Consider the following 144,179-nt stretch of genomic DNA (forward strand, 5'->3'; position numbering starts at 1 on the left):
GAAGAGTTGCGAGGACCATACAAAATGGCCAGGCAGGCCAGATTAAGCCCGCAGGCCTTGTGTTTGACATGTATGGTCTACACCACTACAGAAAATTGTGATATTTTCAGGGAGATGCTATAAACCTTTGTCCGTGATGTTCACCAGATGATTTCTGGGTGCAATCTTAGGCCCAGAAACTGAAGTCTTCAGTGCCTGCCTCTCACTGGACTGTTCACTATTTATAAACATACTGTGGGTGTGAAGGTTCAGTCCACCCAAAACTGATGTTTCAGGTACTGCCAATGCTGGAGAGTTAAATTAGCTCTATGAGGGCCTGTTCACAATACAACACCCTGAACTGAATTGCATGCGTTTTTGATGAATTTTTGTGAATTAAAGTTGTGAACGTGCTTTAGATGCCATGAAATGAATGGCTTTTCCAATGCAAGCGCAGTATATTACTGGAGCGTACTGTATGTGTGAACAGGCCCCCACTTGACTTCCCAGGTCTGCTCACCTGCAGTGATCATTATGAGGAACTCCCACTCTACCTGCTGTATTTTTATTTATTTTATTTTATTGAGAATGTACCAGGAGGAGCTGGATCACACAAAGCTGGGTGGAAATGGCACGCCGCCCATACTGGAAAACGCAACTGTACTGGGAACCGAGGGCTGCGTTTTCCAAAGAAGTGCACCCATAATTCTAAAGTGGATAGGAACAGAGTCGGGAAATATGTCAGGGAGTTCTCACTGTTGGTGTATCCCAGACATATAAGATGCCAGAGGATAACTCAGCCCACCAGGCTCCACTTTTAAAAACTTTAGATAGACTGTCCCTTTAAATGTCCTATAAAGCATTTATATACTGCAAAGGACTGTAGTTGCTGAGTTTTGGTTGCTATGAGTTTCTACATTCTTATTGCTACTCATGCTGCTTTTCTGAATAAGATCAAAAAGTGATAATAAAATTCCGAATAGATTAAATCTCCGAATGATGTTTCTGTCGGCTTGTCAATACATATGTCTATATCTCCGAACTCCACAAATCTGTTCCGGCATATCATATAGCGTGGCACGTTAATGTTTAGACAAGCGGGCAAGTTGTTTGCCTTTAATTGATTAAATGTCGCTTTAAGAATTTGTCATAAAATATCCATATGTATACGTGTGCCGAGCCTCACCATCCAGACAGCACATGGCCAGAGAGTCAGTTGGAAGAGATGCGTAAAGCAGCAGTGACATATGGACTGCAAGAAGCGGATTGTGTACCATCGCTGCCATTCCTTCATTGTGGCTGAATAAAATTATCAGCCAGACCCGTGGCTAGAACACTCAACGCCTCCGGCCATCTGGGATTCGCTTTCATTCCAGCGCTGTCATCCCAAGATTATTTTTTCTCTAATGGACTTATGGAAACCTCAGCATGGTTGTAACAATATTAGAATGTTATATGATTTAAAGCCCAACTCCAGCTTGTTATTTTAAGCAATATATTTCTTCACCTATTGTTTTTTTTTTTATTAAAAAAGGTGTAAATGTACTACTTACCCTCTCCATGCTCCAACATTGTTGTCTGTATCCTCCTCTCATATTAGCCATATACATCCAACACCTTTCCCTGTCAAGGACACATCTCCAGAGCTGAACATCATTGCAGCCTGGACTAACAGTGTACTGCATAGCACTCACATGTCACAACCTTTTTTTTTTTTTTTTACATGTACTACCCACATGGAAGAAAAATATATTTGAAATATATTTAAAAAATATTTTTCCCAAATATACTGCCATATATTTAAAATACTACAATTTTGGCCATATTCAATATATATATATATATATATATATATATATATATATAGTATGTTGAAATGCATTTTTATTACAAAATATATGAAAAATATTTTTAAAATTGAATTTCAAATATACTGTATGTCTTTAAAAATACAAATCTACATTTTTGGAATGCATTTACAAATATATGTAAAAATATATGTCGAAATGACTTTTTTATATGTTAAAAAAAATCTGAAGAATATATTTTAAAAATCTATATTTTTAAAAATATTTTTCATATATTTTGTAATATATAAAAAACGCATTTCAACATGTAGTATATTAAATAAATTTATTTATTGAAATATATTTTGAAGATTGTAAGCTCCACAAGCAGGACCCTCACATTCCTTCTGTACTGAAATGTATTGTAATTGTACTGTCTCCTTGATATTGTAAAGCGCTGTGCATATTGTTGGCGCTATATAAATCCTATATAATAATAATATATTGAATATGGCCAAAATTGTAGTATTTAAAATATATGGCAATATATTTGGGAAGAATACTTTTAAAATATATTTCAAATATATTTTTCTTCCATATTGGTACTTACGCTCATCACACTCCAGAACTACTCTGCACATCATCCTGAAAAAATAGTTGCCACCCCACTTTCAATCTGACTTCCAACATCATTTAAAACTGAACTCCAGGTATTCAGCCACTTTGTTAAATCTGCTGGTATACTTTGAGTTAAGTCCAATGAGGTTCATACCACCTTTTGGACTTATCTCTTTCATTTACATCTGACAGTCTTATGGAGCTCCAGGAGTACAGCTATTGCTACACTGCTGGTGCTCTGATAGAAGAGACACTGCCTTCTCACGCACAGCATCTCTGCCCACCTCTCCCCACCTATACTTCAGCAATTCGACACTGGACCTTCTGGGCTCAGCTCCTGCAGCTGCAGAGTCACATGCAGCCGCTGTGACTGCCCCTCATTAGAGGGGACTCTAATGAGGGGCAGTCACAGCGGCTGCATGTGACTCTGCAGCTGCAGGAGCTGAGCCCAGAAGGTCCAGTGTCGAATTGCTGAAGTATAGTGATAGCTATAGTCAGGGGTGGACTGACAACTCATGGGGCCCCCGGGCAATAGGGGATCAAGGGGCCCCTGTGTCCTTGCCCAAACTCAAAAAAGCCTACGAAAAAGGTACCAGGGGCATCTCATGGGGCCCCCTACTGACCCCAGGCCCTCGGGCAGTGCCCAAGTTTCCAAATGGTCAGCCCGTCCCTGGTTATGGTCCCGTCTCTCAATAAAAATGTCAGTGGTAATTTGAAGAGATAAGTCCATGAGGTGGCCTGTACCACTTTGGACTTAACCACTAGTAATCCAGCACAATATACAAAGTGGCTGCGTTTCTGTAGTTCAGCTTTAACCTTTTACTGTGAGACCAGGTTGTCACAGACACACCTCTAGTATTCATCTTCATCACACTGCCTGGGTTCATAGTGCACATTAGTATAAAACAGTCCTTACATGTCACAGCTTTCAACTTTTAAGTAACACTGAAGGCGGTCCACAACCTGACACCCAAGAAAGACCGCACTCGTCATGTGACCACATGGAATATACGTGAAAATTAAGACATGTATGCTTATATTTATTAAAACTTAGAGCGTCCACAACAGAGGGAACAGAACTGGCTTTTTTTTAGAAGGTGGAAAACAGTGAATCACTCTGGTCTAGCATAGGAAGATACTGAATTTTAATAAGGAACAGCTGAAATCTCAGAATATATGCAGATATCATTTTACTTCCCTTCATTGCCAGTCTGAAGTCCAGGATCTGATTCTTCCAGGCAATTTTTTTTGTTCTTACTGAATGAAAATATATTATATTTATTTGTTTTAAACTTTTTTAACATTTCTTCAGTTACTTCCTGGTTTCCGTGCCTAGGCAATTTATGTCATACATCCCAGGAGTCTTCAGGAGGGGTTTTCTAAGCTAAGCCAGGAGCGTATTTACCACAAGGTAAACAAGGCACTTGCCTAGGGCAGCATTTTTAAGGGGGGTAGCAACTCCCCCCAGAAGAAGAGATGAAAGAAGGAACAAGCGCACCATGGGAACTAGGTGGGATCTAAGAGAGGCTGCGGGCTGCTTGATGGTATATGTAGAGCCTGGCTCTCATTCCTGGGGATGTTCGGAGCTGTGAAGATGAGTGTCTCTCTATCACCAGGGAAGGGGGGTACTGGAAAGCTCTCCCGGGTGGGGGGCAGGGGTGTTGTTGGTCAATATCAGGCTCTCTTTGCGGGAGGGGGAGGGGGGGTTGTGTTGGTCGGTGTCCGTGGGGGCAAACGGTTTTTGTGTTGCCTAGGGCAGCACAAAGCCTAAACACACCACTGAGCTAAACACCCCTTCCTGCATGCATGCCTAAGCTAAGGGCAGATGGATTCCAGGAAGTAAATGCTACATGATTCATCTGCTCTTACTTAGGATGGCTACTGCCAGAAATGCAGGGGGGGTTGTTTTCAAAGTTATTTCTTGGCAATATAAAGCATGAAGACATGGATGGGTTTGCCTTGAATATTAAAAATAAATTAGATAGCATTTTTGGTTTGTGGTGCTCAGGTGCAGTGTAGTTCCGATGCTGGCCCCTGCACCGAAGCCGACTAAAGAATTTAAAGGATTCTTTAAAGGATAAGTTCACCTTTTGGACAAAAATAATACATGCACATATTTTTTGCAGGTAAAAAAATGTGCATTTATTATTTTTGTTCAAAGGAGCCTGGAAAGTGTTGCACCAGCGATTAGTAGATTGCTGATGCCATGCAGGCCTCCTGCAGACCTGTCAGAATATCTGTTTGCCGTACGGGATGTACAGCCAAACACATATTCTTCAAGCTTCAATGGACTACCACGGCGCTCCACAGCACAGTCATAGTTCATTGAAAACTACAAGCCCACAGCCACTAAGGCTGTCGGAACTTACAGTTCATTCATTTACGGGAGTCCATGAATGAATGATGTGGCCGTGTGGGTGGAGCCCCGCTGTTTTCAAATCTGACAGATAGTACAGGGAAACTTTTCCTTGTATTATCTGTCTGGGGAAGATGTGTTGTGGGTGTGGCTGCAGCATTGGGAACAAGTTTTATGTTCCACCCTAAAAACGGGCGAAACATGTAACATGTTCCCAAAGGTGAACGTATCCTTTAAATAAAAAGTCAGCAGCTACAGGATTTGTAGCTGCTGACTTTTAGTTTTTTTTGGGGGGGAGCCTGGAGCTCCACTTTAAAGCGGAGTTCCACTCAACCTATCAAAAAATAAGTCAGCAGCTACAAAAAATGTAGCTGCTGACTTTTAAAAAACAGCCACTTACCTGTCCCTCGGTCCCACGGTGTGTCCCCTGCAGTCCGTTTCACCAGCCGTCCTGTATTCCAGGAGGCCGGCATCTTCAGTGTGGGCACCCAGCTGTGATAGCTTGCGGCTTCACAGCCAGGTACCCACTACACATGCGCGAGTAGCGCTGCGCTGCGCTGCGCTTCCTGAATGGTACTGTAGTCTTCTGGGACCTGTCGCATGTCCCAAAGGACTATACAGAGGGAGGGAAGGAGGACACCTTCCGCTTCCGATCGTCTAGGCGATCCGACCGGAAGTGGGAGCAGTTACCTGTCAAATTCGGGTACCAGCTCACCCCCCCGCTCCCCAAAGGTGCCAATCCTTAATGGGGAGCAGTCCTTAAAGCGAAACTTCCCCTTTTGGGTGGAGCTCCGCTTTAAGCTTTTTTTAAGTGACACTTTATTCAAGTCACTGCACAGCAGCGCGTATGTTCCAGTGTTTTACCATCCAGTGCACTGCGGACAAATGCAGACATGGTGCATTCTTCCATAGGGCACGTCACACCAGCATTGTGGTGTGAATAGGGCACATGAAAAACAATTGTTTTCTATGTGCCCTAGCGGTGGCCCGTGTTTATCCAGTGCAAGAAAAAAAAAACGCTGCTCACCACAGATAGCATGAATGAGCTTTTAAAAGCAACGAGTGTGCCAACTATTGTATTATCAGAGAATTTCTCTTATTTATTTTGGTTAAATATACCCATGAAAGTGCTTTTTTTATAGCCGATATTGTTAAAAAAAACCTGTTGATTTTGTCAGAAATGGAGTCAGTTGATAACTTCCTGTGCTCTCTGCTTGTGTTGCACTGTTACCTGATACGTTGTTCTCAGCTATCTGTGAGGAAAACAGAACCATATCCAAGGTCCAAAGTCCAGTCGTTCTATCTTCTTTCTGTTGTCCTGATACATAAAGATGAGTATATGTTATCACCCTAGGACAGGAATTGTGTTACTGGCAGGCTCAGCTCAGGTGAAAATAAATTAAAAAGCATGAAAAATGAAAACGAATGCAGCCACCACCCCTAAGGACTGGTAAGATCCAATATATTACATTTCTGTCTTTGGGTTTAGATACTTCGTAAGCACCTGAACCCTATCAAAGTGTCTTAAAGTGTTACTAAAGTTATTTTTTTAAATAAAATAACAAACATTATACTCACCTGCTCTGTGCAGTGGTATTGCACAGAGCAGCCCCAATCCTCCTCTTCTTGGGTCCCCTGTTGGCAATCTTGGCTCCTCCTCTTCTTCGTGTGTCCCCACGGGGCACACAGTGTCTGCTCGCTCATGAGCTGTGTGTCTATGGAGAATTAGCCCCGTTCCCCACTTCCTTCTCACTGCATTTGATTGACAGTAGCAGGTTCCTGCTGCTGCTCTAGTCCCTGTGTGAAGAGGAAGAGAGGAAAGAAGAGATGCAACCATGCACAGCGCTGGATCTATTTTCCCCTCTCGTCCCCGTCACACAGTGAAGTAGGAGGACAGAGGAATAGAAAACCTTTTTTCCCTTAATGCAAGGAATGCGTTACGGTAAATAAAAAACATTCTTTGCTTTAGTATCACTTTATTAGCTCTAAGTGAGGAGAGGATAACATACATTTCTCCTAGATTGTAAGCTCTAAGGAACAGGGCCCTCTGTTTCCTCTTGTACCATATTGTATTGTAACTGTAATGTCTGCCTTCATTTTGTAAAGCGCTGCGCAAACTGTTGGCGCTATATAAATCCTGTAAATTAATAAAAGAAAAATGAAAGAGTATTATTAGGTAATATAAACTGAACCTACAAAATCAGATTTTGTAATAAGATCCATCCAAACAAAAAAAAAAACAGTTACATTTCCAGGGACAAATCCCCAATACTCAGGGACAGTTGGGGACCCTTGGCAAGTTCGCTCGGGCTGCGATGTCCACAGCACACAGAGAACAAGGGCTTGGGTGTTATTATTCATGAACCCAGAAGCTCAGTATTAATAGAGATACAAAGGCTTGTCTTTCCTCCTGCTCCTTCTAACAGTCTTGGCACGGTGTCCAGGCACTGTCGGCACACTGCTGGAGGCGGCGTTCTTGGCTGCGAATACAGGGCATGCCCTCTGTCACTCATGGAGTGCAGCCTTCTCCAACTGTCTCTTTTCAACAACTTTATCATCAATCTCATTATTAACAGCTTCACTGCAGACAGAAAATGCAAACAAGGGCCTTCGCCCATGCCAAATCTCTGTAACGCACAAGACACCAGGCACTGCGCAACGTGAAGTTCAGTACGCAGGCCGTGTGCCAAATGAGACAAAATTTAAAGAGACATTCAAGTCAAAATAAAAAAAAAAATAGTTTTCAATCAATTATTTTTGTATTTATATGTATTATATGTATTCTGGAGGATGAAACTCTAATTTTCTAATGTTTGTGGGAGTTTCAGATCTGCCTCTATTCTCACTCTGAACTCTGCATGATCTTAGGTGTCCGTTTATGACACACAGAATAGCTGCGATTCAGAGGATCTCAGCTATTCTCTGGTCATTCACAGTTTATGACACCCAGGAGAACATGTTCAGCTCTTCACTGGAGATCTGTGTTCTCCCTCCAGATTCTCCAGCCCAGAGCTGGAGAATCGGAGGGACCGCAAACTAAGCAGAGATAATTTACCTCTGCTTAGTAAACTGATCTTTTACTGTAATCTCGCGAGATTATAGTAAAATCAGCCGTTTTCCAGCGTTTGTAGACCGTTTTCCAGCGTTTGTAGACCGTTCTCCCTTCGTTTGGAGAACTGATCTACATATGCTTCATAAATGGCATTCACAGGAGAACTGTGTTCTCCGAGAATGCGGGAGAACTGAGCAGCGATCTATTACTGCTGGTTCATAAACGGACACCTAAGTTTGATAAACCAGAAACGAACTCTCCTGCGCTCTGAGACCCAGGTGGGTGGCGAATAGATGGAACCAGAGCTGGAAGATTCGACCACCATATAGGGATGTGCAGCTCCAAACAAGGCTGGGGAAGCCCGACCAGTACTGTAAAGCGAAACAAAAACAAGAAGCGCACCAACCTTGCGCATTACCTCAGTAACCAAAATTTATTGAATACAAAATGATACTCACAAACAGCAAAGTAATTCAGGCATGTAAGTCCTCAAATGGTCTTGAAAGTATCCCTTCTTCATCAGAGATCTTAGTTTGACCCTAGGTTCACATCTGTGCGGGTGGTGCCGCTGCGGATCCGCACGAAAATCCGTGCAGCCGCACTACCCGCACAGAGAAATGCGGACCCGTGGGCGGGTGTCAGTAATTCTAATGGCACGCCGCCCATACTGGAAAACACAACTGTACTGGGAACCGAGGTTCCCGTGTGGGCTGCGTTTTCCAAAGAAGTGCAGGGACTTCTTCCCTGCGTGTCCTGGGCACGGGAGTCCATTCAAATGAATGGGCTCTTGTGTCCGTGCAAAACGCGGCCCGCACGGGCGCATAGATGTGAACCGGGGGTCATACCTAAACACCCATCCAGCACATGTGCACATAATTCCAGCTGCATGCAGGACAAACTACAGAGATTTATTTATCTGATTTTAATATTTATGTAGCTCTGACAGTTCTGCAATTCCCTGTAATGCTGGTTCACACTAGAGTGACTTCTGATGAGTCACACAGAATCGCCTGACAAGGAAAATCACAATATATTCAATGGTGCCCATTCAAATCAATGCGACTCAGCACAGTGTACTTTTGAAAAAGGTTCCTGTACTCTTTTAGTGCAACTTGGCCCCATAGAATATGCAAATACACAGCCAAGTCGCACTGCATAATCGCACTGAAAATCACAGCAAAATTGTATGGCAGTAGTGTGAACCAAGCCTTCCAGAGCTCACAGAATTATGCACGACATTGTAGGAATTGTTTTTTTTTTTTCGAAGCCAGTCAACCAACCAGTATGTTTTTAAGTAGTGGGAGCATACCAGAGCAGCAAATACAAGGATAGCAGACAAACTCCATGCAGAGCGATATGGAGTCAGTTACCCTGATTCTGCCCTTTCTAACTGTAGAGATAGACACTTCCACTATGATCCTGATATGAAATCTTATCTGTTGAGCAGAGGAGGTTGAGATTATAATGCAAAGAGGGGATACAAGAAATTCAAATATTTACAGATTTTTAGTAGAAAACTTCAGTAGCCGTTCATTGAATATATATGAAAACTTGCCTGAAGCTGTAAAAACAATCATCTGATGTCTATTGTTAATGTTAGAGGTATTATAAATGGTTAGCACTTCCGTCTGGCAGTACAAGGGTCGTTGGTTTGAATCCCAGCCACGGCACCTCCTGCCTGGAGTTTGCATTTTCTCCCTGTGCCTACGTGGGTTTCCTCCGGGTACTCTGGTTTCCTCCCACACTCGAAAGACAAGCTGGTAGGTGAATTGGCTCCTGTCTAAATTGTCCCTAGTATGTGTATGTATGAATGTGAGTTAGGGAACTTAGATTTGTCTTGGAAATTCGCTTTAACGAATTTCTCCTTACCGTGAGTACTCGCAGTTGGATGCGCAGAAATCCCCCATAAAGCTGTGCGAATCTCGCTTACCACGACTGCAGCCAAACTACACGATTCCTGCCCATCCAAATACTTTGGTTCTGTTGAATTTGTGGGTGATGGAGCTCCGTTACCCTGGAATGATCACACGACACTCTAAGGCTGGTTGCAACTCACATAAGGGCCGGCTTTAGGCTCAGCTCTCTGTTTTTATTAAGAATACACACATGCCCCCCACATGAATAAAGTCAAACCCTCCCACCGAACAATACAATGGGGATTGCCTATACAGAGGATATACATTCCAATTGGAGCATAGCCTTTGCTATTATCTATCACTGGTCCTCCCCCATGAGTCTTCTGAGGTCAGCAGACTTCCTCCCCTTCCCCCCTATGAGCCATCTGAGGTCATATTTCCTGTCCTACTAGCTTCTATTGGTATGCAAAATTCTCTGCACAAGCACTCCCTAAAAATATCAGTCTGTACCTGGATGGGCCCGATACGATCTTTATTAAAACACATCCATCCAAGATACAGTTTCAAGTTGGTAATGGGTTGTAAGATATGCATAAGCCTACACGTGGAGTTCACACCGCTTGCGCATTGCGTTATGAAGCCCACGTGGTACCATGCTGCTGATATGTGGATACAGGCCCACGGTCTACTGACAGCAGCATTCGCATGGAATGCCGTGGTGGTATACACGCCGGTCTATAAGCGCAGATCTGCCATCTCATCCATTACCAAGCCGAGTACTGTAATACATACATTGTACATGCGCATGGCCCAATTGCAGCCTTCAGAGCTTTAATTAAGCCACACGAGAGACATATGAATAACACGAATACATGACACATTTAAAGTTCGACCAACAATACAAAATTTCCATGACATTCCCTCCTGTTTTATCATATTCTCCTCGTGTCCCTTCTTGATCTTCTTCAGCTTGATGGGTGTAGTCTCAAACTTCAAAGAGTTCCTGTAGTTGTCCCTGAGAATAAAGCTCCACGGGGTACCTGAAACAACAAGACCCGACGCAGACTCGACGCAAACAGGCTTGATTGAAGCGATGATCCTCAAGAGCGTTGGAACCTTCACTACAGGAAGGCTCTTGCAAAAACCACAAACAGACTTGTGGTATGAATAAAGCTTGTGATCCCACGGTGGTCTGGGGAGATCCAGCAACAGATTCTCAAATTGCCCCTGCAGACGGGGCCACACAAGGCTGGTCTCGACCCAGACAGTTTTCCAAATCGCAGACACAAACCATGATGAGGCTTGAAGCTTGCTTGAAGGTCTTGGAGAATGTGGTCTTCAGAGAGATAAATTAGAGGGAAGCCAGGACGTAATCTGTAGAGAAGGTGGATGGTTGGTGAGGTCTTCCTCCGATCAGTGGTTGGAGTGGGATCCCAGGAGCGGGCATGGAGATGTGGTCGTCTGCCCGAGCTTGGTTTACACGGTCGATGAGGCAACAGGAACATCTCACCGCGGCATATAAAAGGCAGATGAAAAAGAGAAGCATCAGGATATACACTCCCACTTCCTTCAACCAAGATCCGATGGAGAACAGGAAATCTCCCAATCCTCCCAAACCCTTGAACGGATTCCAACCCTCACTAGCTATAGCTCTAGCTTTTCCCTGTAGTTCACTAACTTTGTCCATATGGGCCTGGACCTTGTCATCGGTGTCTTCTATCCAAGTACAACAATCCTCTCCGATGAACTCACAGAACCCCCCTTTGGCGGCTAAAAGATAATCGAGGGCCATCTTCTCCTGAAGCACTAAAATTCCCATCTGCCGTTGTTCTTGGGCAATTTCTCTGACAGCCTCTACGGTCTCGTTAAACATACTATCCACGATGACAGAAAAATTGTTCAGGCGCTTCATAAGTTCTATTCCCCATCCTGTCCATGAGGGGAACCAAGCCCATGCCTGGTCGCCCTCAGAGAACAGTTCCCTGCGAACTCTCCCTGCCATCCTTACCTTCTTGTGGACCATCAACTCTTCATGGTCCATCACTACATAGGATGCGGGGACTAGCTTTATGAGGGCACACGAACCTTTCGCGTTCTGGGGAAATGTTCTATAGGCTGCCGAACCACACAGAAAATAGTATGGACCTGTCAGAGCAGAACAGGAGGAGTTCCTCGTTCGGCCTCTGGTACTAAGCAACAGTTGCACAGACTGGGGGATTGCTCCCTCAGTCTGCACATCACATCCGTCCTTCCAACACACGTGGTCTGGTCGGTCAGTGTGGTTACTCAGAAAGGAAGTCTGGTTAGTCAGATTGACAGTTATACCTCCCTCGCAGGTGGTAATCCCAACAAACTTGTTACCTGTGCCAAAGCTGATGTTAAAGCACACCTGAGGGCTGCCTAGCTGCCCAGTTACCCATAATGGACTGGTGAGGGCCCTACAGGAGCTAGAGCTAATATTGGTGCTGAAACTGATGTTACCTGCTAAAAATGTGTCATTAAGTTCTACCGACAAATGTCTACGTGGGGGCTGACCAGGGGTCCCTTGCTTTTTCATGCCGACGCGGATGTCATATAGGGCATGAACAGCGGCCATTGCGGACATGTGATGACTGGGTGGGGGCTTTGAGCATACCCAACAGTTGGTTTTGTTGGCGGTTCTGGCTAAACGCAGGTGCATTTTAAATAAAAGGTTGGGGTATCTGCCGTCTTTTCCTCCGTTCACACACATGTATGACATACAAACAAAAAGAAAAAGGAAAATGACACCCCTCATTCTCTGGTGTAGCTGAAAAGCTTCTTGCAGTGGCTTGCGTGCACCCAGTTGTCTCGTCCCTCGAGTTTGAGTGAGGTAGGTGTCGTCAGCTGGACTTGGTATGGTCCGGTGAACCGTGGCTCGAGTCCGGTTCTTTGATGTTTCTTTAGGACGACCCAATCACCTGGCTCAATAGAAAGAACACCTGTTATTGTATTTGGATCGGGGAGCGATTCGCGAACCCGATGGTGTATCTTCTGCAGCTCCCGTTGCAGAGATTGCACATAACCTGTAAGCTGTGAATGCAAAGACGACAACTGTTGAGGAAAGTACAACCCTGTTTTGGGAGGTCCCCCAAACAACACCTCGTAGGGTGACAGCCCATGTGGTTGCCGAGGGGCATTCCGGATGGAATAGGGGGCAATGGGGAGACACTCAGGCCAAGGTTTTTGGGTATTGGAAGACGTTCAACCTTACCGCTACTCTCGGGGTGATATGGGGTGTGTCGCCGCTGACTCCAGTTCCACCAAAGAAATGCAGTCGTGTCCTTTGGAAGAGAGATTAGTAGTGGACAAAGAAGACATGTTAGCAGAAGAGGTGTTAGTATTGTTAGTCGTGTTGCAAAATTCAGCACTGTCATTGCTGTCCTCCCCCCCCTTCTCATCTTCCGACACAGGAAGAAGAGAAGCTGGGTTAAGAATAGTGCATCGTTTGATAGTGAGGTTAGTAGGGGTTAGGAGGGCTTTCCCCTGAGAGGGGTACCTTGCCTTGGATGTCCTGTTTTCGCAGGACCGTTCTTGCTGCACCGGTGTCAGTGAGGCAAGGGAGGGGATATTTTAATTCCTCTAGAAAAAGATGGATCTGGGCCGACACCGATTTGTCAACTTCCTATGAGAATTCATAGGAGTTACTTACCATGGTGGTCATAGGGGCGGAGGACTCATCAGGAATGAACTGCCACCGACCTTTAGGTAATTGGGGACAGCTCCTCCTCATGTGCCCCGTTTGGTGGCACTGGAAGCACCTGGGTGGGGGCCTATCCTTCCTGTGACCCAGATCCCTTGGTTTTTCGTGTGGGGTCTGGGACATAAGAACTTTGGCCTTGTCTTGTTTTCTTCTATCCATTTCCCTCTCTATTGCCGCAAGAGTGGAAAGGATAGCAGGGATAGACATCTCATTATATTCGGGTCGGGCCAGAACCAGCCTTTCCCGAATTTTAGTATCGATGCCTTCCAAAAATTTGGCCCGCAACAGAATGTGCGTCGCGGTCACCTTTACCCCTTCAGTTGGAGCATCAGGTCCAACTTCCAGATCCGCATCCAGTGCCGTCTGCTTGAGACGGCGCCAGAAGCAGGCGCTTTCCTCATTAGGACCCTGGGTGAGCTTCATCATGTCCGTAGTAGAGGTAGCACCATACATTTCTGGAAGCTTTGCCTTTAGCTGTGTACAGAACTCTTTGCCCCCTGAAGTCATCTCCTCATGCGTGGTTATAGAGCACCCTGCAATCACTGTACTGGCCACTTCCATGCCCACCTTTGCCCGTAGGATCTGTGCACAATCTGACCCGCTCATACCATAGCTGAACTGGTTTTGTCCAAACATTCGAGCAAATCCTCTCGGATTGACTCGATAGTCCGGGAGCTCAGCCAGAATAGTGCGGATCTCTGCCGGGGTGAAGGGGACATGCCAAACTACCCGTTCCCCTAAAGTCCGTTCCCCCCGTGCATTGGGAGGACCTTCAAATTGCTGCACCCTGACTGGATAGGCCTCGGTCCGGGAAGAGTGCAAGGGCTGACCCAGCATCATCGGTGGGCTTAGATTAACCACCTCGCTTACTGCACCTTCAGGTTTGAGGTCCCTCAGATCAGGGTATAGCTGGGGGGCAGGGGTCTGATCAGTGGTTCGTAGCGCTTTGATGCAATCCGCCCTGTTTTTTAACCGGGTGTCTATTCCCCTTGATTCACAGATAGTCTGCAAATCGGTTGTTGAGTAGGCTTCATAGTTGGAAACAGAAGGAGCTGGGGTGAAGCAGGGAGAAGGGAGAGGTAGAGGCAGAGGCTGAGGCATAGAGACAGAAGACACAGAAGGTATGTCAAGAGTGACGTCACTAACAGAAGAGACAGGTGTAGTTATACTTATCTCAGCCACTGTTGGTTGTTGGGGGACCCCAGTAGACCCTGATCCTGCCTGCCTTAGTAGAGTCAGCCCTGAAAGAGCTTCCTCCACCTCTGACACTGGATCCTCCTGTTTTATTCCCTCTGGAGGCCAGGTATACATCACCTGGTTCTTCCGGACAGACACCAGTTTATGTATGCCCTGCTTCCCTAATCGGATTGACCTGTGAAGCCATAGCTGTGCGATCTCTAGTTCTGACGCCTGCATCCGTGGTTCAAATTCAGAGATGAATTTTTCCCACCTCCATGCGTCAAATGTACCTTCCCGGGGAATTTCCCATCTGGTACCCTTCGACCATTTATTCCACCTTTTGAGGGGTTCTGTAGACTTCCCCCCCAAACTCACCTTCATCAGTTGTGCAGCTGTCCTTACCCTGAAGAGGGCTGGTTCCCCCTCTCTCTTCATGGACTGACTACTGCCCATCGTGACTAGTCACTGGTATATATCCCGCGTCCGGGTACCTGTTTACCCCCTGGAGCACTCGGTGGGATCCTACCGAGAGGCCTGATTCCACCACTTTCCCAGCACAGCGTAATTTATGTGATACTTATCGATCACCCGAAGCGCATCAAGTGGCGGTCAGACTGAGAGCACACCTCCCACTCCCACAGCGCAATTTGTGTGATCCTGACCACCCGAAGTGTTTGTGGTAACCAGGACTTCCCTGGACCGCCCACTCGCACAGCGTAATTTATGTGGTTCTCATCACCCACTGTGTTTGGCAGGCCACACCGCACAATGATGAAAGTGGCTTTTCTCTCCCTGCACACAGTAGCTAACACAAGTCAAAACAAAAAGAGGGGTTCTTGGATGTTACTTAGGGGTCACTGGTTGGGCAGAAACCTGCTAACTGACCTTTAGGAAATTTGTGTAAAAAGAAAAAAACTTTCCTAATACACACAGAAAAACCCTTTTTCAACCTGAAAAACTGTTAAAAAGGACAAAGTGGATCCTTATGAAAAACACGGGACGTTTCACAGTAAAACAATTACACAGAGGTAAACCGAAAAACTGCGCCAAAAGTAACCTTGTTGCTGACTCAAAAATCACTCCTATCAGCACCGCTAAACGATCCACATTATACACGCAATCTTTACTGCAACCACCTAGAACCGTTTACACAAAAAGTCTGCTGGACGTGAAACACGCGACACAGCAGCTTAAAACAAACCCGCTTTACAATAAGGAACTACTTTTAACAGGAAAAACACAAGAAAAACATAATCACTATACAAGAAATCTATGTGCAAAAACCCAGACTTCACCGCGCTCATTAAATGTGGAACACGTGAAGGGAAAACTCGCTTAATACACTTTAAATTGGCTGGCAATACGCAAATTTAAAGCTAAAAGCAAACAAATGAAACTGTAAAAAATTTGGATTAAAAACACAATATGGGTCAAATGCATATAGGAAACTTCATGCACATTGCATAGAGATTACTGCACATTTGGTAGCCAACAAAATGGCCACCAAACAAAAGGAGTCCATGTGGTTTGTCAAGAAGATGACCCCCCACAGAGGAGCACATGGCAGATACTAGAATGACCCCCCACAGAGGAGCACACGGCAGACTCTAGCCTCAAAATTGCCTCTTACATAAAACAGACTTTTAGACAGAACATACACTGGACAATTACACAACAATATGAAGCACACATACAACACAATTTGGGCACAATCACAGAACGGACATAAAACACCAACATATCACACTAACATGCACATGTAACAAAAAGGACCCCCTGCTGCATGCTTGCTGGGAGCAGTGGTACCACAAAACATTGTACAGACCACATAACACAGATCTTACAACAGTTAACAATTAACCTAAGCCTTTCAGCACTGTAATAATTACCTCACGTGGAGGGGGGTAAAGCAATCACCACAGTACCTACAACCCGCAAATACTTACCTAACACTATGCAACAACTTTTACCCACTAAAACATATACCCGTTTAATTTTTGGTTGGAAGATTTTTTAAACTTGACCAAATCCAGCCAACCAAAACCCCCCCCCTCTGCTGCGTTCCGCAGAGACAAACCCTTGTCTTTCACCCACAAATCAAGAGTTTAGGACAAAAAACGAGGTCCTTGTTAAGCGGTATTTCTTGTTAGCTAACAGAGAGCGAAATCAGCCACACGAACACGCAAAAAGCGATCCTCTTAATGGCAGAGAGACCTGAAATGTGCCGGCATACTTTTTGCTAGTTCATGATGGCCATTCCCCCCTCGTTCTAGGTTAGCTACGCAAGAATACGCGTTAGTATCCACCAGGCTCGCCAAACTGTCTTGGAAATTCGCTTTAACGAATTTCTCCTTACCGTGAGTACTCGCAGTTGGATGCGCAGAAATCCCCCATAAAGCTGTGCGAATCTCGCTTACCACGACTGCAGCCAAACTACACGATTCCTGCCCATCCAAATACTTTGGTTCTGTTGAATTTGTGGGTGATGGAGCTCCGTTACCCTGGAATGATCACACGACACTCTAAGGCTGGTTGCAACTCACATAAGGGCCGGCTTTAGGCTCAGCTCTCTGTTTTTATTAAGAATACACACATGCCCCCCACATGAATAAAGTCAAACCCTCCCACCGAACAATACAATGGGGATTGCCTATACAGAGGATATACATTCCAATTGGAGCATAGCCTTTGCTATTATCTATCACTGGTCCTCCCCCATGAGTCTTCTGAGGTCAGCAGACTTCCTCCCCTTCCCCCCTATGAGCCATCTGAGGTCATATTTCCTGTCCTACTAGCTTCTATTGGTATGCAAAATTCTCTGCACAAGCACTCCCTAAAAATATCAGTCTGTACCTGGATGGGCCCGATACGATCTTTATTAAAACACATCCATCCAAGATACAGTTTCAAGTTGGTAATGGGTTGTAAGATATGCATAAGCCTACACGTGGAGTTCACACCGCTTGCGCATTGCGTTATGAAGCCCACGTGGTACCATGCTGCTGATATGTGGATACAGGCCCACGGTCTACTGACAGCAGCATTCGCATGGAATGCCGTGGTGGTATACACGCCGGTCTATAAGCGCAGATCTGCCATCTCATCCATTACCAAGCCGAGTACTGTAATACATACATTGTACATGCGCATGGCCCAATTGCAGCCTTCAGAGCTTTAATTAAGCCACACGAGAGACATATGAATAACACGAATACATGACACATTTAAAGTTCGACCAACAATACAAAATTTCCATGACAGATTGTACACCCCTTGAGGGTTAGGGACTGATGTGAATGTACAATAGATATGTAAAGTGCTGTGTAAATTGACGGCGCTATAGAAGTACCTGAAATAAATATATAATATTGCAGGAATGTGCAGTTACTGGTTATGGCCCTGTGCATTACTGTCTAAGCTGCTGCTTTTACTTCCTCCTGCAGAGGGCAGTGTCTGTGAGTGCTGGCCTGTAGTGGTAGGACTGACGCTGCTCAATGGCTACAAGCTGAACTCCAGGTACAATAACTTTTATTTAAATACAGTATACAGGCGTACCTCCGTTTACAAACGCCTCGGTTAACGTAATTTTCAGTTTACAAATAAAAATCCATTGAAAATCGTGCCTCGATTTACAAATTTTTTATCTCGATACGAACGGATTAACTGGTTTTCAATGCATTTACAAATATTTTTTTAATCATGTCCCTGTACAGTATTTATGCCTTTAAAGTGCACTTTATAAAGAGTTTTGAACAGATAAAATACTTTTTTTTTATTTTTTCTGACCACCAGAACGGATTCATTGGTTTTCAATGCATTTACAATTTTATTTTTTTTAATCATGTCCCTGTACAGTATTTATGCATTTAAAGTGCACTTTATAAAGAGTTTTGAACAGATAAAATACTTTTTTTTTATTTTTTCTGACCTCCAGAACGGATTAATTGGTTTTCAATGCATTTACGAATTAATTTTTAATCATGTCCCTGTACAGTACAATGCCTTTAAAGTGCACTTTAAAAAGAGTTTTGCACAGATAAGACTTTTTTTTTTACTTTTTTCTGACCTCTGAAACGGATTAATTGGTTTTCAATGCATTTACAAATTAATTTTTAATCATGTCCCTGTACAGTATTGAAGCCTTTAAAGTGCACTCTATAAAGAGTTTTGAACAGATAAAAGACTTTTTTAATTTTTTTCTGACCTCCGGAATGGATTAATTGGTTTTCAGTGCATTTACAAATTACTTTTTAATCATGTCCCTGTACAGTACAATGCCTTTAAAGTGCCCTTTATAAAGAGTTTTGAACAGATAACTTTTTTTTACTTTTTTCTGACCTCCAGAACGGATTAATTGGTTTTCAATGCATTTATGAATTCATTTTTAATCATGTTCCTGTACAGTATTACAGTATTTATGCCTTTAAAGTGCACTTTATAAAGAGTTTTGAACAGATAAGACATTTTTTAACTTTTTTCTGACCTCCGGAACGGATTAATTGGTTTTCAATGCATTCCTATGGGAAACCACGGTTCGGTTTACAAATTTTTCGCAATGTGAAAAGTCCCACAGAACGCATTAAGTTCATAAACCGAGGTATGCCTGTATATTCCTCCATAGCCAAAAAGGATATATATCCATGTTTTGTGTACCAAATGCACCAATTGCCTTTGCAAACTAAGATATTACCTTGTAAGAGTGACATTGTCAGTATCTTGCACAAACCCTGTGGGAGGGACCCAGCAACTCCACCCACTACATATTGGCTGCAGAAAACTACAGGAGGGGTGGAGACAAGACCAGTCACAGGAAAAGTTTCACACTGGATTACTGCACAGATCTGGAAGAAATACACAAAGCACACCAAGATTCAAGGAAGAATACAAATTCTTGTATTTAGACAATATGTATTTATCCTGGAGTTCAGCTGTAAATAGATTCTGTCACTTTGTCACTCTCCCTGGCGCCGGCATCTTCAGTGTGGGCCAGGGGCAGACTGACAACTCATGGGGCCCCAGGACAATAGGGGATCATGGGGCCCCTATGTCCTTGATCACAATCAAAGCACACCCAAAAAAAGTCTATAAAAGGTACCAGAGGCATTTCATGGGGCCCCCTACTGACCCCGGGCCCCCGGGCAGTGCCTGAGTGCTCGAATGGTCAGTCCGCCCCTGGTGTGGGCCACCCGGCTGTGACAGCTTGCGGCTTCACAGCCGGGTGCCCACTGAGCATGGGCCAGAAGCGCTGCACTTTGTGAATGGCCCCGTAGTCTTCTGAGATCTGTCACGTGTTCCAGAAGACTACAGGGAGGGAGGACAACTTCCGCTTCCAATCGCCTAGGCGATCGTAGAGTAAGTGGGAGCGGGTACCTGTCAAATTTGGGTACCCGCTCCCCAAAGGTGGCAATCCTTAATGGGGAGTGGGGGACAAAAACTTAAAGCGGACCTTCCCCTTTTGGGTGGAGCTCCGCTTTAAGCCTGGGTTCACACTGATGCGGTGCGGAATTCGCGAAATCCGGTTTCTGTGCGAATTCTGTAGCGCATCATTATCGCACACCATTCATGTGAACCGCTGCGGGTGTCTATGTTAACAACACACTGAAATCAGTTTGCAAAACACGGTGCGATGTGCTGAATCGGATCACATAGGTGTGAATACAATGCAGTCCAATTCTAGTGCGGACAAAAAAAAGGGTCCTGTACCTTTTTGGTGCGGATGTGGTGCGATTTGAGGCATACAAAATGTTTGGCTCAAATTGCACGGCACAGAATTCGCATGTGATTTACACAAGAATGCGGTGCGGTTCCTGTGCGAATCACATGCGATATGACGCACCGCAGAAGCGTGAACCCGGGCTAACCCTTTTGCAACTGGAGGTCAATGAATCCGAGATGTCCATACCATATTTAGCAGTGGTAGCATGTTTGAATACCTAAATGTTTTTGTTGTATTACATATAAGGTTTTTTATTTGACACAGTATTTTAATAAAACCCCGCTCACTTTTTAACCACTTCAAGTCCGCACACTTTCACCCCCTTCCTGTCCAGGCAATTTTCAGCTTTCAGCGCTATCACACTTTGAATGACAATTGCGCGGTCATGCAACACTGTACCCATAAGAATTTTTTAGCATTATTTTTAGAAAGATAAAACTTTATTTTGGTGGTATTTATTCACCACTGGGGTTTTTATTTTTGTTTTTGCTATATAAAAGTCCAAATATTTTGAAAAAAAGTGTTTTTCTTATAAAATTTTGCAAATAAATATTCTTTCTTCATAAATCTTGGCCAAAATGTATTCAGTTATCTTTTTCGTAAAAAAAAATAAATAACCCAAATTAGTTTATAACTAAAAATTATAATTTTTCAAAAAAAATTTTTACATTTTTATTTTATTTTTTATATTGTTATTTATGGGGTTTTTTTTTTTTTTTTTTAACATACTGTCACCCTAGCAGTACAGTGTCACCATACTACTTGTGGGGGGTGATGAAGATTTTTTTTTTTACACTGATTGCTTTTATACCCATAAAGGCTGTAAAAACAATCATTTCTCCTTCTCTCTGGCTGCATTCTTGCAGCCACTGAGAAATACTGTGAGAGCTGTGATTGGTCACAGCTTGTCACATGGTACAAGGCTGTTGTGAATGGCTCTGTACCATGTGACCTCTGTGATCATTCACAGATTTCACACGTAGAAAGCAATGATGTCAGACATCTTGCTTACTACTATTCATGTGATCACTGATTGGCCAGTCATTGACCACATGATCAGGACCTCACACAGAGGTCCCGCACAGCAATCAGTGGTCTGCTGTATCTGGAGGACACAGCAGGCACTGGATCGCAGTGTCGCGCACTCCCTGGGAGCACGTACAGGCTGTAAATGCGGGCGCAGTTTATGAACTACAACCTGCTCCTGCACTGCTCCCGTCCAGCCGTTTATGTACATGGGTTGGACGGGAAGTGGTTAATATATGGTGAGAAATTTTTTAAAAAGTAATACCTTGTGCACTAAACTGAAATCTCAAACAATGCTATTGGCTTTCCTAGCTATCTTCTTTTAAACCACACAACCTGTATAATGTTGCAAACTACATAACCCCCTATGTAATGGAGATGAGGAAAGGGTAAGGTGTTCTGTAGTCCAAATGAGAGCAGCCTAGGGTGACAACACTTCTCCTGCTTTGATACTGGATAGTGTTGTCACTTCAAAACAGGAAGTGTGTGCCTTTCAGGATGCCGAGGTGAAAAGAAAGATTAAAAAAACCCTGAAAAAAATAACTAATGCAGCTACCATATCTAATAACTGGTGGGTTGCAATATATTACATTTCTGTTTTTGTGATTAGATACACTTTAACGATTAAGAAGTTCCGCAGAAAAGTGGATAAACATGTAGGTAGAGCAGAAGGCATTGATATTGATATTTTTTCCTTTCTTCCCTTTTAACAGCTTTATTAGAATATCTATTTTCTCTTGCCTCCAGCCTTAATTTAGGTATAATCCAAAACTCCAGCTGATTCTGAAAATCAATTTTGAAACTTGCTCTCGAAGAAAGTTCTCAAACTATCCCCTAATCTATTCCTGTATCAAACTCATTTTGAAAAAATCATATTAGTCAGGGATACATTATCTAATATACCGTTCAGCTTTAATAATTCAGGATCTTTATGCACCAAAAAAAGTGTTTTATACATTTTAAGTGCCTTAGGAATGTAGGTTATTGCCAGAAACCTGCATGCAATATAGAGATAATTGGCTGCAATGAGCGGATCTGCGGGCTGGGGACAAACAATAGTTTAAGAAAATTCCTCCAGAGTCACTTAGTTCTCGTTTCCGCTAAAGACTGGGAAATCAAGAAGTCGTTCTTTGAGTCATAAAACCGTACAGGTCTAACAGATTAAAATTTCCATCCGCAAAAAAAAAACAAATTATGTGCACCTGTCATAAACATATTTCTGCTAATGGTATAGGACTGTGGATATTAAAGCTTTTACATATTCTTAATAAGCAGTAAAAAAAACTATAGAATACACCCTTGCCGACCTCTATAGCTTCATGTACTGAGGAGCAATTCATCCTTAAAGTTCAGAGACTCTGATGTCAGGTTTAAGTTAGTTTCTAAACACTTTGCAGTACTTCTGTTGTGAAACATGAGGATGACTATTTTCACAGTGCCTGTAGCTACAGAGGTCATTGGGACGTATTAAAGTGCTTTTACTACTTCAGAATTTGTAAATAGAAGCCTGTTCATGTGTTTATTTGCTTCTAAATTGAATTCATTTATGAAGTATTATATAATTGCTACAAATTCAATTTTGCTACTTTAACCACTTTAAGTCCGGACACTTTCACCCCCTTCCTGTCCAGGTCAATTTTCAGCTTTCTGCGCTCTCACATTTTGAATGACAATTGCATGATCATGCAACACTGTACCCATATGAATTTTTTAGGATTCTTTTGGAGACAGATAAAGCTTTATTTTGGTGGTATTTATTCATCACTGGGGTTTTTATTTTTTTTGCTATATAAATGAAAATGTCCAAAAATTTAGAAAAAAAATGTTTTTCTTATAAAATGTTGCAAATAAATAATATTTCATCATAAATCTTGGCCAAAATTTATTCAGTTATCTTTTTAGTAAAAAAAATAAAATAACCCAAATTAGTTTATAACCAAAAATTATAATTTAAAAAAAAATGTTTACATTTTATTTTATTTATTTTTTTATATTATTATTTATGTTTTTTTTTTTGTTTTTGTTTTTTTTTTACATACTGTCACCCTAGCAGTACCATGGTGACACTGTACTACTTGTGGGGGGTGATGAAGATTTTTTTTTTTACACTGATTGCTTTTACACCGATAAAGGATGTAAAAGCAATCATTTCTGCTTCTCTCTGGCTGCATTCTTGCAGCCATTGAGAACTACTGTATGAGCTGTGATTGGTCACAGCTTGGCACATGGTACAAGGCTGTTGTGAATAGCCTTTTACCATGTGACCTCTGTGATCATTCACAGATTTCACACATAGTAAGCAATGATGTCAGAAGTAACATCTTGCTTACTACTCTGCATGTGATCACGGATTGGCCAATCAGTGATCACATGATCGGGACCTCGCACAGAGGTTCCGTACGAAAATCGGTGTTCCACTGTGTCCAGAGGACACAGCGGGCACCGGATCGAGGTGCTGCACACTCCCGGGGAGCATGCACAGCTTGAAAATGCGGGTGCCATTTATGAACGGCAACCCGCCCCTGGACTGCCACTGTCTGTCCGTTTATATACAGCGGCCGGACGGCAAGTGGTTAAAGCAGAACTGAACTCTTTCAATCAACCTTAAAGGATAAGTTCATCATTTTGCAGGTAAAAAGAAAAAGGTGCATCTATTATTTTTTTACTTGGAGCCTGTAAAGCATTCCTGCAGACTTGTCAGTGTATCTGTCTGCTCGTACCTCATACGGGCAGGCAGATACACATTGACAGGAAAAGGCAATGAACTACATAGAGCTCTCAACAGCACCATGGCAGTTCATTGAGAGCTACAAGCATGCAACATAATGCACACTAACACATCGCAATGGACCTAATCATGGTGAATGGCCCCGTAGAAGAGTATCTTCATTGGCATTATCTAATGGCACTGGTTCCATGAACACCAGGGACACATCATTCCATCAATCGGGGGCTTTTTGTGTAGATTTGGTCCTTGATATGGCTTACTATGTTGCGGGGTGTCCTCAGTGTGAGATCTCTGTGGCCCCTTTCCATGGGACATGTTAGACGGTGTTTTCGTCTGGTGGTATGAGCGGATAAAGAAGTTTTTAACTCCTTGGTGGTTATAAAAACCATTATCATGACTGGATGAAGTTTTGTTCAGCCATCCTTCCTCTTCAGTTTACACCTGATGAAAGAATTAAGATGCTCGGGTATTCTACTAAAGAAATATCCCGTCTCTGCTCCACTTCTGATGGTTGAGGAAGGAGGATCCACCTCCACATTTATCCTGTACTGTAGTTTCAGCTACTTTATATGTTTTTTAACCTGTATGTGTTCCTGTGTTGTAACAAACTTTTAGCTACTTGTAATATAATGTTTTTTAATCTTTCAGATCAGTTGCCTTAAAAGTCCCATTTACCTATGGGGAAAAAGTTTTGTACATACATTAAAAGAGTATTTTCAGCCTCCCCCCCCAAAAAAAAAATACTGTAGCTGTTGACTTTTAATAAAAAGACAAAACCCTGTCCAGGGATCCAGTGCTGTCCTCACATGGGACAGTTCTTCGCTGACCTTCATGTCCCCAGCCCCGCCATGTCTAGTGTGGTAAGGCAGCTGTGACTCCCTATGACTTCACAGCCAGCACATGAGCTAGTCACACTGTGCATTGTGAATGGACCTGCAGCCTCCTGGGACCTGTGAACTGTACCAGAAGGCTGCAGTCAAGAAGCGCAGGGGGCCGAAGTGGCAGCTGTTACCTAATCAAAACTAGGTACCCGCTCACCCCTCCAAAAAAATCCAGAAGTGATAGAGGAGGGGGGAAGTAGGCGGAACTTCCCCTTTTGGATTAGGTTAGGCATTTCCCAGTACAATGGCTGTAATTCACCAACCTGCCTAGACCGACCTTAAATAATAAGTATACCGAGCTCCTGATTTTCCCCCCCAGCCCGTGCGCCCCCCCACCCTCTCTATCACGACCAACAGTGCCACCATCAGTCCCACCCCACAAGCCAAAGTCCTAGGTGTCACTCTAGACTCAGACCTGTCCTTCCAACCCCATGTCCAATCGCTGGCAAACTCATGCAGGCTCCACCTTCGCAACATCTCCAAAATACGTTCGTTCCTAACCCCAGACACTACTAAACTACTCGTTCACTCCCTTATTATCTCACGACTCGACTACTGCAACTCCCTTCTCACCGGCCTACCTCATCGCAGACTATCCCCTCTTCAGTCTATCCTGAACTCAGCGACCAGACTCATCCACCTTACCAACCGCTCCGCTTCTGCCACCCCCCTCTGTCATTCCCTCCACTGGCTCCCGATTGCCCAACGCATTAAATTCAAACTACTAACAATGATGTACAAAGCCATTCAAAATGCTGCCCCAACTACCTCACCGACCTGATACCCAAATACCACTCAACCCGTACTCTTCGCTCCTCACAGGACCTCCTACTTTCTAGCTCCCTGGTCTCCACCTCCCACGCCCGACTGCAGGACTTCTCCAGGACTTCCCCCATCCTCTGGAACTCACTACCCCAATCCATCAGACTGTCACCTACCCTCCTCACCTTTAGGCTCACCCTGAAAACCCATCTCTTCAGGGAAGCCTACCCCGCCCTCACCTAACAGCCGATCTCTTCCTCTCCGCCCACCACTCCATCCCCCACAGCCACTTCCTCCTGTACCACTATCCCCTCCCTCCTAGATTGTAAGCTCGAAGGAGCAGGGCTCTTGAATCCCTCGTGTTCTGTTTTGTTACTGTATTGTCTCATGTACTGTCCCCCACTATAATGTACAGCGCTGAGCAAACCTTTTAGCGCTATATAAATACTGTATAATAATAATAATAAGTATATTGTACTTTGACAAAGGTTCAATTCACAAAGTTAACACACCAGGATAAGGATACTTCTTTTTTTAAGTCACAGTTATTTTCATTTGTGACCAATGAGATTTGAATTACAGTCATATTAAAATAAAGTGTGCATTAAGCCTATTGTTCCCTAAATAATGGCAGTTATATTAAAGAAATTAAAGTTGTTCTTGTCTTTGGTGAAGTAGAGCAAAGGAAAGGGGTCATCCTGTATATCCAAAGCAATTTTTTTTTTTTCATTTTAAATGGAGTAGGGAATGGTTACAACCCTTCAAGTTCACTTCACTTTCGGTCCTAAGTAAAATCTAGGAAGAGTGAGGTAAATCCACACTTGTGTCCCCGGATGAAGATTTTCCCTCTATTGCTGTGTGGGTGACAACTCAAAATGTATTTTTCCTCATTTGTATTCCCAGTGATAGTGCTGTCTGCATCCCTGTTAAAGAGATTCACCCTCTCTATTTGTCCTGTTTACCATTGTAAGTGAAAGTAAAGAAATTCACAACTTTTAGGCTGTCACCAGAAAAGTAATAAAGGGGAAATCTTTAAATCGGGACACTAGTTCTGGTGAGCTAAGGGTCCCCAAGGGATTTCCTTAATTTGCACGGATTTCCTCTCACTTGTTTGGCTATGGGACTGGAAGTGAAGGGGAATCTCTATAATGGAACACAGATGGCAAAGGAAAAAGAATATTTCAGGGGTTATAACCCTCTCCTGCTATATCCAAAATGAAAAAAATGCCTCTAGTCAGGGGCAGACTGACAACTCATGGGGCCCCCGGGCAATAGGGGATCATGAGGCCCCTGTGTCCTTGCTCAAACTCAAAAAAGCCTATGAAAAAGGTACCAGGGGCATCTCATGGGGCCCCCTACAGGGCAGTGCGTGAGTTTCCAAATGGTCAGTCCGCCCCTGGATCTAGTTCTACTTTAGGAATATTGGACTTTTGGGTGTTTGTTTAGCTTTCCCTGTATGTATGTGGATTCTTAACTCTGGGTCTTTTCCATGTTCCTGGAGAAAGTGTGCCTAGTGACAATTGTATTGACCTTTAAAAAAATTTTTGAATCCAGTGCCCTGTTTGTTTTTGTGTTTGAAAGAGGAGAATGAAAAAGGTGTGAGGAGTTGTAGCCTTAGAGGGGTAGACCCGCAGTGTTCTATGTGCCTAGTGTCCAGTAATCTCGTACGTGGCAGAATAACCCTAGGCTTCTTACCATCAAGCTGTGTTCCTCAATGGGCAACAGAGAAACATGTTTTGGCTTTAGGTATATTTTAACTTCCCCTTCAGTATCAGCATTTTTGCACCTTTCCACATTCCCACTCTCGGGGTATTGGTGCGCATGTGATTATCTCTCCCTCTCTCTTAAAGTGTTACAAAACCCAGGACCCTGTATTCACTATATCTGGTCTCCCACAGTACAGAGAACATGGAAATGCAATTATTTTAGTAAGTATAAACTGCTAAATACCTTTTCTCATCAGCAGTCTTGTGACTTCTATCAATGTTCAGCAGAGCACTGGTTAAAGTTTGTAGAAAGAGTTTTCTTTCTGCTCTAGGAGGATGCAAAACCCCTGACCTCTGTCTGGACACTTTAATAAAATGCACAGTCACAGGCAGGCATTGCTCCATTGATACATGTGAAGTGTAAACTTAAATGAAAGGTGCTCTTTATATCACTGCCATACAGTACACAAACTTACACTGTACCAGGGTGGATAAAAATCATTGATTTAAAAAAAAAAAAAAATCTGATTTTTTTTATTTAAATCTGATTTTTTTTAAATTAAATCTGATTTTTTTTATTTAAATTTATTTTTTTTATTTAAATCTGATTTTTTTTTATTTAAATTTTTTTTTAATTTAAATCTGATTTTTTTATTTACATTTTTTTTTTATTTAAATCTGATTTTTTTTAAAATAAAATGCCTTTTGAGGAAAATATATTACCATCCAAAGGTTATTCCATCATGAAATAAAGATTAGGTTTTTAATTATGTAGAATAAGGTTGTATATGTTTTAATTTTGGTAAATAAATTCCATGAATCCATTCACAATGTCATGCTCTTCCAGAGGTTTTTGTAAGATTATTGGGCAGTTTCTCTGCCTACAAGATATTATCACAGATGATTGGTTTACTTTTGCAGTTCTCAAAACTGAATTTGACTCAGCGGAGATCACATGCCTCTTCTTCACAGCAAAAATGTTATAACATGAACAGAGTTAAGAAAAAGACCTTCATCCTAACTTCTACAAACCTATGAATACAGAATCAACCCCTTCACTGCTAAGTTTCAAGAAGTTCAGTGAATAGAATAGAAACAATATTTTTCTGATTGTTTGGAGTGGAATAGATCTGCACAAGAAGAAAGTGAAACTAAGTGTGAGGAGGAAGGGGCTGACAGTCTAAGTTTCTTAAAATATATATATTTTGTTTACCCGAAACTAAGTGTGAGGGGGAAGGGGCTGACTGTCTAAGTTTCTTAAAATATATATATTTTGTTTACCCGAATTAGTTACAAACATGGATGTTTAAGCAAATCACATATGCTGGAATGTTATTGTTTCAGTTGAATAAATCTATTTAAATTGTTATTATTAAGGTAATGATTATTTTTCTCCTTCCTAAGTACAACAGAAAAGTTGCCCAAATATGAAGGATTAACCTATTAAACTGGGGATAAAAAAACTAATATGAAAAGTTGTTATTCTAAAAATCTTCATCTACTTGTATATTAAAGTTATACCAGCAAGAATTAGTCTTTATGTAGAAAACTAGGATTTACATCAAGCCTTACTGACTAGTGATTTAAATCAGTTTGATTTAAATCAAATCCACCCTGCACTGTACATACTTTACATTCAGTGTTACTAAATTGCAGCATTAGTACAAGTAAGGATAGATCTGAATGAAAAAATGCTTCATTGTCAAGTGAGGAGTTCATAAACGATATCTTAAAGACAGCTACATATAAATAAATATATCCAAGGTCAATATAAAGATTTCATATTATCGTTTTACAACAACCACTGAAAAAAGAGAAGTGCACAATAGTGAATTATGAAAAATGAAATGACATTTTCCCCATCCATTTAGGAAGGCTTTGTTACATACAGTAAGGCCTCGTGGGCATTATTTTACTGTGTTTGAAGCGCACTTTAAACGCAAGTCTGCAGATTTCCATTTATTTTAAAGTGTATGTCAGGGCAAATGAGAAAAACATATAACGTATGCAGTACATCTCTGCAGCACAGGCACGTTTCTATATGTTTTATCCCTTTGTGGACTTTGTAAGTACAGAAAATTACCTGTTGATCTGTGAGAAATGCAGGAAATGTTTATAGGACACAGGACAGCTCTGATTTTTGAAGATCAACTAATATTCTTTTTTTGCACTTATCGAACAAAATTAACCACTTCCAGACCGGACACTTTACCCCCTTCCTGACCAGGGCAATTTTCAGCTTTTAGCGCTATCACACTTTGAATGACAATTGTGCGGTCATGCAACACTGTACCCAAATGAATTTTTTACCATTTTTTTTAGATAGATAAAGCTTTATTTTGGTGGTATTTATTCACCACTGGGATTTGTATTTTTTTTTGCTATGTAAATGAAATGTCCAAAAATTTTTTAAAAAAGTGTTTTTTTTAATAAAATTTTGCAAATAAATAATATTTCATCATAAATCTTAGCCAAAATTTATTCCGTTATCTTTTTAGTAAAAAAAAAAAAAATCCAAATTAGTTTATAAGCAAAAATTATAATTTTTAACATTTTTTTTTACATTTTTATTTTATTTTTTTATATTATTATTTTTTTTTTTTTTTTACATACTGTCACCCTAGCAGTACAGTGTCACCATGGTGACACTGTACTACTTGTGAGGGGTGATAAAGATTTTTTTTTTTTTTTTTACACTGATTGCTTTTACACCCATATAGGATGTAAAAGCAATCATTTCTCTTTCTCTCTGTGTGCATTCCTGCACTCATTGAGAAATACAGAGTGAGCTGTGATTGGTCACAACTTGTCACATGGTACAAGGCTTTTGTGAATATCGTTGTACCATGTGACCTCTGTGATCATTCACAGATTTCACACATAGTAAGCAATGATGTCACAAGTGACATCTTGCTTACTACTTTGCATGTGATCACTGATTGGCCAATCAGTGATCACATGATCGGGACCTCGTACAGAGGTCCCGTCCGACGATCGGAGTTTCACTGTGTCCGGAGGACACAGCGGGCACTGGATCGCGGTGCTGCGCGCTCCCAGGGAGCGCGCACAAGCAGGGTGCGGGGAGGCCGTTTATAGACGGCCACCCGACCCTGCAGTGCCACCGTCCGGCCGTTTATATACAATGGCCGGTCGGGAAGTGGTTAACAAAACACTTGTATATTGAACACAGCAAATAAGTTACAGTTTGCTTACATTTATATGGAAATAGTATGGATGACTGTTCTGCGGCTTTGTTTATCCTGCTTTATGTTTCTTTGGACACATCGGGGAGAGTTACTAAAACTGGAGCAATCAGAATCTGGTGCAGCTGTGCATGGTAGCCAGTCAGCTTCTAACTTCAGCTTGTTCATTAACCACTTGCCTACTGGGCACTTATACCCCCTTCCTGTCCAGGCCAATTTTCAGCTTTCAGCGCTGTTGCACTTTGAATGACAATTGAGTGGTCATGCAACATTGCACCCATATGAAATTTTTATACATTTTTTCACACAAATAGAGCTTTCTTTTGGTAGTATTTAATCACCACTGGGTGTTTTATTTTTTGCACTATAAACAAAAAAATATGCCCATATGACGCCCTCCCAGAACTGGAAAACCACTCTGTAGCCGTCATTCGGCTATAGCACGGTTGGCAAGAGGTCAATGCCCTTTTCTCACGGACGTTCCAACCCGGTCTACCTGCCCATTTTTCAGGCAGACTCAATCTGAACCTCTATTCTCCTCTGTGGAGCAGTTTTACACCTGCCGACATCCAATCCGCCTAAAAGTTAATCAACAACATTCGTCTAGCTAACCCCTGAAGATGAGATATGGAATGGTCTGAGCTGAACAGTAGCATTGACAAAATCATTAATCCAAGTTAAGGAAGAATTCCAGGAAAAGCTTTTTTTTCCCATTCAGTGGGGTTGTGCCCGCACTTCATGGGTTAACTGTTCGTTTTTGTCTAGGGGTGAGGAGAGAGGAGATATACTTACCTAATCCGTTCATCGTCTGAGCGCAAGACTGGTCCCTGTCGTTCCTGTTCCCCCCACATGTAAGCGGTCTTGTGCATGGATTGTTCCTGATATCATTATGCCCATAGACAGGCTCTGGACATTAGGACAGCAGGAACAGTCCACCATTGGATGCAGGAGAGCGCTGCTTTTAAGAGGATCAAAGGATCTTGTAAGTATAATCCTTTCTCTGCACCCCTGGACAAAACAAGCAGTTAACTCATGCAATGTTCTGCTTTAAAAAGGATTTGATGGCTTTTCTAATTCACAATACTTTTCAGTCCAGCAGGTAGTGACTCCAAGGTTCTCTTTCTTGCAGTGCAGCTGAGGAACCTTAAGCAATCCAGCACACTTCCATGTTCACAAGTTGACTGCCTACCCTGCTGCATAATTTGGTTTGCACTGGTGGGTAGTAGTCACTACAGCTCTGCAGGGACACAGTACTGACGTAGTAGCTGGCAGGAGGAACCACAGCATGCATTGGGCAAGCCGGCATTTAACAGTGTGTTGGATGCTGAATATTCTTCAGCCAGTGTAACTCTGCAAAAATGCAAAGATTAAAATCACTGCTTGCAAGACTGGTAAATAGTCTTCTTTTGCAGGGTACCTTTTTTATAATGGGATTTTGTTCTGCCGAGAGAGGCACTATAATAAGAAAAAAATATTTTATATATATATATATATATATATATATACACACTATATTGCCAAAAGAATCTGGACTAGGGCATCACTGAACTCCTGGACAGTCTGAGGTGCAACCTGGTGGCATTGGAAGGACCAAATAATGACATCCCAGAGGTGTTTTATTGTATTTAGGTCAGGCGAGTGTGGGGTCCATTCATTGGCGTCAATTCCTTCATCCTCCTGGAACTGCCTGCATACTCTCGCCACATGAGGCCAGGCATTGTCATGCACCATAATAACCCAGTACCCACTGCACCAGCATAGGGTCTGACAATGGGTCCAAGGATTGCATCCCGATACCTAATGGCAGTCAGGGTGCCATTGTCTAGCCTGTAGAGGTCTGTGCATCCCTCCATGGATATGCCTCCCCACCACCAAAACGGTCATGCTGAACGATGTTACAGACAGCAGAACGTTCTCCACGGCTTCTCCAGACCCTTTCATGTCTGTCACATGTGCTCAGGGTGAACCTGCTCTCATCTGTGAAAAGCACAGGGTGCCAGTGGTGGACCTGCCAATTCTGGTGTTCAATGGCAAATGCTAATTGAGCTCTATAGTGCCAGGCAGTGAGCACAGGGCCCACTAGAGGACGTCGGGCCCTCAGGCCACCCTCATGAAATCTGTTTCTGATTGTTTGGTCAGAGACATTCACACCAGTGGCCTGCTGGTGGTCATTTTGTATGGCTCTGGCAGTGCTCATCCTGTTCCTCCTTGCACAAAGGAGCAGATACCGGTCCTGCTGATGGGTTAAGGACCTTCTACGGCCCTGTCCAGCTCTCCTAGAGTAACTGCCTGTCTCCTGAAATCTCCTACATGCTCTTGAGACTGCTGGGAGACACAGCAAACCTCTGGCAATGGCACGTATTGATGTGCCATCCTGGAGGAGTTGGACTGCCTGTACAACCTCTGTAGGATCCAGGTATCGCCTTCTGCTACCAGTAGTATGCTGACCCTAGCCAAATGCAAAACTAGTGCAAAACAGTCAGAAAAGATGAGAAGGGAAACATGTCAGTGGCCTTCACCTGTAAAACCATTACTGTTTTGGGGGTCGTCTCATTGTTGCCCATCTAGTGCACCTGTTGTTAATTTCATCAACACTAAAGCATCTGAAACTGATTAACAACCCCCTCTGCTACTTAACTGACCAGCTCAATATCCCAGGAGTTTAATTTACTTGATGCTATACTCTGATTAAAAAGTATTCCTTTAATTTGTTTGAGTAGTGTGTATATTATATATATATACACACTAAAATCTAGTAAATATACTATAGTTGATGTTTTATGACATTAGAATTTTTTAATACAAAGTGCCCTTTTTAGGGCAAAGATTTTCAGGGACAATTCTTAAAATCTGGGGTTGTCCCTGGAAATGAAGAACAGCGGACAACTGTAAGTCTATGCTACTGATCTGCCTATTGAGTGTTCACTTTCTCAGCTAAGGCAAGGCATTAAATAATCTGCTAATAACACAGTCAGTTGGTGCCATCTTGTGCTGAACAAGAAGTATTACTCATATTTTCAAAAGAGTTCAACCTCTCAAAAGCAATTAAGATGATTTTAAATGGGTGATAAAAGCCATAAAATCCTGAACCGTCTTAGTGAAAGTGTCTTTGCAAATTAAAACAGAAAGCAGATCAGATGGCTGTCTCTAGTGATCAGTGGATTGAGTCTTTGGGAGCTGCCTGATAACTGGCAGAATAAAGTGCTTTTTTTCTGGATAAGAACCAAAACCAGTTGTATTTTCCCCTATGTTGACAGTTTTTTTTTCTGAGCAGAAACAGTTCAATTATTATTAGTATTGTATCTTACAACAACAAAAAATTCTGTATGGTTGCACCAGTCTTAAACAAAAACACCAGCCTGATAGAAAACCAAAGACATGCTTGAAACTGAGCTGTTCTACTTATAAATAAAACAGCTAAAAATAAAAAAAACAATAACCCAGTAAGAGTAACAAAAAAACAGCTTTTCTTGCAATATTCACCTTCAATCTGGAGCTATTACCCATAGTAACTCTGTTCTGTCACTAGATGTCCTCAATATATGATATTTGATATGGGATGAATAAAATCCAGCATCATTCAAGCCACTTCCTTTGATCCCAAGCCCCTTATTCATTTTTTTGTTTGTTTTTGAGAGGGGTGCCTCAGAAAGAGGGTGTCTTTTTGTTTTTAATACTACTTTAAAGTTCTCCTTTAATTTACTTAGTTGCATTGAAAGAGCCCCTAATATGCACACCTAGTTCCTGACACCCTGAAAAAAAATGTTGTGTCTGTTCCCCCCCATCCCTTGTACATGAAGTATTATATTTTCTCTCTTTCTTTCCTTTCTCTTTCTATCCCTTCACAATGACATTGTAAAGGATAAGTTCACCTTTTGGACAAAAATAATAAATGCACATTTTTTGGCAGGTAAAAAAAAGTGCATTTATTATTTTTTTCCAAAGGAGCCAGGAAAGCAGTGCACCAGTGTTCAGTAGTTCGCTGATGCCATGCAGGTCTCTTGCAGACCTGTCAGAATATCTGCTTGCCATACGGGATGTACTGTCATGCAGATATTCTGACAGGAAGCTTCAATGATCTACCATGGTGCTCCACAGCGTCGTGGTAGTTCATTGAAAACTACAAGCCGACAGCTGCTAAGGCTGTTGGGACTTGTAGGCACTCTTTCACAGAACTCTGTGAATGAGTGATGTGTCCCTGTGGGTGGCGCCCTGCAAGGCCACACTGTTTTCAAATCGGAGAGATAGTATGGGGAAACTTCTCCCCGTACTATCTGTCAGAGGGAGGGGGTGGTGGACGTGGCTGCAGTTATGGGAACATGTTACATGTTTCACCCTAAAAACAGGTGGGACATGTAACATGTTCCAAAGGTGAACTTAAAATTTTCCTAATTAGGCTCTTGTGATGCTATTTCTCCCTCTCTGTTGTAGCAGCCTGCCAGCACTAATTCCCACACCCCAGGTTTTGTGAAAAAACTTTGTGAATTATTAAGGTACATCTTTTTTTAAAAACAAACATTTCATACTTACCTGCTGTGTGCAATGGTTTTGCACAAAGCAGCCCCGATCCTCCTCTTCTTGGGTCCAGGGTGGTGCTCTCGGCACCTCTCCCCTGCTGAGTTCCCCCAGAGCAAGCCGCTTGCTATAGGGGCACTCGTGCATGCTCACTCCTGAGCCCTGCTCTCTGTGTCCATTGCTCCTTCTTCACTGGCTGTGATTGACAGCAGCGGAATCCAGTGATGTGCACGAGAGCCTTGGCTCTCAGGGGACTCTCTCTTCTCATTGGCTGAGACAGGAGTGGGAGCCATTTGCTTCTACTGCAACAGCCAGTGAGCCAAGGAAGAGAGAAAGGGAGTGGGGCCAAGCCCTGGCTCTGTGTGTGAATGGACACGCAGAGCAGCGGCTCAGGAGCAAGCCTGCTTGGGTGCCTCACAGCATGCAACTTGCTCTGGGGGCACTAGGCAGGAGGGAGGGTCCAGGAGCACCAGCAGAGGACCTGAGAAGAGGAGGATCGGGGCTACTCTGTGCAAAACCACTGCACAGATCAGGTATTATTATTATTATTATTATACAGTATTTATAAAGCGCCAATGGTTCACTCAGCGCTGTACATTACAAAGGGGGACAGAACATGTGAAAGAACAATACCAATACAATGCAAAACATGAGGGGATCGAGGGCCCTGCTCTTTGGAGTTTACAATCTAGGAGGGAGGGGATAGTGGTACAGGAGGAGATAGCTGTGGGGGATGGAGTGGTAGGAAGAGTGGAGGAGGTCGGCAAGTTAGCAGGGGGTGGGGTAGGCTTCCCTGAAGAGATGGGTTTTCAGGGTGCGCCTAAAGGAGAGGAGAGTAGGTGATAATCTGATGGGTTGGGGCAGGGAGTTCCAGAGGATGGGTGACACCCTGGAGAAGTCCTGGAGGCGGGCATGGGAGGAGGAGACCAGGGAACAGGTAAGCATAACCTGTTTGTTATTTAAAAAATAAAGTTATCTTTAATAACACTGTAACATATTACTAATAAGGAAGGAAAGACACAAACAGTGTTGAACTTAACAAATTTCTTCACAATAATGTAACCAATAACATTACACCGCAAACTAACTCCTAACCCTGCACCTCAAGCTACCTTTTCCCCAAACCTCAAGATAACAACTTCTAACCCTACACCACAAGCTAACCCAACATGACAACTGAACCACCAAACCCTACACAATTAAACCCCTAACCTTGTACCTTAGGCTAACCCCTAACCCTTCACCTCAAGCTACCCCCTAATCCTATGCCACAAACTAACACCTAACTCTGTACCTCATGTTAACTCCCATTCCTATACCACAGCCTAATGTCTAAACCTCAACTCAAAGTGGAGTTCCAGTCAAACTGTAAAAAGATAAAAGTCAACAGCTACAAAAACTGTAGTTGCTGACTTTTAAAAAACAGTCACTTACCTGTCCCTCAATCCTGCAGTGTCCTCCCTGCAGCCCGTTTCACTGGCTGTCCTGTGTTCCCGGCGGTGGCATCTTCAGTGTGGGCATCCGGCTGTGACAGCTTGTGGTGTTACAACTGGGTGCCCACTGAGTAGTGCTGTGCTTTCTGAGTGGTCATGTAGTCTTCAGGGACCTGTCACGTGTCCCAGAAGTCTACATGGAGGGAGGACAACTTCCTCTTCCTATCGAGGTTATCGCAGCGGGTACCCGAAATTGACAGGTACCCACTCCCCAAAGGTGCCAATCCTTAATGGGGATCGGGGGACCAGTCCTTAAGGTAGAATTTCCCTTTTAGGTGGAGCCCTGCTTTAACCCCTAATGCTACGCACAACCTAAACTTATACCCCAAGCTAGCCCCTTACTCTGCTTCACAAACTAATCCAACACCTTAAGCTAACCCTATCTATGCACCTAAAACTAACCCCTAAACCAGAAGAAACCTGTCATTATTATTATTATACAGTATTTATAAAGCGCCAATAGTTCGCTCTGCACTGTACATTAAAAAGGGGGACAGAACATGTGACAGAACAACAACAATACAATACAAAACATGAGGGGATCGAGGGCCCTACTCTTTTGAGCTTACAATCTAGGAGGGAGAGGATGGCGGCACAGGAGGAGATAGCTGTGGGGGATGGGGTGGTAGGAAGAGTGAAGGAGGTTGGCAGGTTAGCGGGGGGTGGGGTAGGCTTCCCTGAAGAGGTGGGTTTTCAGGGAGCGCCTAAAGGAGAGGAGAGTAGGTGATAATCTGATGGGTTGGGGCAGGGAGTTCCAGAGGATGGGTGACACCCTGGAGAAGTCCTGGAGGCGGGCATGGGAGGAGGAGACCAGGGAACTAGAGATAAGGAGGTCTTGAGGAGCGGAGTGCGCGTGGTGGGCGGTACTTGGATATTAGGTCAGTGATGTAGTTCGGGGCAGTATGGTGGACGGCTTTGTACGTCAGCGTTAGGATTTTGAATAAGATCCGTTGCGCAATCGGAGGCCAGTGGAGGGATTGGCAGAGGGGGGTGGCGGAAACGGAGCGGTTGGAAAGGTGAATGAGTCTGGCAGCCGTATTCAGGATCGACTGAAGCGGGGATAGCCAGCAGCGAGGCAGGCCAGTAAGGAGGGAGTTGCAGTAGTCGAGTCGTGATATGATGAGGGAGTGGATGAGCTGTTTAGTGGTTTCTGGGGTTAGGAATGTGCGTATTTTGGCGATGTTGCGGAGGTGGAGTCTGCACGAGCTTGTTAAAGACTGGACTTGGGGCTGGAAGGATAGGTTGGAGTCCAGAATGACACCAAGTACTCTGGCCTGCAGGGCGGGTTTGATAGTGGCGTTGTTGGATGTGATGGAGAAATCAATGGGGGGTGGTGTCCGGGCTGGGGGGAAGACAAGAAACTTGGTTTTGGAGAGGTTCAGTTTAAGGAAGTGGAGCGACATCCAGTCTGATATGTCGCTCAGTAGGTGTGTGATTCGGGCAGAGACCGAGGGGGTGAGGTGGGGGGCTGAGAGACAGATTTGTGTGTCGTCGGCATAGAGGTGGTAGTTAAAGCCATGAGAGTGTATGAGTTGGCCAAGGGAGGAGGCGTAGATGGAGACGAGAAGGGGCCCGAGGACGGAGCCTTGAGGGACCCCAACAGAGAGGGGGAGTGAGGGGGAGGTGGTAGCATTATAGGTAATGCTGAAAGAGCATTGTGACAGGTAGGATGAGAGCCAGGAGAGAGCAGAATCTCTGAGGCCAAGGGAGTGTAGTTTTTTGAGGAGGAGGGGGTGGTCGACTGTGTCGAAGGCCGCAGAGAGGTCAAGGAGTAGGAGCACTGAATAGTGGCCATTAGCTTTGGCGGTTAGCAGGTCGTTGGAGAGTTTAAGTACGGGCAGTTTCGGTGGAGTGTAGGGGACGGAAGTCATAGGAGGAATATCAAAGCTTCCGGTACTGACCCGTTTTGAGAATTCTACATGCCTTTTTGTCTTCTATTCTATAAACCGGTGGTCCAGAAAAAGCATGCAGCAAGTGAACTAGCACTTTTAGAAAGGGAAATAAATGTACGCTATAATAAATTATGATATATTTGGTTCTTTCATATTACTGATGCAGAAAAACCTGGACTTACAGAACATCTTAAATTGTAACTGTTCTGAATAATCCGGAATATGATACAATATTATCAGTGAAGTCATTTTACTCCACTTTCGAACCTACAACAGTCCCAGGGGGTCTTATACTGATTGTATAGTATCAAAAGTGCTCTCCATACCTGCAGTAACATGAGATGTGTTCACTTTAAGGGGAACCTACCAGCTGTACAGTACAGCATGTGGTCAGTGTTAAATTAATCCCAATGACATCAACTCATCAGAAAAGACTATATAAAATATTTTTTTATTGAACGGATTCCACTTTTTTACAGTTATACATCTGTAAAGCTGAAACTTTTTTTTTAGTTTTGAATAGAGTAGGGAAGGGTTACATCATTTTTTTATTTTAATGTCTGTATTCGGGACATACAACAGGAAGTAAAAGAAAATGTCTATAAATTGATTTTTGTCACTGCAACCCATTGGAGGATTTCCTGTCACATCCTGTCCCAGTGACAACAGTAAAATTTGGGATTTCCCACCACCTTCTGTATGCTGACAAAGATCACTTGAACAAATAGAAAGGGTTAATCTCTCCAGCAGGGGACACAGACAGAAATTAAAAGCTAACAGAGAACTTAATAATGCCATACTCTATCCAAGAACTAGAAAAAAAATAGACATACTTTAAAAGAAAGTAGAATTGTAACTAAAACGTATCATTCCTTCTCCTCAGAATAAGCTGACATGCAGATGTGGAATTACATATTCAATGATAGTTGCCAGCCACGGGCCAAGCTATATGTGCACAAATTAACACAAACAAAATAGAAGGCACATTGAAAACCTTTAAAACTAGAAAAAACAGTCTTCATTCTATATTTCAGGATTGTTCTTGAACAGATATTCCGCCTGTAGGAAAATGAAAATACAAATTGAAAATGTGGACAATTCATGGTAGCAAAGGATCAGGACAGAAACAAATAACATTGATACTTGAGAAAGAAAGCATTGCCCCGCCTTTTTAAGAAACTACAAGGTTTAACCTCTTCACGCCAAGAGCACGCAAATTTGCGGCCTTTTGGCATTTGGCCTTGAAGCCGAGCGGCCGCACATCTGCGTGCAATGAAAAAAACATGCTGAGAGCGCGCGCCCTGCACACATGTCTGATACTCACAGAAAGGTCCTGATCTCCTCTTGTGATCGGGACCTTTCCCAATTATGTGACCTCCGTGACAGCTGACATGACCCTAAAACCCCGCCCGCCTCCCGGCTTCTGAAACCCTTAAAGGGCCGGGAGGAGCCGGTGCAAAGGGTTAAAGAGGAACTGAACTTAAAAAGTGAAGATCTGCTATGTTAAAGGGAACAATTTGAAATGTTAATTGTGTCTATATGGTACACTTAAAAATGTACCTTTTTGTCTTTAATTCCTCCTGAAAAAAGAGGGTACTTCAAGTTCTGTATTCTAATATCTGTAAATCTGCACCGCTGCCTCTAGCTACTAAGGATTTGGAGTGAGAATTGGTGATATCAATAATGTGCTACTCACTGTTCTCCTTACTGGAGGCTCTAATCTGAGGAAGCAAAGCCCTGCCTCAACCAAGATGACCGCCTCCACACAAAAAGACAGTATAAAACAGGGCATGATAAGTCAGCTATGGGGAAAGATGAGGTGCAGGAAGAACACAAGAAATACTGGTGTTGAGTCCCTTGCTCTCTGCCTGACTTTTTTGGGGAACAGCTTACTGTGTCTATGTGGTTCCACTGTATTTGGAACAAATCTTCTCTGCCCCCAAAGAAATGGTAAACCTTTCAAATTGTTGATTTTGGTGATCTGTAGACACAGCTTTTCACTATTGTCTACAGTGTTCATCAAAATGCTTGCATAGACACAGCAGCTCATATGTTTAAATTCTCCCACAATAGATGCTTTAGTGCAATTTTATGTGCAAGTAAGGGGTAGAAAATTAGGCAATATTTACAGAGTAGGTTATCTTAATGCCCTGCTTTTCTGTGTCGCTTTCTCAGAGTTGAGCATCAAAGTGAACCTTTATTGGTCAGTAAACTAACCCTATGGGAGAATGGCACATAAAGCAGGGTAGTGCCAGCTTCTCAAAAAAGACAGTCATGGCACAAGCATGCTTACGTGGCGCTGCCTTGGACTCCTATTGGGTCATTAAAGCATCAAGCAATGCATTGTAGGATGAGTGGTGGGGCATGATTTTCTCTGAGCTTTAGGAAGTCAGTGTCTGCATACTAAGGTTGTGATGCTCACAGTCATTGCCCTCTAAATTTATCCTATTAACAGTTGATGGACAGGAGCCTCCAACAGGTGATCATGCAACTAAAGACTGCAAGACTAGTCCAACACATATATATACAGTGCTCAGCATAAATGAATAACCCTCTTTTGAAAAGTAAGATTTTAATCAACATCTCAATGAACACAAGAACAATTTCCAAAATGTAAAAAAAACCTGAGTTTTATAGAACATTTGTTTAGCTCATTACATGAAAGTAAGGTTAATAACATAACTTAGATTACAAAATCTTCAGTTTTACTCAAATTAGTTGATGCAAAAATGGATACACCCTACAATAAAAACTAAAACATAGTATTTTGTATGACCTCCATGATTTGTAAGGATAGCACCAACTCTGCTAGGCATGGAATGAACAAGTTGTAACATATTGCAACATCTATCCTTTTCCATTCTTCAAGAACGACCTTTTTAGAGCCTGGATGCTGGATGGAGAGTGATGCTCAACTTGTCTCATCAGAATTCTCCATAGGTGTTCGATTGGGTTCAGATCAGGAGACATGCTTGGCCACTGAATCACTTTCACCCTGTTCTTCCTCAGAAATACAACAGTGGCCTTAGATGTGTGTTTTGGATCATTGTCATGTTGGAAAAGTGCACAACAACTAAGGGAACGGAGTCATGGTAGCATCTTCACTTTCAATATAGAGCAATACTTCTGTGAATTTGTGATACCATCAATGTAATGCAGCTCTCTGACACCAGCAGCACTCGTGCAGCCCCACAGAAGGACACTGCCAGCACCATGTTACACTGTAGGCACCGTGCATTTTTCATTGTACTCCTTACTTTTGTGGCTCCATACAGTTTTGAAGCCAACATTTATCTTGGTCTCATTACTCCAGAGTACAGAGTCCCAGTAGTCTTCTTCTTTTTCAGCATGGGCCCTGGCAAATTCTAGGCAGGCTTTTTTGTGCATGGGCTTTAGGAGAGGCTTCCTTCGTGGACAACACCCATGCATGCCATTCCTCTGCAGTGTACGTTGTATTGTGGCACAGGAAACAATCACCCCAAATTGGCTTTCTACTTCTTTGGCTAACTGCCGTGAACTTCAACCCTTCTCATCAGAAGACACTCCTGTCGAGGTGTTAACTTCTGTAGATGGCTGGACATCTCTGTGAGATGGTTGCAGTTCCATCTTTGTTACATTTTTGTATCAATTTTGCTACCGTATTCTGACTGATAAGTAAAGCTTTGCTGATCTTCTTGTAGCCTTCATCTTTCTTGTGTAAAGAAATTATTTTCTTTCTCAGGCCTTGTGACATTTCTCTTTCATGTGGTGCCATTGCTGACAGCATGAAATGGGAGGGGTTTTCTTTGTTAGGTAACGCCCTTTATAATCAACTGTTTGCTGGACATCTGTTTAATGAATAATTAGGCTCACCTGTAGTTGAATTCTTGTTAATTAGGATTGTGTTGTCTAAAATTTTGCTTTGCTCCTAAGGCTTTCATTGGGGTGTATTCATTGTTGCAACATGGTCTTGAATGAATTTGTTAGGAAAAACACTTTTTTGTGTGTGCAAATTAAAAAATTTTGTTTGCAGTCAATGGCTCACATTTTTGGGAGTATTTTGTAGTAGTGTTCCATAGAAAATGTTGATGCTGAAAGGAAAGTAAATCTGTTGGGGTGTACTCATTTATACTGAGCACTGTGTATATATATATATATATATATATATATATATATACATACATATACATACAAACACATACATACACACATATACATGTTTTTATTCCTGTGGGAGACAAAGAACAGGTGATGTGATGACCATATCCACCTTATCAACCAGTTAGGTGTGAGTGGTCCCAATCTGCAACTAATCTTCACCTTTAGAAATAACAGGCAGACTCTTACCAGATAATCTATGGGGTCATCTGGGCGGGCTCTAACACACTCATTCAGCCCCTGTATTAGAGTTGGCATAACATTCTTCATTAAATAATTTCTTAAAGGGACAGACTGAGCTTCCAATAGTTCCCGTTCTTGGCGCTTCACCTCTTCAAGGCGACTGTTCTGTAATATAATAGAGATATGCAATCGTCTGATGTGCTCATACCTTTCAGTTACATATTTAGATTTCATTGACATATATATGGGGTCTCACTTTCCTGATAAAGTGGCCCTGGTCCTTTGAGCAGACTATAGACATCTGATATTTCAGTGAGCCCCAGGATCCCCATAAACCAGTTTGCTCTAATGTGCAAAAAGTGATGAGATGTAGCACGGCCATCTCTGGGCCACCTGCTCCAGTCCTCACTACTAATCTAATGACTGTTGAGCATACGCTGCGGCATGCAGTCATCTGTAGAGGAAATTGAAAGAGACAGAGATTTTTCATATGATTGGCATTTGAAATGAAAACCTGTTCTTTAACTTCTTTCACCTCACACTTTAGTAAACCAGGCCCAAAGAGAGAGAATGCAGCAGGGGCTTGTGTCGGACATTTCTGAACACACTCAAAAATTGCACAAGCATCAGGATGTATAGGACTGTACCATTTCTGGGTTATCATCTCAGTCTAGAAATAGATGCTGACCCTGGATAATAGCTAAATAAAGATGGTGCCATCACTCTTGGATTAAAAAAAAAAAAAAACAGATGAAGGCACTCTGAGCTCTGTGAAAGGTACGGAACACCTGGAAGTATTACATTTACACATTACAAACAACAAAAGAAAGGACAAAAAGACAATTTGGGGCTGCTATGACTTGCATAAGAACATGAACAGTTACACAAAATGTAACACTTATCTGGATCTGCTTGATGCACTTAAAGAAATACAGCTTTCTCCAACCTACCCATTCTTCCCATCGAGCCAGCCTCTCCGCTTCCTCTTCAGCCTCCCTCCGCTCCTGTTCAGCCTTTCTTTTTAATTCTTGAGAAAAACTTTCCTCAGCCTCTCGAAGATCCAGCTCTGCTTGTTCTGCAGCGGTTAGGCCATAGTTCCTAGGATCTCCTATGGCTTTAGTGATTTGCTTTAAAATGTCTCTGTATTGTGGATCATCGTCTTTTGAGACATCTAAGGGATCCAAAGAAAATGGTAAAGAAAAATGTACAAAACACTGCAGACTGTGTTTTATTATTATTATACAGTATTTATAAAGCGCCAATGGTTCGTTCAGCGCTGTACATTACAAAGGGGGACAGAACATGTGACAGAACAATACCAATACAATGCAAAACATGAGGGGATCGAGGGCCCTGCTCTTTCAAGCTTACAATCTAGGAGGGAGGGGATGGTGGTACAGGAGGAGATAGCTGTGGGCGATGGAGTGGTAGGAAGAGTGGAGGAGGTCGGCAGGTTAGCAGGGGGTGGGGTAGGCTTCCCTGAAGAGATGGGTTTTCAGGGTGCGCCTAAAGGAGAGGAGAGTAGGTGATAGTCTGATGGGTTGGGGCAGGGAGTTCCAGAGGATGGGTGACACCCTGGAGAAATCCTGGAAGCGGGCGTGGGAGGAGGAGACCAGGGAACTAGAGAGAACGAGGTCTTGTGAGGAGTGGAGTGTGCGTGCTGGGCGGTACTTGGATATTAGGTCGGTGATGTAGTTTGGGGCAGTATGGTGGACAGCTTTGTACGTCAGTGTTAGGATTTTGAATTTGATCCGTTGCGCAATCGGAAGCCAGTGGAGGGATTGGCAGAGGGGGGTGGTGGAGATGGAGCGGTTGGAAAGGTGAATGAGTCTGGCAGCCGTATTCAGGATCGACTGAAGCGGGGATAGCCTGTGGCGAGAAAGGCCAGTGAGGAGGGAGTTGCAGTAGTCGAGTCGTGATATGATGAGGGAGTGGATGAGCTGTTTAGTGGTTTCTGGGGTTAGGAACGTGCGGATTTTGGCGATGTTTTAGAATTTCAAACACAGCCACAATTATATTTCCACTGTTTTCCACTGTTTAAAAATGCATCTTTTCTCAAATGTATGTTGCTGTCTTCACTGTAAAGATTTCCCATCAGTTCTTTTCCCTGGGACATGTCATTAGAACAGAAAGTCAGGCAGAGATTCTAACCCTTCCCTGCTTTATCCAAATGCAGCAATGCCACATAATAAATAAACAACACTGTTGTGCAAATTTCTTTTTGTAAGGAACAAGATGACAAAAGTAATTTCATAAAATCACAGAGCTGTTGAACTTGCTGACTTTAGTTAGGCTGATAGAGATCTCATGATCACTACTGCCCCCTGTGGTGGGGTGTAAGGAAAAAGGTTAGTGAAAAGTAAACCAGGTGCTGTGTGTTACTTGTGTCTGAGCTCCCCTTCAGTTGTTCTTATTTCTGTAAATGTGGATAATGCAGTACAGATTATAATGTAATATAATAAGGATCACAGGAAATCAGTTCTACTCACTAAGAAACAACACTGCATTCACACATAGAGAGCAACACAACGACTAATAGTACACTGTTATCTGCAGTTCCTGAGTCCTAGATTGGATTCAATCTGCACAGAGGGTAATTCTTTCTCATCCAGATAATACTGGCTTTATGGAAGATGAGTGCATCAGCTTGGACACAGCAGCTGACGGACACCCCCAGAGAGAGTGTATAGGACAGTCAATGGGTCTTCAGGGAGTGAGGAACTGTGTCTGTTGAAATGCCCTTTAATAATATTGTGGAGGTACACAGTGTGGTGGGGAGGAGGAGAATAATAAAGAGCAGCAAAAGTTGATAGGACAGAAACATGTGAGGCTTATTATTATTATTTTGTGAGAAATACAAGTTATCTTTAGTTTTTAACTGTATGTTTACCTAATATATTCATGCTGAAGTTTGAATTATTTTGCCTTCCCTGGTTCATCCTTTCCCCCTCTTCAACATGCTAATGAAATGTTCAAATAAAACCTTTCCAGTTTCATTACATACATTATTTTAGACCCAGTGATATCTTCCTGGGTCTCTGTGCTTCCCTATACAATGCAATAAGATCATGGCTGGTGGGAGGGGCCAGCAGGATGCCATACATAGCTTCATGAAAAGATCACAGCACCCTTCCTCAGTACTCCTCTGAAAAACCCTGTTGTAAGCAGTGGACTAGTTCTTGGGAGAAGTTATGCAAATATCAAAGTGACATACTGCAGTTTAATTCAGATTGCCCATAAGTAAACACACATGTGATGCTCAGCCTATATGAATAAAATAACTATGAAAGGGGCAGGCAGGGACAGTCAGGCTAGGGAGGAAATAGCTAGATGGTGCTAGATGTTTTCCAGCCAGGAAATGAAGCAGGCTCTAGCTACCGCAGCTGCTAATGCACAATGTGGGAAGCTCACAGTGTGCAATAAAATCAGAGTAAGCCATTTTAGTACAGAAGAGGAGCCTGTACCACTGTGCAAGACTGCATGTAAGACTGGAATTCAGATGTAAAGACTTAATTGAGGAGTACTGGTGGTCAAGAGTCAAACATTGCAGAAGAGTTGTGCTGCAGCTGTGATTACTACTATTTCCATGTTAGTTTTAAATATCATTCTAATAATAAGGCAGGACCACTCACTATATATTCCTTACGTATGTAAAGATGTGGCCTGGGGAGGCAAGTGGCCAGTAGCCCAGAAAATGCTGGGAACCCCTGTATAACATACCAATATGCAATGGGTGGATTTCAGCCTCATCAAAATAGTTGAGTACAGTCTCATCTTCAGTGTTCAATTCTCGGAACATCGCGAGGGCCCTCAAGAACCGCTCCTGTGTGTAATGCGTTCCGGCAACTACGCTTTCTGGCAGGTTGATCACACGGTTTTTAAGGAATTCATCAGATGCATCCAAAGAAATGACATATTCTATACACAGAGAAAATGGAAATATATCAAGCAAAGCTCACTCACAAATGATTTAATCATTTGTAATCCACTGACATACCTCTGTATTCATTGTGCAATTATGTTACCATGTTACCAGGAATGATATTACCTAGAAGAGCTTTCCAGCCTAAAATAAAAAGTATAACTAAAGGCAAAACTTTTTTTTTTTAGTTTTAGTTTTGGATAGAGTGGAGATGGATTACAACACCTTTCAGGTTTCTACTGGTGTCTGTGACCCCGTTAAGGAGTCTATATTTGTCCTGTTTACCATTATTATCATTGAAAGTGAAAGTAAAAGAAAATCCCAAATTGTTGTTCCCAGAAAAGGAATACAGGGGAAATCTTCCAATGGGGACACTAGTTCTGGTGACCTGGGGGTCCCCAAGGAATTCCCTAAATTGCAGGGATTTCCTCTCACTTCTTCTTTGGCTATGGGACAGGAAGTGAAAGGAACTCAATGGGACACAGATGGTGAAAAAAATGTTGACGGGGTTATAACCCTCCCTTACTCTATCCAAAATAAAAAAAAAAAAACTTTTGCCTATAGTTTTACTTTATTCTATGGCCATACAGGGCAATGCAACAGGTTCACTTTAAAATAGATGTTTGCAAAGAAATAGAGGGCGCACGGGCCTAGTGCATTACTTTTTAAAAATTAGATTTATTGAATAAAAGTAGTATACTCACAAAAGAATAAAATCGCAGGCACATCACAACAAAGACAGCAAGAACCTCTTCCTCAGAGCCTCCTGTGGCTGTGTAGACTTGGCTCTGAGGAAGAGATTCTGCCTCGAAATGCGTCAGCCATTTGGAGGCCTACAGTCCCCCCAACAGCCACCATCTAGGGAGATTGGACCATGCTGTCTTTTTTGTGATGTGCCTTTGATTTTATTCTTTTGTGAGTATACTACTTTTATTCAATAAATCTCAATTTTAGAAGGTAATGCACTAGGCCCATGCGCCCTCTGTTTGTTTCTTTGCACACAGCTCCTTTGGATTTCCCTGGTCCGTTGAGGCCAGCATTGGCTTGCGTTCCCAAAAAGTACTCCATGTGGGGTTACTGACATTGTGGAGCTCATCGTCCAGCGCAGGAGTTTCAGCATTCATTTGCTCATGCTTTTTTATCACTTTAAAATGGAACTATGGGCAAAATAAAAACAGATTTATAATAATATCTTCCAGTCTATCACTAGCATTAACATGGCAGGTTTTGAGTTCTCCCTGTAACACAATTTTATTACCTGTCAGTAAAACCCTTATTTTTCCAATCCCTTTTTCCACACACATGGTGACAACACTGTTCACTCTGCAGTGAAATCCCTTTGAATAGGGTAATCGTAGATGGACATTTATTTTAAAATGGACAAAGTGATAACCCTTTCCTGTCTGCCATCTGTAGATAAATGTTTCTCAACAAAATGTCCAATGCCAAGGAGATGCTTTTAACTGCAGAACTAGCATCCAATGCCTGTTCCATCTGCTAGTTTTTGTTACAGTGCTGCATCTGAAAATGGCTGCAGTCAGGTACAGCGATCAGTATCCATTCACCATGGTTTCCAATCATGTGATCGATGCGTAATCACATTGTTTAAAAACAAGCTGGCATTGGTAAAGCACAAATGAAAAATATATTACATTCAGTACATTACAGTACACAATACATTAAGCTGTTAAAGTAACATGCATTTATACACATTTTGGTCCATTTGTGAGCTTATAATAGAAAATCTGAGCAGAATATTTATTAAAACAATAAGCCAAATAAAAGAGATATATGACCTTTAAAACAGTGTAAAATTGTAGTGAAAATTAAACATAGAGGTATTATCAAGTTAACCAACTCATACAGATGTTGATAAAAGAAGCCTGTGTATTTAATCATCATAACCCTTGGTCACAAGAGGGTTATTATTATTATACAGTATTTATATAGCGCCAACAGTCTGCTCAGCACTGTACATTACAATGGGAGACAGTACACGAGACAGTAGAGTAACAATACAGTGCAATACACGAGGAGTTCGAGGGCCCTGCTCCTTGCAACATACAATCTAGGAGGGAGGGGATAGTGGTACAGGAGGAAATAGCTGTGGGGGATGGAGTGGTAGGAAGAGTGGAGGAGATCAGCAATTAGGTGAGAGCGGGGTAGGCTTCCCTGAAGAGATGGGTTTTCAGGGTGCGTCTGAAGGTGAGGAGGGTAGGTGACAGTCTGATGGATTGGGGTAGTGAGTTCCAGAGGATGGGGGAAGCCCTGGAGAAGTCCTGGAGACAGGCATGGGAGGAGGAGACTAGGGAACTAGAGAGTAGGAGGTCTTGCAAGGAGCGGAGAGTACATTTTGGGTGGTATTTGGATATCAGATCGGTGATGTAGCTTGGGGCAGTGTTATGAACAGCTTTGTACGTCAATATTAGTCATTTGAATTTTATGCGTTGGGCAATCGGAAGCCACTGGAGGGATTGGCAGAGGGGGGTGGCGGATATGGAGTGGTTAGTAAGGTGGATGAGTCTGGCTGCATAATTCAGGATAGACTGAAGCGGGGATAGCCTGTGGTGAGGTAAGCCGGTGAGGAGGGAGTTACCGTAGTCAAGCCGTGATATAATAAGGGAGTGAATGAGTTGCTTAGCAGTTTCTGGGGTTACGTATTTTGGAGATGTTGCGGAGGTGGAGTCTACATGAATTTGTCAGCAATTGGACTTGGGACTGGAAAGACAGATTGGAGTTTAGAATGACACCTAGTACTCTGGCTTGCGGGGTGGGACTGATGGTGGCGTTGTTGATCGTGATGGAGAGGTCGGGGGGGGGGGGCGCGGGCTGGGGGGAAAACTAGGAGCTCGGTTTTGGAAAGGTTTATTTTGTGGAAGTGGAGTGACATCCAATCTGATATGTCGTTCAGTAGGCTAGTGATTCGGGCGGAGACTGAAGGGGTGAAGCGAGGGGTAGAGAGATAGATTTGCGAGGGTTTTTTTGAGCAGTTACAGCAATATTTCTTTAAAAAAATGATTAAATCATATGAATAAAAGCTAAGAGTTGTAAGTACCCCCGACAGTGTTATATGTTTTTCCCAATCCTGCTGCTGTGCATTTTGATGGATAGTTTGGCCTGCAAATAATATGTGGAGAATGGCCCAGTGATGTCATATGGGGCTAGAAAGAACTGAGTCACATGGTCCTGATACCCTGATGTACTGGCTACTTCTATTAGCTGTCAGTGCCAAACAGAGAAGCCAGGGCCAAAGGAAATGTGAGTACGGGCAGGGCAAGACTGAACAATAAAGTGAACCAGTTGCTAAGCCCTGCATGTGTGAAATATGTCCTATGTTCATGGGAGGATCACAGGAACATCAGCATTCCTTTACAAATCGTTTGGTAAATAAAACTTTTCTTATAGGTCTCCATGGTGTATTTAGCTGTTTGGATGGAAGTTCCCCTTTCTAAATTACTTTTACTCACCTGGAGTGATGGTTTTATCAAAATGTGGAGCTTTACTCCTACTCTCCTCCTCTTCTTCTCCTTCTTCTGCTAAAAACCCAGAAACACAACATATTCTAAACCTCATTTTGTAAATGTACAAAAAGCACTTACAGAAATGTTTGATGCAAGGAAAGCAATCTTACTTACAGTTGAAAAGCTCCTTAGCGTGCTCGTAGGTCTTGGGATATCCATCTAAGACATAGCCCTGGTTCTGACAAGGCATAGACTTTAGTTTCTCCTTCATGAACCTGATCACGTAGCTGTCGTCCAGACGTCCTGCATTCAGAAAGTTCATGAGACAGATGACAATACATGACCAAACGTTTGTGGACACTTATATGAGTTTGTTGGATATCCCATTCCAAAACAATGCGCATTTCTTTATCTAGAGAGGTTTCAAACCTACTGGCATTTTATTACCTGATTTAAATATATTTGGGATGTTTCTGTGGCAATTCAGCCCTATGGCAACATGGCTGAGCTGCCTGTCTCCTCCTGTAGGTGGAGTAAAGTGCAGTACAAAAAGATGGCTGACATCAGACACTAGAGAACCCCTTGAGAACATCTGATAAGACGAAAAGTTTTGGGGCACAATCTCAGAGCTGATGTCACACAGCTGCACGATCCTGGGTCACCAGTGGCTCTCTCAGCTCCTTGGTGAGCTCTATCTGTTCCAGTAGGAGTTGCCTTTTGCTGCTGCCTAAGAGGAGTGATACCGGAGTGGAAGTGCATACACCTGAGGAGGATTTATGCCTGGGAAACATGTTGTGTCTGCTGTACCTGTTACAGCTTATGGTTTGGTAAGTGTGACACTGATTAAGGTTCTGGCATTCTGTGTTCCCATTACACTACAAGGATCTGCTGGATGGTGGAAGATCTTTTTTATCTGAGTATACTGTATATGGACTTTGAATTAAGGGAGACTTCAGATTTGCCACATTGAACACTGTTTACTCATTTTGTTTTTATTTTTGTTATATTCACAGGCGCGGCATCATTTCATGATATTGGAAGCCTTTAGTTTTGGGTATATCAAACTTTGTTTGCCAGCGGCCACACGTGTTATCACAGTGCAAATACATTACAATATGTTTATTAATCTGGAGTTGCCCTTCCACCTTCTTTGCAACTATAGCAGCTTCTACTCTTCTGGGAAGGCCTTTCCTGAGATTCTGGAGTGTCTGTGGGAATCTGTGCCATTTGTGAGGTCAGGTACTGATGTTGGATAAGACGTTCTGGTTCACAATTGGATTTCCAATCCATTCTAAAGGGATATGTGCAGACCACTTGAGTTCCTCCACACCAAACTGGTCAAGTCATTTCTTTATAGAGCTGGATTTATACATAGGGGCACAGTTATGGTGAAGCAGAAAAGGGCCTTCCCCAAACGAATTCTAAAAGGTTGCATGTGCACAATTGTCTAATATGGCTTTGTCATAATTTGGAGGGATGTCCACATACTTTGTCCATACAGTGGAAATGATAGTCAGATGTACAAAACTTTTGGCCATTTACTGTATCAGAGTTGTTATTTGGATGAACTTTAAATAATCCTCTGTAAGTACTTTATTACCCAAGGTAGAGTAGCAGCCTGCAAAAGTGGATAGTCCGCCCAATCAGAAATAGGATCACTATAATTATTCTACCCACTCTAAACTGATTCTGGATTGGTTGTTACAGGTAACTGCAAGCCACAGCCTTTTGCATTGTACTCTAACAAGTCCACCTGTGTTTCTGAACAAATCAAGTGACAAGTGTCAAGTCATTCACATTGATGAAATTGCCCTACCCACATAAATATTACATATATTTTTTCACATATCTTTGCTTGTCAGAATTTGGAATTTCAGTCAACAAACTGTTCGAGAAGCAGTAGGTGGGATCTGCCATCAAAGGCTCTCTGTGTAAAGAACACCAACTACTACAAACAGCTATACACAGCACTGTCCACCATACTCCCTATGCACACTAATGTTAATCACAGGATGATTGCACTAAGTGACACCATAGCTTTGTTCATAGTTGACAGCACATTCAAAGGCCAATTGCTGGAAAAGTCAATCACAGCCAGAATTTTGACTATAGTTAGGGTTAGGGATTAAACAGGTAGCCATGGCATATTTATGTTACAAATGCATTTATTATTTCAAAGGTGAATTACCACTTTAAAGCAGCACATAAAGGTCAAATACCTCCATTTTGTTCCATGTTCTCCTTCACAGAGTCCAACAGTTCCTGCCAGGATTCTGGTCCTTCTTCTGCTTCCTCTTCCTCCTCTGGAGGAGTTTTCACAAGCTTTTCCTTAAAAAAAAAAGACAGTACATGCTATAGTCAGACTGCTTATCTTTGTACTAAAGGGAACACAGTCGAATGGAATTCCCAACCTGCTTGTGGCCTACAGAGCCCTTTTTTTTTTTACTTTTTTATTATGGATATTCAGCTGCAAAGATATATGTACAATAATCATAATACCAACAAAACACTACTTATAGTACTGCAGCAACAGAACATTTCAAGTTTCAAGCAGGGACATATACTGTCTTTTAGGGTTTTTCTGTAGACATAAAGTGGTCGGCTTGATGTAAATAGTAATATCAATGTCTGCTTTAGTTTTAGCAATCTATAATAATTATATATGTATAATTTATAACTACATACAGTATACACATGGGAGCAGTCTTATTGGTTAAATATGCAAGTCTTCCAGTGCGATGCAATGTTGATGCTCTACTGCTTCTCAGCAGACTGACTAAAAACAAAGCACTCCCAGGGAGGTCAATATCTTATCTCAACAGCTGGTAAAATGACCCTGTCACTACAGGGTTACTTTATAAAAAGAAGGGCAGCCCAGTAAAGAATATCATCTATAGTTACCATTTTGACAGCCTATGGGGTTGATTTACTAAAGGCAAACAGTCTGTGCACTGCAAGTGCAGTTGCTCTATATCTGAGAGGAAGCTCTGCTGATTTCTATCATATAATCATGTGCAAGCAAAAATGCTGTTTTTTTTTATTTTCTTTGCTTGTGATTGGGTATTCTTTCCGCTACCAATCTCACGGATGGCCACCTGTGGGCGAAAAGCTGCTGAACCACCGACCGGAGCTTCAAAAGTTTTTCTGATGGAAGGAACACCTTGGCTTGCTCCAAATTGAGGATGACCCCCAGATACTTCAGGTCCTTGGCCAGAGTCAACACCAACTTCCTGAAGTTCAGGATCCACCAGAAGTCCTGTGGAGAACACATAGTGATCTCCACACTAACTAGTAGGGACTTACAAGTCTCGGCACGCAGGAGCAACTCGTCCAGGTAGCTGATCATCGTGATCCCCCGTTGTCTCAGTAAGGCCAAGACTGTGGCTAGGACCTCAGTAAACACAAGGGGTGTGGAAGCTAGACCAAAGGGGAGAGCCACAATTGGTAATGCGCATCCCAGATGGCAAAATTAGGAAGCACAGATTCCCCTCGAAAATGGGGATGTGCAAGTAAGCGTCCATTATGTCCAGGAGGCCAGGAAATTCGACAGAGGGAAGCTCAAGCTACCACTGAACGACTGGATTTCATCATGAACTTGTGAACCAACACAAAGGTATTTAGGGCCTTGAGCACCAGGATAGGGTAAACTCCGTCCGCCTTGGGAACTGAGAACAGATTGGAATAAAAGCCTCGACAATGCTCCCAGGCAGACACTGGGACAATCACTCTGCGGAGGAGTGGTTCCTTCACAGCCCCGTACAGGGCCTGTAGGTGCCACGGCGAGAGCCGTTGCCGAAAAGAGAGTTACCCTGAAAGGGCAGGTCCACCAGGGCCTTTTTGGAGGTCTAGTCCACCGACCAACACTTGAGCCAAAGGACCCATCGGAGCACCACAGCTGACACGGACAAATTACAGAGCGGTGGAGCTGCATCAACATAGGCATCGCAAGCGTACTTCAATCCCTGCACCACTGATCCGTCAGTTCTACATAAGCTTGGGGCAACTGACTAGCAGTTAAGGCTTGTCGCAGAGCCTAGGCCCATTCAGTCAGTGTCTGGGATACCAAGGCCGTAGCCAACACCGGCCTTAGTGCCAATAGTGAATATAAAGTGGGCTGCTGCCTCCGCCCTGCAGGATCCTTAAAAGAGGGAGATTCCTCCATAGGGATTAACTTGGCCTTGTTAAGCCTGGAAATGGGAGGATCAACCATCGGCAAGGAGATCCACTTCTTCAGCAGGACATCCTCAAAAAGGCAACACACTGCAAAGCGTTTTGGGAGTACAAACGGACACTTCGGCCGACTCCAATCCTTATAGACAAAATTTGTCAAAATACTCGGGGTAAGGAAAAACCAAAGGGAACAGGCACCACATCAGCGCCCCCGAAGAGTCCTCAATTGTTAGCATTTAACGCACCCAAGCAGTAAGTGCTGCTTCCAATGCCTTCTCCTGTGCGGCTACAGAGGAAAAGTACCTGTCCTCCTCATCCGAGGAATCGGGATGTGTCATCAGGATTCGCAGCAGCCGGATCCAGTTCAGTCTCAAGTTCATCCAAGGATGAACGCAGGGGACACTTCTTTCTCACCTTGCAGCCGCCTGCTGCCTCCACACGGGGCATGAACAACTCCAAGATGGCTGACAACGTGTCAAGGGGAACCGAGGGACCCAAGACCTCCAGGGGGAGTCCCGGTAGGGTGAGAGGGGACCCCGTAGGACCGACCACCCCAGGGAGCACCTGCACCCCACAACTCTTCCTGGGAAGGAGGGGAGGGAGCACTACTTACCAATCCAGTGGAGCGTGCAGGTGAAGCTCCCGTAACAGATCCCCCCCTCCACCGAACTGGGGGACTGTCGGCCAGGGGTACACTGTGACACAGACTATAAGCACCCAGTCATATTTGTCCCTGCGAGACATTTAATTTACTGGCTGCCGTGGTCCGTGGGGCATAGTCACGGCCAACCGAGTGCAGAGATGGCGGTTTGCACGCATTCGCTGGTAAGACTGGGGTGACCACTGGATCTAGATTATTATGCCCATCGCCCAGCCTGACTATTGATAGAAGATCTCCGCAGGAACACAAAATTTCAGGAATAAAAAAAAAGGAAAAAAAAAAAGAAAGGTCATGAGACCACAAGTCCCAGCAAAACTTCATGTCCATATTCCTGAGACACTAGGCAGAAAAGACTGGAGGCTTATAGCAGAGAGGGGGTTTTATACCCAGAAAGGACTGTCATAGGAGGTGCCAAGTTGTTTTTTTTCTGCCTAGTGTCCTACTCCTGTAGGTGGGGCTTTAAAACCCTACTTTGTTATGGATAAGAAGGAGATGCTGTGTCCGTCAACGAACATAAGAGAAAATCCTTTATTGTTGCAGACTGCAGCATGGTTTTACATACCAGATTTGCAATGGCCTCTGTGATGACATCTTTTATGTGAATGTGATGTAGCTTGTAGTGTTTGCATAGTAATTTTGACACTGTTGTTTTTCCTACAGCGGGTGGACCGAGGATACAGATACGGATGGGCTGAAGAGAAAAAAAGTTGCATTAAGAAAGGAAACTTCTGCAAACTCTGTTAACTAATTGTTGCATTTAAACTGACAGAATGCAAGATTCCTTTCAAATAAAAGAACCAGCAACCTGTTGTGTAAATAAAGCACCTACTGTTTATGGGGTCTCCATGCCTCTAACATTCACAAATTTAGGACATGTGTATAACTACTCCTTTACCCAAGCATCTATTAACTGCGTAAGTGTGAACCAGAAATAAAAGCTAATTTCTCATGATTCCTAGAATTAACAGAGTGATAACAGAAACAACATGTATTAGGGTGCCAGATGCCTCGTTGCTGTCATTGTAAGAAAAGTAGTATCACCTGGTTGTATTTTGTGAGTTCTAAAACCAATATATAATTCATATGTGAGGGAAATTAAAAGTACATGCTATTTGTCACTTCATGTTGCACTTGAATTTCCTCTGCATTTCTATCTACAGCAGCTAGGACTTAATAAAATACCAAAAAAAAAATCTAATTTTTTTATCACTAACAATCTTGGTAATATAACCTTCAGACAGATTTTTTTTAAACTTGTACATTTTCCATAAGAATGCACAAAGCTTAAAGTCAAATTAATAGAATCTGCAGTTTTGCCATATTTCATGTTGGCAAGACACTGGGAAAGAGTGTTTGACAGCAAAAGTGATGCTGCAGAGATGCAACATGTCTTATTGCTATACCGGGGCTGATCATGTGATTAGAGTAGGCAGGCCCTCCCAATCTTGTACTGCCAAGGCCTATCTAAATATCTACGAAGAAGCAGGTAATAATATTAAATGCTGGTGAAAATTCAAACAATATACTGTATATATATTTTTTCTCCACAAATAAACTAGAGGGGCAGTTCAGCGCCTTCATGGATAACACTTCTGCTTGCAACATTGGGGTCCTCTGTACAAGTTTGTATGTTCTCCCTGTGCTTGTGTTGGTTTCCTCAAGGTACTTGAGTTTCCTTTCAAACCGCAAAGGCATGCTGGTAGGTACTTTGGCTCCTATCTAAATTGGCTCCTATCTAAATTGGCGCTAATTTGTGTGCACATTTGTGTATGTGAGATAGAGACTTTATACTGTAAACTCCTTGCGGACAGGAGCTGATGTGAATGAACAGTATGTAATGTGTTGGGTAAATTGTCTGCGTCAATGGCATAAATGCCTGTACTAAAGAAGTAAATACATACTTTTCAGCGTTCCTGATTACAAAAGTTTAAAATGGCCTTATCTTTTGTGTACTGTCATCTGCATCTCTTAACACTGTAATGCTGTTTGCCTTCCAAATCTACATACCAGAAGTCCTCGGCTTTCCTTGAACTCTTTGATGACAGAGTCTATATTTTCTACCATTCCACTCTGAGACACCCAGTTAATGTTAAAATTCTCCTTCAAGAACACGGCTTCCATTCTCAGGTTCACCAGTAGCTGGTCAATCTCCAGTTGCTGAAAAAGAAAGAGGATTTGCTGCATGAGTAGCATATTAGAAATGGGCCATTGGTGATTTAGAAAAAACAAAAAAAGCCTACAGTGTGGGATTGTAAATATATGGCCTGCATATGCATATATGGTGTTCCCAGAACAATGGGTTATAGGCAGTAGGGTGGTAGCTAGGTGCCCCTTATCACTAAAGAAAACAGATGTGTGAACAGGTAGGATTTCTCCATATATGCAAAGCAAGGCTTAATGAGACCCTGTCATTAATTTTAAAATTGCAGGTAAAAGAACAGAAAATAAAGTATTTGAAATTCTAACTTGCAGTATTTTTCCCTTCCATAAATTATTTTTATTCATTTGCAATATGCCCCTGAACTTGCTAGAAAATGTGACTTAACAGTAAGAGTCAATTCCTGAGCACAGCCCTCCTTGCACGCTGTTACGCTCTCCTCTGACAGCATCTACTTTCTGTGCTGGTACAGCTCCTCCATCCCTATTCTCACCTCACTATATTACCTTTTTCTGTAGCAGTTAGGGGAGGAACACTACAGAATGTCATGGTAAGGGGGAAATCTGTGTCTACTGGGGCTGCTGACATCACATCCAAGATGGTGCATTTCAGCTGCAGTCTCAGGACTTTTGGATGTCTACACACAGGAGATTTTTGTTTGTACTTTCCTGACATTTTAGGACCTCAAAAAATGTAATAGGCAGTCAGAACATCCGTTTGGTCAAAAGTTTGGTCATTTTAGCTTTATATATTAAAAAAGAATAAAAAAAAAAAACTGTGGTTTTGGACTACGGCTAAAATGGTCTTGGAGCAAGTACTCAATGTTACCCTTCCCCTAGACCCGCTACACTAACTTTTGGGGCTATTCTTTAGGGGTATTTCTAAGCAATCTAAGAGTTTGGGAAAACATATTCTGACGGCTGCTAGACGGGTGACACCACGATTCTGGAAATACATCGATGCCCCCACACTAAATCATCTTTTATAAGTGATCTCTGAAATCAAATAAATGGAATATCTTACCGCTTTAGTGGGTGACTACTCAGGTCACTTTCAATCTATTTGGGAACCATGGGATCACTCTCCCTTTGGTAGAGTTTCTTCCTCACGCCCTCTTCCCCCTCCCCTTATATAGCTCAGATACCTCTTTACTTACCAAGCCTCTGACAAGTACTGTAACCCAACAATGTGCAGGTTTAGGTTGTCTTGTGTTTTTGTAATGTACAGTTTACCATGCTGTCTAATTATGTTCATATTTCTTTTGTTTCTGTTCTCTTTTATATTGACTGTGGATTTTTTTTCAGTGCAATGTTCACACCTAAAGTGTTGGAACCTTGTACTGAAAAATGGGCTTTGGCCTTTAATAAAAATTTGCAATAAAAAAACCCAAAAAAACAAAAAACAGTGGTTACTAAATATCACCAAAAGAAAGTTCTATTGGTCTCAAAAAATGAAACAAAATGAATTTGGGTACACTGCTGCATATCCAAGTAATTGTCAATCAAACTATTGAATGCAATGAAAACTGAAAATTGGTCAAAAAAGGAAGAAGGTATAACATGCTGGTATTGAGGTGGTTATGACCTGTAACAACTGTATAAAAAAAGAGAGAACAAGACTAAATTACTGACTGTTAGCTCTTTATTCAGGAACACAGCTTCTTTAGAAACCTTCTGCACTTTACCAGGACCGAGGTGTACGCTGACAGCCTGTCAGGAAAATATAAAGCAAGGTCAGAAGAAACATTAATTTCTACATTCTGAACGTTCTTCACATCCCATTCTTAGGAACATTTAAATGTTCTGTACCTTGACAATGTCCTCCAGTGTGTGAGTGGTGTCATCCACTGCAACCAGGTAGTGAGTCCGTGGCCTGCGGTCTACAATGTTCTGTACCACACTACAATCAGTTCAGGATTATACATTATAGCACTCAATGGTGGCCTGGAGAACTCAAGGTGATCAAACAGAACAGAATTGTGAATTATAGAAATCTGAAGGGCTGTCACACCGAGTACCCATAATACAATAGTGAAACGTTTCTGCACTTGATTCTTTAAGGCTAAAAGATGTGTATAAAGCTGAACTGTAGAAAACAGCTAAATACTGTACATGGATGTAACACATATGAAATATAAATGACAAAAGAAACTAGAACTCGACAGTTTAAAGCAAAAACAAGCTGCATCAACTACCCGTGTCTGAATATAGGACCTCAATTAAACATATATGAAAAACAGGTATGCATACCACTTAAAAAAATTAAATAAATAATTGCATTTAAGTGCACCTGATATTTTGTATAGTCTAATACATATGAAAGCTGACTTGCAGAGCAGAAGTTCTCTGTGCAAAAAAATGTACAGGTCTTGTCTCTCCTCCAGCCTGTGAGAAGCACACTAAAAAGCTTATCTCTCTGTCACCGTGCTCTCTCCTCCTATCAGCAGAGTCCTTGCACTCCAACACAACTCACTGGATCCTTGTGCTGCTCCACCATTCCATGTTTTAAGGAAGAAAGTTGCACATCTGTTGTGTGTTTTGTTTTTTTTATTTCAAAAAGCTTTATTGCCACTTGAATAGCTGTACAGCAAGCCAAGGTACCCTGCCAGGCTCTGCTCCTAATTCTCATTGCTTTGCTCCCAGATGAGGCGTATTCATTACTTAGAATGGGCTCAATTAAGCCAGGGATGTAGTTCTGGGGGTTGTGCCTACGTCAGTAGAAACGGACCTTCCAAAAGCTACACCAACATGAATTTTACAAGCCTGGTGATTGTGTCACAGTGAGTAATAAAAACGGATTACTGCTACAGGAACAAGGTAAAGTTAAAAAATAATAATATGTTTGAGGAGAGGAGAGGAGAGGAGAGGAAGGTTTAGGGGTAAATTTGAGTAATGTCTGGACAAGTCACAATATTCATTAGTAGTCTTGCACAATATAGAATGGTCAAGCTGAATGACATGCTATAACGATTCCACAATTTCTATACTGCAAGCATGTTTACCTTGCTAAATCTTTGATGTGGATCAGTGGATTGATATTCTGGCCATCTCCAAAGACAGGCAGTGCTGACGTTTCTCCCAGCCAGGCCTCCTATATGTATGAAAAGCAAAAGCAATTATGAGTGCACCCACAGGCTCTATATTGTACAATTACACTTGCACAAAAAGAACCTGTCAGTTTAACTTAATGGAGTTTATTGTGCCAACTGAGCTGTTTACCTGTGTTCAGTGCACTGCTTCTTTGTACCTTACACTGGAGTTTCAAAAATCCCCTCCTGCTTATGCAAAAAACACGGCTGTGTCGACCCCCACAACCTGCTTCCCGGGTGGTGACATTAAATTAGAAATTTCTTTACAAAAGCAGCCCTAAGTTTAGCAGAAAAGCCTGTTTCCTATCAGAATGCTCTGTATGAGAATGCAGTGGTCTCTCTGCAGAGGTCTTACCCCTTTCCACTGCTGTCTCAGAGTTAGACTACGTTCACACTAGCTTTGTCAGCAGGCCTTTTAACGCTTCTCAAACGCCTATGAAAATTCTGCACATGGCAGCACACAGTGCTGTTCACATGGAATCGTTAGTGTCGCGTCTCGTTGCGTCGTGGCAAAACTGACGCCTGGGGGTTTATTTACTAAAGCTGGAGAGTCCAAAATCAGACTCCCTTCTGCATAGAAACCAATCAGCTTCTAAACTCAGCTTGTTCAATGAAGCTTTGGCAATGAAACCTGGAAGCTGATTGGTTTCTATGCAGAAGGGAGTCTGATTTTGGACTCTCCAGCTTTAGTAAATAAACCCCCTTGTGTCAAGTCAGGAGGAGTTGAAGCCTCCCATTCAAGTCTATGGTGCCGCTCCGCAAACGCCTGGCAGGCGTTTACAAGGTGGTTGCGGAGCGTTAATACCATTTAACTTCATTATAGGAGTTTGTGGTGCGGTTTATCGGTGGGCAAACGCCTATCAACCGCCTCAAAACAGCACATGGGGAATTTGGGGAGCATTTGAGGTGCATTAAATACGCTTCCCAAACGCCTGTCTAACGCCTGTCAAACACTATAGGGGCATTTGGCAAGAGTTAGAAAAAAAGTCAAGTGTGAACAAGCCCTTAGAATTGTCTATTGAGCAGGGACTACGAGCTTTGCTGACTGCATTGCTATAGGCTTGACAGAGCAGGGGGCTTGCCAGACAACTTCAGAGATATCCCTTCTTCCACACAGAGAGCAAACAGCATGCTGACAGGGAACAGACTTTTTTACTCAGGCTGTGGCTTCTTACTGAAGAGAACAATCTGAGACTTTGCACACTTTTTGTTTTGGTGTACCTGAAAAATATTTAGTGAATTTAAACTGAAAGTTCAACTGGGCTTCAACTTAGCCTTCCCAACGCACTTAACTAAAATGGCAAACTTTTTTCGCAGAAATTTCAGCAAAGCAAAAACTCTGCTTTGCTAATCCCTAGAGAAAAGTTATTGATTTTTTTGGCTTTATGTTATTATAGGAAATGTGTTCTTGTAAGCCACGGAATGTATTGCTCTAGAATCCCAGCACTGAAATTGAAAGGCTAAGTTCATGTTATTGAACACGTTACACTTTATACCCAACGTGCTCCAGTGCGTGTCCCCCCCAAATCATCCCCCGTGACAGCGGGTAGGGGGATCCTCTCTCTGCACCCGCTGTCACATTTTGAAACCAGTGCGGCTGTGAAGGAATAAACTACAAGTACCATCTTTCACCGCAGCAGACAGACTTGTAGTTTGAAGTATTCAAAATTCACTGCATCCGCAGCCCAATGGTGTGAAGCATTCCATAGGACTTAATCGGATTGCATTTTTTAGCACAGTAAAAATACGTCAAAAATCAGAAAGCAGCCTAAATGCACATTTCTTAACCTGCAAGAATATGTGCATTTATAATTTTTTAATAAAAAGTGACCTTATCCTTTAATGATTTATACAATATGCACTTACTATTGATTTTGATTTAACCATCTTCTGGGTAAATCTCAAGGCTAATTTTTTGTTTGTGTTTTTTTTTTAGCTACCTTATGGCTACAGAGAACTGTTTTAGACCTGCTACCTTGGAACAAAAGAAACTGGTATTCCATTTCCTGTGTAAAGGTACATATTTTAGAACTTACTTTGAAGAATGTATGAAGGATGCCCTCTTCTGCTCCATATAGAAGGCCAGATGCAACCACATAGGTTGTGAACTTGCCTTTGTTCTGTAAAAAGATATCACACGGAAATATATATTAAAAGTGTGGCAGGTTAAGTCAGACGTTTACCTGAAGACCTCTCAACTCAAGGCCCATGCACATTTGTGTGTTGTGGCAATGTGTGTTAAAATGCACCTGTTCTATGAGCGGTGTGTTGGGTTCAACACTTCATTGAATGGCACCCAGGGGCGAACTGACCATTTGGAAACTCGGGCACTGCCTGAGGGCCCAGGGTCAGTAGGGGGTCCCATGAGATGCCCCTGGTACCTTTTTCATAGGCTTTTTTGCGTTTGAGCAAGGACAGAGGTGCCCCATGATCCCCTATTGCCTGGGGGCCCCATGAGTTGTCAGTCCGCCCCTGATGGCACCCCAACACATTGTACAGTACAGCCCAACAAACAAGAGCACACCACAATGCATATACTGAGCTCTGTGTTTTGAAAAAAGGGCCATGTCCTTTTTTTTTGTTGTGGTGCAATGGCAGCATATACATAATAAATATACTGCCCTAACACAACGCATGTTAATATGTGCCATGATATGTGTCAACAGGCATGCATTAACACACCAAAATGGAACACTTTAGTGTGAGTATACTTTAAAGCTCGATGCTGTGATTATAATCACTATGAGACAGTGGACTATATTATGAGTATTGTGGACTATATGCACCATTTAGGGTTCTCACGTGTCTCTCATTTCTTGGCTCTAGGGCTTATGGCTTATGGCTGGTGTGGAGAAAACAAACTTTTTGCTTTCTCAAAATCTTAAGTTCTGTTCTGAATCCTGGAGCCCAGAGACTTTGTAAAGCTTTAGGTGGAAAAAGTCTTTATTCCTAGACCCATGTCTACCCATGTCTCAGCTGTGCATAGGCCTTTTTTTATTATGTAAGCTAACTAATATTCAGGACTCTCTCTCTCTGCTGTGAGAGTCTGCTGCTGGATATAATAAATGCTGACTGATGACAGAACACTAAACGGGTACAAACTGTATATAACCTGTTTGTGTTGGGAAACCCATTAATGGCACCCTGCTAGTCAGGGACTGACCTTTGTTTATTTAGTAGCTCAGCGGACGAGCAGATATTTGCTGTTGTACAAAGCCCTCCTGCATTGTAATTGTATTTATTTGCTGCCTTGCTGAAAAAAAGTGCAAGACAAACCTGCTCCTCGCTGTTCCTGTCTTGTGCATGGTTTACAGTTACCAATACCAGTTAAGCCTGTGTTCCTTACAACAGGTCAGGCTTTTGGCTGCAATGGCCATACTGGACAGGCATATTATTATTATTATACAGTATTTATAAAGCACCATTAGTTCGCTCAGCGCTGTACATTACAAAGGGGGACAGAACATGTGACAGAACAATAACAATACAATGCAAAACATGAGGAAATTGAGGGCCCTGCTCTTTCGAGCTTAAAATCTAGGAGGGAGGGGATGGTGGCACAGGAGGAGATAGCTGTGGGGGATGGAGTGGTAGGAAGAGTGGAGGAGGTCGGCAAGTTAGCAGGGGGTGGGGTAGGCTTCCCTGAAGAGATGGGTTTTCAGGGTGCGCCTAAAGGAGAGGAGAGTAGGTGATAATCTGATGGGTTGGGGCAGGGAGTTCCAGAGGATGGGTGACACCCTGGAGAAGTCCTGGAGGCGGGCATGACAGGAGGAGACCAGGGAACTAGAGAGAAGGAGGTCTTGTGAGGAGCGCAGTGTGCGTGTTTGGTGGTACTTGGATATTAGGTCAGTGATGTAGTACGGGGCAGTATGGTGGACAGCGTTATACGCCAGTGTTAGGATTTTGAATTTGATCCGTTGCGCAATCGGAAGCCAGTGGAGGGATTGGCAGAGGGGGGTGGCAGAAACGGAGCGGTTGGTGAGGTGGAGGTGTCTGGCTGCCGTATTCAGGATCGACTGAAGCGGGGATAACCAGCGGCGAGGCAGGCCAGTGAGGAGGGAGTTGCAGTAGTCGAGTCGTGATATGATGAGGGAGTGGATGAGCTGTTTAGTGGTTTCTGGGGTTAGGAACGTGCGGATTTTGGCGATGTTACGGAGGTGGAGTCTGCATGAGTTTGTTAAAGATTGGACTTGGGGCTGGAAGGATAGGTTGGAGTCCAGAATGACACCAAGTACTCTGGCCTGCAGGGCGGGTTTGATGGTGGCATTGTTGGACATGATGGAGAAGTCAATGGGGGGTGGTGTCCGGGCTGGAGGGAAGACAAGAAACTCGGTTTTGGAGAGGTTCAGTTTAAGGAAGTGGAGAGACATCCAGTCAGATATGTCGCTCAGTAGGTGTGTGATTCGGGCAGAGACTGAGGGGGTGAGGTGGGGGGTTGAGAGATAGATTTGTGTGTCGTCGCATATACACAAATGTGGCAGGATTTCTGCACATGCACACAAATGCTGCCAGTTTCTGACAGACTGCCATCATACCACCCTGCAGGGTTTCTGCGCACACGTACAGATCCACCAGGCATGCGCACAAATGCCACACAGCTTAGTAACATACTGTCTTGTGGTATATCTGTGATGCAGCTATCCCAGGTTGCAGAGGGGCCTCGCCTTGGCTGCAAACCCAAAGTGCTGTTTTACAGCATGAAAATTAATAAAACAGTCAAATATTGAATACAAATTTTTAGCTTTTGTGTAAGAGGGAGAGGGTAGGGATAAAATAATAAAAGGTTGGTGAAGTGAGTCTAGTTCCACTTTAACTAAATACATAGGTTGCCATGTTAGTTACTTTATTTTAATACTTTTTTTAATACTGTTATTGTCAGCTTTATGGTGACAGGGACAGTTTTTACAATCAAGCTGTAATGATAAACATGCAATTGTGCGATTCAGTGCTAATACTGGTGTATGTCATAATGAAGAGCTGGGTCTCTTGAAGTAAAACTAAAAAACCAAACACACCACTTCAATGTAAATCTAATGCCAAAACCTTTTTTAATTCTAATACAGCAAGGAATGGTTAGAACCCCTGTGGGGATTTTTTCTGCTGTCTGTGCCATACTGGGGAGATTTCTGTTTGCTTCCTATCATGAAGACAAAATAAGAAGTGAGGAATAAGCACCTCTTAGATATCTGTCACTGGAGCAGGTTGGATCATTAGGAGATTTCTCCTCTATTCCTGTTTTTAAGGGAATTGTCAAAATTTTGGCTTTAACATCACTTTCTGATGAAAGGTGAGTTTTGACATTGCCTAAAAATACTTACTGTTTTCCCCATCTTAATGATGAGTTTTTCTGCATTTATATGATCTTTAAAATTTAAGTGACATTTCCTTCTCCGATAATCATCTTCTGTGAAAGGGATTTCAGGATCATCCTGTAACAAGACAGCAGGTGCTTAAGATTATGCACTATTCACCACTCAAAAAAATGGTTTTGGTTTCTTTCATACATATATATTAGAGCTGATTTACCTACCATAGGATTTGTATTTACTGTATGTCCATACAGTTCAGAGATTTACACAGTTCTTCCACACAGCACAATCCTATCTGACAGGGTAGGATAACTGATTTTTGTCAGGCTGCCTTTCCCCCAGCCTATGATTAGACAGTGAAACCAGAAGCACTGGTGAGCTCATCTCTCTGTCACTCTGCCCTTTCCTCCTATCAGCATGTCTCATGTTAGCACTGCATGACTAACAGCCTTTTTGTGCTGTTTTTTCCTCTCCCAGTCTAAGCTTTGTGGTACAGTGGATTTTAGGGAAAAAATGTATTAAAGGCTACAGATCTGCAGTAACTTGTGTCTTTTACATATGCCTTTGTTGAGAGCAATAAATAGGCTGACATTGTTGACCTCTCATGAAAATGCTAGTTGCCTGGCTACTACAGTGAACTACCCAAAACGAATATGCAAGATCATTGAGATCATTCTGACTTCATCCACTGCCTACTCGTTCTGGGTTAGGGACTCAAAGAATTTACATTTTTACAACTTTTAAGAATAACACCAAAGAGAATTGATACACCTCCAGTCTTCTCTGATTAAGTGCCAGTAGGCAGTATTCCCCTGAAAGTCACTAGTTACAGTGGGGAAATAATTATTTGATCCCCTGCAGATTTTGTATATTTTGTATATTTGCCCACTTATAAAGAAATGGAGGGTCTTTCATTTTTTTAATAGGTGTATTGTGAATGATAGAGACAGAATATCAGTCGACAATCCAGAATAAACACATGACACAAATGTTATAAATTGAGTTGCAGTTCAGTGAGTAAAATAAGTATTCGATCCCCAAGTAAAACATGACTTAGTACTTGGTGGAGTAACCCTTGTTGGAGTACAGTGGTAAGACATTTCTTGTAGTTGTTACCAGGTTTGCACACATCTCAGGAGGGATTTTGGTCCACTCTTCTTTACAGATCTTCTCTAAAGCCTTAAGGTTTCTTTGCAGTCACTTGGCAACTCAAAGTTTCAGCTCCCTCCATAAATTTTCTATAGGATTAAGGTCTGGAGCCACTCAATTACCTTAATGTGCTTCTCCTTGAGCCACTCCTTTGTTGCCGTGGCGGTATGTTTTGGGTCATTGTCATGCTGGAAGACCCATCCACAACCCATCTTCAGTGTTCTGGCTGAGAGAAGAAGGTTCTCATTCAAGATTTTCCAATACATGGCCCCATTCATTGGCCCCCCAAAGCAGTAAAATCGGCCTATACCTTTAGCAGAGAAACAGCCCCAAAGCATGTTTCCACCTCCATGCTTGACTGCAGGAATGGTATTCTTAGGGTCATAGTCAGCATTTTTCTTCCTCCAAACACAGCAAGTCGAGTTATTGTCAAAGAGCTCACTTTTGGTTTCATCTGACCACAGAACTTTCTCACAATCCTTCTCTGAATCATTTAATGTTCATTGCCAAACTTCAGACAGGCCTGTACATGTGCCTTTTTGAGGAGGGGTGCCTTGCGCACGCTGGAGGATTTCAATCCATGGCAGTGTAATCTGTTACTGTCAGGAATGGACTTGCCAATAATGGTGGGACTCACCTGCCTTGTGGGCTGCAGTACCAGGGCTGGCCAGCGGGTGCTCTCAGCAATCAGAGACTCACCCCTGCAGTCAGCCAAACACCTGAAGCTGATTGCAGGGGTTGTATTTAAGGAATGGCCAGACTCACAGTCAGGGCCTTGGTGTGTGTTTTTCCATGGGCCCCTGTATCTTGTATCCTGTGTTCCTGGTCCTGTTCCTGCCTGACTTGTTGCCGACCCTGCCTGATCCTGAACTCTGCTGACTTCTCCTGTTTGATCCCTGGCTTGTGACCCTGACCATTCTCTGCCTGACCCTCTGCACCGCGCTGTCCTTGAGTTACTGAACCCAGCTTGTGACCCCGACCACTCTCCCGCCTGTTCCTGGAACTCCATTTGCCCGTTTGCTACTGACCCGGCCTGCCTGACGACTCTTGCATTGTATGTATTGTTATCTGTAGGTGGTTTGGTTTGTTTGCACTGTGTTTATGTTTAGTTTTGCACTGCGTTTTGTATTGTTAGTCTTAATAAATCATATTGTTTATACCATATCTGAAGCCTGCGTTTCCCTGTGTCAGTCCACACACCTCTGGTCATACCCGGAGCCCTGACAGTTACCAATGGTTTGTTTGGTGACTGTGGTCCCAACTGCCTTGAAATCATTCACAAACTCCTCCCGTGTAGTTCTGGGCTGATCCCTCACTTTTCTCATGATCATGCTTACCCCATGAGGCAAAAGCTTGCATGGAGCTCCAGACCGAGGGCGATTGATGGTTATTTTGTATTTCTTTCATTTGTGAATAACCTTTCCAACAGTTGTCTCCTTCTCACCAACCTTCTTGCTGATGGTCTTGTAGCCCATTCCAGCCTTGTGCAGGTCTACAGTCTTGTCCTTGACATCCTTTGACAGCTCTTTAGTCTTGACCATGGTGGTGAGGTTTGAATGGAAGAAAGAGATTCTCTGGACAGGTGTCTTTTATACATATAACAAGTTGCCATTAGGAGCACCTTCCTAAATTGACAGGACTAATCTGTGTACCACATGAGCACATAGCCAATCTGTGGGAGCCAGAATTATTGCTGGTTGGTAGGGGATCAAATACTTATTTTACTCACGAACTGCAACTCAATTTATAACATTAGTATCATGTATTTTCCTGGATTTTTGGTTGATATTCTGTCTCTATCATATTAAATTCACCTATGATAAAAATTATAGACCCTTCATTTCTTTGTAAGTTGGCAAACTTACAAAATCTACAGGGGATCAAATAATTATTTTTGGCACTGTAAATGTCCTTCACTTTTCCTTTGACACATATCTTTTGTGACTATTAAAACACAACTCTGCCATATATGCTATAGATTCAGGAAACCTAGATTGCTTTTAAAGTGTTACTAAACCCAGGACCCTGCATTCACTATATCTGGTCTCCTACGGTACACAGAACATGGAAATGCAATTATTTTAGTATGTATAAACTGCTAAATACCTTTTCTCATCAGTAGTATATAGCAGTCATGTGACTTCTATCAGTGTCTAGCTGAGCACTGGTTAAAGGTTGTAGGAGGAGTTTTCGTTCTCCTCTGACTGTCCCATGCTGATCACATGCACCCTCACAAAGAAAAAAAAACTCTCTAGCAATACACATTAAACTGGGCATGTGCACAATGACCTTTAGAGCTCTGTACTAACAGCAGATGAATTGGGGACAGTTAAAGTAGGGGAGGTTCAGAGAAGACAGGATCAAACAGCCTTTTTACACACTGTGGAGGATTAACCCCTTAGGTTCCACACTGAGTATAACAAGCATGCTTTACTGCATGTACAGACTGATTTTACTGTTATGGGTCTATTAACAATATCAAATTTATTTGATATTTGACAAAATTCATTTTCTTGGACATCTGCTCCTACAACCATGATCCCCCACTTGCTGAAACACTGCAAAATTTCCTAGCTAGCTAGCAGCAATGAAGACCAAACCTTTGCTGATTTGGCCACTGAGGGAGAAATTTTTTGGGGTTAGAGAGGAGTCAGTGGGCGAGTGTTTTACCTCAGCTCCCTCTGGGGGGTGGCCCACCACATACTAGTGCCATTTTGCTGAAGGACCTCCACCCGGATTGGTCTCTCCAGTAGTAGAGCAGCCTAAGACCAGTAGCAGGTCCATTACAGAATGACAAACTCTGAGTTCAGTCTATAGTCATGATCTATATCAATGTCCAAGCACCACCCCACACACCCAAGACATGGTTGGAAACCAGGCAGTGCAGACACACTAGTGGACAACAGGTTTGCCTCAATATTGTCCTTTTTCTCTATGAGTATATGTGTGTGACTGTAAAAGAGAAATTATACTGAAATCTTCTTCAGGGCATGGACCTACATAAATGGTTTAATGTTCCCTCTAAAGCTCTGCACAAAAATGTCATCACTCCACAGTATAAATGAGGAAATAAATGCTCAATTGCTATATCTAATTATTTATTTATTTTATTATTTATTGCATAACTAGAAGTTAAGATGAAAAAAAAAATGGAGATGGTATTAGCCAATCACAGATGGTACTTGGCACACTTACTGGGTCCAGTGGCTTGCTTCGTGCCCAAGTCATGACTGTAGATAATAATATAAACATTTTCTGACTTTCAAAGTTTTCAATTTCCGTGTGGAGTGCTAAAAAGAAGGAAACAAGATGTATAGTGTTTAGACTGATTTTCAGACAACAATAACAAATTCATTAAAACTAGAGAAGAGAGAATTAGGACAAACAGAGCCTTTACCCATAGCAATCAATTAAAATCCACCAAAGTCCTGGGATAAGTAACTAAACAATTTTAACAAATCAGTCTCAGTATGGTAAATCAGTAACTTTTTTGTACAGGTAATGGAACACTAAACAGATTATCCTTCCACATTTTTGTATGTGTGACAGGGATAGCCTCTACTTTGTCTGCAGGGGCACTGCCAATGACTGAATACTATAATACAACGTAGTTCTAGTCAAACTAATATACCAAATATGATAGTAACATCACTGATAATGCCCATATTTTATTATTATTATTACTACTACTATCATTTTATGTACACAGTTATTACTGGTAAAACACCATCAATTTATATGTTTTATTACTGTCAATCCAGCATTTTAATTGTTATATTCCTTTCTTGAAGATGTTCATAATTTTAGAATTATAGCACAAAGTACATTTTTTATTACTATACTCTATGTCATAACTTTAGTGTGTATTTTTTAGTACCATTTTTTATTTTGTGTTTCAGTCTTGATGAAGGAGGCAGGCTGTAGTCCCAAAGAGCGTTGAAGGAGGCAGCTTGTAGTCCCAAAAAGCGTTAATTTTCTTATACGGTTTATGTTTGGAATAAACCTATTTTTTTAATCAAACATTACGGTGTGACGCTTCAGCTCTTGATTTACCTACCAACTTACAGTGGTTGTAAAGGGAAAAAAACCTTTTAAATTCAGCTTCCCCTGCAGCCCCAGCTAAATACTCACCTGAGCCTGATCTTGGTCCAGCACTGTGCACTCTGCAGCAGCTCTTCTCCCCTTGCCCAGCTCTCATAGGCTTGGCTGAGAGCAGCGGGAGCCATTGGCTCCTGCTGCTATCAGTCAAAACCTGTCCGCAGGGGGTGGGGCCAAGCCAGGCTGTGCGTCTGAATAGATGCAAACAGAGCCCGGAAACGTACCCCCATAGGAAGCGGTGTCCTATGGGGGCACTCAGCAGTAGAGAGGAGGCCGGAGTGCCAGTGTGGGACCTGAAAAAAGGAGATCGAGGCTACTTTGTGCAAAACCATTACACAGAGCAGGTACCTATGTTTGTTATTTTACTGAAAAAATAACCTTTAATACTGACTAAAATATAATAAAGCAATTTATTATAACAGAAGACGCCCACCAGATACTGCCCAGGAAGCTTCATCGATCTGAGATGGGTCCTCTGTGATATTATATATGATGACATCGCTCTCCATGAGATGACTTAACAGCTCATCTCTATTTGAAATCTGAAAAACAAAAACAAATAATCACTAAACACATGAAGCCATTGTGGGATTTTGACATTGACATAGGCTCCATATGATGCCCTATAGCCAGGTTCCAAACCTTCCCAGTGTGCTTGGTGGCATAGTTCCTACTTGGTATCCACTTATTGTTTCATGTATAACAGCAGGGATATTTTCAGTGGAAACGTTGGAGAATGCAGTTCTGGCACCTCCAGCACTAAATGTATGTAAAAGCAAGGGGTGCTGGGGTGTGCTGGAGGGTCTACTGACGTTGGCTGCTAGGGATCTATTGTCACTGGAGTGGATCTATTTTTGCATGGTAGTCTATTATTGCCAGAGAGGGATCTATTGTCACCGGGAGGTCAATTGTTGATAGAAGGGGTCTACTGTTGAGGGAGTGGTCTATTGTTGGTTGCTGATGGGTGATCTGTTGTTGTTGGTACTGGGCGGTATTTTGTTGCAGGGGTTCATTTTTTCTGGGGGAATCTATTGTTGCGGGGGGTGGGGGGGGCTTTTTTTGCTGGCTGCAGGGGATATATCTTACTGCTTTTCTTGTTATCGTTAACAAATTCCATACAAAATTATATTTGGCTCAGTATTCTCTAAAAGGAGCACTGCTGGGCAGCACAGTGGCTAAATGGTTAGCACTTCCGCCTGGCAGTACTAGGGTTGTTGGTTCGTATCCCAACCACCTGCCTGGAGTTTGCATGTTCTCCCTGTGCCTGCATGGGTTTCCTCCAGGTACTCTGGTTTCCTCCCACACTCCAAAGACATGCTTGTAGGTTAATTGGCTCCTTTCTAAATTGTCCCTAGTAACGTGTATGTATGAATGTGAGTTAGGGACCTTAGAGGGTTAGGGACTGATGTGAATGTACAATATATATGTAAAGTGCTGTGTAAATTGACGGCGCTATATAAGTACCTCAAATAAATAATACTGGGAGGTGGGTAGGGGTTGCAACCGAGAGTAATTGCTTAGAGGTGAGTATGGGGCGGAAACAAGGGGTGACTGCACTGGAAAAAAAAAACCCTGTATAACAGTGATGATCTCACAATAAAGTGACCGTGTCAGGTCAAAATTCCCAGTGCCAGCTCCCTATATGTGAAAAGTGATTGTACTCAACTCTCCAGTGACTCCTACCTTCTCTCTGTTTCTGTGCTACAGTCTTCACAAGACTCTTCAGCATGTAACACTTCAAGAAGTGTTCCCTGCTACATGCTGTAGTTCCTTCCTTCGGCCCATACCTTGGAGGAAGGAACCACGGCACATAGAGTCACACAGATATCCAAACCTTTCGTAAGTATTGAATGCTAAGGAGTCTAATGGAGGCTGCAGAGCTTAAAACAGAGAGAAGGTATGAGACATAGCCCACTGGAGAAATGAGTGAATAGCTATCTAATGGTCTCCAAACATACAATTGATGGAACAATAATAACAAAAGAACACATTACACCCCAATATTGATTACCACATAGGTTTCCACCGGGAAACCCAGCTTCTTGTCCAATGGTTTGGACAGAGTGCCTACTATCTGGAAAAGGCCCTGTTTGGATTTGCTGCCTGCTTCATCCTCTTGAGCTGACAGGTGCTCTTCTTCCTCCACTCCCTCTTCAGCTTCTTCAAGGGAAGCTCCAGCAATGCAGGCAGACAAATACTGCAGGAATAATAAGACCAATGAGTTCACAATGTCGTAATTGTCCCCATCAGACCCCACTCTTACATCAATTGTCCCCCCCCCCATTCTGCCTCAACTGGACCCCTCCTATCCTGTCCCCCCCCCCATTCTGCTTCAACTGGACCCCTCCTATCCTGTCCCCCCCCCCCATTCTGCTTCAACTGGACCCCTCCTATCCTGTCCCCCCCCCATTCTGCCTCAACTGGAACCCTCCTATCCAGTCCCCCCCTCCCATTCTGCCACAACTGGAACCCTCCTATCCTGTCCCCCCCTCCCATTCTGCCTCAACTGGACTCCTCCTATCCTGTCCCCCATTCTGCCTCAACTGGACTCCTCCTATCCTGTCCCCCCCCCATTCTGCCTCAACTGGACTCCTCCTATCCTGTCCCCCCATTCTGCTTCAACTGGACCCCTCCTATCCAGTCCCCCCCATTCTGCCTCAACTGGACCCATCCTATCCAGTCCCCCCCATTCTGCCTCAACTGGAACCCTCCTATCCAGTCCCCCCCTCCCATTCTGCCACAACTGGACCCCTCCCTTCCTGCCCCCCCTCCCATTCTGCCTCAACTGGACTCCTCCTATACTGTCCCCCCATTCTGCCTCAACTGGACTCCTCCTATCCTGCCCCCCCCCATTCTGCCTCAACTGGAACCCTCCTATCCTGCCCCCCCCTCCATTCTGCTTCAACTGGACCCCTCCTATCCAGTCCCCCCCATTCTGCCTCAACTGGACCCCTCCTATCCAGTCCCCCCATTCTGCCTCAACTGGAACCCTCCTATCCTGTCCCCCCCATTCTGCCTCAACTGGAACCCTCCTATCCTGTCCCCCCCATTCTGCTTCAACTGGACCCCTCCTATCCACTCCCCCCCATTCCGCCTCAACTTGACCCCTCCTATCCAGTCCCCCCATTCTGCTTCAACTGGAACCCTCCTGTCCTGTCCCCCCCATTCTGCTTCAACTGGAACCCTCCTATCCTGTCCCCCCCATTCTGCTTCAACTGGACCCCTCCTATCCTGTCCCCTTGCATTCTATCTCAACTGGACCCCTCATATCCACTCCCCCCCATTCCGCCTCAACTGGACTCCTCCTATCCTGTCCCCCCATTCTGCTTCAACTGGACTCCTCCTATCCTGTCCCCCCATTCTGCTTCAACTGGACTCCTCCTATCCACTCCCCCCCCCCCGTTCCACCTCAACTGGACTCCTCCTATCCTGTCCCCCCATTCTGCTTCAACTGGACTCCTCCTATCCTGTCCCCCCATTCTGCCTCAACTGGACTCCTCCTATCCTGTCCCCCCCCCCATTCTGCCTCAACTGGACTCCTCCTATCCTGTCCCCCCATTCTGCCTCAACTGGACTCCTCCTATCCTGCCCCCCCCCCCCCCATTCTGCCTCAACTGGAACCCTCCTATCCTGTCGTCCCCCCATTCTGCCTCAACTGGACCCCTCCTATCCTGTCCCCCCCCCATTCTCCCTGAACTCTCCCCTCTCAGCGCCTACACTATGCTTGTGTAGCGGCAAGATGAGTTCCCCTGCTTTACATCTATTAGCGCCTGATTGGCCGCTATCATTAACGCCTGAATTGCGCCTACTTTACCCATTGTAGCGTCTCATTTACGCCTGCCGAGCCAACCCCTCCTCCTCACCTTGCCTATGTTCCTGGCAGCGTACCAGTCCAGGTTATTAATGAAGATCCTTTTCGGTCTAACAATCTGCTCCCCTCCCTCGGCCATGCTGCTGTCTGCGTGTTACTACGGTCGCACTCCGGTTGCCAAGGACGGGTGCGCTGCAGGTTGCTAAGCTACGCTACGGACGCTGGAAACGGGGTCCTTCCGACTCTGGCTTTGGTGTGGCTACCTAAAGCTAGTGCGCAGGTCTGGTAGAGGAGAGAGCGCCCCTCTCTAGCTGTGTGCACATGTAATTCTCAATGTTGGCCGAAGATGGCAGTGCTGAGCTGGTGACGTCAATGAGAATCCAGCTTCTAGTTACAGAGAGCACTGTAATATCTTCGCCGGGCGCGGTGGCGTGCGTCTGTAATCCCAGCTACTCGGGAGGTTGAGGCTGTCGGATTGCTTGAGTCCAGGAGTTCTGGTCTACCCTGCGCTATGTCGATCGGGTGTCCGCACTAAGTTCGGTATCAATATGGTGGCTCTTGGGGAGCCTGGGGCCACCAGGTTGTCCTAAGGAGGGGTGAACCGGCCCAGGTCGGAAACGGAGCAGGTCAAAACCCCCGTGCCGATCAGTAGTGGGATCGCGCCTGTGAATAGCCAGTGTAGAGCAGCCTGGACAATACAGTGAGACACAGTCTCTCTTTTCCTAAATTCTTGATATTCTACAATATTATTGACATCTATTTTTTACATTTGACAAACATTACATTTATTTTTTAAATGTTTTTTATTGTCCACCCATATGTATTTTTATTTCTTATTTTTATAAGCCTTACTTATTTTTATATTTACTCATTATTGTGTGTTTAATGCGGCATTATTTTTATATTTATTTATTATTTTTATACACCGTTATCTATATTTATTATTTTTATATTTATACACCCATATTTATTTTTATTTATTATTTTTATACAGCCTTATTTATTTTTATATTTACTCATTATTGTGTGTTTTATTATTTTTATGCGGCATTATTTATATTTATTTTTATACACCGTTATCTATATTTATTATTTTCATATTTATACACCCATATTTATTTTTATTTATTATTTTTATACAGCCTTATTTATTTTTTATATTTACTCATTATTGTGTGTTTTATTATTTTTATGCAGCATTATTTATTTTTATATGTATATTTTAGTTTTTACACCATTATCCATATTTATTATTCTTATAAATAATACACCCATAATAATTTTTATTTATGCCAGCCTCCCGAGTTATTTTTATTTATTATTTTTATACACCCTTATTTATTTTTATATTTACTCATTAACATATTTTCTTTATTACAATTATTATTTTTTACACCCTTACTTATAACTGTATATTTATTATTTTTATGCACTCTTATTTATATTTATTTTTATATTTACTCATTATTATATTTTTCAAATTATTTTTATGCACTTTTATTTTTTATTTTTAATTTATTATTACATTTTTATTTATTATTTTTATACACCCTTATTTATGGTTGTTTTTATGTTTATTAATTATTATCCTAATTATTTTTAGTTAATGTCATACACCCTTATTTATAGTTATTTGTATAATTATTAACTATTGTATATTTTTTAACATTATTATTATTTTATACACCTTTTTTATTTTTATATTTATTCATCAAATTTGTTCATAAATGTATTTTTTTATGCACCCTTATTTATATTCATCGTTATTATCATCTTTATTACTTTATGTATTTTTTTTATTTTCAGGTACTTATATAGCTTCATCAATTTACACAGTGATTTACATATATATTGTACATTCACATGCACCCTTATTTATAGTTATTTTTATAATTATTAACTATTATGTTTTTATAAACATTATTATTATTATAATACACCTTTTTTATATTTACTCATCAAATTTGTTCATAAATGTATTTTTTTTTATACACCCTTATTTATATTAATTTTTATTATCATCTTTATTTCTTTATGTATTTATTTTTATACACTCTTATTTATTTTAATATACTTTTATCTATTTATATTTACTTAGCCTTTTTTTTCCCGTCAAATATTCACAAACTTTTCTGTGTGATTTCATTACATTTATTGGATGGTTCTTTGTAATATTTAGCATTTGCAGATTTTTAAAAGATTGATTGCAGCGTTGGTTATATAAATAAAATATTTGTAAAAACTTGCAGTTGTTTTAAAAGGAGGAATTCAAGTTGCGGTTGTTGACAGTTTACTTTTCCTGAATAATTATTTGCGTAGAGGGTTTTTTTGTTTTGTTTTACTTTTAATCAGTAATCCTTTTAAACACTGTATGAGCAGCACTGACCCCTGCTGGTGAAAGATAAATAATGCATCTTCAGCTCACACACGATGCTGCGTGTTGACCGCACGAGGTCGCTCAGCTCCGAGATCTGACTGCAAGTTTGCAAAGCAGAAGCTTGATGCTGATGATCGGCGCTGGTGAAGAGTGTCTGGGTGCAGGGGCGGACTGACCATTTGGAAACGTAGGCACTTACTGAGGGCCCGGGGTCAGTAGGGGGCCCCATGAGATGCCCCTGGTACCTTTTTCATAGGCTTTTTTGAGTTTGGGCAAGGACACAGGGGCCCCATGATCCCCTATTGCCCGGGGGCCCCATGAGTTGTCCGTCCGCCCCTGTCTTTGTGACATTTATCAGACAAGTTGCTGACAGTATTAGGGCTCATGTGCACTGCAGCTGCTAAGCTGACGGTCAGGAGCTGTTCAGCGTTTTTTTTTTCAGCAGCCCCTGAACTCTCCCCAATGTTTTCCTATGTGTCCATGTACACATAGTCATTTACAGTCGTCTACAGGCAGTTGATTTTACAGTCGTTTTTTTGAATGCATCAAACTTGCGTTCAGGAGTAGATTTTACCGGCGTTTCAAACGCTTGTAAACGCCACTAACCGCGTTTATAGGCATTTGCGTTCTAAAAAATTTTTTAATGCTTCCATTTCCAGATGCTGTCCAGAGCCTTTTTTCATCATAAAAAATGCATGCAAAGCATTTTCCATGTACTCAAATGGACCCGGTACACCATGCTCCCTAAAAAGTCTGCTCAGTAGCAGGAGTTGGAGTGTGGTAGTGGGGGAGGAGTGTGACTCAGGAAGATGTGAGTCTGGAGGAGGAAAGCTGCCAGGAGGCCTCCTGGGATGGGGCCTGCCTGCGAGCCTGGAGCTGGAAAGGAGGAATCCTTAGGACTCACTGGTCCCCTGAGTAAGGACCACCTGTGTGGTAAGGAGGAAGCAGCCCAGCTGATAGGCCTGGTAGCAGCACCCATTCCACAAGCTGCACATGAGAGGATCTGAGTGAGTACACCTGCACCCCCTGGGCAGATAGGGGAAGAAGCCCTTTGCTAGTGACTGTGCACCATATTTAAAGGAACAGGAGCCAGATCCTCTGCTCAGGAAGAAAACCTTCAGATTTTTGGGTGAAGAGGCGTCATCTAGGCCCTGATTTACTAAGAATTGAGTCTACCACCAGACTCTGAACATTCAGGCAGACTCAATTAAATCAATTAAGACCTGTCAGTCTTCTGAGAGGCGTCTAGCAATCTCATTGAAAAACGTCTACTTTCCTATTAGTAAATGTGGAATCGCGTCTGGCACATTTTTAGGTGCAATACCGGATATGTTTGCTAGGTGGCGCACAAGCGCGGGCTTTGTCCTGTTGGCGTTTTCCTGTTTGCATATGAGAATACTTAGAATGTAAAATAAAAAGTACACCTATATTATAATTTTATTTTTTTTTGCTGTTTCTCCAAAATGATCAGACAACTAATGCATTTACTAATGAATGTCATACATTCTATTTTAAAATGCTAAACATTTTCACACTTATATCTCAAATAATTTGGAATGTCTAGCTCTAAGTTCCCAATATAATGATATAGCTTCCTTCTCTTTAATCATGTAACTGTTCTATGTTAAAGTCATAGTGCAGTGCTATAAATGCATGTGATCAATAATGAACGCATGTAAAATCCAAAATTGCAATAATGCAATAATGCAAAATTGCAATAATTGCAATAATGATGTAAAATGGTAAATGGTGCTAAAATAAGATCAGATAATCATTCCTGAATAATGGAATGTCCTTCGTGTGAGAGTACCAACTCAGAAAGTGCCTATGAATGGCACATGCAGTTTATCCGTGATGGACAGTAGTGCATGAACTCGTGAACTCGTGAAAGGTAAACACGAAGGACATTCCATTATATGAATTTTTGTTAGCACCATTTACCAGTTTACATCATTATTTATGGGTAGCACAGTGGCTTAATGGTTAGCACATCTGCCTTGCAGTAAATGGGTGATGGGTTTGATCCCTGACCATGGCACCCCATCTTATGCATGTAGTTTGCATGTTCTCCCTGTGCTTGCTTGGGTTTCCTCTGAATACTCCAGTTTCCTCCCACACTCCAAAGAAACCTAGGTGAATTGATTCCTGTCCAAACTGGCCCTAGTATGTGTAAGTATGAATGTGAGTTAGAGACCTTAGATTGTGTGCTCCTTGAGGGTTAGGGACTGATGTGAATGTACAATATATGTGTAAAGCACTGTGTAAATTGACAGCACTATATAAGTACCTGAAATAAATTATTGCACTTTTTGGATTTTACATGCGTTTATGATTGATAACATGCATTCCTAGATTGTAAGCTTGAAAGGGCCCTCGAACCCCTCGCGTATTGTATTGTACTGTATTGTCTCATATTCTGTCCCCCTCACTAATGTACAGCGCTGAGCAAACCCTTTGGCACTATATAAATACTGTATAATAATAATAATAATAATTTATAGCGCTGCACTATTACTTTAACATATTTCTATTCTGGGACTGTTGCCAATACCCTGAGTGCTAGCTGCTACCTTCATATCTATACCTAGATTTATATTTATCTTGTGTATCTTTATCATTTTTAAACAATGTAACTGTTCTACATTGGAGCTCAAGCTCTGTCTCCCACAGTGGCTTAGTGGTTAAAACTCAGAATTTACAGTACTTGGGTCATGGGTTCTAATCCCAGCCATGGCTGTATCCCAGTTTGCTGCTGTCCCTGTATGGATGTGTTTCTGCCAACACTCCGAAGACATGCTGTTAGGTTAATTGGGTCTGCCCTTAGATTATAAGCTCCTTGACATTTATGAATGTTAAAAAAAAATGGAGATACATTTTCTGGGTTGTGTCAGTGACATGAATATTGATCAATCAATTAAGATTTTGCCTAATGACTAGAAAGTGAAAAGGGGGTGAATCTTACCTGTGTCCTGTTCTTCTGACAAGTTGAAAATGTGCAAGTTTCATGCTGTGTATATTTCATTGTAACTTTTTTTATCTTCTTTTAAACCTGTCTCCTTATACAACTTGACCCACTCCCCCACCCCATCATCACCTGTCCCATATGCAAATCTATGGATCACCAACCCACTCTTTTTAAGTATTTATTTACTGATCAAGTGAATGTGTCTCATTTTCTATCATCTACAGCTCAGATCTTACTGTCAGGAATGGAGATTTTTATTTAAATGTATTATGATCATACATTTCCATCCTTAACTTATATATAAAAGTAAAAAAGTACAAAAATACAATAAATAAATACAAAACTAAACAAAGAAACTGAAAAAGTCCCAACAACCCCTGTGGGAGAAATAACAAACAAAGAACATAAAAGTCCATAACCTGGAGGAAAAAAAAAAAACTATATATCATATATATACAAGGCCTCTATGGCAGAGACAAAAAAGAATTATAGAAGGGCCTTTATGGCTCCAAACATGAAACTGAACCATATGCAATTTCCATATATATCCACTGCTTACAGACTATATGGCCTAACTATACGCAGACCAACCTCACTCTTATGTACACCACGGGGGAGGGCTAAGGAACCCGCAGATCTTCCACGTCTGACCCCTACAACCTACCATGCAAAAGGCTACCAAAAAGACCGAAACACAAAAGCTAGGGAGTGCAAGAGGCAGAAAACAGGGACAGTTCCCATCACCCGAGATCAACAGACCGCAGCAACAGGCTTGATGTTCCTCCACGCCTCCATCTAAGCCCTACGCCGCAGCCTGTCTTTCTCAAGACCCCGAATTTTCCCCACCTCACCAAGGATGTCAGTCGCCACCACCTGAACAGGGAAGACCTTCTGCCGAATGGAGACCTGACACCGTGCCATCCAAGTGTAATAACGGACAACTAAGCTGACTAAAAACAAGGTGTCCAAATCAAAACCCATGCGACACTCGAATGCTCCATACACCCACTCCGCATACGACATGCGATGGAGGAAAGGAACACCCAGAGCCCCCCCCCCCCCACCTGTTTATACACCTCCACATTAAAGGGGCACTGAAGCAAGAAGTGGTCCATAGTCTCCACTTCACACCCACACTCCGACCTCGGACAACCACGGTCATCCTGAGGACGGTACTTCAGGTTACCCCTCACGTAGAGCCTGCTGTGGAAGGCGAGCCAGGCCTGGTCCCGCAACTTCAGGGGGATCCGCTCCAGATTTATCAACCGCAAACCCTCCCTCATAACATGGCCTGAACAATCTCTCAAGGCCAGCAGCGTATGGAAAGCAAATGCCACAATCCTCTCACCCAGGAGCCTCCTGAGGAGGGACATGCCACTGCCGGAGTAACTTCAGGCACGGGGCCACATAAGCCGGGAGCTTACCATGCTTGACCCGCAGGCTTCTCACTGGCCCGCCACTCTCCCAACTGTGCAGAAAGGGTCCAAACCAGATCCGGAACAGTCCTACCCATGCAGGCGGTCTCTGTGCCAGCATGTTACCAAAGTTATGTTTCAAGAACATCAGAGAGAAAAAGACCACCGGGTTGACCATACCTAGGCCACCCTCCCGCCTGGATGAGTAAGTCACGTCCCTCTTGATGAGGTTCAGCCGATTCCCCCATAACATCTGGAAGAAACAGCTATAGATCCTCGTATAGAGCGATTCTGGCAAGAGGCAAATGAAACTGACGTACAAAAAGACTGGAAGCAGGAAAGTCCTGATCAAATCAACCCTTTCCCTCAAGAAGAGCCGCCACCCCTTCCAGCATCTCACTTTTACCTCGGTATCTGACAGCTTGGATTCCCAATTTTGCTTGCTGTAATCAGCAGAGCCAAAATTGATGCCCAACACTTTGATGTTCGGCTGATGCACCGGGAAGGTGTCCGGGAGTGAGAAGCTCTCACCCTCCCTACCCATCCAGAGAACTTCACATTTGTCCTGATTGACCTTGGAACCTGATGCATACTGATCCATTACTGAAACCACCTCCTGTGCCTCCTCTGGTCCACAAATGAAAACAGAAATGTCATCAGCATAAGCCACAACTCTCAAAAGCGGATCTCCAGTGGCACCCACCGCCACCCCACTCACCGCCCCGCCATCTAGCCTCCTGACGAAGGGGTCGATGGCAAAGGCATAGAGCAAGACACTCAGCGGGCACCCCTGGCGCACCCCAGATCCAACCTCAAAGGGCTATCCAACCCAACCATTCACCAACATGAAGCTCTCCGCCCCTTGGTACAATGTCTTCAACCAGCCGATGAACCTCCCCTCCAAACCATACCGGTCCAGGAGATGCCAGAGGTACTTGTGATCAACTCGATCAAAGGCCTTTGCCTGATCCACCGCCAGCAAGTACTTTCCCCATCCTTCAGCCTTACATCGCTCCAGAGCCTCCAGGACAACTAACACCGCTGTAAAGGTACTCCTGCCCTGGACCGAGCAATGCTGCTGACGAGAAAGCAAACTGTCTGCCACTGACGACAAGCGCCAGAACAAGATCTTCGCCAGAACCTTTCTATCGACATTCAGGAGGCTGATGGGGTGCCAGTTCTCAATAGCTGAAGGATCCTTACCCTTTGACAGGAGGATAACTGCAGACTGTCTCATGGAAGGAGGGAGAGATCCCTCATCCAGACAGCTGTTATACACTTCCGTGAGATGAGGTGCCAGGCGGGGATTAAAAGCCTTAAAAAATTTGGCTGTCAGACCGTCTGGCCCAGGAGTCTTTTTAATGGCCAGACTATCAATCACTCTGGACACCTCTTCTGCAGTAATCTCCCCAGTCAAACTCGCCAGAGGGACATCACTGTCCAGACCAGGCGTGGATTCCAAAAAGCTCGACATCCCTGTCCGGTCAAGGTGCTTCTCACTCAGTAAATTCTCATAAAAGGACCTGGAGACCTCCAAAATCCCTGACCTGGATTTAGTCAGGGACCCTGTACTATCCCTCAGAGCAGAGATCGTCTTAACTGCTGTACTCTGTTTGCAATTCTGGAAAGGGTCGGGTGAGTGGTATTTCCCATAATCCCTCTCCAGAACCAAAGAGGCACGCCGATCATACTGGAGTTTCCTAAGGAGAAGCTTCACCTCCGAGATTGCCCCCGAATCTCCACCGCTAGAAACAAGGCGGTCGAGCTTCCTCCGCAACCGCTGGTAGGCGTTATACTGTTTAAACTGCCGTCTCTTACCAACGGCCTTGAAAAACCTGCTGATCCACACTTTGGTGAGCTCCCACCACTCAGACTTACTGCCGCAGAAATCCAGCACCGTCTCCTGCGCCTGAAAGAACTCCTCGAAAGATCGTCTCACCTCCTCGTCCTCCAGCAGAGACAAATTCATCCTCCAGATGCCCTTTCCTCTCAGCGGCGTGTCTGAAATATTCAAGGTGACAGATAGCATAAGGTGATCGGAAAACTCCACCGCCCGACACTCAGGTGCCGAGAAGGCAGAGTTCTCCTTCAAAAAAAACCTGTCTATCCTACTCTGGCTATTACCTCTCCTATAGGTGAAACCCGTGCCGTCTGGGACACTTTGAATCCAAGCGTCAACCAGACCTGCCTCCCTGACTATAGCATTTAGAAAATTGCTATCATATCCCAGCCAGTCAGTGAAGCCTCTCCTGTCCTTGGGCCTAGTAATGGTGTTAAAATCACCTCCAAAGACTACCAGCCAGGATGTAAAGAGGTAAGGTTTAATCCTCGCAAAGAGGTTCTTCCTGTCCCACTTGGACTGTGGGCCATAGATATTAATGAAACGGAGCTCATGCCCCCTTACGAGAATATCCAGAATCAGACATCTTTCGATCTCTACCTCAATTATCCGCCGACACGTTACCATGCCGGTAAAAAGCACCGCAACTCCGCTGTGAGGCTCAGCCGCAAGAGACCAGTAGGAGGGCCCACGCCTCCACTCACGCTTGGCCAGATGGACATCAGCCAAGGTGGGCAACCTGGTCTCCTGCAAAAATAAAATATCAGCTTCCATCCCACTGATCAAAAATAAGGCTTTTTCTCTAGCACTTACAGACTTCAGGCTGGCAACATTAATGGTTGCCACCTTTATCGGAGCGGGAACTGCCATTAAGATAATTGGGAGGGACGTTTCTTAATCCTCCTCTTGACTTTCTTGGCAGGGTCCCTCACTCTCTTAAGAGACCCCCCAACATCCTCGTCTTCCATCGGGGAAGCGGGATCACCTGACCCTTGTCATGGAAATTTTGTATTGTTGGTTGAACTTTAAATGTGTCATATATGAGTGTTATTCATATGTCTCTCGTGTGGCTTAATTAAAGCTCTGAAGGTTGCAATTGGGCCATGCGCATGTACAATGTATGTATTACAGTACTCAGCTCGGTAATGAATGAGATGGCAGATCTGCGCTTATAGACCGGCGTGTATACCACCACGGCATTCGATGCGAATGCCGCCGGCGGTAGGCCGTGGGCCTGTATCCACATATCAGCAGCATAGTACCACATGGACTTCATAACGCAAGGCGCCAAGCGGTGTGAACTCCACGTGTAGGCTTATGCATATCTTACAACCCATTACCGACCTGAAACTGTATCTGGATGGATGTGTTTTAATAAAGATCGTATCGGGCCCATCCAGATACAGACTGGTGTTTAGCCTGGGGGATGCTTGTACAGAGAAGTTACAGACCACTAGGAGCTAGGACAGGAAATATGCTCTCCATAGAGGGCTCATGGGGGGAAGGGGAGGAAGTCTGCTGACCTCAGAAGGCTCATGGGGGGAAGGGGAGGAAGTCTGCTGACCTCAGAGGGCTCATGTGGGAGGACCAGTGAAAGATAATAGGAAAGGCTATGCTCCAATCGGAATGTACATCCTGTGTATAGGCACTCCCCATTGCATTGTTCTGTGGGAGGGGATTGACCTTATTCATGTGGGGGGCGTGTGTCTGCTTGTAAATAAAAATCGGAGGCTGGGGTTGGACCAGCCTCTATGTGAATTCCAACAGCAACCTGAGAGTGTCGTGTTATCATTCCTGGGTAACGGAGCTCCAATCCCCCACATCTCAACAGAGCTAACCCAGTTGGAGGTGCAGTAATCTTGGGGCTAAGCTGCAGTCGTGGTAAGCGAGATTCGCACAGCTTTATGGGGGATTTCTGCGCATCCAACTGCGAGTACTCACGGTAAGGAGAAATTCGTTAAAGCGAATTTCCAAGACAGTTTGGCGAGCCAGTGGATACTAACGCGAATTCTGCGATAGCTAACCAAGTTCGAGGGGGGAATGAGCCATCGTGAACTAGCAAGAAGTATGCCGGCACATTTCAGGTCTCTCTGCCATTAAGAGGATCGCTTTTGCACGTTCGTGTGGCTGATTTTGCTCTCTGTTAGCTAACGTGAATTCAGCTTAGCAAGGACCTATTTTGTCCTAAAATCTTGATTTGTGGGTGAAAGACGAGGGTTTGTCTCTGCTGAGAGCAGCAGAGGGGTGGGTTTGGTTGGCTGGATTTGGTCAAGTTTAAAAATCTTCCAACCAAAAATGAAACGGGTATATGTTTTAGTGGGTAAAGGTTGTGGCATGTTTAGGTAAGTATTTGCAGGTTGTAGGTACTGTGGTAATTGCTCTACCCCCCTCCAGGTGAGGTCATTATTACAGTGCTGAAAGGCTTAGGTTAATTGTTAACTGTTGTAAGATCTTTGTGTGTATGTAGTCTGTGCAATGTTTTGTCAGTACTCTGTTACATGTGCATGTTAGTGTGATATGTTGGTGTTTTATGTTTGTTCTGTGATCGTGCCAAATTATGTTGTAAGTGTGCTGTATATTGTTGTGTAATTGTCCAGTGTATGTTTTGTCAAAGTCTGTTTTATGTAAGAGGTTAGAGGCAATTTTGAGGCTAGTGTCTGCCGTGTGCTTTCCCTGTTGGTGGCCATTTTGTTGACTACCACATGTGCTTTCCCTGTTGGTGGCCATTTTGTTGACTACCACATGTGCAGTAATCTCTATGCAATGTGCATGAAGTTTCCTATATGCATTTGACCCATTTTGTGTTTTTAATCCAAATTTTTACAGTAGTTCCTTATTGTAAAGCGGGTTTGTTTTAAGCTGCTGCATCACGTGTTTCGCGTCCAGCAGACTTTTTGTGTAAACGGTTTTAGGTGGTTGCAACGAAGATTGGGTGTGTAACGTGGATCGTTTAGCGGCGCTGGTAGGAGTGATTTTTGCGTCAGCAACAAGGTTATTTTTGGCGCAGTTTTTCGGTTTACCTCTGTGAAATTGTTTTACTGCGAAACATCCCGTGTTTTCCATAAGGATCCACTTTGTCCTTTTTAACGGTTTTTCAGGTTGAAAAGGGGTTTTTCTGTGTGTATTGGGAAAGTTTTTTCTTTACACAAATTTCCTAAAGGTCAGTTAGCAGGTTTCCGGGCAACCAGTGACCCCTAAGTAACATCCAAGAACCCCTTTTTTTGTTTTGACTTGTGTTAGCTACTGTGTGCAGGGAGAGAAAAGCCACTTTCATCATTGTGCGGTGTGGCCTGCCAAACACAGTGGGTGATGAGAACCACATAAATTACGCTGTGCGAGTGGGCGGTCCAGGGAAGTGTAATGCTTAGCCTGGTTACCACAAACACTTCGGATGGTCAGGATCACATAAATTGCGCTGTGGGAGTGGGAGGTGTGCTCTCAGTCTGACCGCCACTTGATGCGCTTCGGGTGATCGATAAGAATCACATAAATTACGCTGTGCTGGGAAAGTGGTGGAATCAGGCCTCTCGGTAGGATCCCACCGAGTGCTCCAGGGGGTAAACAGGTACCCGGAAGCGGGATATATACCAGTGACTAGTCACGATGGGCAGTAGTCAGTCCATGAAGAGAGAGGGGGAACCAGCCCTCTTCAGGGTAAGGACAGCTGCACAACTGATGAAGGTGAGTTTGGGGGGGAAGTCTACAGAACCCCTCAAAAGATGGAATAAATGGTCGAAGGGTACCAGATGGGAAATTCCCCGGGAAGGTACATTTGACGCATGGAGATGGGAAAAATTCATCTCTGAATTTGAACCACGGATGCAGGCGTCAGAACTAGAGATCGCACAGCTATGGCTTCACAGGTCAATCCGATTAGGGAAGCAGGACATACAGAAACTGGTGTCTGTCCGGAAGAACCAGGTGATGTATACCTGGCCTCCAGAGGGAATAAAACAGGAGGATCCGGTGTCAGAGGTGGAGGAAGCTCTTTCAGGGCTGACTCTACTAGGGCAGGCAGGATCAGGGTCTGCTGGGGTTCCCGAACAACCAACAGTGGCTGAGATAAGTATAAGTGCACCTGTCTCTTCTGTTAGTGACGTCACTCTTGACGTACCTTCCGTGTCTTCTGTATCTATGCCTCAGCTTCTACCTCTCCCTTCTCCCTGCTTCACCCCAGCTCCTTCTGTTTCCAACTACGAAGTCTTCTCAACAACTGATTTGCAGACTATCTGTGAATCAAGGGGAATAGACACCCGGTTAAGAAACAGGGCGGATTGCATCAAAGCGCTACGAACCACTGATCAGACCCCTGCCCCCCAGCTATACCCTGATCTGAGGGACCTCAAACCTGAAGGTGCAGTAAGCGAGGTGGTTAATCTAAGCCCACCGATGAAGCTGGGTCAGCCCTTGCACTCTTCCCGGACCGAGGCCTATCCAGTCAGGGTGCAGCAATTTGAAGGTCCTCCCAATGCACAGGGGGAACAGACTTTAGGGGAATGGGTAGTTTGGCATGTCCCCTTCACCCCGGCAGAGATCCGCACTATTCTGGCTGAGCTCCCGGACTATCGAGTCAATCCGAGAGGATTTGCTCGAATGTTTGGACAAAACCAGTTCAGCTATGGTATGAGCGGGTCAGATTGTGTGCAGATCCTGCCGGCAAAGGTGGGCATGGAAGTGGCCAGTACAGTGATTGCAGGGTGCTCTATAACCACTCATGAGGAGATGACTTCAGGGGGCAAAGAGTTCTGTACACAGCTAAAGGCAAAGCTTCCAGAAATGTATGGTGCTACCTCTACTACGGACATGATGAAGCTCACCCAGGGTCCTAATGAGGACAGCGCCTGCTTCTGGCACCGTCTCAAGCAGACGGCACTGGATGCGGATCTGGAAGTTGGACCTGATGCTCCAACTGAAGGGGTAAAGGTGACCGCGACGCACATTCTGTTGCGGGCCAAATTTTTGGAAGGCATCGATACTAAAATTCGGGAAAGGCTGGTTCTGGCCCGACCCGAATATAATGAGATGTCTATCCCTGCTATCCTTTCCACTCTTGCGGCAATAGAGAGGGAAATGGATAGAAGAAAACAGGACAAGGCCAAAGTTCTTATGTCCCAGACCCCACACGAAAAACCAAGGGATCTGGGTCACAGGAAGGATAGGCCCCCACCCAGGTGCTTCCAGTGCCACCAAACGGGGCACATGAGGAGGAGCTGTCCCCAATTACCTAAAGGTCGGTGGCAGTTCATTCCTGATGAGTCCTCCACCCCTGTGACCACCACAATGGTAAGTAACTCCTATGAATCCTCATAGGAAGTTGGCAAATCGGTGTCGGCCCAGGTCCATCTTTTTCTCGAGGAATTAAAATATCCCCTCCCTTGCCTTATCGACACCAGTGCAGCAAGAACGGTCTTGCGAAAACAGGACATCCAAGGCAAGGTACCCCTCTCAGGGGAAAGCCCTCCTAACCCCTACTAACCTCACTATCAAACGATGCACTATTCTTAACCCAGCTTCTCTTCTTCCTGTGTTGGAAGATGAGAAGGGGGGGGAGGACAGCAACGACAGTGCTGAATTTTGCAACACAACTAACAATACTAACACCTCTTCTGCTAACATGTCTTCTTTGTCCACTACTAACCTCTCTTCCAAAGGACACAACTGCATTTCTTTGGTGGAACTGGAGTCAGCGGCTACACACCCCATATCACCCCGAGAGTAGCGGTAAGGTTGAACGTCTTAACGGAATCCTTAAAAACAGGATCTCCAACATCATGGCCGATACCCAAAAACCTTGGCCTGAGTGTCTCCCCATTGCCCCCTATTCCATCCGGAATGCCCCTTGGCAACCACATGGGCTGTCACCCTACGAGGTGTTGTTTGGGGGACCTCCCAAAACAGGGTTGTACTTTCCTCAACAGTTGTCGTCTTTGCATTCACAGCTTACAGGTTACGTGCAATCTCTGCAACGGGAGCTGCAGAAGATACACCATCGGGTTCGTGAATCGCTCCCCGATCCAAATGCAATAACAGGTGTTCTTTCTATTGAGCCAGGTGATTGGGTCATCCTAAAGAAACATCAAAGAACCGGACTCGAGCCACGGTTCACTGGACCATACCAAGTCCAGCTGACGACACCTACCTCACTCAAGCTCGAGAGACGAGACAACTGGGTGCACGCAAGCCACTGCAAGAAGCTTTTCAGCTACACCAGAGAATGAGGGGTGTCATTTTCCTTTTTCTTTTTGTTTGTATGTCTTACATGTGTGTGAACGGAGGAAAAGACGGCAGATACCCCAACCTTTTATTTAAAATGCATCTGCGTTTAGCCAGAACCGCCAACAAAACCAACTGTTGGGTATGCTCTAAGCCCCCACCCAGTCATCACATGTCCGCAATGGCCGCTGTTCATGCCCTATATGACATCCACGTCGGCATGAAAAAGCAAGGGACCCCTGGTCAGCCCCCACGTAGACATTTGTCGGTAGAACTTAATGACACATTTTTAGCAGGTAACATCAGTTTTAGCACCAATATTAGCTTTAGCTCCTGTTGGACCCTCGTCAGTCCATTATGGGTAACTGGACAGCTAGGCAGCCCTCAGGTGTGCTTTAACATCAGCTTTGGCACAGGTAACAAGTTTGTTGGGACTACCACCTGTGAGGGAGGTATCACTGTCAATCTGACTAACCAGACTTCCCTTCTGAGTAACCACACTGACCGACCAGACCACGTGTGTTGGAAGGACGGATGTGATGTGCAGACTGAGGGAGCAATCCCCCAGTTTGTGCAACTGTTGCTCAGTGCCAGAGGCCGAACGAGGAACTCCTCCTGCTCTGCTCTGACAGGTCCATACTATTTTCTGTGTGGTTCGGCAGCCTATAGAACATTTCCCCAGAACGCGAAAGGTTCGTGTGCCCTCATAAAGCTAGTCCCCGCATCCTATGTAGTGATGGATCATGAAGAGTTGATGGTCCACAAGAAGGTAAGGATGGCAGGGAGAGTTCGCAGGGAGCTGTTCTCTGAGGGCGACCAGGCATGGGCTTGGTTCCCCTCATGGACAGGATGGGGAATAGAACTTATGAAGTGCCTGAACAATTTTTCTGTCATCGTGGATAGTATGTTTAACGAGACCGTAGAGGCTGTCAGAGAAATTGCCCAAGAACAATGGCAGATGGGAATTTTAGTGCTTCAGGTGAAGATGGCCCTTGATTATCTTTTAGCCACCAAAGGGGGGTTCTGTGAGTTCATCGGAGAGGATTGTTGTACTTGGATAGAAGACACCGATGACAAGGTCCAGGCCCATATGGACAAAGTTAGTGAACTACAGGGAAAAGCTAGAGCTATAGCTAGTGAGGGTTGGAATCCGTTCAAGGGTTTGGGAGGATTGGGAGATTTCCTGTTCTCCATCGGATCTTGGTTGAAGGAAGTGGGAGTGTATATCCTGATGCTTCTCTTTTTCCTCTGCCTCTTATATGCCGCGGTGAGATGTTCCTGTTGCCTCATCGACCGTGTAAGCCAAGCTCGGGCAGACGACCACATCTCCATGCCCGCTCCTGGGATCCTACTCCAACCACTGATCGGAGGAAGACCTCACCAACCAACCACCTTCTCTACAGATTACGTCCTGGCTTCCCTCTCATTTATCTCCCTGAAGACCACATTCTCCAAGACCTCCAAGCAAGCTTCAAGCCTCATCATGGTTTGTGTCCGCGATTTGGAAAACTGTCTGGGTCGAGACCAGCCTTGTGTGGCCCCGTCTGCAGGGGCAATTTGAGAATCTGTTGCTGGATCTCCCCAGACCACCGTGGGATCACAAGCCTTATTCATACCACAAGTCTGTTTGTGGTTTTTGCAAGAGCCTTCCTGTAGTGAAGGTTCCAACACTCTTGAGGATCATTGCTTCAATCAAGCCTGTTTGCGTCGAGTCTTGTTGTTTCAGGTACCCCGTGGAGCTTTATTCTCAGGGACAACTACAGGAACTCTTTGAGGTTTTGAGACTACACCCATCAAGCTGAAGAAGATCAAGAAGGGACACGAGGAGAATATGATAAAACAGGAGGGAATGTCATGGAAATTTTGTATTGTTGGTCGAACTTTAAATGTGTCATATATGAGTGTTATTCATATGTCTCTCGTGTGGCTTAATTAAAGCTCTGAAGGCTGCAATTGGGCCATGCGCATGTACAATGTATGTATTACAGTACTCAGCTCGGTAATGGATGAGATGGCAGATCTGCGCTTATAGACCGGCGTGTATACCACCACGGCATTCGATGCGAATGCCACTGGCAGTAGACCGCGGGCCTGTATCCACATATCAGCAGCATAGTACCACATGGACTCCGTGCCGCAAGGCGCCAAGCGGTACGAACTCCGCGTGTAGGCTTATGCATATCTTACAACCCATTACCAATCTGAACTGTATCCGGATGGATGTGTTTTAATAAAGATCGTATCGGGCCCATCCAGGTACAGACTGATATTTCTAGGGAATGCTTGTACAGAGAATGAACATACTGCTAAGAGCTGGAACAAGAGATATGCTCTCCATAGAGGGCTCATGGGGGGAAGGGGAGGAGATATGCTCTCCATAGAGGGCTCATGGGAGGAAGGGGAGGAGATATGCTCTCCACAGAGGGCTCATGGGGGGAAGGGGAGGAAGTCTGCTGACCTCAGAAGGCTCATGGGGGAGGACCAGTGACAGATAATAGGAAAGGCTATGCTCCAATCGGAATGTACATCCTGTGTATAGGCACTCCCCATTGCATTGTTCTGTGGGAGGGGATTGACCTTATTCATGTGGGGGGGGCGTGTGTGTATTTGTAATAAAACCAAAGGGGAGAATGAAAATTGCCCTTATGTGAATTGCAACACTAGCCTTAGAGTGTCATGTGATCATTCTAGGGTAACGGAGCTCCATCACCCACATTTCAACAGAGCTAACCCATTTGGATGGGCAGGATTCGTGTAGTTTAGCTGCAGACGTGGTAAGCGAGATTCGCACAGCTTTATGGGGGATTTCTGCGCATCCAACTGCGAGTACTCACGGTAAGGAGAAATTCGTTAAAGCGAATTTCCAAGACAGGCAGTGGGACAGGAGGAGTGCAGAGGGAAAGGTGGGGGGCAGAGTGACAGGGGGCATGGGACAGGATCGGGCAGTGGGACAGGAGGAGCGCAAAGGGACAGGTGTGGGGCAGTGGGACAGGAGGAGTGCAAAGGAACAGATGAGGGGCAGTGGGACAGGACAAGCGCAGAGGGACAGGTACGGGGCAGCGAGACAGGGGGGCATGGGACAGGATCGGGGCAGCGGGACAGGAAAAGCGCAGTGGGACAGGAGAAGCGCAGAAGGATAGGTGAGGGGCAGTGGGACAGGAGGAGCGCAGAGGGACAGGTGGGGGGCAGCATGACAGGGGGCATGATGGAACAGGATTGGGGCAGTGGGACAGGAGGAGAACAAAGGGACAGGAGGAGCACAGAGGGACAGGTGAGGGGCAGTGGGACAAGAGGAGCACAGAGGGACAGGTGAGGGGCAGTGGGAACGGAGGAGCGTAGAGGGACAGATGGGGGGCAGTGTGACGGGGGGGCATGGGACAAGATCCGGGCAGCGGGACAGGTGAGGGGCAGCGGGACAGGTGAGGGGCAGAGGGACAGGAGGAGCGCAGTGGAACAGGTGAAGGAGCACAGAGGGACAGGAGGAGCGCAGAAGGATAGGTGAGGGGCAGTGGGACAGGAGGAGCGCAGAGGGATAGGTGAGGGGCAGAATGACAGGGGGCATGGGACAGGATCGGGGCAGCTGGACAGGAGAAGTGCAGAGGGACAGGTGAGGGGCAGCTGGACAGGAGGAGCGCAGAGGGACAGGTGGGGGGCATTGGGGACAGATGGGGGGTAGTGGGACAATGTGGGGGACAGCAGGAGGGAAGTGGAACAGATGGGGCAATGTATCGGATTGACAGTGAGACAGGAGTGGGGAAGCACCAGTACTCCAAGCACTTACCTGTCCAGCAACGGCTCCTCCAGATGGTGTCAGCATCACTCCAGGATGGCTGCCTGTGTCCCTTCTCCCCCAGGCTCCTCCACCCTGACCTCGTCCTCTTCTGCTTCCTCCTTCGCTGGCACCTTTCTGCACATCCAGGCACACTGACAGTGCCTCACGGGCTCCGAGCACTCACCGCTGATCCGCCCACCACTCCGCTCTCCTCTGCAGCCGGTCCCTTGGCCGGGGTAACCCTCCTTGCTGTACCCTCAGCCATGGCAGCCCTGCCCCTGTCCCTTTCCCATGGAAGTCTTGCTTCCGTGTGAAAGAGGGGGCAGGGGTGCCGCCCCCCCTGAAAAATGCCGCTATAGGCAAATGCCTTGTTTGCCTCGCGGTAAATACGCCCCTGGCCACATACCCATTCCCTAGCTCCCCCTCAATATTTCCTATTGAACTTTTGCTAGTGTTTGTCTAGCTCATGTCTAATTCTCACTTATCTTACACTTGTAATATTCAATTATATAACCTATTTGAATTTGATTTTGACTACAGTGGCTCTGAGAATCTGAGTTACAATGACACTTTTAGTCTACTGACTCCAACGGTTCGGATAAATTGAGTGATTATGATATGAAGCTGTAAATAAAGCCTCAATGAAGCAGATAACTTCAATAGCAGTTTTATATATTGTAATGACAATTGTAAAGGCGATGTGTTAAACTGAACATACACTTAACTTTCAATAAAAAAATGATTGAAATGAAGAAGTGACAGCCACCATCTACAGAGGAGTTCTTAAAGCGTAACTCACTTTTGTCAAGGGGAAAAAACCCCCCTGAAGGATCAGTGTAGCTTCCAAGGAATTTAAAGCTCAGTAGTCCCGTTATATCTTTTATTCTGTTCTGAAGAAGAGGTTTGGTTTACCAAGTCTTTTCCAAACTATTTCCTGAATAGGAGCATGTAGATTAAAACCACCTGGCACACATTCATAGGGGACTGTCTCTTGAAAAAAGTGGATTTTTGCATGCACCAGAAAACTTTTCTTGGAATCCAGAGAGACAGAACTCATGTTATACTGCCACCTGCACTCAAGAAAAACCCAATTTTCTTTGTTTGAGGAGAGAGCTATTCTTAAATGGGAGTGAACACCACAACTGCTAACAGGCCCAATGTAAAAAGGAACTGCTAGCAGCTCAAAGAGCTGCCCGAAGGACCTTACACCAAAAACTAGCATCAGAGGCAGAAACATTTACCTAGTAGAGAATGTGGGAACAGAAGATGGCGGGGGGCGGAGGGAGATAAATAAAAGAGGAAAGAGAAAAAAAATCAAAAGAATGCCATGGTGAGGTGGGAGGTAGAAACTACCTTTAACAAGGACCTCAACACCACCATTATCCCTATGCAAGGCAAAAAAAAGGGTTCTTTACATAAAGCCTTGCACAACCATGGTAAAAACTTCAGCAAAAAAGAGCAGAGGACTCCCAACAGGCAATAGATTTAAGAAGCAGTGGCAGGATGACTCCAGGTATTAGCAGGTGCTCTACAACACTCATTCTAAGGTGGACAATGAGCTGCAGCCACTCTGCACAGGGGGAATGTCCTAAACAATGTCTACAATCAGACAAGTTGCAGCTACAGATTAAAAAAGCAATGTACATAGGCTCAAGAGTAGGATGCAAGGCCTTGAGTACTCAAAAAACTGACTGCCGTAGCAGGTGAAGGTCAGATGATCAGAGGTGACCAGTCACTGTAGATGGGCAGCATGAACAGATTGAAGTTTCATGCGGCTCTTGCAAGGAGAAGCAGTAAAAGCATGGAGCTAAACACTTCAACCAAATAGCCATCACCACTCCGTCTCCCAGTGTTAAGCCCTTCCAACACTAAACCAATTGTGCTGAGGCTGACCAGCCTATTGACAGCAAGCATAGAGACAATCCCAACAGCCCTGGACTTCACTCTACAGCCAACTTAAAGCAGTAATAAACCCCAAAACCAATTTAAATATATTGCAGCTTACCAGTCCGCAAAGTGGTTCTAAAGGCTCGTTTTTTTATTACCTTCATGCATTGTGTGCATGAATGTAAAACAAAATCTTCAGTGTGCAGCAGCACCCACAAACATTTACCCGAGCCCCAGTGAAGTCCACAAGAGCCTCAGTTCTCTGGGGACTCACTCCTGATTGGCTGAGGCTTGCTATGGGGGCACCCAACAGGAGGGAGGGGCCAGGAGTATCGGGGGGGGACACAAAAAGAGGATCTTGGCTGCTCTGTGCCAAACTACTGCACAGGGGATGCAAGTGACTTTTTTTTTTTTAAACAAGTCTTCAGTATCACTTTAAAAATGATGGCTGCATCCATTTTCTTTTTAGGCTTTCCCCTTTATTCATTCTGGATCAGGAACAGAGACACCTTTGGACAGCAGTGTGGAGAGGGCAGTTTTGGATGCACTCAACTAGGTAGGACAACGTCTGCTTCAGACTGCCTGGGCGATTGCAGTGGAAATGGGAGTGGGTACCTGTCAGATGCTTCACAGGTCCTAGAAGACTGCCGGACCAATCAGGACGTGCAGTGGGCACCCAGCTGTGAAGCCACAAGCTGTCACAGCCTGGTGCCCACAGTTGAGATGCCAGAGCAGGGAGAGAAGGGACGGCGCAGGTGAGCACATTGCTGGACCCTGGGACAGGCGAGTGTGTGTTTGTTTATTACAAGTCAGCAGCTGCAGTTTTTGTAGCTGCTGACTTTTAACCACTTGCCCTCCGCTCTACAGCAGTACTGCTACAGGATGGCCCAGCTGCACAAATTCGCAAAATTTTATAATAGAAAAAAGAAACTTTTCTCAAATGTTTTGCTTTTTTTTCTTTATAGCGCAAAAAATAAACACCCAATGACGAGTAAATACCACCAAAACAAAGCTCAAATTTGTGAGAAAAAAAAAAAGATAAAAATTTCATATAGGTACAATGTTGCATGACCGTGCAATTATCAAAGTGCAACAGCGCTGAAAGCTCAAGATCGGCCTGGGCAGGAAGGGGGTATAAATGCCCGGTAGGCAAGTGGTTAATATACACTTAAGGGGATTTATTTTTATTTTTTTTGCAAATTTATGAATGAATGAAATTAATTATGAAGAAATTTGATTTATTTTAATTCTATTAAGTTTTTTTTTTTTTAAATAAAAAAAGTCAAATATTTTTTCAAAATTGTTGGTATTTTGTTTTGTTTATAGTGCAAAAAAAACCCAAAAATAAAAAAAGCACACACAGGTGATCAAATACCACTGAAAGAAATCTCTATCTGTGGGGAACAATTGACAAATTTCATTTATGTACAGCGTTGCATGACCGCGCAATTGTCTCTTAACCTCCCTGGCGGTCTGATTATTTCAGATTTTTGGTGCTGAAAGCGGTACCATTATTTTCCATGGAAATTTGGCGTTTTATATTGTAGGCCTGTAATTTTTAGGAATAACTCACTGAAATCTGTCCGAACAAGAGTCTAGTAAACATCCCGGGTATGTTAAAATTTGAAACATGAAATCATAAATTATAATTTAATAAATAATCATAAAAAATAATAATATAATAATAAATTTAATTCAATAATATAATCAAACCAAAAACACTGAAATTTTAAATATAGCGCCAAGTTCGCACATCACTGAGCAAAGTCGCAAAATCGTTTTCAGTGTCTGATGACGAATTTCCCCACAAATCATTATCACTCAATTCTGCAAGTGGTTCTGATTTACTATCGCTGTTCTCTAGCTGATCTAAACCCGCTTTTGACCTAAAGGGACACTTTTTGGACGCCATGGACATTTCTCAGTTTCCAGGCAGGAAGAACAGTAAAAATGCAGGCAGGGCACAGGACAGAGCACTCGGGACAAAATGTATGTGAAATGGTTTGATACAGTAATGTTATACTATGTGATTTTAGTGATTTTAGTGAATGTCATTTTTTGTCATTTTCAAATTTCCCGCCGTTCCGTCCCCATACGTTCCGGCGCTTGCAGGGGACGGAACCCAGATGACAGATGCCGGCATCCACCGGATTACATTGCCGGGGACATTGCAGGAGGGACATCGCGGGAGCGCAGGACAAGGTAAGTGATCGAGGGATCCCGGAGTAGCGCCGCATGGTATTCCCGAGTGTAGCTCGGGGTTACCGCTTGTGGTATTGAAATTTTACCCCGAGCTACACTCGGGAATACCGCCAGGGAGGTTAAAGTAATGCAGCACCGTATCACAAAAAATAGCCTGTCAGGAAGGGGGGGGGGGTAAATCCTCTGGAGGGCAAGTGGTTAAACACAAAAAGATGACTGGAACTCCAGTTTAATTGGAACCCAGTCCCAGATGTTACTTCCAGCCTAGCCCTGCAACACCCAGTCCACTGAGGTCCAGATGCAGTGAAATCCAAGGCTTGGTGGACAACATGCAGAATTGCTGTTACATACAAATTTTTTTAAAGACAGTTGTCTAGTAAGTGCTAATATTAAAGACTAGCTTATGCTCTTTGGTTATACTGCAACCTACAAGAGGATTGGGCACTAAAGGACAAAAACCGTCTCTCATGGGGGCTGGGACAATGCATACATGCATGCATACACAGTAGTTACCTCTCTGTGGCTGTCCAGTGGCAGATGTGCTGTGCACATACCAAAGAGAAAGGCACACAAGGTCAAAGGTGCCACAATAGACCATGCATGTTTTGCTTGTTTCTTGTAGCAAGAGCTTCAGGAACCTGCAGCAGATTTAATTGCCCTTTAAATTGAATTGTACTAATGTCTCATTTAGATTTCCCCCTCATTCCAAATGTGCTGTTGGCATAATTTATAAGGGCCACAAAAAGGAAAGAGTGAAGTCTTATGGAGCACCTAAGTTTCCACTCTAAACTACAACAACACATAGACTTCTGCTATTTCTGGGTAAATGCTTTTCCACTCCACTCTAAACTACAACGCATAGACTCCTGTTGATTTCAGAGCAAATAGACCAAAAAAAAAATATATATATATATACTATGTTGATTAGTACTCACCTCCTGTTGCACTCTTTATGACTGTGGCCTGTGTCTGGTCTGTGTTTGAGAAACATCCCCCCTATTCATGTGATCAGTTCCTAACTGGGGTGGAGAAGAGTGCTCATTTGACCATCTCCCTATAAATTTAGATCAGCTCATGGGGGGTGATCACAGATTGGGGGGCATAGTCACAGATGGGGTGCTGTTTCTGCATGAGTGCTGTTTGTGATAGAGTGCTAAGGAGCAGTTGAACACAGCAGTTTAAAGCAGGATAACTCAAGCAGCAGGAAGATACAAGAAATTCTACTGCATGTTGGACAGACTGCAAGCAAACACCCTGGGAAAGATCTCTTACAAGTCTGAGTCCTACTCAGTGTACCTTTTAATATGTCCCCTCTACTCCTCCTTTTCATATTACTTTCCTGCTTTCCCAAAATCTCACTTCTTTACCCCTCTGCTCCACCCCAAAACTTGTACATCTCACCCTCACTGCTACCATCTCCCTACTACTGCTCTCATCACCTGCTGATACTTCACTCTCCTGCTGACCCAATGTGATGAACCGTCCCTTTGTGATAACATTTTGCCCTTTCTGTTCCAGTTTTCCCCCCTTTGTAAAGCTGTATATGTTTCACAGACATTCTTCACTGTCTATTTAGGGTAATTTGAACTTGTAGTCTTTCACTTCTAATAGAGTTCATACTGTATTGTTGGTTGTAGGGTTTTGTTGTGGGTGGGGAAAACCCGGAGCCAGGCTGTCTGGTGGGGGTGGGGATGAAGTTGTATATAGTGAGCTGTGTTTAATAAAGAGTCATTCATTTTCCCCCTACACGAAGTTCTGACTCCTGGTTTGGGGAAGGATTGCCTTTGAGCTCTAATACCTGCCTTGGCAGAGCGCTGGAAGCCTTGCTGGAAAAGGGGACCATTGGCTGAGACGCACTGCTCCGCACGAGGAAGCCCAGGGGGAACGGTTACGCCACAATTGGTTGGCAGCGGTGGGATTTTTCCTCATTGCGGAGAAAGTCCAAACCAACAACCGGGACCCCATCCTTTTCATGGAGACGTCCCTGCTCAGCCAGATGGATATACGGGACCTCCGGAAGCCAACCCTCCAAAGCCTGCTTGTCGCTCGGGGAGGTATCGCTGGCTCCAAGACCAGGAAGGAACTGTTGGACGAGATTATGGCCCTGGACCAAGCGGATGCGCATCCCACTTCACCTGCGCTACACTGAAAGCGAACACTGCTCCGCCAGAAGTGAACTCTGCTTCACAGGGGGAGTTGGAGGAACAGAGCAGCTCATCGGCCCCTGAAACGCCAGGCCCACTTAGCACCGTATGGAGACTCCTATACCATTCGGATTTATGACAAGAGGTGGAGTGGCGTTTTGCTCTGTTTGGCAGCGCTCCACCCCCACACAGATTTCCAAGGCCCTGGATGATGCCACCCAACTACGGCTTTGTCACTCCCGGTCATCAACCGAGGGCTCGATCTGGGAGAGGATTACCTCCAGACTGCAACCAGACCAAAGAAAATTCCCTACGCTGCTTTTAAAACTTTCTCTGAGGCAGATGGGGACTTTGACAGCTTCCTTCAGGACTTTGAACGGTTGTGCACCATCCATGGTGTGGCAGCCCAAGACTGGGTCCCTAATTTGAGCAGCAAGCTAACCGGTCGGGCTGCAGACGCATTCAGGACTGTACCCGACAGCTGCTGCTTGGATTATGATTTTGTTAAGGAACACTTGCTGGCCCGCTACGCTCTCACCCCAGAGGCGTACCGCTTAAAGTTTCGGGCACTCAAAAAGAAACCACAGGACACCTTCACTGAATGGGGACATCAGTTACAACACGCTGCCCGCAGCTGGGTCCGAGGGTGCCAGATCACCAAGCTAGAGGAACTGTTGCAACTGCTGTTACTGGAGCATTTTTACAATGGACTTCCAGGGGATGTTAGACATTGGGTCTGGGACAAACACCCCCTAATCTTAGCTGACGCTAGTCGCTGGGCAGATGAGTACCTGGACAACATTAGGCTAACCGAGCCCGCCATTCCCCCTGCACCTTGTCCACAACCAGTGGTGCCCACTCCGGTCACCCGAGAATGCCTCAGACCACCCACAGCTTCTGACCCAAAGTGGTCTGGCCCACACTGTTATGGCTGCAACCAAACAGCGCACATCCGCATTCATTGCCCCCAGAATCCACCAAGGCCCCAGACCAGCCAACCCCTCGGGGCAATTCCAACCGACCCACCACTCCCTATAGGACCACCCGAGTGACACCACCTCTTCATGGAGGAATTTTACCACTGAGGATGAGGACATTGGGGTCTTTCATGAGGCTAACCCTCTCCAGGCTGCCACCCTGAACAATCGCCAACATCACCAACAGGTTGTCCATGTTAACGGTCATTGGGCCCAAGGATTATGGGACACTGGGACGACACTCACCCTAGTCCAACCCCAACTGGTACCAGACTGGGCGGTCTGTGGCCGTATGGGTAGTGGGAGGCAATGTCTACCAGATTCCTACCGCAACGCTTCATTTGGATTGGTGGGGCGGGGCCAGGGATGTTGAAATCGGAGTAATGCAGAAATTGCCAGCTGAGGTTCTCCTTGGAAATGATCTGGGAGTCCTGGTCTCCACTTTTGGCACGGAGACCCCTGCTGAAACTCATCCAGTCACCACTCGCCACCAAGCTAGAGAGCATGCTGCTGCTCCACCCGCCGAGGTTCCGGTAAGAGTCGAGTACCCACCCCCTGCTGAGCTTGTCCCTGCCCTGACCTGGGATTCCTCGGCTGATTTCGCTAAAGAAACAGCCAGTGACCGAACCTTAGACCCCTATAGACGGAAAGCTGGAAGTGATCCTGGGGGATTGGGAGATGTGAGGTATGAGTGGGACCAGGGCAAGTTGTAGGGTCCACGGGGGAGCAGGGGTGGGCGCTGCCCAAATACCTTACCAGCAGATGGTAGTACCGAGGAAGTATCAGCGTGACCTTTTCCAGATTGCGCATGATATTCCACTTGGTGGGCATTTGGGCAAGCGACGGATCCTGCATCGCTTAACCCAGAGTTTCTTCTGGCCAGGAGTATCGGGGACGTTCGGGACTACCTATGGTCTTGTGAGGTCTGCCAGAAGGTAGGGAAGCAGGGAGACAGGCCCAGGGCCACTCTGAGGCCCCTACCCATAGTCTGGGAACCTTTCAGTCGTATCACCGTGGACCTAGTGGGGCCCCTGAAATGGCATAGTCCCACAGGCAAGAATTATATCTTCACCATTGTGGACTACGCCACCCGGTACCCGGAGGCCGTAGCGCTGAGATATGTGCAGGCAGAAACAGTTGCTCAAGTCCTGCTGCAGATCTTTACTCGGGTAAGATTTCCTCGGGAGATCCTGACCGACCAAGGCACGCAATTCAAGGCCGAGCTTACCCAACAATTTTGGAAGTTGTGGGGTATCAGACCGCTGTACAGCTCTCCCTACCACTCCAGACCAATGGGCTCTGCAAATGGTTTAACGGTACGCTGAAACAGCTCCTCCGACCGTTCACCATGTCCCATAAGGACTGGGAGCAGCATCTCCCCCACCTCCTGTTCACCTACCGAGAGGTACCGCAGGAGTCCACTGGGTTCTCTCCCTTCGAGCTGATGTACGGAGGATTAGGGGACCCCTGGATCTCCTACGCGAACACTGGGAGGGAGCAGTAGCCGAGGAGAGGACCTCGGTGGTGGCCTATGTGCTGGAGCTCAGGGAGAGGCTACAATGGTTAACAACCCTAGTACGAGACAACCTTGAAGCCACCCAGAGCCGACAGAAACGGTGGTATGACCGGTCTGCCCGAGACCGAACGTTTCACTTAGGACAGAAAGTGTTGGCCTTGAAACCAGTCAGGCATGACAAATTACAGGCTGCCTGGCAGGTCCCGTACCAAGTGGTGAAGCGACTCTGTGATACCAGGTACATTGTAGCTCGCTGTTCGAATGGAAGGATCCGGCAAACCTTCCATGTGAATATGCTGAAACCGTTCATCAAACGACAGGAGGAGAGTATAGCTGCTATTTGCGCTTCATCAGAGAAGGGATGAGGAGATTAAGGAAATGTTAGATTTAGGTGTGATAGAACCCTCGGACAGTCCCTGGGCCTCCCCAGTAGTCCTGGTACCCAAGAAGGACGGAACCGGTTTTGTGTGGACTACCGCAGGCTCAATGACTGGACCGTGACCGATGCTTACTCCATGCCCCGGATAGACGAGCTGCTGGACCGGATGGCCAGAGATAATTTTCTTACCACTATTGATCTCTGCAAGGGGTACTGGCAGATTCCGCTGGTTCGGACGCAGTACTAAAGTCGGCATTCATCATCATTGGCTTGTACCAGTCCAGGGTCATGCCGTTTGGGATGAAGAATGCCCCGGTTACCTTTCAGAGAATGGCAGATAGGCGCAGGAGAAGTCCTGCAATCCATCCAGCAGCTTATCTAGACAATATAGCCATCTACAGTGATAGTTGGGAGGATCACCTCCAGGAAGCGCTTGATCGCATTGGGCAAGCAGGGCTGACCATCCGACCAGACAAATGCCATGTTGGGGTGTCCGAGGTCCAATATCTAGGACATCGGGTAGGATGTGGGAAGCAACGACCGGCACAAGTGGCAGCGGTAGCAAATTGGCCCACTCCCCAAACCAAGACCCAGGTCCTTAGCCTTCCTAGGCACTGCGGGGTACTACCGTAAATTCATCCCCAACTACAGCGCCATTGCTAAACCCCTAACAGATCTGCCCCGACAGGTTGTGTGGTCCCCAGTGTGAAACGGCTTTCCAAAAGCTCAAACATGATCTGATCCATGCTCCCGTTTTGGCTGCTCCTGATCCTTCCAAACGGTTTTGTGTTCACAGATGCCTCCACCTTTGGATTGGGCACTGTTCTGAGCCAAATCAGGGATGACAGGAATGACCATCCAGTGGTCTACCTAAGTAGAAAGTGGTTACCCCAGGAGGTGGCCTACGCTGCTGTGGAGAAAGAGTGTCTTGCCTTGGTATGGACCCTCAAGAAATTGCAGCCCTACCTTTACAGGCACTCCTTCACCGTACTCACCGATCACAACCCCCTGGTATGGCTAAACCAGGTCTCCAATTATCCCAATGGTCGTTTGCTGTGGTGGAGCTTGGCCCTCCAACTTTACAATCCAGTACCGACCAGGGAAGCAAAACGCCAACGCGGATGGGTTGTCCCGGCTAGCCGAGTTGGAGAAGTGATCCCCAGAACAGACCAGCCCTAAGCAGACCCATTTGAAGGTCTCGCCAGGTCTGGTGGGTGTTACACAACGGGGCGAAGCCTTGTGATGAATTGTCCCTTTGTGATAACATTTTGCCCTTTCTGTTCCAGTTTTCTCCCCTTTGTAAAGCTGTATATGTTTCACAGACATTCTACACTGTGTAGGGTAATTTGAACTTGTAGTCTCACTTCTAATAAGAGTTCATACTGTATTGTTGGTTGTAGGGTTTTGTTGTGGGTGGGGAAAACCCAGTGCCAGGCTGTCTGGTGGGGGTGGGGATGAAGTTGTATATACTGAGCTGTGTTTAATAAAGAGTCATTCATTTTCACCCTACACGAAGTTTCGACTCATGGTTTGGGGAAGGATTGCCTTTGAGCTCTAATACCTGCCTTGGCAGAGCATTGGAAGCCTTGCTGGAAAAGGGGACCATTGGCTGAGTCGCACTGCTCCGTACAAGGAAGCCTAGACGGAACGGTTCCGCCACACCCAAACACCAGGACTGGAAGGCATGTGCGCTTGTGTACATCCCGCTCCCATGTTACTTTTCTCACCCTTCTTCTCCTAACATCTGGGGATATCTCCCCAAACCCTGGCCCTCCAGTATTTCACCCCCACACCAGGCATCCTCTCTTCCAGGAATAGCCGCAATCCCCTCAATTTAACATCAGTCCCCGTGCTCCCAAAAACCACACTCCTTTTTCATGTACGCTCTGGAATGCCCACTCTGTCTGTAATAAGTTCACCTCTGTCCATGACCTTTTTGTCTCCCGCTCCCTTAACCTACTAGCATTTACAGAAATCTGGCTTCAAGCAGCAGATTCTGCTTCCCCCGCAGCACTTTCCTATGGAGACCTTCTCTGGACCCACTCACCCAGACCCAGTGATCAGAAAAGGAGGTGGCAATAGTTTACTCCTATCCCCACAGACCACCTTTCAAGTCCTCACTATCCTTCCCTCTCTATCCTTTTCTTCTTTCGAGACTCACTGCACCCAGCTGTTTTCTCCCATTTCTCTGAGGATTGCAGTGATCTATCAGCCTCCTGGACCGGAGTCCCACTTTCTTGATGATTTCTCTGCCTTGCTACCCTACTTTCTCTCCTCTGAACTACCCACTATCATTCTCTGAGATTTTAACATCCCTATTAATGTCAACAACCCAGCTACATCCCAACTCTTCAACTCAACCTCATCTTTTGCATTAGCACAATGTATACAGTCCTCCACTCACTCTGATGGGAATACATTAGACCTTGTTTTCTCTCATCTTTGCACTCCCTACAACCTCACAAACACCCCCTTTCCTCTCTGATCACAATCTCATCACCTTCAGTGTCCTCATCTTGAAACACCTATCCCTCCAAGCAAACAATTACCCACAGAAACCTTCACTACTTGAACCCTGCTCCTTTCCACTCTGCAACTGACCAACTCTGACAGAATCTCTCCCGTCCTGCCCTGACCTGGCCACTGCTGTCTACAACAGTTCGCTTTCATCCACATTAGACTCACCTGCTCCCCTAACTACACGAAGCAACAGGCCCCGACCGTTACAACCTTGGCAGACTGACGACACCAGAAATCTTAATTGACTGGAGCAATTGTGGCATAAAACCAAATCTCAACAAACATTCACCCTATATAAATCTGCTCTCTTAACATACAATTCCTCCCTTCATGCTGCCAAACAAGCCTACTTTGCCACTCTTATGAACACCTTGTCATCCAGTCCTCGTCATCTCTTCTCTACTTTTAACTCTCTACTTTCTCCACCTCCACCCAATACCTCACTCACTGCTCACGAGATTTCAAATCATTTCAAAAACAAGATTGATGCAATTCGTAGGGGCATCGCCACTGCACAGACATCCATCCCACTTAACATACCTTATACTAAACCTCCCTCAACACTTTCCTCTTCTGATCTTGCTACTACCAAAGAGGTCACTAAGGTTTTCTCAGAAGCCCATCTCACCACCTGCCCCCTGGATCCGGTCCCCTCACAACTCCTACGATCACCCTCTTCTTCCATCCTATGCTCCCTTACTCACATCTTCAATCTTTCCCTCTCTACTGGTGCCCTTCCCTCCCCTCTAAAGCATGCACACATCACTCCCATACTTAAAAAGCCCTCCCTGGACCCCACCAACCTGAACAACTTAAGACCCATCTCCCTGCTGCCATTTACCTCTAAACTCTTAGAACGCTTAGTCAACAATCGCCTGAGCTCCTACCTCACTGACAACAACCTTTTTGACCCTTTACAGTCTGGCTTTCGCTCACTCCACTCCACTGAAACTGCCCTACTAAAACTTATTAATGATCTACTAACAGCTAAATCCAATGGCCACTACTTCGTACTCCTACTTCTTGACCTCTCTGCAGCTTTTGACACGGTTGACCATCCCCTCCTCAAAAAACTCCACTTTGCCTGAGACTCTGCTCTCTCCTGGTTCTCCTACCTATCACAGCGCTCCTTCAGCGTTACCTATAATGCTGCCTCCTCTTCACTCACTTTCTGTAGGGGTCCCTCAAGGTACTGTCCTTGGACCCCTTCTCTTCTCCATCTACACCTCCTCCCTTGGTCACTTGATAAACTCCCATGGCTTTAAGGACCATCTCTATGCTGATGACACTCAAATCTTTCTACCCCTCACCTCACCCCTTCAGTCTCATCTTGCATTACTAACCTACTAAGTGACATATCGGCATGGATGTCACTCCACTTCCTCAAACTCAATCTTTCCAAAACTGAGCTCTTAGTATTCCCCCCAGCCCGTGCCCCCTCCCATGACTTCTCCATCAAGATCAATAACACAATCATCAGTCCCTTCCCTCATGCCAGAGTACTAGGTGTAATCCTAGACTCCCATCTGTCCTTTCAGCCCCAAATCCATTCACTATCCAAATCTTGTAGACTTCACCTCCGTAACATCTCCAAGATACGCCCGTTCCTAACCTCGGAAACCACTAAGCAACTTATTCACTCCCTTGTTATATCTCGCCTTGACTATTGTAACTCCCTCCTCATTGGCCTACCTCATCGCAGGCTATCCCCTCTTCAGTCTATCATGAATGCTGCTGCCAGACTCACCCACCTTACTAACCGTTCTGTATCAGCCATCCCTCTCTGCCAATCCCTCCAATGGCTTTCCGTTGCCCAATGGATAAAATTCAAAACATTAACAATAACGTATAAAGCCATTTTATAACTCTGCCCCAAATTACATCACCAATCTGGTCTCTAAATATCACCCAAACTGTACTCTCCGCTCCTCGCAAGACCTCCTACTCTCTAGCTCCCTTGTCTCCTCCTCCCATGTCCGCCTCTAGGACTTCTCCAGAGCTTCCCCCATCCTCGAACTCTCTACCCCACTTGATCAGACTATCGCCTACTCTGCTCACTTTTAGCGGATCTCTGAAAACCTCTCTTCATGGAAGCCTATCCTGCCCTCAGCTAATACTGGCATCTTCTACTCTTCCAACCAGTCAATCCCCACAGTTACTACCTTTTGTACCACTAGCCCCTCCCTCCTAGATTGTAAACTCCATGGGGAAGGGCCCTCCTATCCCTCTTGTATTGAGCTGTATTGTCTCCCATTATATTGTAAAGCGCTGAGCAAACTGTTGGTGCTATATAAATCCTGTATAGAGAAAAAAAAAAGAAAAACACCTGCACATATGTAGAATTATTGGTGAATAAAGAGCTTTATTAAATCATTACTTTGATTTTCTCATCTCTACACAGCTCTGGGGTCAATATTTGCAAGTGTTAAAGACAAGGTTTACATGTAAGTACTGTAAGCAACTGCAAAGCCTGCAGCTGCAGGGAGGGGAAAAAGACAAACACGGAAAAGACACATACAAATACATACACTGTAAAAATACTATGGATCACCACTGCTGTGATATTTTTTTTTTTTTTTTTTTTTTTCTTGGTTTTTTTTTTTGTTTTTTGTTTTTTTTTTTTAGAGTCCAGAATGAGCATCACAAGGTTAATTCCTTATCTGGTTGGCAGGAAGGCTTGACTTATCCAAGTCACCAAAATATGGATGAAGTAAGGCTTTTCTAGCAGAAATTCTTTTTTGCCAGATCATAGTTGAGCATTTTCTGTCAAAAAAAAAAAGGATATATAAACTAAGAGTGGTGCAATCCAACTATGGATTAAGACAAGTTTCCTTGAATGGAGTAGGGAAGGCCTCAAAAGGTCTCAAGATAAAAAAAAACAGACTAATTTCTACACTGAAATCTGTGTGTCATGATAAACTTGTTTATATCACTGATGCCCTTTATCTCTCTTGGAGATCATTTAAAGTCAGTACCTTAAAGAATTCTCAATTACTACTTAACAGTAAAACATTTACAGGATACAGCTGAAATATAAAAGTTTAAGTTCCTCAGCCATATTGGAAAAGACATACCTAGGTCCATATTTTGTAAAGAACAATGGAAATACTCAGTGTATATGAGGGGAATCACCTGGAATACTATTCATGCCTCATAGGACATTTTTGCTAACAATGCCTGGGGATAGAGAACTTTAAAAACAAATGCAAAGTCAATAGTAAAATTTTGTCTTAAAGACGAGGTTTATAATGTCCAGCTTGCAGAACTGGATTTTCACTAACATGTATGTTCTGCTGATTATGAAGTGTCCCATTTGTCCCTTTATAGAACATTAACTTGAAACGGCTATCTGGTCAGACTGCATTGTCTACAAGACATGCTCCTGCACATGAGAATATATTACTTACAGCAAGCAAGTCCAGGCCATCTTTATCAATGTTTTTCACATTAGCAGCCAAGTTGCCTCCTTTCCATTTTGGAAATGTATTCTTGTAGCGATTCCACATCTGGCCAGACTTCATTGTTGGGTGTTCCTAAAGCTTTGTGGAAAAGGTGTGTTAACCAATGTATGCATATAAGTTTTAAAAGAGATTAAACAGATACATTTTCCAAAATGTACAGCAGTGGTTAAGAGTTAGAACACCTAATGTTGATATTTTAGCAGTTAGCCTCTAGCTTCCCTGTGTGCCAACACAACAGCAAGCTTCCCTGTCACAATGTCCTGGTCCTTCGCACATTTGTGTTCCATATACTTCTATTATACATTATCATTATTATTATTATATCATCATCTCCTAGATTGTAAGCTCGAAAGAGCAGGGCCCTCGATCCCCTCATGTTTTGCATTGTATTGGTATTGTTCTGTCACATGTTCTGTCTCCCTTTGTAATGTACAGCGCTGAGCGAACTATTGGCGCTTTATAAATACTGTATAATAATAATCATCATTAGGTGACAAGCCCATGTGCAGCTGCTAAATCCCATTGTTAGCCCCCTGCAGGGGCAGACTGACCATTTGGGAACTCGGGCACTGCCCGAGGACCCAGGGTCAGTAGGGGGCCCCATGAGATGCCCCTGGTACCTTTTTCATAGGCTTTTTTGAGTTTGGGCAAGGACACAGGGGCCCCATGATCCCTTATTGCCCGGGGGCCCCATGAGTTGTCAGTCCGCCCCTGTTCCAGCTACTTCTATTATACATCATCATTAGGTGACAAGCCCATGTGCAGCTGCTAAATCCCATTGTTAGCCCCCTGTAGGGGCAGACTGACCATTTGGGAACTCGGGCACTGCCCGATGGCCTGGGGTCAGTAGGGGGCCCCATGAGACGCCCCTGGTACCTTTCATAGGCCTTTTTGGGTGTGGTTTGAGTGTGGGCGAGGACACATGGGCCCCATGATCCCCTATTGCCCGGGGGCTCCATGAGTTGTCAGTCTGCCCCTGGCATTCTATGACACAGCGGCTCAGTGTTGTGAATGTTAGGAGGCGCTCCTGCTCTGCTCCACAGGTTTGACACTTCAACTTTCCTTCTGTGTACATTTGATTGTAACTTTGTTTCTCTCCCCCAGACTGCTGATCCCTTTCTGTTCACCGCTACAAATCTCTTTCCTTATACAACTTGACCCCCTCCCCCCACACTGTCATCACCTATTCCCTCTGCAAATCTATATATCACTGCTCAACTCTTTGTTCAACTAGATCAGTAAATAAATAGTTAATGTGTCCAATTTCCGATCACCTACAGCTCAAATGAAGCATTATTATAAGATTCCTGATTGTATCTCACCGCTAGTCTGATTGCATTCACAATTCCTGGTCAGTTCCATTGCCTTGTGTATAATAACCTTGAGGGCCAGTTCACAGGACATGCGTTTCGGTTGTGTTTTTTCTGCATCCAAAACACACAGAAAGTAGGGGATATGGTTGTTAATGTCAGAGTTCACATCAGCTCTTGCAGTTCCAGTGCTTTCCGAAGAAAAAAAAAAAAAAAAGACGACCAGGCTGCATTTTTTTCCGCACAGAACTGTACTGTAACATGGTAAAAATGCATCAAAAATGCAATGGAACGTACACGTCCCTAATTAAATAGAGAAAGAGGGGGAAAAATGAACGGATAGTCGAAAATGCATCAAAAATGCACCAGAACATGTAAAAAAAAATAATGCACATGCAAAAATGCATCTAGACTGTTTCTATAGTGTGAGCTGGCCATTAGGAATTTGTTCACACCATTTGTGGTGCAGAAAGGCATGCAAGAGCACAGCAAAGAAACGCAATGCCCATTGCAGGTGTGCAGGCACCATGAATACTTAATTGCACCTCCACACATCAAGTAAACAGATGCATTCACAGCCACCAAAACACAAACCAAAGTACTGGGCAGCACAGTGGCTAAATGGTTAGCACTTCTGCCTGGCAGTACTAGGGCCGTTGTTTGCATCCCAACCATTGCACCACCTGCCTGGAGTTTGCATGTTCTCCCGGTGCCTGCGTGGGTTTCCTCCGGGTCCTCTGGTTTCCTCCCACACTCCAAAGACATGCTGGGAGGTGAATTGGCTCCTGTCTAAATTGGCCCTAGTATGTGTATGTATGAATGTAAGTTAGGGACCTTAGATTGTATGCCTCTTGAGGGTTAGGGACTGATGTGAATGTACAATATATATGTAAAGCGCTGCGTAAATTGACGGCGTTATACAAGTACCGGAAATAAAATAATAAATAAAAGTACTCTATGGTTAGGTGACAATTAAAATACGACTGCAGTATTTTTGCATGTACCCACACATTAGGCAGCCCATTGAATTAAATGGGCTGAGGGGAAAAAAAAAAAAAAAGTAAAAAAAAACCACCACATTCACACAGGTCCCCTGGCCTGGATCACATGAATGAGTGGTATGGGGAAGTGGCCCTGAATGCTCACTGTGTTCAGGGCTGTACACCTGCACCCATATGCCTGTCAAATTACGACCTGCAGCATTTCCATAGTGTAACATAGGTTGCTTTCGAACCGCTCCAAGTGGCTCTAGCCACATAAACCACTGATGCACACTCCACAGGCCACAGCACCTATGTGAATGAGCCCCAAGACCTCAATTACACACAATTTCTTAACTCAATACAGTTTTAGAATTTAGATTTAATAGGAATGTGGTTGAGATTGTGTCCCCTAATAAAGTTTGTGTATTTTTACCATAAATATAATTTTGATATTTTCTCTGGTGGGTGGGTGGCGGGTGCGCGCCTGTCAGATGTCACGGGGCCCCGTACAACCTAACAGTAGACACACACACACACAAAAAAAAAAAAAAGCACACCTGTGGCGGAACCGTTCCACCTGGGCTTCCACGTGCAGAGCGATGCGTCACACCCAATGGTCACCTTTTTCGGCAAGTCTTCCAGCACTCTGCCAAGGCAGGTATTAGAGCTCAAAAACAATCCTTCCCCTAACCACGATTCGGAACTTCCTGTAGGGTGAAAATGAAAATGACTCTTCATTAAACACAGCTCAGTATATACAGCTTCAACCCCACCTGACAGCCTGGCACTGGTGCTGGAACAGGGGTCAGCAAGTTAAGTGTCATTGGTGTCAGTGGGAGGATTAGTGCCCCATCATTGGTGTCACTGACACCAACGATGGGGCACTATTCCTCCCCCCCACTGACACCAACGATGGGGCACTATTCCTCCCCCCCACTGACACCAACGATGGGGCACTATTCCTCCCCCCCAATGACACCAATGATGGGGCACTATTCCTCCCCCCCACTGACACCAACGATGGGGCACTATTCCTCCCCCCCACTGACACCAATGGGTCAGGAGCAGTCAAAACAGGAGCATGGATCAGGTCATGTTTGAGCTTTTGGAAAGCCGTTTCACACTCTGGGGACCACACAACCTGTCGGGGCAGATTCATCCGGGTCAGATCCGTTAGGGGTTTAGCAATGGTGCTGTAGTTGGGGATGAATTTACGGTAGTACCCCGCAGTGCCTAGGAAGGCTAAGGACCTGGGTCTTGGTTTGAGGAGTGGGCCAATTTTCTACCGCTGCCACTTTTGCCAGTTCCGGTCGTTGCTTCCCACATCCTACCCGATGTCCTAGATATTGGACCTCGGACACCCCAACATGGCATTTGTCCAGTCGGATGGTCAGCCCTGCTTGCCCAATGCAATCAAGCACTTCCCGGAGGTGATCCTCCCAACTATCACTGTAGATAGCTATATTATCTAGATAGGCACAGGAGAAGTCCTGCAGTCCATCCAGCAGCTTATCTACCATTCTCTGAAAGGTAGCCGGGGCATTCTTCATCCCAAACGGCATGACCCTGGACTGGTACAAGTCGAACGGGGTGGCGAATGCCAACTTTGGTACTGCGTCCGAACCAGTGGAATCGGCCAATACCCCTTGCAGAGATCGATAGTGGTAAGAAAATTACCTCTCGCCATCTGGTCCAGCAGCTCATCTATCCAGGGCATGGGGTATGCATCGGTCACTGAGCCTGCGGTAGTCCACACAGAACCGGACAGTTCCATCCTTCTTGGGTACCAGGACTACTGGGGAGGCCCAGGAACTGTCTGGGGGTTCTATCACACCTAAATCTAACATTTCCTTAATCTCTCTTCTCATCCCTTCTCTGATGGGCATTCGGTAGGCCGCCTGCTTCAGGGGGGCCTGACCCTGCGTGTCTACCCGGTGGGCAGTTGTAGTGGTGTAACCGGGCAGAGACAAGAACAGCCCTCTGTGCTCTTGGAGCAGTTGGCAGGCCTGTTCCTGGGCCTTGGGAGACAGCCGTGTGCGGATATCTACATCCGCTACACTCAGCTGGGACTGTCCGTCCCCCGGCAGAAGAAGCATCATCGGTAGCCGGAGCGCAAATAGCAGCTATACTCTCCTCCTGTCGTTCGATGAATGGTTTCAGCATATTCACATGGAAGGTTCGCCGGATCCTTCCATCCGAACAGCGAGCTACAATGTACCTGGTATCACAGAGTCGCTCCACCACTTGGTACGGGACCTGCCAGGCAGCCTGTAATTTGTCATGCCTGACTGGTTTCAAGGCCAACACTTTCTGTCCTAAGTGAAACGTTCGGTCTCAGGCAGACCGGTCGTACCACCATTCCTGTTGGCTCTGGGCGGCCTCAAGGTTGTCCCGTACTAGGGTCGTCAACCGTTGTAGCCTCTCCCTGAGCTCCAGCACATAGGCCACCACCGAGGTCCCCTCCTCGGCTACCGTTCCCTCCCAGTGTTCGTGTAGGAGATCCAGGGGTCCCCAAATCCTTCGGCCGTACAGCAGCTCGAAGGGAGAGAACCCAGTGGACTCCTGCGGTACCTCTCGGTAGGCGAACAGGTGGTGGGGAAGATGCTGCTCCCAGTCCTTATAGGACATGGTGAACGGTCGGAGGAGCTGTTTCAGCGTACCGTTAAACCGTTCGCAGAGCCCATTGGTCTGGGGGTGGTAGGGAGAGCTGTACAGCGGTCTGATACCACACAACTGACAAAATTGTTGGGTAAGCTCGGCCGTGAACTGCGTGCCTTGGTTGGTCAGGATCTCCCGAGGAAATCCTACCCGAGGAAAGATCTGCAGCAGGGCTTGAGCAACGGTTTCTACCTGCACATCTCTCAGCGCTATGGCCTCCGGGTGGTGTAGTTGACAATGGTCAAGATATACTTCTTGCCTGTGGGACTAGGCCCTTTCAGGGGCCCCACTAGGTCCACGGCGATACGACTGAAAAGGTTCCCCGACTATGGGTAGGGGCCTCAGAGCGGCCCTGGGCCTGTCTCTCTGCTTTCCTACCTTCTGGCAGACCTCACAAGACAGACAGTCCCGAACGTCGCCCGATAACCCAGAGTTTCTTCTGGCCAGGAGTAAGCGATGCAGGGTCCGTCGATTACCCAAATGTCCAGCAAGGGGAATATCATGTACAATCTGGAGGAGGTCACGCCGATACTTCCTCGGTACTACCATCTGCCGGTGAGGTATTTGGGCAGCACCCACCCCTGCTCCCCCGTGGACCCTGTACAACTTGCTCTGGTCCCACTCATACCTCACATCTCCCAATCCCCCAGGATCACTTCCAGCCCTCCGCCTATAGGGGTCTAAGGTCTGGTCACTGGCTGTTTTAGCGAAATCAGCGGGGGAATCCCAGGTCAGGGCCAAGCTCAGCAGGGGGTGGGTATTCGACTCTTACCGGAAACCTCGGCAGGTGGTGCGGCAGCATGCTCCCTAGCTTGGTGGCGAGGGGTGACTGGGTGAGCTTCAGCAGGGGTCTCGGTGCCAAAAGTGGAGACCAGGACTCCCAGATCATTTCCAAAGGAGAACCTCAGCTGGCAAGCTCTGCATTACTCCAATTTCAACGTCCCTGGCCCCCCCCATCAAGATGAACCCTTGCGATAGGAATCCGGTAGACATGGCCTCCCGCTACCCGTATGGCCACAGACTGCCTGGTCTTGGCCCAGTCTGGTACCATTTGGGGTTGGACTAGGGTGAGTGTGGCCACAGTGTCCAGTAATCCTTGGGCCCAATGGCCGTTAACATGGACAACCTGTTGGTGATGTTGGCAATTGTCCGGGGTGGCAGCCTGGAGAGGGTTAGCCTCATGAAAGACCCCGATGTCCTCATCCTCAGTGGTAAAATTCCTCCATGAACAGGCGGTGTCATTCGGGTGGTTCTGTAGGGAGTAGACAGAGGCTCGGCCATAGGGAGTGGTGGGTCGGTTGAAAGTGCCCCGAGGGGGTTGGCTGCTCTGGGGCCTTAGTGGACTCCGGGGGCAATGAATGCAGATGTGCCCTGTTTGGTTGCAGCCATAAGAGCGTGGGCCAGACCACTTTGGATCAGAAGGTGTGGGTGGTCTGAGACATTCTCGGGTGACCGGAGTGGGCACCACTGGTTGTGGACAAGGTGCAGGTGGAATGGCAGGCTTGGTTAGCCTCCTGTTATCCAGGTACTCATCTGCCCAGCGACTAGCGTCGGCTAAGATTAGGGGGTGTTTGTCCCGGACCGAATGTCTAACATCCCCTGGAAGTCCATTGTAAAACTGCTCCAGTAACAGCAGTTGTAACAGTTCCTCTAGTTTGGTGATCTGACACCCTCAGACCCAGCTGCGGGCAGTGTGTTGTAACGGATGTCCCCATTCAGTGAAGGTGTCCTCGGGTTTCCTCTTGAGTGCCCGGAAATTTAAGCGGTACGCCTCTGCGGTGAGAGCGTAGCGGGCCAGCAAGTGTTCCTTAACAAAATCATAATCCAAGCAGCAGCTGTCGGGTACAGTCCTGAATGCGTCTGCAGCCCGACCGGTTAGCTTGCTGCTCAAATTAGGGACCCAGTCTTGGGCTGCCACACCATGGATGGTGCACAACCGTTCAAAGTCCTGAAGGAAGCTGTCAAAGTCCCCATCTGCCTCAGAGAAAGTTTTAAAAGCAGCGTAGGGAATTTTCTTTGGTCTGGTTGCAGTCTGGAGGTAATCCTCTCCCAGATCGAGCCCTCGGTTGATGACCGGGAGTGACAAAGCCGCAGTTGGGTGGCATCATCCAGGGCCTTGGAAATCTGTGTGGGGGTGGAGCGCTGCCAAACAGAGCAAAACGCCACTCCACCTCTTGTCATAAATCCGAATGGTATAGGAGTCTCCATACGGTGCTAAGTGGGCCTGGCGTTTCAGGGGCCGATGAGCTGCTCTGTTCCTCAAACTCATCCTGTGAAGCAGAGTTCACTTCTGGAGGAGCAGTGTTCGCTTTAAGCGTAGCGGAGAGTGCATCAGGTGAAGTGGGATGCGCATCCGTTTGGTCCAGGGCCATAATCTCATCCAACAGTTCCTCTCTGGTCTTGGAGCCAGCGATACCTCCCTGATCGACAAGCAGACTTTGGAGAGCTGGCTTCCGGAGGTCCCGTATAGCCATCTGGCTGAGCAGGGACGTCTCCGTGAAAAAGATGGGGTCCTGGTTGGTGGTTTGGACTTTCTCCGCAATGAGGAAAGGTCTTCCACGTGCGTCACACCCAATGGTCCCCTTTTTCGGCAAGTCTTGCAGCTCTTTGCCAAGGCAGGTATTAAAGCTCAAAAACAATCTTTCCCCAAACCACGAGTTGGAACTTCCTGTAGGGTGAAAATGAATGACTCTTTATTAAATATACAGCTTCAACCCCCCCCCCCCCCCCCCCACTAGACAGCCTGGCATAGGGTTTTCCCCACCCACAACAAACCCTACAACCAATAATACAGTATAACCTCTATTAGAAGTGAAATACTACAAGTTCAAAATTACCCTAAATAGACAGTGTAGAATGTCTGTCTACATAACAACTTTACAAAGGGGAGAAAACCAGAACAGAAAGGGCAAAATGTTATCACAAAGGGACGGTTCATCACAACACCCCTGTTAAAATGTCAGGTTTCTGTAATGTAGAAAAAAGAAGAAGAAGGAGACAAAGAAATCATGTCAGAACTTTTTCCACCTTTAATGTGACCTATAAAACTGTACAACTCAATTGTCATGGTCCACAGGGAGCTTCCAAAGCATCAGAGGGATCGGATTGTTAAAAGATATCAGTCAGGAGAAGGGTACATAAGAATTTCAAAGGCATTAGATATACCATGGAATACAGTGAAGACAGTCATCAAGCGGAGAAGATATGGCGCAACAGTGACATTACCAAGAACTGGATGTGACGTGAGTGACCTTTGGGAGTGGGGGGACCCCTGTATCATCTTCCCAAATTCTTATGTTTAACACACCCTGTGCCTGTTAAGGGGTACGGGGTGTGAATGGGAATGTGTATTGGTGTGTTGTGCTTTGTTCTCTGCCATGTGGCTGTCCATTGTCCTCTGCCATGTGCTGCATCCCATTGTTGTGTCGTGTGTGTGTGTGTGTGTGTGTGTCGTGTGTGTGTGTGTGTGTGTGTGTGTGTGTGTGTGTGTGTGTGTGTGTGTGTAAGCTGCAGTATAACGGAAAATACCCAAGTGCGGTCTGGGGTCCGGTTTCTGTTACACTGGATGTCCCTCCAAAATTGATGAAGACAAGAAAACTGTTCTGGGAGGCTGCTAAAAGGCCTACTGCAACATTAAAGGAGCTGCAGGAATATCTGGCAAGTACTGGCCGTGTGGTACATGTGACAACAATCTCACGTATTTTTCATACGTCTGGGCTATGGGGTTGAGTGGCAAGATGAAAGCTTGTTCTTAAGAAAAACATCCAAGCCCGCCTAAAAATTTTGTAAAAAACACATCTGAAGTCTCCCAAAAGCATGTGGGAAAATGTGTTATGGCTAAAAAGCTCAACCTTGGTTTTATCAGACCATAATTCCAATATGTTTGGCACAAAAACACACACACACACACACACTAAACAAAATCAAAAGAACACCATACACACAGTGAAGCATGGTGGTGGCAGTATCATGCTTTGGGGATGTTTTTCTTCAGCTGGAACTGGGGCCTTAGTCAAGGTAGAGGGAATTATGAACAGTTCCAAATACCAGTCAATATTGGCACAAAAACTTCAGGCATCTGCTAGAAAACTGAATATGAATAGGAACTTCATCTTTCAGCATGACAACAACCTACAGCATACATCCAAATCAAAGGAATGATTTCACCAGAAGATTCAAGCTGTGGAATGGCCCAGCTAGAGCCCAGACCTGAATCAGATGGAAAATCTGTTGGGTGATCTGAAGAGGGCTGTGCACAGGAGATGCCCTCACAGCAATCTGAAAGATTTTGAGTGTTTTTTGCAAGGAAGAGTGGGCAAATCTTGCCAAGTCAAGATGTGCCATGCTGATAGACTCATACCCAAAAAGACAGTGCTGGAATCAAATGAAAAGGTGCTTCAACAAAGTATTAGTTTAAGGGTGTGCACACTTCTGCAACCATATTATTTTAGTTTATGTTTACTTCCCTCCACAATGTACAATGTAAAGTAGTGAGTGTACAGCTTGTATAACATGTAAATTTGTTGTCCCCTCAAAATAACTCACACAGTCATTAATGTCTAAACCGCTGGCAACAAACGTGAGTACACCAAATTGGGCCCAATTAGCCACTTTCCCTCCCCAGTGTCATGTGACTCAGTGTTACAAGGTCTCACGTGTGAATGGGAAGCAGGTGTGGTAAATTTGGTGCTCTCACTCTCTCATACTGGTCACTGGAAATTCAACAAGGCACCTCATGGCAAAGAACTCTTGAGGATCTGAAAAAAAAAAAAAAAAGAAAAGAATTGTTGCTCTACATAAAGATGGCCTAGACCATGAAAATGAGCTGCAGGACAGTGGCTAAGACCATACAGGACAGGTTCCACTCAGAACAGGCCCTGCCATGGTCGACCAAAGAAGCTGAGTGCACGTGCTCAGTGTCATATTCAGAGGTTGTCTATGGGAAATAGACGTATGAGTGCTGCCAGCATTGCTGCAAAGGTTAAAGGGTGGGGGGTCAACCTGTCAGTGCTCAGACCTTACGCCGCACACTGCATCAAATTGGTCGCATGGCTGTCGTCCCAGAAGGAAGCCTCTTCTGAAGATGATGCACAAGAAAGCCACAAACAGAAACCATGTCCTGTGGTCTGATGAGAGCAAGATAAACTTATTTGGTTCGGATGGTGTCAAGTGTGTGTGGCGTACAAAGACAAGTGTGTCTTCAGAAATGTAAAATGTTTAAATTAAACACATAGGGTCGATTAATATGAACATGGTTGAAATGAATTATAGATATTTAACCAGGGTAAATTAGGGGGTTCTGGATGGGGGGGGGGGGGGTGTAAAGCAAAATCTCTGGGGCATGATTGTATTTTGGATAAATGTTATTTTGATGTGCTTTTGTGAGGATAAAAGTTTAATAAAAGGATTTGGGGAAAAAAAAACAAACACACACACGTGTGTCTTGCCTACAGTCAAGCATGGTGGTGGTCTGGGGCTGCATGAGTGCTACCGGCACCGGGTACATACCGTTCGTTGAGGGAACCATGAATGCCAACATGTACTGTGACATACTGAAGCATACCTACAGTATCTCACAGAAGTGTCCAAAAAACCACCCTCCCTTTTTCATGTGTGCTCTGGAATGCCCGCTCTGTCTGTAATAAGCTCACCTCTGTCCATGACCTTTTTGTCTCCCGCTCCCTTAACCTACTAGCAATTACAGAAATCTGGCTCCAAGCAGCAGATTCTGCTTCCCCCGCAGCACTTTCCTATGGAGACCTCATCTGGACCCACTTACCCAGACCCAGTGGTCGGAAAGGTGGTGGGGTTGGTTTGCTTCTATCCCCACTGAGCACCTTTCAAGTCCTCCCTAACCCTCCCTCTCTATCCTTCTCTTCTTTTGAGACTCACTGCACCTGGCTGTTTTCTCCCATTTCTCTGAGGATTGCAGTGATCTATCGGTCTCCTGGACCGGTGTCCCGCTTTGATTTCTCTGCCTGGCTACCCTACTTTCTCTCCTCTGAACTACCCACTATCATTCTCAGAGATAGTAACATCCCTATTAATGTCAACAACCCAGCTACATCCCAACTCTTCAACCTAACCTCATCTTTTGCATTAGCACAATGTATACAGTCCTCCACTCACTCTGATGGGAATACATTAGACCTTGCTTTCTCCCATCTTTGCACTCCCTACAACCTCACAAACACCCCCTTTCCTCTCTCTGATCACAATCTCATCACCTGCACAGTCTAGTCTTCAAACACCTATCCCTCCAAGCAGCAAACAATTACCCGCAGAAACCTTCACAACCTGAACCCTGCTCCTTTCCACTCTGCAACTGACAGAATCTCTCCCATCCTGCCCTGGCCACTGCTGTCTATAACAGTTCGCTTTCATCCGCATTAGACTCACTTGCTCCTCTAGCACGAAGCATCAGGCCCCGACCATTACAACCTTGGCAGACTGACCACACCAGAAATATTAAACGACATAGTCGTGCGCTGGAGTGATTGTGGTGTAGAACCAAATCCCAGCAAGCATTCACCCGATATAAATCTGCTTTCTTAACATACAAGTCCTCCCTTCATGCTGCCAAACAAGCCTACTTTGTCTCTCTGATTAATTCCTTCTCATCCAGTCCTCATCATCTCTTCTCTACTTTTAACTCTACTTTCTCCACCTCCACCCAGTACCTCAATCACTGCTCACGAGATTGCAAATCATTTCAAGACAATTGACGCAATTTGTAGGGGCATCGCCACTGCACAGACATCCATCCCACTTAGCATACCTTATATTAAACCTCCCTCAACACTTTCCTCTTTTGACCTCGCTACTACCGAAGAGTTCACTAAGGTTCTCAGAAGCCCATCTCACTACCTGCCCCCTGGATCCTGTCCCCCCATAACTACTATGGTCACCCTCTTCTTCCATCCTATGCTCCCTCACTCACATCTTCAATCTTTCCCTCTCTACTGGTGCCCTTCTCTCCCCTCTAAAAAATGCACACATCACTCCCATACTTAAAAAGCCCTCCCTGGACCCCACCAACCTGAACAACTTAAGACCCATCTCCCTGCTGCCATTTACCTCTTAACTCTTAGAACGCTTAGTCAACAATCGCCTGAGCTCCCACCTCACTGACCACAACCTTCTTGACCCTTTACAGTTTGGCTTTCACCCTCTACACTCCACTGAAACTGCCCTACTAAACCTCACTAATGATCTACTAACAGCTAAAACCAATGGCCACTACTCCGTACTCATCCCAACCAATGGCCACTACTCCGTACTCATCCCAACCAATGGCCACTACTCCGTACTCATCCCAACCAATGGCCACTACTCCGTACTCATCCCAACCAATGGCCACTACTCCGTACTCATCCCAACCAATGGCCACTACTCCGTACTCATCCCAACCAATGGCCACTACTCCGTACTCTTACTACTTGACCTCTCTGCAGCTTTTGACACGGTTGACCATCCCCTCCTCCTCAAAAAAACTCCTCTTGGCCTCAGACTGTGCTCTCTCCTGGTTCTCCTCCTAACTATTGCAGCGCTCCTTCAGTGTTACCTATAACGCTGCCTCCTCTTCACTCCCTCTTTCCGTAGGGGTCCCTCAAGGTTCTGTCCTTAGACCCCTTCTCTTCTCCATCTACACCTCCTCCCTTGGTCACTTGATAAACTCCCACAGCTTTAAGTACCATCTCTATGCTGGTGACACACAAATCTATCTACCCCTCACCTCACTCCTTCAGTCTCCTCTCGCATTACTAAGCGACATATCGGCATGGATGTCACTCCACTTCCTCAAACTCAATCTTTCCAAAACTGAGCTCTTAGTATTCCCCCCAGCCCGTGCCCCCTCCCATGACTTCTCCATGAAGATCAATAACACAATCATCTGTCCCTCCCCTCCTGCCAGGGTGCTAGGTGTAATCCTAGACTCCCATCTGTCCTTTCAGCCCCAAATCCAATCACTGTCCAAATCTTGTAGACTGTACCTCTGCAACATCTCCAAGATACGCCCGTTTCCTAACCTCAGAAACCACCAAGCAACTTATTCACTCTTGTTATATCTCGCCTTGACTATTGTAACTCCCTCCTCATTGGCCGACCTCATCGCAGACTATCCCCTCTTCAGTCTATCATGAATGCTGCCAGACTCATTCACCTTACTAACCGTTCTGTGTCTGCCACCCCTCTCTGCCAATCCCTCCACTGGCTTCCCATTGCCCAATGGATAAAATTCAAAACACTAATAACGTATAAAGCCATTTATAACTCTGCCCCAAATTACATCACCAATCTTGTCTCTAAATATCACCCAAACCGTACTCTCCACTCCTCGCAAGACCTCCTACTCTCCAGCTCCCTTGTTTCCTCCTCCCATGCTCGTCTCCAGGACTTTTCCAGAGCTTCCCCCATCCTCTGGAACTCTCTACTCCACTTTATTAGACTATCGCCTACTCTGCTCACTTATAGGCGATCTCTGAAAACCTCTCTCTTCAGGGAAGCCTATCCTGCCCTCAGCTAGCAATGGATTCTACCACTCTTCCAACCAGTCCATCCCCCACAGTTACCTTTTGTACCACTAGCCCCTCCCTCCTAGATTGTAAGCTCCAAGGAGCAGGGCCCTCAAATCCCTCTTGTATTTAACTGTATTGTCTCCTGTTATATTGTAAAGCGCTGAGCAAACTGTTGGCGCTATATAAATACTGTATAATAATAATAATAAATAAGGGAGTACACTCCTCACATTTTTGTAAATAGATTATATCTTCATGTGACAACACAGAAGAAATGACACTGTTACAACGTAAAAGCAGTGAGTGTACAGCTTGTATAACAGTGTAAATTTGCTGACCCCTCAAAAACACACAGTCTAAAATGCTGGATGTCATTGGCGGCTACATCTGTCGATCACCAGTTCCCGGCCGGAGATTCCTTGCTGGCACACAGCAATCACCGAGGAACATTGACAGAGGAGAGGTCTGTACGTAAACAATACAGATCTCACCCCCATCAGCCCCAGCATGCATAGCACAGCAATACAAAAGTGTGCTAACACAGTAAAAAACATATAAAATAGTAAAACAACATACAGTTAATCCTTGTATGTAAACACAGATCTCTCCCCTGTCAACTCCTGCACACTGCTTTGTATGGCTCTGCATCAACTCCTGCTAATTCTGAACCCACACACTAATAAAACCTCCAGGACACTGGAACCTATCCCTCCATATAAGTCATGCTCCCATATTACCTCCCTCATCCTTCTGCTTCTCCTAACATCTGGAGACTTTTCTCCAAATCCTGGGACACCATCTTTTTCCTTTAATCAACACACCCAGCATCCCCTATCCACCAACAGCAGCAATCCACACAATCTAGTTACTATTCCTCTTCTTCCTAGAACCCTTTTCCTGTGCCCTCTGGAATGCCCACATAGTGGATGGAAAGGAGGTGGAGTAGGAATCCTATCCCCTCAAAGCACTTTTCAGGTCCTCCATTCACCTCCCTCTGCTCATTTGAAGTCAACTGTATTCATCTGTTCACTCCAGTTTTTAAAAATTGCTGTGCGGCCTCCTGGACCGGTATCAAGCTTCCTTGATGACGTCTCTGTCTGGCTGCCTTACTTTCTCTTCTGAAATTCCCACTATCATTCTTGGTGACTTCAACATCCCTGTTAATCTTAACACTCCTGCTACCTCTAAACTTCTGAGCCTAACCACTTCTTTTGACCTAAAAATGGACGCATGCTTCTATTCACTCAAATGGTAACTGCCTTTGACCTTGCATTCTCCTACCTATGCACTCCTTGCAACCTCACCAACTTTCCTCTTCCTCTCTGATCACTTCCTTATTAGCTTCACTCTCTCCTCAACTTCCTCCTCCTTGTCTTCCAACTACCAAACAGTTACTCGTAGAACCCTTCGTTATCTTAACCCTTTTCTTTTTTCGGCAACAGATTGTCTCTATGACAAAATCTCAGCCCTGTCCTGCCTCAACCTGGCCACTTCTGTCTACAACAGTTCATTGTCTTCCACCCTGGACACATTGGCCCCCCTCACCACACACAGAATTAGGCCCCAACTGCTACAGCCCTGGCAAACAGACAATACCAGATGCCTCAAAAAATTTAGCCGTGCTCAAGAGTTTATGGCGTAAGACTAAGACACAGCAAGACTTTGATCAATAAAAATCAAATCTGCCCTTCAAAAATACAATTCTTGTCTCCACACTGCCAAAACAGACCTATTTTATCACTCTCATTAACACCCTCTCACGCAATCCCCATCAACTCTTTTCTACCTTTAACTCTCTACTTCAACCTTCTCTACCTCCACCCATTTACTGCCCTAGAGATCGCAAAGCACTTCAAAAATAAGATTGATACAATTCGTGACGAGATCTCCCCTGTACAGATCTCTCCCACACCCTACATTCTTTGTCTACTTGCACAATCTATACTTCCCTTGTCAAACCCAGCTACTATAGAGGAGGTTGGTAAACTGTTTTCTAAAGCCCACCTAACCACCTGCCCCCTTTTCCCTTGCAAATAGTACTGTCACCCTCTGGCTCTATCCTTCATTCTTTAACTCATATCTTCAATCTCTTTCTACTGGCATCTTCCCCAGCTCTCTAAAACATGTGCTAGTCACCCCAATACTTAAAAAGCCTCACTGGATCCTGCCAATCTTGTCAACCCAAGACCCATCTCCTTACTCCCTTTAGCCTCCAGAATCCTTGAACGTCTAGTCTACAACCGGCTGAGCCACCACCTTATTGAAAAATAACCTTCTCGATCCCCTTCAGTCAAGATTTCACCCACAACACTCCACAGAAACTGTTCTCCTAAAACTCACAAACAACTTACTAACCGCTAACACTAATGGTCACTATTCCATACTCTTGCTCTTGGACCTCTCGGCTGCCTTTGACACAGTTGACCACCCCCTCCTCCAAAAACTACTTACTTGGTCTCCGTGACTATACTCTGTTGGTTTGAATCTTACTCATCTCACCACACCTTCAGTGTCACTTACAACTCTACTTCCTCCTCTCCTACTCCTCTTACTGTCGGGGTCCCCCAAGGTTCTGTCCTTGGACTTCTATTCTCAATATACACTTCTTCCTTGGGTCAGCTTCCCATGGTTTCCAATACCATTCCAATGCTGATGACACAAATCTCTCTACTCCTCAGCTCACCCCATTAATTTCCTCACGTATCACAGATTTACTAACAGACATATCAGACTGGATGTCACACCACTTCCTAAAACTCATTCTATCCAAAACGGAGCTCATAATATTTTCTCCCTCACATGCCTCTTCCCGATTTCTCAGTCAGGATCAATAGCACCATTATCAACCCATCCCTGCATGCCAGGGTGCTAGGAGTAACCCTGGAGTCTGAGCCATCCTTTCAGGCCCACATCCAATCCATGTCCAAATCATGCTGCCTCAACCTACGCAACATCTCCAGAATACGCCCTTTTTTAACCAATGATACCACAAAGCTCCCTATTCACTCCCTGGTTATCTCTTGCCTCGACTACTGCAACTCCCTCCTCATTGGCTTACCTTTACATAGGCTATCCCCCCCCCAGTCTATCATGAATACTGATGCCAGGTTCATCCACCTTACCAACCGTTCAGTGTCTGCTACCCCTCTCTGCCAATCCCTCCACTGGCTTCCACTCGCTCAACGAATAAAATTCAAAATACTAACAACTTACAAAGCCATCCACAACTCTGCCCCCAGCTACATCACCAACCTTGTCTCAAAATATCGAACCGCTCTTGTCGATCCTCCCAAGAACTTCTGCTCTCTAGTTCATGTGTCATCTCCTCCCAAGCTCGCCTCCAGGACTTCTCCCATCCTATGGAACTCACTACCCCAATCTGTCCAGCTGTCTCCTAATCTATCCACCTTTAGACGATCCCTGAAAACCTCTTTAAAGAAGTTTATCCTGCTTCTGCCTAGTAAACCGCCATTTATTTCCTCCATCAGCTCATCCCCCCACAGCCATTAACTTTTGCATCACTCAACCCTTCCTCCTAGATTGTAAGCTCTAACGAGCAGGGCCGTCTGTTTCCTCTTGTGCCAAATTGTATTGTAACTGTAATGTCTACTTTCATTTTGTAAAGTGCTGTGCAAACTGTTGGCGCTATATAAATCCTGTATAATAATAATCACCAAAGTCTACCATTAGATTTAAATATTCAGGTGACTGACCTTTACTATTGTTATGATCCAATTTACCAAACACTGACTCCTTGCTTTTTATCCCAGTTACATACAATGCAACCAGCAATTCTCCAGCACACACTTGCTTGAAGAATAGTTTTGAATGTAAGGAATACAAGAAGGCAGATTAGATACACATACCTGAATATTCGGAAAAGCTGGTCTATCTCAGAATCTCCATGGAAGAGTGGTTTCTTCGTTGCAATTTCTGCGAATATTGTACCTATGCTCCACACATCAACTGGTGTAGAATATCTCACAGATCCCAAAAGGACCTCTGGTGCTCTGTACCACAAGGTCACCACCTACAGCAATGGTATGCATTACAGTCCAGTTAGTTGTGTTATGATAAATAACTGTACAACACATTTGTTTTTAGAAATTTTAGATCAAGACCCCTCAAAACACATTAGATGATTAAGGTGGTTGTTAAGGCAGGTGGTTTTTCACCTTACTGCATTCTATCTCCAATCATTTCCGTAGAAGTCCTCAGACTGACGGCCAGCATCGTTTATCCCACTTCTGAGTCCAGGTCACCCTTGACCTACAGTCTGACTAGATAGTGAAAGAAGCAGCACAAATGAGCTCATCTCACTCTGCTCTCTCATCACCATGCAACTCGTAAGCGTAAAAAAAAAAAAAAAAAAAAACACACTTAATGGTTGCCTAAACTGAACCTTCATCAGTCCAGCTCAGCTGTGTAGATTTACCCTCCCCCCCCCCGGCAAACTGAGGTACAAACTGGACACATTTAAAAGAAGCCTGAGAAATAAAAATAAACACTCTCACCTATATGACCGCATCATTGATGCTGCGGCTGTCCCCTACCGCCTCAAAAGACTGAGATCTGAGCGATCACTTGAGTTTTGATCTCTCGGCCCTCTATGACCAGAATTGCAACCATCAGTCACCGACTGCTGTACCCCTCCAGCGCTCATTGAAGTGACAGGCTGTGGAAGGGGTGCGAGCAGCTTGCTCAGGCTCTCAGCAGCATTCTGAGAGGCTGAGCCTAAATGTCCATCAGGCATCTGGGTGGATCTCAACAAAGTTCAGATCCTTCCAGACCCAGACCAACAATGATGGCTGAATCTGGGTCACAGGAGTGCAGAAATAAAAGTACACTCCTGTGACCCAGTAGAGAAGTAAAAGCCAAAAAAGCTATACTTCTCTCACAGATTCATGTAAGGATGGGCAAGTGCTGCACTGTCTGGGAGCACCTTGAATCCTGGCCAGCGTGAGGATGCAGCCACAATGGGTCATTTGCACATCAGCAATGGCTCAAGTGGGTTGGATGCTGAGGGGTTTATTTACTAACGCAAGAGTGCAAAATTAGGCTCACTTCTGCATAGAAACCAATCAGCTTCTAACTTCAGCTTGTTCAATTAAGCTTCGGCAATAAAACCTTGAATCCAATTGGTTTCTATGCAGAAGTGAGCTTGATTTTGAACTCTCAAGCTGTAGTAAATAAACCCCCGAGTGTCATACAAATCAGAAAAATGGTGGCCAGGACTGGTAGTGGAGACTGCTGGAGAGGAAGTTAGCGTTGCAAACAGACTGTTGAAACTTACGCCAAAAAAAAGGTGAAACTGGGCTAGCAGGTCTTAAAGTTTTATTTTGAGACCCAATAATTTAAACATCAAGCATTGCAAAAAGTTGTATTCATGTTATGTTCAACATACCTCATGTGTGTAAACTCTGACCGGGATTCCAAATGCTCGGGCCAGCCCAAAGTCAGCTAGTTTTATGACACCTATGCTGTCTATTAAAAGATTCTGAGGCTTTAGGTCCCGGTGCAAAACTCTTCTGGCATGACAAAATATAATGCCTTGCAGAATCTGATACAAGTAACTCTGTAGAAGAAAAAACAAAACACACAACATAACAGAAGGCATATTCCTGACATAGCACAGAATATATTTTGCAATAATTATAAACAGAGATATACCTTAACAAGCATAGTGTCAAAGTACTGACCACTAGGGATGGAGTCCAAATACTTTTTAAATCCATGGAAAGAAATTCAAATATAAGATATAGTCTTGAATCCTGCATTTGAACATCTAGAAGGCTAGGTGGAAAAAAAAAAAAAACCCACACCCTAGTTCACCTATAAATGGATGTACACCAGTAATGCCATCTACAACCCCTTGTATAGTACAATATTCAACTCAGGAAAGCAATATACAATACAAAAACAAAAGTGTATTTCCCTGTTAAAAGCTGCTTCATGTTCCTGACCTCTGGCTGCTGCATGTATTTTCCTAGGCTCCCCCACAACACGTCATGGTTCCTCCACCCAGCTTGTACATACTACAATATATTTTGGCTAGAGTCAAGCACCTAACCCCTAAATAAAATGTATACCAGGTCGAGGAAGGGGAGCTCTATTGATGCACATCGTGCAGGGAGACGTAGCTCAAAAACAAAAAGGACCACCCTGAACCTGGAGGCAGCAATCATGGCACCAGATTAAACAAACATAGGAAAGAAATAAAAGATTAATAAACTGCAGGCTCAGCAAGTGATTGATCAGCCGTTGAAAGTGCTCAAAAAAAATCTGAAGGTTTACCATCATTTTAGAGTAGCATAACCAAAACAATTTTTTTTTCCTAAATGACAGTAGTCTGGCTGCTATGCCAATTTTAGTTAGCATCATTACTTCTTGACAAAAAGAAAGTTCACTTGTTGCATGTTCTGGTCAGTAAAAGAAGCCTGTGTTCATTTGCTGTAGCCATCTCATACCCCTAAACACTGCTCTAAAATATGAATATAAAAATGCTACAATGTGCATGGACACATTGACTAATACGGATCTAAATTCACCCCAACACCTTTTAAAAGCAGCATTTTTCTCTGCACGTATGCATGTAGCCTTATATCATTTTCATATGCCTGACCTCATTGTGATACAATTTCAGCTGTAATTGGAAGCAGCCCCTTACCATACAATATTGGGGTGTTGAAGTTCCTTAAGAAGAAAGATTTCTCTAATAGCTGTGCTTGGAACTCCTTCCTCTTCATTTTCCAAATTTTCTTCATTGCAACAATCTGACCAGTTGCTTTGTGTCGCCCTATTTATATACGACCCCATAAGTACCTAGAAAAGAGAATGGTACGGTCATTTATGAAACATTTTAAAACAATACAGATACTGTGCTAACGTTTACAACACTAAATAATTTACAATGGCAACTACATGTTTACTTGAGGAGCAGCCAAAGTTCAGCATCTCAGGATTCAAACACCATTTCCTGTAGATTGAAACACGGCATACTGAAGGTTGACAAGTGTGCAAGGTAAGGCAGTTGACAGGGAAGCGACGGTTACAGCCTGTGTCTATAGACTTTGGGCTTGTGTTGACGGCATCAGTTTGAGAATCCATGCACACTGACTTTTATTACAGTATTCATACTGCAATTGCAGTGCAAACAGCATTTTAATTTTTACAGGGTCGCATTTACTTTCCAATGAAAACAGGAAAAAAAAAAAAAAACACGCAGCCTGCTGTATTAATGAAAGCACTAGGCTCAGGGAAATACTTTTTCTTCTTGGATATGCAGTTATGCTGCATATAGTGTAGCCTATCCCTCAAGAGTCTGGATAAAGCTTTTGTAGCCATATGTCTCGTCACGAGTGCACTTGCCTGCATTCTGTGACCCGTTGTCAGTGATAACTGACTATTGCCCCCCCCCCCCCCCCCCCAGCCTTGTGCTTCAGTAAGCACTTGAGGAGCAGATCTGAGAGCAGTGACAGTAATTTTTCACCACTCCAGGCGGACAGAGAACTGGGCAATCAGTGGTCATGTGATCACTTTGTTCTTGGAGCTGGTGTGGGACTGCTGCAGCACAGAGGTGAGCATGGGTTTGTTGTTTTAAAAAACCCATACTTCTTTAACCTCCCTAGCGGTATGATTATTTCAGATTTTTGGTGCTGAAAGCGGTACATTGTTTTTGCATGGAAATATGTAGTTTTTTTTATTGTAGACCTGTAATTTAGGAATAACTCACTGAAATCTGTCTGAACAAGAGTCTAGTAAACATCCCGGGTATGATAAAACTTGAAACACGAAATCATAAATTATAATTTAATAAATAATCCTAAAAAATATTATAATAAATTTAATTCAATAATATAATCAAACCAAAAACAATGAAATTTGAAATATAGCGCCAAGTTTGCACATCACTGAGCAAAGTCGCAGAATCGTTTTCAGTGTCTGATGACGAATTTCCCCACAAATCATTATCACTCAATTCTGCAAGTGGTTCTAATTTACTATCGCTGTTCTCTAGCTGGTCTAAAACCGATTTTGACCAAAAGGGACGCTTTTTGAACGCCATGGACTTTTCTAAGTTTCCAGGCAGAAACAACAGTAAAAATGCAGGCAGGGCACAGGACAAAGCAGTAGGGACAAAATGTATGTGAAATGCTTTGAAACAGCAATGTTTTACTATGTAATAATAGTTTTCAAAAAAAATGTCATTTTTTAAAATTTTAAAATTTGCCGCCAGTTCCGTGCCCGTACATCCCGACATCACAGGGACCGGAACACGGAAGCCGGCATCGGCTAGAGGAGATGGCTGGGGACGCTGCAGGGGACGCATCACGGGAGCGAAGGACAAGGTAAGTGCTGCAGGGAATCCCGGAGCAGCGCTGCTTGGTAAGCCCGAGTGTAGCTTGGGGTTACCGCTTTTGGTACTGAAACTCTACCCCGAGCTACACTCGGGAATACCGCTAGGGAGGTTAAGCAGGTTTTGCATTCCCATAGACTTGTGAGGGAGTGAAAAACCTGCTCAGCTTTCCACCCGCCATATAAGCAAATGACGGGCGCAAGGCGGTTCTCTCGATCTGGGAGGATGTCATAGGACGTCCTCCCACTAACTAACCACACATACGTGGCTCCAAGGGCGCGCAGCGTGGCAATCGGTGGTGCGCTGTGTCCCTCGGACACAGCGGATCACCGATCAGCGGAAAGAGCCAAAGAAGTCAGCTCGATCATGTGATCAGCTGTGTCCAATCACAGCTGATCACATGTAAATAAGGAAATGCCGGTTATCGGCATTTCTCCCCTCACGAGCTGTCACGCTGACAGAGGAGAGGAGAGACAGTAATTGGCATTCCTCAGAAGGGACATGTACACTGACTATCAGGGCACTGATGATCAGTGTAGTCCCATCAATGCCAGCTGTCAGTGCTCATCAATGCCACATATCAGTGCCCATCTAAGCTGACTTTCAGTGCCACTTAGCAATGCCAGTCAGCGCCGCCCATCAGTGCCACATATTAGTGCCTACCAGTGCACAATGCCACATATCAGCGCCATCTGAGCTGACTTTCGGTGCCACCTAGCAATGCCAGACAGTGCCGCCTATCAGTGAAGGAGAAAAATCACTTACTTACAAAATTTTAGAACAGAAACTAAGAAAAAATGTTTTTTTCCAAAATTTTCAGGTGTGTTTGGTTTGTTTAGCAAAAAATAGAAAAACCTAGGAGGCAATTAAATTCCATAAAAAAAAAAAGCTGCCCCAAAAAAATTATAAAAAGTTCATGTGGGTACAGTGTTGCATGACCGTTCAATTGTCATTCAAAGTGTGATAGCACTGAAAGCTGAAAATTGGCCTGGGCAGGAAGGGGGTATAAGTGCCCTGTAGGCAAGCGGTTAAAGTGTTACTGTTATACTCACTGTGGAACCTAAGGGTTTATTCCTCTGCAATTTGTAAAAACTGTTTGATCCAGACTTCTCTGATCCTCCCCTTCTTCCAATGTCCCCCTCTTATCTCCTCATAAGACAATGTGTGGAGTCACTCTGCACATCATCAGTTTGGTGTGTATTGCTAAGGAGGGTTTTTATTTTTTTAATCTTGGGAGAGTGCATGTGATCAGCACTGTCCAGACAGAGGTTATACAATCTCATAGTGCAGTGATAGGAAAATGAAAACTCCTCGTACAAGTTTGTACCTCAAAAGGCGACGTTCCACTTTATGCCCTCCTATTTTTGGAACTTCTTTGAGGATGGTGGGGGTTGGTTTGGGAAAGAGCACCTGATTTTGACAGGTACCTGCTCCAACTTCTGGTTGGTTTGCTGCAACGATCTACCAGAATTTCTCTTCCCCACTCCCACAGCAATCTTTCCAGACATGTCACAGGTCGTCACAGATTGCAGGACCATTCACAAGACGCAGCATGAATCGATTCGATGCCGCAAGCTGTCTCCCACCAGCTCTAAGCCCAGGAACTAAGCAATCAGGTGACTGCTGATAACTCAGTTCTTGGTCTTCACTGAGCAGAGAGCGCTGACTTTGCTCTGCCTCTGCAATGCTCACCGGAGCTTCAGGCAGGAGAGAGGGTGGGAGCGGCCGGCTTGGGGCTTTTGGCAGCATGCTGAGAGGCTGAGCTAACTGCCTGTAAGGCATCTGAATGGATTCAGATATTGTTGGGATCCCTCCAGAGTCTGGAGCGGGTCTGTGGCATCAGTTTTAGCCTGCTGTTGGCTGATTATGGGTCACAGGAGAGCAAAAGTGCACTCTTGTGACCCACATAAAAAGTATGTCCAAATAACCTTTTAAGAGAAAATGCACAGTATATGGGGAGCTGTCACAGCGTTTTACCACTGTGATAGCTCTAGGTTACCAGCTGTGTTAGGGAGCAGTGTGGTGGGCAATTCAACGCATCACACAGCTCCTTTGTTTTGTATGAGCTTTATTTGAAGCATACAAAACATACACTGACTGCAATGTTGGGCAGTGCGATGCGCTGCCCAATATTACAGTGCAATTGTTGATAGTGCATTGTGAAAATGTATTATGTCTGCATTTTACCACTGCATCCTGAAGCACTAGGTTGCTTTGCAGTGTATTAGGGACACAAAAGAAACCAGCTTTTGTGTGTCCCATGTGGTAAAACGTCTGTCACCGCACATAGTGGGAATTGGCCCTACAACTAAAACAGAAAATAGCCCAATGCAAAGGGGTGATCAAACATTCAGGCTTATAAATGTAAGCAGGGTAAAGCAAAATCTTCACTTTCATGGGGCCCCTCTAGCAGCAATCACTCCCAGCACCACCATTCAGCTGCCAGGAGTGAAGAGAAGTACCTAGTACTTATGGGTATGGTAGACATGTGACTCCCTTCCCTCCTTTTGACATCTGGCCAATCAGGCACCCAGTGCTTTCAGGGAGTCCTCAGCCCTTTGTAAGTAATAGGTTGCAATCTGGAGACACTGCATTTTCAATCTTCACTTCAGCAGGTGGATCACATTACTAATATACCTCCCCCCCCCCCCAAGCCTGGTTTTGGAAAAAAAATGCACTGGTTCCTGTATGCATTGCTTTATAACTGTTAGGAAGCTGGTTCCAATTACCACAGCTGGTGGTCCTCACTGATGGTACAGCTTCTTTGGCAGCAAGTATATAGATTTCTGCATACTCTTTCTAGAAAGCAATGCCAATGAATCCACTTCAAGCTCTTCTCAATCATAAACCTGAGTTGTTGATATCGTAATGTAATCTTCCTCACTACCACCAAAGCCTGGCTTTCTAAACAAAGATCGGTGTCTGAGGTTACACCCCGATTCTATTGGGATTTGATTAATGAGAAATTGACGGCTACACTTCAGGGCAACATGCCTACATTTTGTTGAGTCTGGGAACCATGGATCTTAAATACCTCCCCACAAGTCTTTGTCCGCCACCTACTGGAGTCGTGACGGCTCCCGCTTTTGCATATCCAGACTTTTAAATATTGAAACCCCATGGTTGACTCCACCCACCACCATCCCCTGCCCTTTACACTTCTGACTGCTTCTCTCTAATGCGGGCCATAGACGAGATGAGAGACGACCTCAAAAAAAAAGAAAAAAAGCGGCCGATTTTTGGATCGTTAGTGCAGTAATCGGTCGGTCGTTTTTTGATCTTTTAGATTATCGGTCCTACTGGAAAATAAAAAAATCGGACAAATTTGTCGTTCTGCCAATTTTCACGGCAACGATGAACAAATTTGCTGATCTTTTTACGATATTTAAAAATGCGCATGAGCAGTGACATGAAAGAAGGAAAAGGAGAAAAGGAAAAAAATAGAATATGAATGAGAAGAAATAGAATATGAAGAAGGAAAAAAAAAAGAATTTCAGTCCGATATTATATTTGACATTTAAAAAAGTATAGCAGCACTGTATCTATTTGTATCCAAATATAAACATCTGTATCCAAAATAGATACAAATAGATACAATGTTGCAACTTTTTCTTCTTCTGCATATTCTATTTCTACTTTTTCTTCATATTCTATTTCTCCTTCTTCTGCATATATTCTATATAATTGCCGGCCGTAGACGGGACGAAAATCAGCCGACCTTTTCTTACCAATAGTGGTAATGTCGGCTGATTGAACGACTGATTTTTCGTTTTTAAAAAAAAAAAATAATAATAATATTACCCTCTCCAATTTTTTCTATTTTTGCATACTCATCCATGTCTGTTGATCTCCATAACTTCCTGGAAGAAAGAAAAAAAGGTTTTAGTATCTATGAACACTGCCTAAAGGACAGAGTTGTAAAGCAAGTGTTTGGCCCCATAAATGTATAAATGGAAAGTATTGTTTTACCTTGTTGGGGGTCTTTTACTTGGTGGCAATGTGACTGTACAGCCTTCCATATGTTCCTTATTCTCATTAGGGGCTCAAATTACTAAAGCATATTGCATGCAGTATTTAGGTGATCTGACACATTTTTCCCCAAATACCACATGCGAAGCTGAAAAGGTCAATTCACTATCACTTTATGCAGCATTTACCTCAAAAAGCAAATGCTCTTGGTAAACACCACAAAAAACAGCTTTACAGCGAAGTTTCGGTCGTTTTTGTGTTTATTAAAAGTCAGCAGCTACAAAAACTGTAGCTGGTGACTTTTAATAAACACACACTTACCTGTCCCAGGGTCCAGCAATGTTCTCTACCGCCCTTTCCCTTCTCTCCTTCTGTCCTCCACGGTGTGTGGCTTTAGAGCCTGGTGCCCACTACATGAGTGAGTTGCGCCTCCTGACTGGTGCGGCAGTCTTCTGGGCCCTGTGAAAGTTCTCAAGAAACTGCAGGAGTAAGGAGGGGGTCGAACTTCCGGATCACTTCGCTGCTGCAAAACTGAGCCGGAGGTGGAAGCGGGTAACTGTCAAAATATAAACTGCTAAATATCTTCTCAGCAGTATATAGCAGTCTTACGACTTTATCGGTGTCCAGCCAAGCAGTAGGAGGTGGTCTCATTCTCCTCCAACTGTCCTATGAGGCTGCATGACCCCTGACCCTCTGTCAGGACAGTGCCGATTGGCCCTGGGCCAATCACATGCACCCCCCCCCAAAAAAAAAAATCTAGCAATAGACACCAAACAGAGCATGTGCAGATTTGTAACAGAAGGGGAATATCAGAGAAGTCCGGATCAAACAACCTTTTCACACAATGAAGGTTAGGTTCCACAGTGAATATAACAAGCATGCTTTACTGCATATAAAACCAATTTTACTGTTGTGGGGGAACGTCATTTCCGACGCGGACGCCATCTTTGGACTCCCTAAAGAACCCATGCCAGTACACCCATACATGAGGTTCTTAATGCTGTATACAAGAAGATGTATCATGTGAGTGTCCAGTGTATATAATTTTAATTACTGCGTTAATAAAATGACAATACACTATGGAGGATTTTCTCTTTGTGGACCATGTGGGAGCTGATTTTTCTGGATAGGAGCCATTTAGGATATTCCGTGAGGATACGCTTTAACCCGGGGGGGATCCAGGAGTGATCCATAAGGCATTTAGGCCCTCTTAGGGTCGCAGCAAGGAGGTGAGGAGTCAATCTAGCTGTGTGTGGAGTCATCACCGGAGCCTGCTAACACACAAGACTCACCTGCATGATTGCATTTATTGTTGTGGACACTGGTGGCACGTTTTGTTATAGAAGATATCATTTTGAGTGATCTGTTCATCCATATTCACTTGTTACATATGCATTTTTTCTGATTTTAGCGGCTTATTCATGGTTATGAATAGAGTGTGTTGACACTGAGCCCTTGTTTTAAAGGGTATATCCCCCGTAGTAGGGGGCTTAATATCAGTCACTTCCACCATATGCACAGTATCTTGGGATGCTGCACTGTTGTAGCATTCATTTATATCATTAGGATTTACTGTTTGTTCTACTATTATGTCACATTTTATGTTGAGATTTAGTTTGTCCTCACAGAGCGCTACACTTATTGATTAATAAAAACAAAAAAAAAACACACAAAAACTTAAGTGTGGGGTCCCCCCAAAAATCCATACCAGACCCTTAACCAAGCATGCAGCCCAGTAGACCAGGAAAGGCGAGACAGATGAGCAAGCCCCCCCCCCCATAACAGACTGCAGGCCTTCAATATGGATCCCAGATCCCACCCCATCCTGAGGGCATGGACTGGTATGGTTTAAGAGGGGGGTGCTTGCTCCTCTGTCCCTCCCTTTGCTGGCCAGCATCTTCAGATAATGACCAGGTATGGATTTGGGAAAGGGGGGGGGGATGCTGTTTTTGTTTTTAAATGCTAGTTAAAAAAAAAAAAAAAAAGAAGAAGAGAAAGAAAAGAGGTATTTTACTGCAGTTATTAAAGTGGTAGATACCCATACATCTACCCCTTCCCCACTAGGACATTATATCCAGACAGCAGCACCATCAACTTGATTGAGGGAAAAAGAAAAAGAAATCTGTCCCTCTGACAGTAAACAATTGCCCTCTAAACTATTTTTTCATGAAATCAGTTTACTGTGGTTTCCCTGCCCACTTGTAACTTCCTCTATGAGATCCTGAGCCTCTTCTCCTCCCCCTCACTTACATTTGAAACCACCAGTGCACAATATTTCGGATCATATGCACTCCTCTACACACTACAGATCCCATAGTCCAGGGGTACTGAATTAAAATTCATGGAGGTCCGGTTGGTAACATTTTCTTTCTGCAGAGGTCCAAAACTAATTTTTCTTCTATTACTCAAGTCTTTCACATCACAGCCCCCTTCATATTAATGTCCTCAGCCCCCCATACATCACAATTCCCTTTCACATCAGAGCCCCACAACATAACCCCACTTCCATCACAGCCTCCCTTACAATCACAACACCGCCACATCACAGCTCCCCCTCTCCTGACATCACACCTCCCCCTCTCCTGACATCACAGCTCCCTCCTCTCACATCAGAGTCCACCATATCACAGCTACCACCTCTCACTTCACAGCCCCCCCATATCACAGCTACCACCTCTCACTTCACAGCCCCCCCATATCACAGCCCCCTCTACCCCATAATCTTCCCCAAACCTTAACACATTGTGGAGGGCTGGAGGAATGGCGGGGTGGACTCCTGTTCTGTATGTACTCATCTGCCGCCGCTGCTGTTGAAGTCGCAGTAGGGAAGAGGGCAGGAAGAATGGAAGGAAATGTACTGGCCTGCCGCTGCTGAACTCAGAGCAGGTGGGAAGATGTCAGGCATAGGTTTCCACTGAGGGTGGGAGCTGCCCAACTCTTCTTGGTAAAAAGCAAGTGACTCGCATGAAAGGTTCGCTCCACTTCCCCGCTCCTCTGTAGACCTGCTGTGTTTCCCACCCTCCTCCTTGGTCTGAGTTCAGCAGGTACATTCAGATGAGGAGTCCTTCCTTCCATTCCTCCTGCCCTCTTCCCTGTTGGAATTCAACAGTAGCTGCAATGACAGCCGCAGCAGAAGAGTACATACAGAACAGGAGTCCACCCTGCCATTCCTCCCAATTACTAACAGCGGCAGCAGCGGGAGGAGAGGAGTCCACTCAGGCTGCTAAGTGGTGTGGCTGTGGTCCAGACAGGACTGTTACTCGGTCTGTATTCAGACTGCGGTCCGCCATTTAGTAAGGCCCGTCATAGTCCATCCCATCAGCAAGCGAGGGTGACTATGTCCCTCCATGCAGTGGGACCATGGAGAATGAACATAGCCACCCTTTAAGAGGAAGCTGGACCAAAAAAAAAAAAAAAAAGGAGTTTGACGATTTGGGGGAGGCCAAGATGTTAGTGCCAAGACCGGTGACATCTCAGGGCTGGAGAGCTCCATTTTAAGGCCTCATGCTCACAACATATGACAATGCTCCAAATACACTGCCAGAAATAATGCCACTAAGGCCACATTTTTACACAGATCAGTTCAGATGCACATGAGCATAAACTCATTCTATGGCCTAGAAGGCCAGATACCCTTAGCAGCAGCATTTTTTCACCTGTGCATGAGATATAAAGGGAAGTGTGTCATAATCGGCAGCACAGTGGCTAAATAATTAGCACTTCTGCCTGGCAGTACTAGGGTCGCTGGTTCGAATCCAAAACACAGCACCACCTTCCTGGAGTTTGCATGTTCTCCCTGTGCCTGCGTAGGTTTCCTCCGGTTACTCCGGTTTCCTCCCACACTCCAAAGACATGCTGGTAGGTTAATTGGATCCTGTCTAAATTGGCCCTAGTATGTGTATGTATGAATGTGAGTTAGGGACCTTTAGACTGTACACTCCTTGAGCATTAGGAACTGATGTGAATGTACAAAACATATGTAAAGTGCTGCGTAAATTGATGGCGCTATACAAGTACCTGAAATAAATAATGTACTAGTGTGCAGTGCATTAGGGCCTCATTATGGCCATAAACTATAAATACGCACATACTATATCTATCATTAGGGCCCTATTATATGTACATGTAAAGTGGTTCTTCATCTTGTTCCAAGAAATGAATGTGGAAGTAAAGTCCACTTTGCAAGTTGTACCTACAGGTAAGCCTATAATAAGGTAGGGTGAATATCTCCTACAGGTGCACGGTTTAGGAGATATTCACACCCCATGCAGCTGGTGATGGCACTGGGGCATATGGGCCGGCACAGCATGGTAGACCTTCAGAGAGCTCTGCACTGCAACTGAGGACTTCCACACACATGCACAAGAGAGACGTCATAGCGGCTCCGGCCATTCATACCGCAGGAGCTCATGAACCTGGAAGTAAAACCGGATGAAAATGGTGCTGGCGAGCTGTGACAGCGCAGCGCTGGAGGGTTCTGTGTACAGATAAGTCATAATGTATGCGGTGCGGTGCATACTAGTACATGATGACCTAGACCTGTAGGGGCCCATTGTATTTTGTTTTCGCGTGATTTACTACCGCTTTAAAAGCCAGTAGCTACAAATACTGTAGCTGCTGACATTTAATAAAAGGACACTTACCTGTACTGCTTGTTCACCGGACTTTGGGTCCCCGGCAGGTTTACTGTGGGAAACCAGCTGTGATTCCAACGTAGAAGGGTAGTAGTAGGGGTAGGTAGGGTAGTAGTAGAAGGGGGGGGGCATAACGTAGAAGGGTAGTAGTAGGGGTAGGTAGGGTAGTAGTAGAAGGGGGGGCATAACGTGGAAGGGTAGTAGTAGGGGTAGGTAGGGTAGTAGTAGAAGGGGGGGCAAAAAGTAGAAGGGTAGTAGTAGGGGTAGGTAGGGTAGTAGTAGAAGGGGGGGGCATAACGTAGAAGGGTAGTAGTAGGGGTAGGTAGGGTAGTAGTAGAAGGGGGGGGCATAAAGTAGAAGGGTAGTAGTAGGGGTAGGTAGGGTAGTAGTAGAAGGGGGGGCATAACGTAGAAGGGTAGTAGTAGGGGTAGGTAGGGTAGTAGTAGAAGGGGGGGCATAACGTAGAAGGGTAGTAGTAGGGGTAGGTAGGGTAGTAGTAGAAGGGGGGGCATAACATAGAAGGGTAGTAGTAGGGGTAGGTAGGGTAGTAGTAGAAGGGGGGGGGCATAACGTAGAAGAGTAGTAGTAGGGGTAGGTAGGGTAGTAGTAGAAGGGGGGGCATAACGTAGAAGGGTAGTAGTAGGGGTAGGTAGGGTAGAAGTAGAAGTGGGGGGCATAACGTAGAAGGGTAGTAGTAGGGGTGGGTAGGGTAGTAGTAGAAGGGGGGGGCATAAACTAGAACTCTTTTAGGGTGAAGTTCCACTTTAAGGCCTCATACACACGTGCAGGGGCGGACTAACAACTCATGGGGCCCCCGGACAATAGGGGATCATGGGGCCCGTGTCCTCGCCCACACTCAAACCACACCCAAAAACGCCTATGAAAGGTACCGGGAACATCCCATGGGCCCCCTACTGACCCCGGGCAGTGCCTGAGTTCCCCAATGGTCCGTCTACCTCTGCACACATGTAAAAAATGCTCCAAATATGCTGCTGGAATAAAGTCCTCTAACACCAGCTGTTCATTTATTCCGGCCACGATGGGTGTTAATCACAATGGAAATCTTATCTATATTTAGGTTCAAGGATTTTTTTTTTAATCCCACTGAATACGGATCTAAAAATACAGCTACAAACGCCACAATACCAATACACACATTAGACCATCTAGAGATGCAGTCACCAGACATCCTTGGCAGTGACATGGCTTTAATGCCTGTGTGAATGAGGCCTATGGCACATCACTGCAGATGGCTGGGGGGGGGAAAAAAGAAAGGGGAAGAGGAGAAAGAAATAAGAGTTTCTGTTGCTTTAAGCTCCCCACTCACACAATCTGATTGTACAATCTCCTTCAGATCTAACAACCAGCACATAATACAAGGGTCAGCCAGATCACACACACATGGACTGGATATATTAGGCAGCTCCTCTTATTAGTCATAAAGTGGATTTTACAATGTATGGGCAGTCTGAAGAAGATTGTACAATCAGATTGAAAGGCAGACACATGGCTGGAGCAGAACTCCAGGTCCCAGCTGTCATACTACAGACATGGGTGCCGGACAGCATGCTGGGAGTTGTAGTTCATCTTACATTACCAGCCTTAGCCTGGTGATCAGGAGAATCAGAGGCTTCCGGATGACACTGGGATTGTCAGAGAGAACAATGGCAGCCCAGAGAGAATGAGACACAGCCCATGTGAACTAGGGAGCCCAAATGACAGCCCACCCTGTGCACCCCAATCATCGCCCCCCACCAGGGGCGGACTGACAACTCACGGGGCCCCCGGGCAATAGGGGGGGTCATGGGGCCCCCGGGCAATAGGGGGGTCATGGGGCCCCCGGGCAATAGGGGGGTCATGGGGCCCCTGTGTCCTTGCCCAAACACAAAAAAGCCACCGTGGCATCTCATGGGGCCCCCGGGCAGTGCCCGAGTTCCCACATGGTCAGTCCGCCCCTGCCCCCCACACAGCGCCATTACCAGAGAGCAGCTTCCTCCGCACAGCCGGCTACTCCGAGACCGAAGAGATTTCAAACCAGCCGCGCAAACCCTGCACGTGTACAGCATGAAAATCTGTCTCCTATGAGGATCTGTCCCCCTCCACGTATCTGCGCATGTGCCGGTTTCAGGCATTAGCAGCCGATCGGCGATCTCATCCTCTCACACTGTTAACCCGTTTTATGCCGGATGCAAGGTATATGAACCGCTGAATCCCATCCCTCGGATCACTGGGGCTGACGATCCTCCCGCAAGATGTATTCTCGCTGTCACACTGTAACCCCTTGTATGCTGGATTCAACCCACACCAACTGCAAGATGTGTCCAAGCTGCAGGGGGTTGTGACATGGCGAGTACAGTCACATGTGGGGGGATCAGTGACATCAGTAACGTGTGGTGGTGCAGTTACATTTGGGGGCCAGTCACATGGGGGGGGATTTGCGTCAAGGGTGGCAAATTATCACTGGGGACTGAGCTTGCTGCTACGGGTGGGGGGTTGCTTGCGTCAATGGGGGGCACATTTTCACACGGACTGAGCTTTCTGCTATGGGGGTGGGAGGGGGTTGCGTCAAGGGGGGGCAGATCTGCACGGGGACTGAGCTTGCTGCTATGGGGGTGGGGGTGTGTCAAGGGGGGGGCAGATCTTCATGGGGGACTGATCTTGCTGCTATGGGGGGGGGGGGTGTTGTGTCAAGGGGGGACAGATCTTCACGGGGGACTGAGCTTGCTGCTACGGGGGGGGGGGGGTTGCTTGCGTCAAGGGGGGCAGATCTTCACGGGCCACTTAAGCTTGCTGCTACGGGGGGGTGGGGCTGCGTCAAGGGGGGGCAGATCTTCACAGGGGACTGAGCTTGCTGCTACGGGGGGTGTCAAGGGGGGGCAGATCTTCATGGGGGACTGAGCTTGCTGCCATGAAGAGGGGGGTTGTGTCAAGGGGGGGCAGATCTTCACGGGGGACTGAGCTTGCTGCTACAGGGGGTGTCAAGGGGGGCAGATCTTCATGGGGGACTGAGCTTGCTGCCATGGGGGGGGTGTGTCAAAGGGGGCAGATCTTCACTGGGGACTGAGCTTGCTGCTACGGGGGAGGGGGGTTGCTTGCGTCCAGTGGGGCAGATCTTCACGGGGCACTTAAGCTTGCTGCTACGGGGGGTGGGGTTGCGTCAAGGGGGGGGGCAGATCTTCACGGTGGACTGAGCTTGCTGCTATGGGGGGGGGGTTGTGTCAAGGGGGGCAGATCTGCATGGGGGACTGAGCTTGCTGCCATGGGAGGGGGGTTGTGTCAAGGGGGGGCAGATCTTCACTGGGGACAGAGCTTGCTGCTACGGGGGAGGGGGGTTGCTTGCGTCCAGTGGGGCAGATCTTCACGGGGCACTTAAGCTTGCTGCTACGGGGGGTGGGGTTGCGTCAAGGGGGGGGGCAGATCTTCACGGTGGACTGAGCTTGCTGCTATGGGGGGGGGGTTGTGTCAAGGGGGGCAGATCTGCATGGGGGACTGAGCTTGCTGCCATGGGGGGGGGTTGTGTCAAGGGGGGGCAGATCTTCACTGAGGACTGAGCTTGCTGCTGGGGATGGGGGGGTTGCTTGCGTCCAGTGGGGCAGATCTTCACGGGGCACTTAAGCTTGCTGCTACGGGGGGGGTTGCGTCAAGGGGGGGCAGATCTTCACGGTGGATTGAGCTTGCTGCTATGGGGGTGGGGTTGTGTCAAGGGGGAGCGGATCTGCATGGGGGACTGAGCTTGCTGCCATCGGGGGGGTTGTGTCAAGGGGGGGGCAGATCTTCACGGGGGACTGAGCTTGCTGCTACGGGGGGTGTCAAGGGGGGGCAGATCTTCACGGGGGACTGAGCTTGCTGCTACGGGGGAGGGGGGTTGCTTGCGTCCAGTGGGGCAGATCTTCACGGGGCACTTAAGCTTGCTGCTACGGGGGGTGGGGTTGCGTCAAGGGGGGGGGGCAGATCTTCACGGTGGACTGAGCTTGCTGCTATGGGGGGGGGTTGTGTCAAGGGGGGGGCAGATCTGCATGGGGGACTGAGCTTGCTGCCATGGGGGGGGTTGTGTCAAGGGGGGGCAGATCTTCACTGGGGACTGAGCTTGCTGCTACGGGGGAGGGGGGTTGCTTGCGTCCAGTGGGGCAGATATTCACGGGGCACTTAAGCTTGCTGCTACGGGGGGTGGGGTTGCGTCAAGGGGGGGCAGATCTTCACGGTGGATTGAGCTTGCTGCTATGGGGGTGGGGTTGTATCAAGGGGGGGGGCAGATCTGCATGGGGGACTGAGCTTGCTGCCATGGGGGGGGGGGTTGCTTGCGTCCAGTGGGGAAGATCTTCACGGGGCACTTAAGCTTGCTGCTACGGGGGGGTTGCGTCAAGGGGGGGCAGATCTTCACGGTGGATTGAGCTTGCTGCTATGGGGGTGGGGTTGTGTCAAGGGGGAGCGGATCTGCATGGGGGACTGAGCTTGCTGCCATCGGGGGGGGTTGTGTCAAGGGGGGGGCAGATCTTCACGGGGGACTGAGCTTGCTGCTACGGGGGGTGTCAAGGGGGGGCAGATCTTCACGGGGGACTGAGCTTGCTGCTACGGGGGAGGGGGGTTGCTTGCGTCCAGTGGGGCAGATCTTCACGGGGCACTTAAGCTTGCTGCTACGGGGGGTGGGGTTGCGTCAAGGGGGGGGCAGATCTTCACGGTGGACTGAGCTTGCTGCTATGGGGGGGGGTTGTGTCAAGGGGGGGGCAGATCTGCATGGGGGACTGAGCTTGCTGCCATGGGGGGGGGTTGTGTCAAGGGGGGGCAGATCTTCACTGGGGACTGAGCTTGCTGCTACGGGGGAGGGGGGTTGCTTGCGTCCAGTGGGGCAGATATTCACGGGGCACTTAAGCTTGCTGCTACGGGGGGTGGGGTTGCGTCAAGGGGGGGCAGATCTTCACGGTGGATTGAGCTTGCTGCTATGGGGGTGGGGTTGTATCAAGGGGGGGGGCAGATCTGCATGGGGGACTGAGCTTGCTGCCATGGGGGGGGGGTTGCTTGCGTCCAGTGGGGAAGATCTTCACGGGGCACTTAAGCTTGCTGCTACGGGGGGGGGTTGCGTCAAGGGGGGGCAGATCTTCACGGTGGATTGACCTTGCTGCTATGGGGGTGGGGTTGTGTCAAGGGGGGCAGATCTGCATGGGGGACTGAGCTTGCTGCCATAGGGGGGGGGTTGCTTGCGTCCAGTGGGGCAGATCTTCACGGGGCACTTAAGTTTGCTGCTACGGGGGGTGGGGTTGCGTCAAGGGGGGGCAGATCTTCACGGTGGACTGAGCTTGCTGCTATGGGGGGGGGTTGTGTCAAGGGGGGCAGATCTGCATGGGGGACTGAGCTTGCTGCCATGGGGGGGGGGGTTGTGTCAAGGGGGGGCAGATCTTCACTGGGGACTGAGCTTGCTGCTGGGGGGGGGGGTTGCTTGCGTCCAGTGGGGCAGATTTTCACGGGGC

The 144,179-nt window shown here is 45.1% G+C and overlaps 1 protein-coding gene, 1 non-coding gene and 1 pseudogene across 3 annotated transcripts; 1 reads left to right on the plus strand and 2 right to left on the minus strand.

Moving 5' to 3' along the window:
* Positions 1-38,905: 38,905 nt before the first annotated feature.
* AK7 (adenylate kinase 7) lies at positions 38,906-74,888 on the minus strand. The gene is made up of 18 exons (XM_089653642.1): positions 74,670-74,888; positions 72,818-73,003; positions 71,240-71,348; positions 69,904-69,998; positions 65,569-65,679; positions 62,287-62,370; positions 60,164-60,252; positions 58,971-59,061; positions 58,794-58,871; positions 57,012-57,161; positions 55,567-55,695; positions 52,393-52,501; positions 50,348-50,476; positions 50,180-50,248; positions 46,511-46,708; positions 43,741-43,961; positions 42,797-42,955; positions 38,906-39,529 (listed from the first exon to the last, which is right to left on the minus strand). The coding sequence occupies exons 1-18, from the start codon at positions 74,754-74,756 to the stop codon at positions 39,494-39,496; spliced, it is 2,130 nt and encodes a 709-aa protein (XP_089509768.1). The 5' UTR covers positions 74,757-74,888; the 3' UTR covers positions 38,906-39,493.
* Positions 74,889-75,033: 145 nt separating this feature from the next.
* On the plus strand, positions 75,034-75,334 carry LOC149445571 (signal recognition particle RNA). Its single transcript, XR_016306390.1, has one exon.
* Positions 75,335-107,166: 31,832 nt separating this feature from the next.
* On the minus strand, positions 107,167-140,796 carry LOC149445572 (cyclin-dependent kinase 1-A-like; annotated as a pseudogene). The gene is made up of 10 exons (XR_016306389.1): positions 140,694-140,796; positions 133,913-133,971; positions 128,423-128,577; positions 127,426-127,548; positions 127,160-127,330; positions 125,622-125,785; positions 114,009-115,904; positions 111,136-111,285; positions 108,232-108,363; positions 107,167-107,587 (listed from the first exon to the last, which is right to left on the minus strand). The product of XR_016306389.1 is annotated as a cyclin-dependent kinase 1-A-like (transcript).
* Positions 140,797-144,179: the final 3,383 nt, after the last annotated feature.

This window comes from Staurois parvus, unplaced genomic scaffold (assembly GCF_062004578.1).
Source record: "Staurois parvus isolate SC_StPar_1 unplaced genomic scaffold, SC_StPar_1.0 ptg000718l, whole genome shotgun sequence".
In the NCBI taxonomy this organism is placed as follows: Eukaryota; Metazoa; Chordata; class Amphibia; order Anura; family Ranidae; genus Staurois; species Staurois parvus.

Bases quoted from the DNA above. Each gene is read 5' to 3' on its own strand.
- AK7 (XM_089653642.1), bottom strand. From the start codon at position 74,756: ATGGCCGAGGGAGGGGAGCAGATTGTTAGACCGAAAAGGATCTTCATT. The intron at 59,062-60,163 runs GTAAACATGCTT...AACTGATTGTAG, and splicing joins CACATCAAAGATTTAGCAAG to TGTGGTACAGAACATTGTAG. The intron at 42,956-43,740 runs GTAGGTTGGAGA...ATTATATTACAG, and splicing joins TGGCTCGATGGGAAGAATGG to AACAGTCGCCTTGAAGAGGT.